This window comes from Oppia nitens, unplaced genomic scaffold, assembly GCF_028296485.1.
Source record: "Oppia nitens isolate AA-2021 unplaced genomic scaffold, nextdenovo-longstitch-racon4-pilon3 scaffold2_pilon_pilon_pilon, whole genome shotgun sequence".
NCBI classification, from domain to species: domain Eukaryota; kingdom Metazoa; phylum Arthropoda; class Arachnida; order Sarcoptiformes; family Oppiidae; genus Oppia; species Oppia nitens.
This window is the reverse complement of record NW_026533210.1, coordinates 6,676,297-6,794,320: the sequence shown is the minus strand read 5'-3', so window position 1 is coordinate 6,794,320 and position 118,024 is coordinate 6,676,297. Positions and strand designations below refer to the sequence as shown.

At 21.0% G+C, this 118,024-nt stretch overlaps 11 protein-coding genes across 12 annotated transcripts; 7 read left to right on the top strand and 4 right to left on the bottom strand.

Annotated features, from left to right (window-relative positions):
• Positions 1–7,239: 7,239 nt before the first annotated feature.
• On the bottom strand, positions 7,240–19,998 carry LOC128955945 (uncharacterized). Its single transcript, XM_054301625.1, has 5 exons — positions 19,882–19,998; positions 10,979–11,234; positions 9,475–9,831; positions 8,873–8,995; positions 7,240–7,424 (listed from the first exon to the last, which is right to left on the bottom strand). The coding sequence occupies exons 1-5, from the start codon at positions 19,996–19,998 to the stop codon at positions 7,240–7,242; spliced, it is 1,038 nt and encodes a 345-aa protein (XP_054157600.1).
• Positions 19,999–24,777: 4,779 nt separating this feature from the next.
• On the bottom strand, positions 24,778–28,117 carry LOC128955944 (nose resistant to fluoxetine protein 6-like). The gene is made up of 9 exons (XM_054301624.1): positions 27,742–28,117; positions 27,305–27,673; positions 27,107–27,203; positions 26,688–27,029; positions 26,337–26,619; positions 25,725–26,235; positions 25,516–25,658; positions 25,337–25,433; positions 24,778–24,812 (listed from the first exon to the last, which is right to left on the bottom strand). The coding sequence occupies exons 1-9, from the start codon at positions 28,100–28,102 to the stop codon at positions 24,778–24,780; spliced, it is 2,238 nt and encodes a 745-aa protein (XP_054157599.1). The 5' UTR covers positions 28,103–28,117.
• A 3,183-nt stretch (positions 28,118–31,300) lies between these two features.
• Positions 31,301–33,072, top strand: LOC128955943 (cytochrome P450 1A1-like). The gene is made up of 5 exons (XM_054301623.1): positions 31,301–31,557; positions 31,683–31,983; positions 32,052–32,322; positions 32,412–32,767; positions 33,046–33,072. The coding sequence occupies exons 1-5, from the start codon at positions 31,301–31,303 to the stop codon at positions 33,070–33,072; spliced, it is 1,212 nt and encodes a 403-aa protein (XP_054157598.1).
• Positions 33,073–35,502: 2,430 nt separating this feature from the next.
• Positions 35,503–65,385, bottom strand: LOC128955942 (uncharacterized). The gene is made up of 5 exons (XM_054301621.1): positions 65,029–65,385; positions 53,728–53,899; positions 37,971–38,565; positions 36,074–36,349; positions 35,503–35,984 (listed from the first exon to the last, which is right to left on the bottom strand). The coding sequence occupies exons 1-5, from the start codon at positions 65,349–65,351 to the stop codon at positions 35,503–35,505; spliced, it is 1,848 nt and encodes a 615-aa protein (XP_054157596.1). The 5' UTR covers positions 65,352–65,385.
• A 12,042-nt stretch (positions 65,386–77,427) lies between these two features.
• On the top strand, positions 77,428–86,073 carry LOC128955941 (uncharacterized). Its single transcript, XM_054301620.1, has 3 exons — positions 77,428–77,547; positions 84,048–84,306; positions 85,418–86,073. The coding sequence occupies exons 1-3, from the start codon at positions 77,428–77,430 to the stop codon at positions 86,071–86,073; spliced, it is 1,035 nt and encodes a 344-aa protein (XP_054157595.1).
• Positions 86,074–87,194: 1,121 nt separating this feature from the next.
• On the bottom strand, positions 87,195–91,166 carry LOC128956170 (trans-1,2-dihydrobenzene-1,2-diol dehydrogenase-like). Of its 2 annotated transcripts, XM_054301852.1 has the most exons (8): positions 91,146–91,166; positions 89,874–89,958; positions 89,286–89,303; positions 89,081–89,170; positions 88,501–88,594; positions 88,193–88,415; positions 87,602–88,032; positions 87,195–87,522 (listed from the first exon to the last, which is right to left on the bottom strand). In XM_054301852.1, the coding sequence occupies exons 2-8, from the start codon at positions 89,930–89,932 to the stop codon at positions 87,265–87,267; spliced, it is 1,173 nt and encodes a 390-aa protein (XP_054157827.1). In that variant the 5' UTR covers positions 89,933–89,958; positions 91,146–91,166; the 3' UTR covers positions 87,195–87,264. The 2 variants fall into 2 exon arrangements, with proteins under 2 accessions (XP_054157827.1, XP_054157828.1); XM_054301853.1 differs by lacking the exons at positions 89,286–89,303; positions 91,146–91,166 and having other exon boundaries at positions 89,874–90,292.
• Positions 91,167–92,962: 1,796 nt separating this feature from the next.
• Positions 92,963–94,298, top strand: LOC128955940 (NADPH dehydrogenase-like). The gene is made up of 2 exons (XM_054301619.1): positions 92,963–93,611; positions 93,696–94,298. Exons 1-2 carry the CDS (start codon positions 92,967–92,969, stop codon positions 94,296–94,298), a joined length of 1,248 nt encoding a protein of 415 aa, XP_054157594.1. The 5' UTR covers positions 92,963–92,966.
• Positions 94,299–95,233: 935 nt separating this feature from the next.
• LOC128955938 (NADPH dehydrogenase-like) lies at positions 95,234–96,495 on the top strand. Its single transcript, XM_054301618.1, has 2 exons — positions 95,234–95,782; positions 95,890–96,495. The coding sequence occupies exons 1-2, from the start codon at positions 95,234–95,236 to the stop codon at positions 96,493–96,495; spliced, it is 1,155 nt and encodes a 384-aa protein (XP_054157593.1).
• Positions 96,496–97,562: 1,067 nt separating this feature from the next.
• LOC128955937 (NADPH dehydrogenase-like) lies at positions 97,563–99,054 on the top strand. Its single transcript, XM_054301617.1, has 3 exons — positions 97,563–98,126; positions 98,201–98,772; positions 99,051–99,054. The coding sequence occupies exons 1-3, from the start codon at positions 97,677–97,679 to the stop codon at positions 99,052–99,054; spliced, it is 1,026 nt and encodes a 341-aa protein (XP_054157592.1). The 5' UTR covers positions 97,563–97,676.
• Positions 99,055–109,796: 10,742 nt separating this feature from the next.
• Positions 109,797–111,233, top strand: LOC128956171 (motile sperm domain-containing protein 2-like). Its single transcript, XM_054301854.1, has 2 exons — positions 109,797–110,333; positions 110,789–111,233. Exons 1-2 carry the CDS (start codon positions 109,919–109,921, stop codon positions 111,187–111,189), a joined length of 816 nt encoding a protein of 271 aa, XP_054157829.1. The 5' UTR covers positions 109,797–109,918; the 3' UTR covers positions 111,190–111,233.
• A 1,053-nt stretch (positions 111,234–112,286) lies between these two features.
• LOC128955936 (motile sperm domain-containing protein 2-like) lies at positions 112,287–113,217 on the top strand. The gene is made up of 2 exons (XM_054301616.1): positions 112,287–112,745; positions 112,823–113,217. The coding sequence occupies exons 1-2, from the start codon at positions 112,334–112,336 to the stop codon at positions 113,215–113,217; spliced, it is 807 nt and encodes a 268-aa protein (XP_054157591.1). The 5' UTR covers positions 112,287–112,333.
• Positions 113,218–118,024: the final 4,807 nt, after the last annotated feature.

The following is a 118,024-nucleotide window of genomic DNA, read 5'->3' as shown; positions in this document are numbered from 1 at the left end:
TTATATTACTAATTTTATAAGTAAAATATTTTAATATGTTTTGTAATTTACATGTTTACATTTTAAAAAAATTATTGTTTAATTTGTTAAAAGTAAAAATCTTATAAAAATAAGTGTTAATTAATTCATATACGTTACAAAAATTAATTACAATTTTTTAATTACTAAAAATATAGAATTAATTATAATTTTTGTATTAATTTATTATTATATATAAATTTAGATCTATATGTTTGATATATTGTGTTTATTGTGTATTATGTTTCATAGTTTATGTTTTATTATACAATATTATGATGATTACTATGAACTAAATGTTTGATATTAACTATATAAACACTCCTTAATTTGTATGTTTTACACTTTTAAAAATAAAAAAATATATATGATATATATATATATATAGTCATAAATTGCAGTTTTATAATAAATTTATTGTATAATTGAATATTAAAATTGTTATTTATAGATGTTTAATATATATATATATATATAACTGTATATATATTGAATAAAATTTTGATTTAAAATTTCTTTATTTTATTTCAATTTATTATTAATCAAATATCTATTATATACTTTATATACTTATTTTGCATTAAATTTAAATTATAAGTTGATTATTGAATCTAAATCTTATTATTAATAATAAATATAAATTTTAAATTATAAAAATTTTGACACTCATTTTAAATCATATTATATAAGGCTTTTATTGTTTGTGAAAGTTATAACTTATAACTAATTATTAGTTTTCAATAGTCAATTAATATAATTTGCATCAAAACTGACAGTCAAATAAGTTAAATATAATACATTTTTATAAAAAAAAATTTCATAATATAAATTTGTGAATTGTAGTTAATGACCCAAATATAAATAATATTGAAAATATAACAATTATCAGTGTCATTTTATAAATTCAATGAACTTTTATATTATATATCAATATAAGTTTATATTCAAATATTATATATATATTCAAATAACTATTTGATAAATATTTAATAATAATATATATTTTGAATAAATATAACAATAATAACTACTATTTTATTTGCATTAATATTACATTACATTAATATATCAATATATAGCTTACTGTATATGCGCAATTGTTTAAACTTTCACATTTAATAAATATAAATTTTAATAAATTAGTGAACATATGCTCATTAATTATTTATAATTATAATTTTTTTATAATTTAACTTATTTCTAAAAATGCATAAATGAATAATTTTAATTTGTTTGTATTTTTAATATTAGCTATAATACAGTAGTGACTGTATTATGACAATAATTATATTTTATTTATTATAAATTTTTGCAAAATACTATATATTATTGCTATCTTTAATAGGAATAATTAATTTAATAGAAAATTTGCATTTGATATCTAAAAGAAAACTAAGAAAAAGATAATTAACATAAAAGTATGTTTTTCTTATTATTATAATTAAAAATTCATAAAATTATTTTATTTCTATTATTTTATATAATATTTTACTATAATTGTAGTACAAAAACAAATAAATATTATAAAAAATAAGTTAGTTATTTTACCTATACTTGAGACAGTTTTAGACATACTTTTAATGACAATCAGATTATAATTAACAAAAAATTTATTTTAATGTTATTAATATTAAAAAAAAAGTTAATAATGAAATTAACGAAAATCGTAAACTTTATGAAAAATGTGCGAAAATTTGAAAAAATAGAGATAAGTAATGAACAAAAATTGCCGCAAATGATAGCCATTGAAAGTATTGAAATACTTTTTGATACACAAACACTATTCAATCCGGACGGCCAACAAAATCGTCAAAAATGTATTAATCATATGTTGTTGTGTTTGTTTCATATGATGCGCTACCTGTGCTACATATTAATGAATGCCTACGGTTTGCCAGCTCAGGACTGTTGGCTGGATTTGTTGCAAAAGTTTGGCGGACTCGGAGTCTTTATGGACATATGTGCCTTCACCGTATCGGTGTTCAGCACCGGTACGTGTCTGATATTTCTAATGTCAACAAATCCAAGACATTTTTGTTGGCTAAACATATTTAAAACCCTAAAAGGTGTGAAACCTATGAATGAATTACAGATATATAATAAAAAATATGTTAAAAAATTTGTCATTTATTCGGTTATTGTTCACTATTCAACAGTTACAGCTTATGAGATATTAAAATATGGATATATATTGATTGCATTAGTTTTATTAGTTTATAGATATGATTTTGAAAATATGCTTAAATATGGACTAATGTCGGCTTTGATTTTTCATTATTGGTTCAAAAATTGTTGTTTTCAATTCTACATACTTTTAGGATATTTTCTAATAGTATGTCTGTATTGTATTATATGGATTAAATCCTTAAACTATAATACCTGTAATTTATTGAGATTTAAATTTTTCAACAATAAATATCAAATTAAACATTTGTATACAAGCTATACAAATGCTATAAATACAATATATATGTTAAATGTGTTTTGGCATAAAATCTATTTTATATTTATCTATACATCGGTACCGTTACAGTTGTTTTTATTGAATCAGTTAGTTTTTGAACAGTTAAACTATACGAGAAGTATTACAACAATAACATTGATAATTGTGATGATATGTGTGCTTATGTTGAATATTATCCCATCCCATGTGTATAGCTGTGCAATAGTTTCGGGCAAAACATTACGCAAACTATATCACAGAATATTACTAATGAATGATTTAAAAGCAAAATTAAAAGTAAGTATTATATGTAATGATTTGCATAATATTTATACTATTATTTTGTTTACTAATACTATGGACACAATTAAAAGCTATTATCAGTAATAGAGAGATTGTGTAGTAGAGACCATATCATAGGGTTTACGTGTGGCAATCAATTTTATATGACACCCTTTAATACATTTAGGGTAGGAATTTAATTTTTGTTTGTTTTTTTATAAAAATAATTTCAATAATATAACAAATATTCTAATAATTAAATAATTGTTTTGTAATTTTATAGATATATGTATTATCGTGTCGTTTCTTTCTATTGATACACAAATTTTCAACTACTGCTGAAAGACAATTATATTGATTATTAAAATATATATTTTTTTAAAATTTTTGAGTTTAATTTTTGTTCACACAATTATTATAAATAAAAACTTATGTATTAATATTTACTAGTTATTACAATTTTAAAATTAAATCACAATTGAAGCTTGGAAATATTTATTTAATTAATTATACATTATATTTTATATATAATTGTACATGATATAAATTATATCAATATTTATTATGCTTTATTTGTAAATTATATTATTATATATTTTTAAATTAAATTAATAACTAAAGATATTTAATACCGCTATGTGTAGTATTAGAATATTATTATTTAATTAAAATGTTTAATTGAATTACATTTATAAAATCATAATATTAAAAAACAACATAATCAAACATTATATGGTGTTATTATTAAACTAAATAAACATGTCAACTTATTTATTAATCTATAATTTATTTACACTAATTTTAATACTAGTCGTTAGCCATATACAATTGTTGCACGTGTTAGCACGTGATTGTGTTAATTTTGATGACAGTGCCATTTAGTACTATCAAAGAAGTTTATATAGAAATTGCAAAAAATAAATAAATAATAATTATAGTTTATTATAATTATTAAATTATATGTATAAATATTATGTAAAACTATTGTTTTTAATTACATTACACACATAAGTCAAATAGACTACGGTTTCATTAGTTTTATTAATTAAAGACAATAAAAACCAAATGTACAGTATATGGATGACATGTAAGTGTGATACCAGTGACTGACTAGAATAACCCATTATTTATATATCATATATACTGTATATACTCTTTTAGTATGGAATCAGGCGATCAATTCAAGCACACATACCTATCGGATGGTCGCAGTCGACTTCGAGACAGTGGTAACAGCAGTTTGATGACATATTTATTGGTCACCGATAATGATAAATATATTGTTATCTATTTGTGCAAATCATTCAATGGTGATAACTCTAAAGGTGTTTCAATAATTAATTAAATTTTTTTTTGGTTTTTTGTTAAAATACAATATATCCAACAATTATCTTTTGATAGTTAACTTAACACTAGAACTCTATACAATTTATATATCTGACCTGGGTACTAGAGTCAAGGATATTGAGGAACTGGACAAATGGGTTGGTTCGCAGATGACAAAGAGGCTACACTTTTATGATATTAAACAAAACGGTTGCAAATGAAAGGCACAATTTTTTAGGTATATTTAAAAATTACAATTTAATTTTTTTTAAATAAATATATTTTGTTGTTGTTGTGATTAAAGCAATGATCCTCGCATTTGATAGTAGTTATAGATTTTACTAAGAGGACCTGATTAGTGTTGAAACTAAAAAAGTATAGTAAAATTTTACACCAAAAATAATTAAATGAGATAACATTTTTCAATATATGGTGTCGTAATTTACAAGTAATTGGATACAAAAGTCAGTGTCACATAATATTACACAACTCGTGTATATGAGATTTACTGGACTATTGTTGGATAATAACTGGTCATTCCTCAAGTGTCACTATTAGTAAGATTTTTACTATTATAAAATAAATCATTTATGAAAGTAAGACATCAAAGTTAGAGAACACCCGAACCACTGTCCGAAAGTTTAACACTGTCCTCAAGTGCTACGACTATTAACTATATTTTGACAGAAAATATGCCATTAGATTTACAATACCAGTTCAATCGTATAAACAGTATAAACTTAATCACAAAAAATATATAATAATAATAATTTAATTAATAAAGTTTGTCTTCAAGTTTGTAATTTGTTTTCTTTAATTGATTATCTTATGATAAGCCTATCTAGAAGTGCTGGTCAAAGCCAATGGTGGCCAATACGACTAATGTCGTCGATATACGACATACTATTGACCCAAATTCGGCCAAATGCTCGTCAAGTGGTCGAAGACTTGATAATTGATCTGAAATTTAAAGAAGAAGACGAAACACATTTTGGTTCAAAAATCTTATGTTTTCTTTAGTGAAAACGATTTTCTAACCATTGACTTTGAAAAGGTATTTCATTTTTTTTAAATAAAAAAAATTAATTTTGAAAACATTATGATTGTATAGTAGATATAAATTTATGTAAATAATAATAATATAATAAATAATTAAATCAACTAATCATTATAAAAAAAATTAGTCGCATAATCTAATAAATTATTTGTATATTATTTATAGTATTATTATCAAATATGTATGATCTACGCTATTCAATTGATCATGGTAAATTATTTGACATACAGGGATCATACAAAGTTGGAAATACATTGTGATCGTTTTCAATGTAAGCACCAGTTTAAAATTGATTTTACCATTAAAAGTATACAATTTATGATAACTTATTTACATTAAAAAACAAAGTAAAGGCAATGATCTCATTAGAAATATAACTGATTTTCATGTGTTTAACTCTAATCGCATATTTCGTGTATTAAACAATCGTTACGCCGAAGTCTCCCATCTATATGTCGACGACAATTGCATTGTAACCCATGAATACAGACACAGCAGTAATTAAAGTCATCCTAATAGGTCTGAACCGAGATATAAAAGAAAAAGTGATAAAAAAATTTTGTATTAATAGTAGTAATAGAAGTGATAGGGATAGAGATGATAGAGATTGAACTGATAAGGATAATAGTGATAGAGTTAGAAGTGATAGGAATAGTAGTAATATGAATGGGAGTCATAGAGATTGGACTAATAAAGATAGATTTGATAGATATAGGAGTATTAGTGATAGAAATATGAAAGATAGAGATAGTAAAGATAAAACTGATAGAAATGGGACTGATAGGGATAGAAGTGATAGATACAGAAATGATAGAGATATGTCTGATATGGATAGGAATGGTAGGGATAGTAGTGATAGATATAGAAATGATAGAAATAGAAGTTATAAAGATATAGATATAAGTGATAGAAATAATAATGAAAGAAAAAAGAGTGATAAAGACAGAAATGGTAGACATAGGAACAGTAGGGATAATACTGTTAGGGATAGAAGTGATAGGCATAGAAATGATAGGAATAATAATGTCTTAAGTAATATGTCTTAAAGAAACAAATGACAAAAAATAATAAAAGTGTTAGTATTGCAAATCATAACAAAATTGAATGGACTGTAAAAACTGAAATATATGACCAATCAGATGATGATAAGTCTATTTAAAATATATACTGTATATATATTTAATTTCCATATAAACAGATCCATAAATGTAAAATAAAATATAATTTTTTATATGAGTTAAATTTACAGTATCTAATCCATAAAAAAATATTAAACAAAATTTTATACATTTATAGAAGCCCTGAGAGTTTATTGTCGCCAATCGACACCAAATGCAACCAATAATTTATATAAAGAAATAATTTTTAAAAAATAAAACAATCGACTTTAGATAAATTATCACATTTGGTGACAAAACTTAAGATTCATTCGGTATAATGTAAAATAAATACTTATTCAATCTAAACAATTGACTATAATTCAAAAAATTAATTATCTATTAATATTTATATACTGGTATATATAAAGTTATATATAAGTTATGTATACTGTATAATGTATTTATATTAATTTCTAATAAGTTATAATAGTTTTAATTATTAATCATTAGTTGAGATAATTTTTTTATATACAAATGTATAAAAAATGAATTTATTATCTTTTAGAATATGATAAACATTGTTATATTATTATATAATATTTATATATTAAATATAAATGTGATAAAAATAACAAATTTTTCTTAATTAATAAAAATTATATGTATAATGAATGGACATAATTAATGTTATTTATAAGTACAATTATTATTAATAATAGTAATTAAAAAAGATAATGTTAACATGTTGACAAAAAAATTATTTTTGAAAAAATTAACCCTGTACATTTTTTTAGTTATATCAGCACAAAATTAATTAATTATTTTTTTCACAATGTGTTTAATATTTTAAAAAATTATTATTTTTTCTTGGGTTTCAATGCTGAGGATGGGATACGAAATTTTCGTACTTTATTACCATCTATTATCAGTCGATCTGTATTTATAGGATAAAAAATTAAATATTATTTATAGGAATTAATTAATTTAAATAATAATAAATTTTGAATTATAAATCAATGACTCAAACCAATGATATCCAGTTTAATGTCGACATACCGGCCCTCATCTGATTTGCTTTTAGTACACAAATCGTCTGAATTGGTCGATCGTGACCTCAACTCAAAGGGAAAGGCAAATGATGCCCGACTTTTGGCTGAATTGGCGAAACGGGCTTTGATTCCCATGTAATATAAATCGCCTAATAATTTATAACAAAAATATATTTTTTAAATAATGATATTTATATACTCGTAATAATATTATATGAATTATATATTATGAGAAAAAGTGGTGTCTATTATTGTTTGTTATACACAACAAAATAGAGGTCAAGGATTACATATTTATTGCATTGTCCCGTAATATACATCAAACTAAATCATTTGGGAAAAAACTTATATAACATATTAACATAATATATAACTATATTAACAAAACAAACATTTAATATATATATAAAAGATTTTTCTTAATGATATTTTTATTATAGTTAGTGAGATATATTGGTATAAGTAATAGTGTGTAATAAATATTAATGCAATACTTTGTATATAAGTTAATAGTATAGTAGATTTTATAAATTGTTATTATTATTATTAATATTATGTTATGATATATGTTAAGTAAATATATTTAAAGTTAAAATAGTATATAATTAGTGTTGAGATAATAACAAAAATAAAATATTTTTTTAAAACTTATATATTTCAATTTCCCAAATGATAAAATTTTGGTTTATTAAGAGTTAGCGTAATTGTTTAATAATAGAAATAATATTATAATATTTCTGATAAACAATTATAATAATAATAATTATTATTATAAATCTAGATCATCGTAATAAAGATATATATAATATAATATATGCTATATTAAGTGCCTAAAAAATTAAACCATAATGTTAATATACGGTATTTTGTATAACAATGTTATATACTTAAGATTTATAAAAAATATATCAATTATTCAAACAAAAAAATAAAAACTTTTTTTAATACAATAGGAAAGGGCTATTCCTGTAGTAGTTTCCCATTTCATGACTTATCAACACATGATTATCCCAAGAGATACACTAATTTTGTTATCATTTTGATTGCCTCTCACTATCATAAATGGCATTATATGTGTGGGCATTATAAATGGGTGTATAACGAAATATAATAATTTAAATATAATATTTTAAATATAATATACTCAGTATTTTATTTTTATAAAAATCTAAATAAATCTAAATTTGTAACAATCATCAAAATTTTTCAAAACTATAGATATTATATGATATAATAATAATAGAGTTAAGATTTTTTCTGTCATAACATAATTCTTAATCAACAATAAAAATAAAATTTCATTTATTATTAAAATGAGAGATAAAATTATTAAATAATATGAAACATAAGCATAAAATAGGATACAAACTGTTAATGTCATCTAAAGAGTTGTTATAATCATCAATGAATGTTGTCTTAGTGTTTGGTAAACTCGATAACAATTGATTATTATTAGAGCTTTTATTGTTATTATTATTATTGATGTTATCATTGTTAGCATTATTGTTGTTGTATTTATTGTAGTTTTTATTGATATTTTGATGATTACTTTTATTATTATTATTACTATAGATGTTATAATCGTTTTTTGCCAAACCGTAAGTGATATCCTTGTTATGGCTGTCAATCACTGTTTGATGATCGGTGCCCACAGAGCTCAGGGCTTTCACATCATCAGACAACGACTTATTGGTTCTCAATGGTTGCAGACATTTGATTGCTATAGTTATATATAAAAGAGGAAATAAGAAATTAAAAAAAATTGTCAATAATATTATTATTTAATAATAGGGTTATTAGATATTTTTGAATTAAATATAAATGGGTTTTTTTGTTCAAAGATTGGCATAAAATTGAATTTTCTAAAGCAATGAAATATATAAATTTATATAAAGCAAAATAAAACGTGAGAAAAAAATTAAACAAAAAATAAAATGATTGAAATGAAAGTCAATGTTTTACTACTCTTTCAAAGTGATAGATAGGTTGTGTGTGTGTGTGTGTGTGTGTGTGTGTGTGTGGGGTAAGCCTTGAAATATATTTGACATTAATTATCAGGAAAAACAAAATAGCTTAGGAATTGGCATTTTAGGTGTTAATCGATATAAGGAAAGATAAGTTATATTTAGGATTTATGTGGGAAAGTCATGCAATGCAAAGTGATATTTTTTTGATAGACATGTCAGGCCGCGTACGTACGTGTTGTTAGTCTGGATTTTAACAGATCCAGTGCTAAGATATTGATGACCAGACACCAGATCGGTGTTTGCAAAATATGCGGCGAATCCCTGACAAAGGCTACACTCGACACACACTTGCGCTCCAAGTATTTACGGTCGGGATATGAAGCGGTCGCCAACTCCTGGATCACATCCAACCGGAAGCGCTTCATATCAAACAGTTTTACCGGTTTCTGATAGTCTAAAGCTATACTCTGATGATTGGCGACCATTAGGTTAGGGCCAGTAATGCCGGCAGTGGTAGTAGTGGTGGACAGGTTGTCAAACTTTTTTACAAAAACGCTACTCTTGTTTAGTCTTTCAATAATGATATCGCCTGTAATTATATGATCAAACAATTGTTAGTATAATATTTAATGTGAATTTAATATATATATATATAAATTTTGTTACAAAATAAAAATAAAATTTTAAGAAAACTAACTTTTCAAAATAATATTTTTTTATTTATCCTAATAAAATAAACTTGACAATACATAGAGTTATTTATAGAAACTTTTATAATTATTTTTATATTGTTATAGTTATTTAAAAATAATAATAATAACAAACAAAAAAATATTTATAATTTATGGTAATAATTAAAATTCTTGTATGAGTTTTCAAACAATAATTCATTCATATATTCATGAAATTGAATGCATTTTCATAACAGCAGAAAAAATGAATTGAATAATAATAGTAATAATAATTATAATAAATATATGTGTAATACATATAAATATATCAAAAAATAAATAATAAAAAAATGCCAAATATTATTCAAATGAATAATGTATTATTTTAAATAATAATAATAATAATAATAATAATAAGCTAGTATAATGAGCAACACATTTTTTATAAATAGCTATTTTTGTGGCAAAATTAATAATATACATATTTTTTAAAATATCTTATAACAATATATGCCATTTTTATATGAGTTGGTTTAAGCGTAACGATTGATGGCTCCCTTATAGTTATAGTTAAGGTTTTAAAAAAATAAAATGTTTTTCAACTCATATATCATAATCAACACCAATAAATAATAGTATATATATAAAGAAATTATTATTTTTATTTAAATTAAGGATTTTTTTAGTTTTTGTTGTTGTTTTTAATAATAAATTGTGATCAAAACTAAATTATATTTCCAAAAATAAATGTCAATTAATTTTTGTTTCTCTTCTTTCAATAAATTGTTATGAATAATAAATTTTGTAAAATATGAAAAATATATGAATTATTAGTCATTTAATGAGCTAATAGTTGCTATTATTATAATAACAAAAATATAATTTCTATTTTATGTCATACAAAAAAAATATATTTAATAGTTTAACTAAAAATTATAAAATAATTATTTAATAGTTAACAATAATAAAACTTAGACTATATAAATGTGATTGATATTATATATTATATATAATAAATGTAATTATAATAGAAAACTTGATAACCCATAATATATGACTACTGACCCGACTGTTCAACTTTAAGCCGTATCCCTTGCCTGACATACTGTCGCACATAATTCAGACGCTTATCCCTAGCATTGGTAAACCCATTGAGTCCGATATGAGAGTCACTAAACCCTTGATCCGAGCCATTGACCTGTAATGTTGCCGATCGGGCGTACGCTTTGGCCACTCGATGGTTACGCTCCATACATATGATTTTGGCCCAAATCTCGTCATCAATTTGGTCCCATTTCTTCAACACTTCCAGTATATGATCCTAATTATGATAAATAATTGTTATTTTTTCATTATTGTATTTATTTACTTTTATAATATTTAACATAAAAAACTGTAATAATTTAATTTTCTGTATTTTATATAATGTATAATATTTAATAATTATAAATTTATACAGATATATTATTTGTATAATTTTTTAGCAGTCAGATATGATTTTTAAAAAAATAATTTATTATTTTTAAGACATCAAAAAAACTTAATCGTTAATCACATAATATTATTTTAGTTTAAACCATATGTTACAAATTATTTGAAAATATTTTTTTATAACTTTACAATCATTATAAAACTAAATTTTTATAAATATTACAATTAACCTTAAAAATCTATTTAATACTAAACTATATTATTATTATTATTATTTACAGTATCTACTTGTGTGGCATTAATGGTGTGATAGATAGACCCTTAAAAAATATAATAGTTATAATATTTTTTTGTTACACTTATGTTATTAGTATTATTACAGATACAGTTTGCTATCAAATCAATAATAATAATTTTAGTATTATTTATCTTTTTTGCATTTATCTATTATTAATTAATTTTTTTTAACAATATGGTATTTTATTTTATTTTATAATATATTGTTATATCTTACATTAAATATAATAAATTGATGTTACAAACACTATACATTATATGCACAACAAAATACAAATAATAATCATAAAAATATGTGTAACATAAAATTAGTTTACACGTTAAATCATTATATGCACTATTAAATGTTTGTTTATTATTATTTAGTTATTATTATAATTTTTTTATAATTACTATTTATTCAAAATAATTTACTAACAAATTTAACCATAACTTTGCAATAAATATATTTAAGGGAAAAAACTTCATAATAATAATAAACTGTATATTATTTGCTATTGAAGTAATTTATTTTTTGAATATTACAAATACGTGATGTAATAATGCTGTAATAAAAGGATTAAAAATATTTTTATAATAAAATCAAATTTAATATATTATGCAAAATATGTACTGTATATAAATTATTATTTATATTTTTTATTTATATTTTTTTTGAAGAGAAATTTCATGATTTAATTTCTTATTTTTGTGACTATTTTATTGTTGAATTTTTTTCTATAATTTTCGATTATTTTTTCTAAAAAATTTTGCTTTTATTCTATGATATTAACAATTGTTACTAAATTTAGTATAAAATTTATTTTTATAATAAAAAGAGAAAGAGAGAGAGAGATATATATATATATATGATGTTTTGTATGTGTTTGTTGTTTAACGAACAATATTATAGCATATTTTTAAAATAAAATAATAATAACAACAAAATAATAGTTATTTTTGAAGGGCATATAAATATAAGGATTAATGGACAGTTATGGGGCACATGGAGTCAATATATGGTATATATAATATATATAATACAGGTATCGGACTCATTGACCTCTTTCACTATGAATTATGTCTTATAGGACACACATCTCATCTCAAAAAAAGACACATTTTCTCTCAACAATTACACAAACAGTTAATAAATGTTAAGCAGAAAAATTGTATAAATTTTTTTAAAAAAATTTCGGCAAACATTTTTATAAACGTGTTAAACAATTTTCCAGTTATTTTCAGACAAAAAAAATCATAATTAAATAATAATTGAAATTTAAATGTATAATATAGTACTACTAATAATTGTATGTATATTAATTGAATTTTAATTTATAATATGGGAATAATATGTGTTTTTTGTCAGATGATATGTTAATATTATTTTTGAAAAAAACTATACGTTTTTGTTGTTTAGATATACTATTGTGAGCACTTGGAGGTCAGGGTGATTATTCAAATCATATTATAGTAAAAAAAGATTTCACACCGTATTATCTAAAGTGATATTATTAGAAAAATTAGAAAAATATTATAATAATTAAAGTATAAAATTAACTATTGAATATTATATTATTATACTATTTTTTTTAATATGAGTTATCTATATTTCAATAGTATAAACTGCATATATTGTTTTAAAAAAATAAAGTTTGCTATCAATTAAGATTTGATTACAATGTGATTATAACAATAATATTTCATACAAATTAAAATTATTAAAAAAAAAATTTTGTCTGGACTTTGTATTCAAGGATTAAAACTAAACTAAATTTGTTTTATTGTTGTTGACATTAATTGATTATATGTTTAATAATAATGCAAATTAATTATTTATCACATGATAAGAGCCTTGAATTTCATATATAATAATAATAAAAAAAATTAATTCAATTATAATTAGTAACACCGAAAAAATGCGAGAAATTTCTTACTATATTAGAGTAATTGTAATAATATAAGTATATATATATATACTGTATAAATAAATAATAACTATATTATTCTATAAACAATATTAAATTTAAATGTTTTAATACAATATATATATATATATATATATATACTGTATATACAATTGTATATTAATACGATAAAAGAGTGAAATAAAACATCATTTAATATTAAGCTCATGTTTGTAATCATCAAAAAAATAGGAGATAACAAAATAATTTTTTTTTTGTTTGTTTGTGATATTTATGGGAATTAGGAGATGATTGTCAAGAAAAAACACTTAACAATAATATCATTTATATAAATTTATATATACATAATATATATAAAATAGTATAAAATAAAATTCAAACAACAATAACAATAGTAATAACAACAAGAATTTAATGTTTTTCTACTATAATTACATATTTTCTAACCATTATTATTATTATTATAGAGCAATGGTTGTGAACCCAATTATATAATGAGTGTAACTAATATTATCAAATATAATAGTTTACATATATTTTAATATAATATAGTAATAAATGTTAAAATCATGTTTTTTTGTTTGACATTCATTAATCATTTATATTACCTACAAATAGTTACTACAAATGTCTAACAAGACATTATAATTGTCATCATTATTATTATTTGTTTGTTTTAAAAAACTAAATAAATAAATAAATTTATGTCTATGAAAATTATTTATTTGTTTAACATTTATGCCATACATGTACTAAAAACACAATTTATTTATTATGCAAAAAAAAAGTTTATATATATACAGTATATGTTTAAACAGTTATATTATATTATAGTATCGATATATTTTATTTAATTTTGGGCGAAAAACTTGGAATTTTGCATTGAATTTTTTTCAATATCAAATATAATATATTCAATTTTAGTATTATTATTATTAAAAAATATATGAAAAATCCTATTTAAGTTTTTTTTGAAGAAAAGGATTGTTATCTTTTTTGGTGATTAAAAATAATGAACACAATTGAGTAACAATTTTTAATTTATCTTTATTTTTCTATAAAAGTTATTTAAGTTTTATATAGAGATTTTGGCTTAAAGTAAAACTTTTTTTTAATTTATATTAAAATTTTATACTATATATATATATATTTTGCTAAAAATATTATTATTATTGTTTTAAAGCGTTTCTCTCAAAAAACTAGTTCACATTTTTGTTGTTTTGTTTGCTTTTATTTTTATAATTTAATTTAAAATATTATATTCATTTCATTTAATATATACGAGAGTTAAATGGTTTTTACTAAAAACAGAGTTTATAATAATAATTATTATTATTATAAAAATAAAATTTTAACATTTATTTAGACTTTAAATTTTAAAGTGTATTTATTTATTTATTTTATAAATTTAAATTATGGTTGTAATTGCCATAAATGTAAAACCAAAACATATTTTTTGGTACTTATAATTGATTTTCATTTCAAAATCAATTATTGTCTGTAATTTAAAACCTTTTATGATTTGTATTATTCTTATTTAAAATATGATTGATTAATGGCTTATTTTGTTTTCAATTTATTTCAATTTATTTATAGCAATTTTATGACAGTATTAGACAAATAATTATTATATTACAAAATATATTGTATTTAAAAAATAGTATAAATTAATATATATATACTGTATTATGTATTTGAATTTATAATTGTGTCAAATATATGTTGTAAATCATAAAAATATATGAATACATTATTGACTTTTGAATGATTTTAATAAAGAAAAATAGTTAATACAGTATATAATTTACTTTATATATATTATTAATATTTATAATAATATCAATTTTAATAAATTAATTTACAGAACTACTCAACTATTTAAATAATTATTAAACTAAAGTAATTATATGTAACTAATAAGTAATTATAAAAACAATTCAAATGAAATATTATCAAAATAATAAAGTATTATAAAATGTATACAATTGTAAGTTTAAAGTTTAATTAAACTAAAGTGTTTTGAAAATCATTAAACATATTTATAAATAAAATTTATTTTAAATAAATATAATTATACTTAATGATAATCTTTTGTTAATTATTATATAAATTATTTGTATATTAGCATAAATATGAATTAATATATTATTATTTTTTAATAGTTATTATAATTGTTAATATTTTAAATATTATATTATATTTATTAAAAATTTTCTTATAGTTTTATTTTAAAAAAAACATGATGTCCATCATGACATTTGCAAATTATTATAATTAATTTTCATAAAAAACAATAACTTTATAATTAAGCAATTATATATGGTTATAAAATATATTAAATAATTATTTTAAATACAGTGTATTATACATATTATTCAATAAAAAGATATGGTATCATTTATTTTGTTGACATTATGAAAATTTTCTGAAAATGATTAATTATTATACAGAATTAAATTTAAATATTTTTTTAAAAACATAAATACTTTATTTTTAATTAATTTAATAGTAACATATTAGTTAAGCACGCATATTGAAAAAAGTGGTAAATATATAATTAATTAAACAGTTTAATAGATATTGTAATATTATTTTAGTAAAATAGTTAAAAAAAATTACACATTTTTTAAAAATCAGATTAACTGTTAAACATGATAATTAATTGTTAATACAACCAATTGACACACTATATACTTGTCACCAACTTATTGATATTGAGGTTATACTGTATTATATATATATATATATATTGACAAAGACTTGTATATTAATAATTAATGGTAAGTTTGAAATGTAATAATGATATACTTGTCATTTTGAGTGTAATTATTGAATTTAGTTTTATAAACACAGACACACATAAAAACTATAGTTTTTTATATAAAAAAATGATCCAAAATTAGATTATAAATTAGAAGATTAAATCTGAAAATTAAATTAAATATTTATCATCAATAATTTTATAATTAAATAAAAAGTGCATTGACTTGAATAAGCTTTTTAATTAAAAATAATATATTTTTCAATTATAATATAAATATAGTAAAAAATAATAGTAACTATCGATTATATATATATATAATATTATATTTATATTACAGTTACACTATATGTGTTTGTAAAAAAAATATTTTATATTTATATAAAACAAATTAAATTATCAATTAATATACAAATTTTCATAGTTTAAAGCTAGAAAATTGGCGATTTATTAAATTTATAATTGGTTTTAGCAATTCCTTAAATTAATTAATGCTTATATTATTATATTTTTAAATACAATTTGTTAATACAGTGTAACAAACATTTTTCAAATAAATTAAACATAAATAGTTGTGTGTTTTTTGTTATATTATTAGATTATTTTCAACTTTCTTTTTATCTAAACGTTTTGTGTCAATATCTATCCAATTATTTGTATTATAATTATCGGTTAAAACTGATAAAAAAAATAAATTATGTGTTTATGTCTTTAAGCAACAAATCTTAAACAGTATTACTTTCAATACAAGCTGTAATAGTAATTGTTATTAATTGCTAACATTTTAGAGAGAGAGAGAGAGAGAGAGAGAGAGAGAGAGAGAGAGAGAGAGAGAGAGAGAGAGAGAGAGAGAGAGAGATGCCAAAAGGTTGAACTAATTTACTTAAATTATATACAAAACAACTAATTACGAAACAAAAGTATTTATCCTTTATATAACAATATCATTAAATATCATACAAATCATAATTATTAGTTTTTATTTAAATATATATATATATATATATATATATATATATATATATATATATATAATATTGTAAATATATTTTACAACTCATTAATATGTAAAAAATATTAATTACTACCGGCTTTATTAACCCCAGTACTTTAATTGTCATAATTTTTATTATTATTATTATTATTGTTAGTTTAAAATTATGTGTATATACACACAAACAAAATTTACATAAACATTTACATTTACATAATCATAAACATCAATTTAAAATATCATTTATCAGATAAATCAATATATACAATATATATTGTTTTTAACTATAAATTTTTAAGTAATTTATTTAAAATAAAAATAATATCTATAAACATCAACAAAATATAAATAAAAACTAATTAAATATTTAGTCATTAGTTTATCGGTTAAATATACTTTTGCTTTAAAATAATTACTATTATATATAATCTATTGGTTTTTATATATAACGGTATATACTGTATACAGTATTAATAGGATACGCCTGTTGGCTGTATTTTTTAAAATTTTCAATAGACTTGTATATTTAAACAGATATAAAATTAAAAAAAATAATATTTAATAAATTACATTTTTTAAAAATAAAAAAAACAATTTGAACAAAATTTAAAGCCACACATATAGTAACCAAACCTTTTTAATCCGAAAATGCATTTTATTTAACAAATAAAATATAATGTGTCAATAAAATTGTATTCATATTTAGATTTATTTTATATTGTTAATCAGCGATTAAATTATTGTTTTTGGGTTATATTTAGAAACCACAAATTACAAGTTATTTAAATAAAAATTATATTAATAATAATAATAAACATAATAACAATTGAAGAAACACTTGTATTATTTAGTAATAAAATTTTATATATTTTAAATAAATTTTTAAAAGTTATTTTATAATAATAATTTATGCAATTGATTATACTATATAATTGTATTTTTTAAAATCTCAATAAACAATAATTGTTATTTACAAAATTGTACTAAAATAAAATTTTATTTGATTTTCCTGAATAACCAACAATTAAAATATATTTAAAATCATATTTTATTAGTAATAATCTGTAGTGTAATTACAATATCAATACAACATATAATGGATGATAAATTATATATATATTATATTGAAATACTATTAAACAATATGAAACAGTTGTATAGAAATATTTTTAACAAAAAAAGAGAAGATAATAATAAAATAACGAAAATTTATTTTACAAAATCAATCACATTTACAAATTAATTCGTGAATATAAATATTCATAATATACTATAATTTATAATAATAATAAATAATTTGTCTGTAATATCCATAATTGTTGCAAATATTATATAAGAGCTATAATTTGGTCACACTTTGTGCTCAAATATTTAGTTTAAAAAAATCAAAATTGAAAATCTATTGGTAAAAGTTAATACCATACTATAAAATTTTGTTACAACAATAACAAAACTATTAATAATAATAATAATAAAATTGTGTGTAAAAATAACTGTAATTTAATTTTAACACATTAAATACATTGGTCTCACTTATTAACCATCAATGCGTTTATTATATATATAAAAGAAATAAAATTTTATGTTCACTTTTATTTCTAAAAATTTATTTAAATAATTATTTTTAAAAAAAACTTTATTATACAGTATTGTTGTTGTTGTACTTTTATTAGCTAATAATAATTATTATATTGAAAAATAAATTTTCTAATTTTAACTTAATTGTATTTTTATATCTTAACTATCAAATTTGTAAATAAAAATGTTTTACATTATTTCATATTTATGTTTAATAAAATAATTTTACGGTAATAATTACTTTCAATAGACAACAAAATTATATTTGTTAGTGATTTATTAGTTTTAGATTTTTATTTTAAACAAATCAAATGTCATGTATTATTTACCATAATTTCTATTTTTAGGTTAAATTTTAGATTAAAATACAATTTTATTGTCAAAATTGAATTATTGTAATTTAATAAGTAATATTACAAAATAGTTTTATTAGAATTTTTTTTTTCTAAAAACAATTTTTTCATTAAATTTAAATGTTTGTATAGAAGTTATAAAAATAGACATGTCATATTTAAAAATATATATATATATTAGGTTTAATAGTTTTTTAATATACTATAAAATATATTGCTAATTATGATATTGAATTTAGCAACAAAAAAAACGTACTTAAAATGCAAATATATTGATTCAATATTAATTGAACTAATACTCTATTTACTGCTTATATTAATATTTTAAAATCAATTTTACAACTTAAGTAATACTTGACATTTCAATTAAAATATAACATAATACAAAAAATATTGAATAATAATTGATTTGTTAAGCTTATAGAAAAAATTATATAAATATAAATATTTTTTTTATAGACAATTGATTTGAAATTTGAAAAACAGTAAAATTAAATGCACGTCAAGTCAATGATTTTTGACTAATTATTTTAGATAACATTTTAATTAGCGCTTATATACAGTATATACTGTATAAAATAATATATTGATGTTATAGCTAAATGTTATTTTATAAATAATAATTGTAAATATGGTGTAAAACAAACCTCAATAAACTTATTCAAACTAAACCAAACATCGCCGTCGCACTGGTAGATATCGCTAAACTCCTGGCCATCGCCGACAGCACCCGTTTGATACAGTATTTTACGTCGACTTATCATAATTTTTTGATATATTTTTTAAAAATCCAAGTCTTTTTTATATATAAATAAACTTTATAACAATATATTAATTTTTTCCAATATTAATAATTATTGTTTTGTAATTGATTTTTTTAAAACTTCAAATGTAAGTCAATGAAAATTATATACATATATATAAAACATACTGTATTTTTAGTAACATTGAGATTAAAATCATATATTGAAGATAAAGATTATAATAATTACACAATATAAAAATATTTTGATGATAAAAATATTGATTTGTAATATTTACAAAATAATATAATACTATTCAAAGCTTTCACACAAAAAATAGATAAATTTTTACTAAAAAATATAATCAAAAAGTTTTCTCATAATATATATTGTGTCTAATATATAGACCGGTTTTAACGAGAGTTACTCTTCAAATGAAACCAATTTTATCGCACACACATACAAACAGAGTGGTAGTGTTGTTATCATAATACTGTATATAATAGTATATAATATACCAGTCCTTGTTTATGACCGGTCTCTTATATTTTCAAACTTTTTTTTAGATTTACAAAAGTCGAGAGAGAGAGAGAGAGAGAGAGAGAGAGAGAGAGAGAGAGAGAGAGAGCTAATAGAGGTTTTAATGTAAATTTAAAACTAAATCTTTATATATAATAATATTTTAACTCTTTTATCAACTATAAGTACATGTTTAAAATTTTTATAATATTTAAGCATTATTATTAGTACTGTATTGTTATTATTATTATTGTTGTTATTATTATTATTATTACAATATTACTAATACAATATACTGTCTGCGTATATATATATACTGTATATATTAATATTATATAATTTATTAAAAAGATTTAAGAAAGTTTTATATAGTTATCAAAATAAGAGAAAATATTAGTGTAAAAATCAATTAAAATCAATTGGCTATTGTTAGTCAATATATAAGGCAACAGGAAATTCATTGATGTTTATATATATATATATATATATATAGTTTTACAGCTGAGCTCACAATTATTACCCCAAACTTAAACCTCTCATATAAGACCTCCAACCGAGTAGTCATCAGTTTTACTATTTCTGGTACAGTATTATTGCTATCAATTTTTTTTGAAGCATTTATTTGTATTGTTATCGTTGGTCTTAACTTTTTATTTTATTTGAGATGAAAAACTAGGTTAAAGTTTTATAATAATTTTTAAAAACTTAAATTGAAATATAACAATATTTATTATATTGTATTTTACTTACAAAATATAACTTATAAGTTATTATTATACAGTATATTATAAGCAGATATTGTTGTCTAATATGGTTTTTGGCTATAATTTTGTTGTTATTTTCAACAAAAATTACACTACAAACCATTGCTGAAAAACAGATAAAAACAACAAAATATATAACATTTTTCTAGTTTTTTTTGTGAAAAAAACTTATTATTATCATTACTAATGATTCATTAGTATTATATGCACATTAAAACAAATGCATATATGTTATATTGTTTATAAATATATGTCTAACAATATTAATGAAAATTGACATAATTTTAAATTATTATCAAAGCAACAAAAAAACAAGATAAAAATAATTTCAAAAATTATATATATTTTTTAATTATTTTTTATTTTGAGCACAAATTAGTGTTTAATATTGCGCTAAAAGTTTCAACACGTTTTTATGAAATATGAAATTTTTAATTATAGCATTATTTTATCACATTATTTTAGGTGGTTTTATATGAGAAATATGTAGATTAGTTTGAAATTTAGTTAAACGCATAATAAAAAAAAATATTTATGAAACTGGATAATAAGAAAATTGAAATAAATGCTATATTTAGCATTTATTATTTAGTTTATAATGTTTATGAATAATGTGTATTAAAATTAAAATTAATTAATAATTATTTGTATAATCATTTTTATGTAGTCTATGTTATATACCATACTATAAGTTGGTTGACTTAAATTATGATTTATTACATTATAAAAATGTTTTTAATTTATTTTATGCTTTTATTATCATTAAAATATAATAATTCTATACAATTTACTAGTTATATAAAATTCAATTTAATAGAATTTAATTTTATGTTTAAAATAAAATAATAGATAAATTTTATTAATAAATAATGTTTGTACTGTACAATCTATACAATTTGAAATTTGAATTAAACAAAAAATAATTGACAATTATTTTAGCAAAAGTGAGCTTATGGCCGAGGCTCGAACCCGGGCATTTCTGCCCAGAGACAAACACTCTACCACTTTCGTCACGTCATACTGATAGTTATTTATGTAGTTTATATCAATACAATTAGTAATTAATACAATTTGAAACAACTGATGTCGTTAATATAACATATGTGTAAAAAATCAATTATATAATTAACTATTTCTATACATTAGCTATAATATGGTTATAAACCAGTGATCACAATTAAGTGTTATCATGATAACTTTGTGATACTTATATAACATAACTAATTTAACAGATATTTAATAGTAATTTTCATAATTTATAACAAACAATGAGTAAGTTAGACAAACACTTACTCATTTAATATGTACTAGGTTATTTGTACAATTTTGTTTTATAAAGTTTAATTTTGATCACTGCTATAAACCATTTAATATGAGTTATATCAGTAAGTGTTATATAATATAATACACAGAGACGTAAGGGAAGTGGTAGAGTGTTTAGCTCAGAGCAGTAATGTTCGGGTTCGAGCCTCGGCCATAACTTCACTTTTGTCAAAAATATTAGTATACTTTTTTGTTAATTTTAGCTTATAATTAATAAATTATTAGTTTTGATCTTATATTAAATATCTTAATACAAGTTAATTTTGTATTTTTCTAATAAAAATACAATCATAATTGATAATCTATAGTTAGATTAGTATACTGTAAATTAGTGCAAAACTATATTTCTATCAATAGTTTAGAAAAAATATACATTTATGATATATAAAATGTATTTATAGATACAACAATTTAATAAAAATATTCATTTTATTTATAAAAAAAAATATTTGACTTAAAAATAGTTTGAAATTATTCATATTAAGTTATTATATTTGATAATTATTAAAATAATTAATTAATATAATTAAGAATAATTTCTATTTTTATTCAAATAAATATATCAACTTTATTTGCTAATTATTGATAAACTATTAAATTATAAATAACATTATAATCATATTGTAATTAGAAATGAACTTGATTCAAAAAATAATTATTTTAGTGCAGTATAATAATAATAATAATTAAATACAGTATAATTGTTAAATTGTTTGGTGCAAATCTACTGTATAAGTCATAGATAATACAATTTAATTTCAAAAATAAAATATTAAGTAACTATTTTTTCTTGTTTTTTACTAAAACATTACTTCTCTCTCTCTCTCTCTCTCTCTCTCTCTCTCTCTCTCTCTCTCTCTCTCTCTCTAAAAATATAATTAATTATAATGAGTGATTTGGATGTAACTAAACGATTGCCGCCTAATATAGCTTACAAATCGGCTGCATTTCATTTATATCGTATCGGATTGAGTGCCGATAATATGGGAAACAATCAAATTAAGCGCAAATGGTTTAATAAACCAATTTTTATGTTTGTTATATTTGTAATATTTTCAATGCAACGAATTACATGTCTATTTATTGATGATAAAAATTGGCAAATGTTTGCACTGTTTGGCGATTGGGGCTATTTTATTGGTGCCAAAACTATTAACGATATCTACTTTATAATGGTTACATTATTGGCAATATTATCGCAATTAACATTTCATATGAATCACTTGAATGACATAAAACCAACATTTCTGTACTTTTTTCATATGATTTCCGGTTTGGTGACACCGGTCAGCGTAGGCCTAACAGATGGCAAACAAATTGTCAAACTAGTCAAACAAATGCAATACTTGTGTTGGAACTGTAGACTTAACAATGAGTTAGTTATACAGGTTATGGTTGTATTAGTTATTATGGTGCCATATCTGATGGTTATGCCTATCCGATATGCCCTACTCTATGGTATTCCCAATATTGTGCTATTCATGGTTTGGTGTTATTACTGGTGGAATGTCGTTACCTTTCAGATAGTTTACTATTACATCCTATGTCTGTATTTACGGTATAAATTGAAATCACTTTATCGACAAATTGATATAAACGGCAAATCTAGATATCGGCTTAGGATACCTGAGCTCATCTCATCATTTGACTGTTTGTTTGCCGAAATTAATGAATACAATACTATTTATTGGTCAAAATTTTTGCTATATTTTTGGCTAACTTTTGGTACGTCTGATGTTATATTCCTCTACAATATATGTCTTATACCTATGAATACAGTGCCAAAAGTTATCCTAATATATGTTTTCTCATTTTCTGCCATTGCTTTCATATTTATTGTATTTACTTCAGCGTCGGTCAACTCATTAGCCAACAAATCGTTTAAAATATTAAATCATTTGTTTGTTTGCATTATGAATACCATTAAAATCAAACATAAAATCAAAGTAATTTTTTAAGAAAAAATAATACTTTAATTATTCAATAACATTGAATAAAATTATTTTTTATTATATAATATTTATATAGTTATTGGTATTAATTGAAAGGACTAGTATGCGAAAGGTTGGTTTTTCGTGTTGGAAATTATTTATAATAAATTATTTTCGTTCATATGAAGTAAGTAAATGTTTTTTTTTCAAACAAAAATTATTAATATTATTAATTATTTATATAATAATAAAAATATCAATAATTATATAGATTTTGGTTTATTTGTCGATACTGTTTCTAAAAATTGTTAAAGACTTTACACTACATTAGACATACATTGATTAAAATATATTTTAAACTTTTTTTGTGTAATAATTTAATCAATTCATTGTAACTAAATATGTTAAAATAAATTTATTATTTTAAAAAAATAATTGTTTAACAAAAATTATTATTTGTTTATAATTATTATATAAATTACATTCTCCTTTATTATAACAATCAATTAAGAAAAACTAAAATTATAAAACGATAATAAATGTTTATATAAATTGTACATTAAGATAGATATATGAAATATTTATGAATTACTTGAATAAAATTAAATGTTAAATATTATAGATAGAAAAATGACTATTTAAAAAATTTATATCTAAATTTTAAAAAAAAACAAAAAACACTCAATGATTTTTATTTTATTTTTTTGTTATTACTGGTGTTATTGTTATTATTATAATTATTATTAACAATATTAGAAATTTTGTTATTATTATTACTATTACTACTACTATTGCTATATTTAATGACAAGTTTATTGATACCATTGGTAATAATATTATTGATGGGACACTCGTATAATAAGTAAAAAATATATGACATCGCAGTTACCATAAGTAAATCAATTGAGAAATTTTTTAGCTAAAAAAATAATAATTTACAGTAAATATAGCATAAATAATAAAAATTCTTAAAGTTTTTATAAAAAAAATAATATAATTACCATTAAATTGTCGGTCATTTTAATAGTATCTTTCACGGAAAATACCCGATTGACAACAAATATTAAATGCAATAAATATATACCAAACGATAGGTTGGCCAGTGGTGTAAACCCTTTCCATGACAATACTTTTGAGACAATACCTTAATATTTAAAAATATAGTAATTAATAAACAGATACTACAATTAACACTTAAATTATTAAATACTTTTAGTGTCAGAGCACAGGGCAAAGTATAACCATCCGAAGCCAACACCGGACATGACTTTTCTGACGGCAAACCATAACAGTATCAATGGTTGCGATGGACTTTCGTTGGGAAAAAAATACAAACATTTGACAGTATTGACAGTCGCTATGAATGACAAACTTGTAAACCATAGAAATTTGTTTAGCTTTGGCCTAAAAGCTGTCTGTTTTCGTAACAGATAACCAAAATAGATGCCAATAATAAATGGCGTCAAATAGCCATTAGTGGTAAAGTGTAGCCATTTAACAATTGCCAACTGACTCTCCACTGGCGTATCTGTAGTGATCGGAAAGTAAGGCTTCAAATCAGTCATCAAATAGGGACCGATATTGACTACAGTGGCCAATGCTAGAGCACAAACAGTTATATGGTTTACTAGTTGTGGTTTCTTGTAGTATAGTATTATTAGTATCGGTGCCGTTATATGCAACTGTAATGAGGCCGACAAAAACCATGTCTGGACGTTGCACTACATAAATACAAATTGATATTATTATTAATAATTTATTTAAAATAATAACTAAATAATAAATTATTAATATAATAATATAATAATGATCGCTATATTACTATATTGAGTGACGAGTTTTCAGTAATCACATCATCAAAATTGCTGACAAACATAAAACTATGACTTAATTGACTACTTTTACAGCTGAATAGCAGCCAATTGAGACCTTCGGCCATCAGCGGCGCCGACGGTATAAACAGTGGACACACATAAATAAATAGTAGCGAACCGAGCATTTGTATAGAGAAGCGTATATACCGTTCCACTGAATAGGCAATGAAATTGAATTTTCCCGACGACTTTTCCAGTTTGGCAAACAAGACATATGATAGCATAAAACCGCTACAAATATAAAATAACAGCAAATTTTTTTATGTCATCCAACCATCACTCGGGTAGTGATAGTATACCTCAATGTAAAGAAAGCATCGATCACTTGATTACTTCTGATAAAGAAATGTTTGTTGCCTTCAATGAATATTTTCGGTATACAAGACATATAGCCGTGAATAGTATGGACACCGATAGTAGCCGTAAATATGTAATTGTGTGCCAAATAAACAATAATTGTCATCAAAAGTCTTAGCGAATTAATTGACACAAATTTTTGATGACTTGTGAACAACTGTTTTGTGTTGGATATCACCGAAAAAGACTTCAATAGTGTCTCATTAGTACCCAATGTTTGATCAGATTTTAGCTCAAAAAATGTGCCCAAAATCACTAAAATTGACAAAACTGTAAGACATATACTGTATAATTAAAATAATAAACAAAACAAATTAGTTATGAAGTAATTAAAATTTTTAAATAATTGTTGTGATTATACATTGAAAAGAGTTGAAAGCCATCAAATTCAGTCATTTTTTGTTGCAATTTATAATCACTTTGAAAGTCAACATTAGTGTTGATTTTTAACAATAAAACTGTATAACGAAAGTAAGTAAATTAAATAATTATTTAAATTAATTAGAAACAACTAATGTAAATAATAATAATAATAATAATCATCAATAATATTACAAACTTTTATCAATCATTGTCTGGACATCATTGAGACTACAATCTGATGGCAAACAGACACCCAATCGGAAGACACTATCAGTCTCTTGTCTGTTAATTCGTGTATTAATTTTGGCCACAATTTCGAGATTATCAATAACTCTGTGGTCAGCAATTAGTGTCTGATTTATGGCCATTTCGGGCAAATTTTCATAGTTTTTTACTGTTGAATATAACGGTATATCAACTTTTAACATATAATAAGTGCCACCAATGCTTTGATTATCATTATTGTCTCTGTGTTTGTCAATGTATCGACATTTGTCATAATCACCAAAACTGGTCAACACTTCTTGTGCAATACCATTGCTTATTGAACCCATAGATTCAATAACTTAATTAAATTTCAAAGAAATAAAAGTAATTAATTGTAAAATTTTTGATAAATTGAAAATAACTCACAATTTAGAGCCCATTTTTCCCGGTGTTTGAGAGCCGCGACAATAGTGTGAACAGATGAAAGACATTTCGGTGATAAATGTTGTGACAATTCATTGATTTCATCCATGAATTCATTTGATATCAGATATTTTGGTAATTGTTTTTCAAAATAGTCATAACTGGCAATAAAGTCATAGATATTTGTCGACACCTGTTTGACAGTTGATTTTTGACAATAGACACTATCGGGTGAATTAGATGGACGGCAATTATCACCAACACTATTGCCATCCATATTAGCACCGGCATCGGCGGCACAGGTATTACCAGCAAACAACACCAGAATCACAATTAAATAAATTTTGAAAATATGTGAAAACATGTTTAAAAAATAATGGAAACTATTTCTAAATAAAAACAGTATTTAACTGATAGACATTTTTAGCATTAATTAGTTATTAATTAGATGTTTATTTTATACATATATATCACATTTCAGATGAGTTATATTGATTTTAAATTTATTTATTAAAAAAAATATTAATTTAATAATTAAATTTATAAATTTTATATAAATTTCAAATAACTTTTCATCAATATTTTTTGCTACATTTTTTACAGTTTAAAAGTTTATACAGTCCGACATTTTACATTATTACAAATGTTATTGATAAATATTATTTTTTATATAAAAAAATAACTATTGTAGATATTATTTTTATTTTGATATTAACTTTTTTTTAAAAAATATTTAAAATTATTAAAATTTGAAATACACAGATATAAGATAATTAAAACAACATGTAATCAGTAATACAATCAATACATGATTTTAATTATTTGTATCATTTGTTTTTTTTAATGACAAATGCAATTCAATAACGAGTTTAAACACTAAATATTCAATAAAAAACATTTATACAAACTTTTATATAAGACTTTTATAAGTATATTATTAATATTATTATTCACCCGATTTTTTGGGAAAAATTATTTAATTAATAACTAAAGGAAAGTTTTGTAAAAGTTTTGTATTTAAATTTTAAAAAATCCCAACTAATGTCCCAAATTTTGTTGACATATAGCTGCGATATATAATAAATTTTATAATTATAAATGTTAAATCATTATCAAATTATTTATAAGTGAAACATTATTAAATAAATTGTTGAGTTGCACAATATAATCAATTTTTTTAAATAAAAAAAATGATGATAAAAAATATTTATTCACTTAATTTTAGATAAATAATAATAATAATAAATATTTTTTAATTAGGACATTAAAATTTTATATGAATTATTTAAGTTATTAATACACGTTTCAAAATTTTAATTAACTAACATTACATAAATAAATTTAAATTAAATTATTATATTTCATAATATTACTGTCTAAATAAATATTATTAAAAAGTATTATGTTTAAAAATTTATATATTTTTATAAGTTTCAATAGTATTATATAATCGGTGTTTTACTAAAACACAAATATTAACAGACATTATAAAAACTATATAATATTTTCTTTAAAAAATATTTTACAAAAAATATATTAAAGATTTTGAAAGATTAATTATTGTTAATGAAAATTAAATTGGATTTCAATTTATTAAATTATTATTAATCAACACATTAATCAATTTGAAAGAGGATTAATAGATTTTTGTTGGATAATACAGTGTAAGATTTTTATAGTTAACCTTGATAAATTTTACTATAGGTTAGCTAAAACAAATGCCTTAAAAATCTTATAGGCTATAAATTATATAATAGATAAAAATTGATTTATTTTAGTAAATATTTGTTAAATTATAAAAAATCTATTGTATTATTAAAAACTATATAAATTAAAATTGTAGATATAATATATGTATTGTCAATAAAAACCCAATTATATTTAGGGGTTGTTTATGACAAAATTGTTAATAAACTAATTTGTAGATAAACAATCATGATTATTTGCAAAAAAAAGGTTATATGGGCATATCTATACTAGATAATATTTACATTTATAAAAACATGTTAATAAGTTAATTATTTTTAATTATCTATATGGCTACTATTAATATTATAGATTGTATAGAAAAAAATTGTATATACCTTGAAATATAATTTAATGATTTATATGATTATAATTACTCTATTCATATAGAGTTGTTATATAGATATATATAAAAGTATACTAAATATTTTGCTGTTATCTGATTTAATTAATAATTTAAAAAAATAAATTCATTTAACAATTTGTTTGATAAATTTGGCTACATTTGTAAGCTTATGTATATAATAGTAGAGTATTGTTTTCAATTATAGATTATATTATTTGGTTTACACATTTCATTTATGAAAATAACAATAATGTTCATTGAGATTCAATGGTAAACTAGAAAATATTATTATTTCATTTATATAGAAAAAAATTAGATTTCATTTAGAAAAAAATATTGTATATTTAGTGATCTTCCAGTTAAAGCAAAAAAGCCCTTCAATTGTGAGTAAATAACTCTATGTTTTTTAAGATGACTATTGAGATTAGATAATACACAATAAAACACATGCATTAATAATAATCTTAAATCCGAGAGTCAATTGATTTAGATTTTTAACTATAACTTATTTTTTTAATTTTTATTTTGCATTTTCTCTCTCGAAACTATATTAAGTTATTTATATTATTTAATTTAAATAAAATAAAAATTATTAGTATTACTGTCCTTCATAAAAATATATGTATAGAAAAATAATAATTTTCAAACTGTTTGTCCAGAAAAAATATCATAGCGTGATGTCGATTATTAAATAAAACATTTATTGCCAGTCAATAATCATCGGAGGAAACAATTGTAAACTAATTAATTTTTTGAAATATTTTATATTTATCTAATGCTAGAAAAAATCGCTATAAATGATTTTAATAAAAATAATTATTTCATAAAATAAATTCTATATAAATATTTATACAAAAAAGTGTTTTTTGGTTGTTTGACAAATTTTTTAAAAAACTTTATTCAAATTGTTTGTAACAACTAAATTGACAAAAAAGCGAAATGATTGAATTTTTCATTATTATTGTGTGTTATCTAATTATTTATCTAATTTTATATTTAAAATATTATTATTATACTCGTTTGAGACACTTTCCCGCCGGTCCCACACCTATACCAGTGTTGGGTAATATATTGAGTAAGTATTTAAATATAAATCCTATATAATATACAATTACTATACTTTCAAAAAAAGTTAATATAAAATATCTTTCAAATTAAAAATATCTATCTTTTTTATGATAATCATATAGATTTCAAAGGTACGAGTCGGCATCCCTGGGTTTATATGAATGATTATTACAAAAAATATGGTCCGGTCTATACATTTTGGTTGGGTAGCCATCCTATGGTGTTCATACATGACATAGAGTTGGCTAAAAAGACTTTCAATACAAGTGCTTTCGCTGGCAGACCACAGATACCATTTAGTAGGCATTTATAATAATTTCAATTATTGTTGACTTAATCGCAATAAATTTATTGGTAAATAAAGTATTAAAAAAATCATATAAATTATGTTTTTTAGTAAAAATGTTTTGCAACGACAAGGGAACCGATGTGTTGTTTGCCGATTACGGCAAAAGTTGGCGTTTCCTTCGCAATGTCACCCATTCGGCTGTCCGTAAATATGCCACAAATGACCAATTTTCAACTGTCACCTGTGAAATGGTCGATGAAATTGTTGATAAAATGATAAAAAAGGAGGGAATCGGACAACCATTTTCACCCGTTAACTACATTCAACTTACACTCTATAATATCATTTGTTTTTCCGTTTTTGGCAAAAAGTATGTAAAACTATTTATGACATTATATGTAATTTATTATTAGTTTTACCTAAAATATATCAGAAATTAATCAATATTAACATTATAATTATATATGTATTTATTGACTATTAATTAACAAATAGGTACACATTTGAAGATCCAGAGTTTTTACGATTGGATAGTATCACGAAAACTATGTTTGATTTTGGCAATAGAGGTGCAATCATACAGTTTATGCCGATAACTGGATTCCTGTTTCTACCGGAGCTGAAAAAAATGTATGAAATTTTCAGACATTACAAACACTATATGATCGGGCAGTTCAAGAGACACGAGAAGACATACGATGAAGGAGTTGTCCGCGATTTTACCGACGCCTTGATTGCCGCCCGAAATGAGGCCATAGCTGACGGAAAAGAGTCGGCTGTTTATCTATCAAACTATGTATAGGCTATTTGATATACATATGACAGTAATTATAGTAATTAAAAACATTTATATTTTATATATAGAGTCTGATTTGTTCGCTATGGGACCTATTGTTTGCCGGTGTGGACACCACACAGATAACAGTTCAATGGATGCTCCTATTGATGGCCGTCTATCCGGACGTACAGAAAAGGTTGCGCCAAGAAGTGGAAACATTGATAGGCGATCGTATGCCTCAATCACGCGATATCAATGATTGTCATTATATTAATGCATTCATATCGGAAACCCTACGATTCAGGCCTGTCCTGCCATTTGGTGTACCACACAAAACGGTACATACAATTGAATTAGGTATTGGATGATTGAAACAGTTATTTTGTAATTATTTTATAAAACTATATTTTAAATGATTTCGTATATACTGTATATATATATAATAGACGATATTAAAATACCGGCCAACACATCGGTGGTCATCCATCAACACAGTATAATGAATGACCCGCTGTATTGGTCAGAACCGGAAGTGTTTCGACCAGAAAGGTTTCTCAGTGAAGGTCAATATCTGAAGGTACGTCCGGCGGCGTTCATACCGTTCAGTATTGGTCAGCGCCGATGTCTGGGCGAGAAACTGGCGCTTAACAACCTCTTCTTAATTGTCGTCCGTTTTATTCAAGCCATTGCTGGTCACGACATAGTTTTGCCAAAAGACATAATCAGTGACAATAAGGAGCAGCTTCTGGAGCCAAACCCTGACACTGCCGTTCAGTTTCAATATCCAAAACCTTATAAAATTGTTTTGAATAGAATTTAGATATTAATATTATTTTTTAGTAATTTTATTTTTATTGTTATTATTATTATCATTATTAATGACTAAAAAATATTTTGATATAATTTAATCATTAAATTTTTGGCAAATATTATAATATATATATATATATATATATATTATTAAAATACTATTTTCAGATAATTTGAATTTTACGTATATATTATAGATTTAATTTTTGATATTTATTAAGTTTTTATAAATGGGGTAAAATTATGCTAAACTATTTGATATTTAACTAGAAATTATATCAGATGAAACAAAGGTGACTTTAATAATAAATTAAATAATAATCACAATTGTAATCATAGGAAAAAATATTGTGATTTAAATAATGACAAAACATTTATTAATATATTGGATTATATACTCTTTTATTTAAATTAATTTCCCATTGATTTAAGTTAAGTTAAAGTTAGATATAATTTTGAAGGTAAAAGGATTTTGAACATACAGTAGTTACACAATATGTATTACACATAGACATAACTTATGACAAAAAAAAATATTTCGTTTAATACATATTATAAAATGTCATTGATTTACCTGTATATGAAAATATTATACAAAATAATGTAAAGCATTTTATTAAAATACAATATTATGAATAACAATATTTAGGATTTTAATATTAGAGTTATTTAAAAAAATTAGTTACAAATGAATCAGTTTATTATATTAATACTGTGTAATACATTATGTAAATTCTATAATAAAAGTCTATACAAACTATATCAACAAAATCTAATAATAAATTTCCTGTACTAACCAACTAATAGCCGAGTCATTTAAACTGATAACAATGACAATGACAATGTTAAATAGCAAAATCATATGAAAAAAATATACAGTTAACTAAAAAAAACAGGAAAATATATGACACTAATAGCTGTTTTAATATATAAATATAGATACAAACATATAAATATGATATAGACATAAGTTTAGTAGAAATATATTATTGAGATCATGTTTGCAAAATTGTTTATATTTAAAAAGATTTTTGTTATTTGTATAAACTAATCAAAATTGAAAATTATATAATATTACATATACAGTACAGTAATAATATATACTGTAAAATTATAAAGTATAGTTAAAATTTAATTTTATACTATTTTAATAAAATTGTAAGTTTGACTTCTAATCTAAAATCTTAATTAATTATATTATTTTATTTTTTGTTGCTGGTTATTTTTGGTATTTTAAAAAAGTAAAATTTTTGTTAAAAATAATTATGAGTTTCAATGTGATCACAATTAACGAGACGGCCATCAAAATTGGTCCCTATATTGTAATGACACGACAACATTGTGGCGATCAATACGATTATGATGTGGTCGGACGTCATAGTTATTGGATGATTATCTGTTTGATTCAATTGTTTACATTAATTATTTTGTTATACATTTATTATGCAAATGTTTGTATTGAACAAGTTATCAATAGACAATTGAATAGGATGGCCAGATTATTGCCCAAACATTATAAAAGGTGCATGATCAAATATGATTATAAACTAATTCAAACAATATAAACTTATATTAATAGTGTATTATTAAATAATGTAAACCGAATATTATTTTAAAATTAGAATTTAAAAAAATTGTAAAAATTAATTTTTGAAATAATTTTGAATTATTTACATTAATTATTTTATATGATATATTTGATTTTTTAATTTGATTATAATATTTTAATATTATCAATTTTATGATCTGTAAGTAAAAAAAATTATATTGAACAATTTGTTTGTTACATAAATAAATTATACATATTAAGATAAAAATACTTGTTTTATTTTAAAAAATACGTACTATAAATTTTTAAAATTAAATATAAAAATAAATAAATTATCATGGTTAAGTACAGTACAAAAATTAAAAACAATATTATCAATTATGAGCTGACATCTATTGAGATAAAATGAAACATTAAATAAATTAATAGCTAACAAAACTTATTGCACTAAAATTACTAAAATTTTTAATTTTTTAAATTATCAATTAAATATTGAATTAACATATTGATGAGCTAACAGTTAGAAATCATAAATGTTTTTAATATAACACATAAATTTTTTGACGATTTTATTAATTGATAAGTTAATTGTCAATAATTGCAGTATTAATTTTATACATAGCTTCTAGTATTTTATAATTTTTTATAATAAATTAATTCGAAAAACATTTAATGCATAATAAAAAATAATCATGTTTATTTACATTAAAACAGATAAAAAATATTACATTATGTTGTAATGTAACTTATATTTAATTATATTTAAAAACATTATCATTTGTAAAAAATAATTGATTATATATCTAAATAAGACAATATATAAATAACATTTAAAAATATTATTAAAACAATTTCGAGTTTTTAATAATAATAATAATAATAATAATAATAATTATAATAACTTTTATACAAAATCTACTTTCTAAAATTGAAATAACACATAATTATCCAAGTTGCATTTTTAAATCAATTGTAATGATATTTATCATCATCAGTTATAAACATAAAAAAAATAATAATATTACAAAATTTTCAATTATTTAAGTACATACAATATGCAATATATTATTATTACAAAAAAAACATAAATTTGTATAATTAATAGTTATTATTATATAACAAAAAATTCAAAAAAATATAATGCAATAAATCAGTAAAATTAAATAGGATTTTATTAGTTACTCCCAATCGCCGACCACAAAACCACCGGCTGCGGGACCGGCCGATCGGGGACTAAACATTTGATGCATTTTTATTGAACTCATTTGATTTGGTTTCAAATTGAAGCCATACTTTGATTGTAAACTAAGTTTTCGGTTATTAATACCATAGATATCATTGTTATCACTGCTGCGGATGCTATTAGTATTGCTTCCGCTAACATAACCACTGCTAACACTATTACTGCCATTCATACGACAGAGAAAGCCGTCCGACTCCGAGTGACTCAGTCCGTAATGACCACCCTTTCCTCCGCTACCACTGTTGTTGTTGCCATTACCGGTCAACTTTCCAAATAGACCTTTACTATTGGCTTTTTTCAATATCGGCGGCTCAGGTTTGATATTAGTGACTGCCGCCGGCGCTGTCTTGTTGCCATTGGCCGACCGTTTGGCAAAGTTAGGTATGCGTGCCTTAAATCCACAATAATATGGATCCTCTGTTATAAAATAAATAAAATAAAATGACATATATAATAAATAATTATATATATAATTGAATTTTTTACTAATACTAAATAATTTATACCATATTTTTTATTGTTTTTATCACTCGATGTCTTTTGCAATTGATTTTCAATATCAGTCTCGTAGTCGGGTTTCGGTAGACTCGGAACCGCATGTTTTCTGGTCAATCCGTCGCGTGGCGGTAGACGTGGAGGTCTGCGATCTTGGATACCGTGTTTGCCATTTCTAGTGATGCCGTTGTTTGAATTGGACGGTATGGCTGCGTACGGGTTCTCGTCTACAAAACTTTTGGACCGTTCAAACATTGCCGACAATTGATTGGGTCGACGATTATCTACTGTTTAGTATTTAATAATTAAAATTGACATAAAAATTAGTCATTTAATTAATTAAATAATATATTTTGTTATAATAGATAATCTAAATTATAATTTTTTTGTTTAAAAAAAATATTAACCATAGTTATTAAATTAATAAAAATTAACCAGCATAAAATTATTATTTGTAATTTAATTAATGTGTTTTAAGTAATAATAATAATAATAATAACATTAATTAAGGAAGTGTGTCCGCATATATTAGTCGACTATATGTAATTTGTTAGACATTATATACAGTTTAATAAAATAAAAATATAATAAATAACAAAAATTTAATTTTTAAAAATTACAAATTGTATGTTTTGACGTGTTAATTAAATAAACCATTATTCAATAATTATCATATTTATTTAAGCATAATAATAAAAAATATAAAATGTTATTATTTAACTAAATATTTAATTTTTTTTATAAATATATGTAAAATCAATTATTTAGAATAAACCAATAGTTTTTTTATTATTATTTTGCTTTCTAAATAGATTATAATTTATATATTGTTAACATTTTATATTATATTTTTAAAAAATAAATTTATTTTAACTTTTTTCTTGTTGTTAATATTATAGCTAACATTTTATTAAAATTAATGTATGATTTATAATATTATTTTATTTTGTTAGAAAAAAGTGAAAAATAAAAGTTATTGATGAGTTAAACGTTTGGCATTATGTCCAATAGCAACAAAATAATAATATTAATAATAATAAAAACCACAAACATTTAGTTAAATAATAATTATTATTTGGCATTTCCTGATGTAATAAAAATGGTATTTATAAAAATTATTAGATAATTAATTGCATTGGATATATTGGCATCGTTTTAGTAGATTTTATGCCAAAACAATGAAATAATTTATATAAACATATAATATATATATATGTAAATTATATATATTGTATATATATAGTATATTATACACCAATAAATACAATATAATAAAATTATATTTAAATAAAAGATTATAAATTATGTGGTTTTATCTACAATATCTTGAATTAAAAAGTTATTTTCATTATGTTTTACATAATTACTAATAACTAAATATATATTGTTTATATTTTTTCTAATGTAATAAATCAATTACCAGGCTAACATGAGAGTATATTATACTATTAATCGTAAACATGATAATAACAATACAGTACAATGAGATAATATGGGAGTCATAAATATAGTAACAATTGATCATTAGATTTGTTTTTTATAATTGATCAATATCTTTTTATACTATTTAAATTATTTTTAAATAATATAAATGTATAAATGATGTAATAATACATTACAATACAGTACAATACAATACATACAACTATTATATATTGTATGTTTGAAAAAATAAATATTTACAGTAAAAGTTGTTTTTTATATATTAGATATGACATAAGCATTCATCAAAAAAAAGTTTTATATAACTTCAAATAAATAATATTTTAAATTATATAAATAGTTATTAATAATTAATTATTTGTTAAAACTTATTTATAAATTATTTTTTAATTATTAAATTGTAATTGTAAACTGTTTAAATTAAAAACAAAATAATCTTTAAAAAATGATCAAGGTACAACATACTTGGTGGCAGTTTAGACTTGAGCATATCGAGTGCCACTATATTGATAATCATAACCCAAACGGGAACTTCCAGTAGATCTGTGGCGTCCTTAACAAAGGCTATACAACAGATACACTGATCCTCGAGTTTACGTCTGTCTGGATATGCATTCTTGAGTTCGCGACAGACATTTGTCTGAAACTTCTTCATATCAAACAGTTTGACACTCTTCTGGATTTCCAGCAAACCGTTAGCTTTGATGATATCCGCAGAAACACTGGTATCCAAATCATTATCACGTGTCCATCCCTTGACATAAACATTGGTTTTACTCAATCTCTTGACCAAAACATTTCCCTCGTCATCCATCTTGACTTTGACACCCAAACCAATGTTACGTTTAAGTTCTTCAGTCTTGGGATCTCTCATTGGATTATCGAAACCATTGAGTCCAATACGATAGCCATCAAAACCATTGTCACATCCATTGACGGTCAGCACCGGTGCTCTGGCGTATGCTTTGGCCACTCGACGGTTCCTTTCCATACATATTACTTTAGCCCATATTTCGTCATCTATTTGATCCCATTTTACCAATACTTCTTGTATATGATTCTATGGGAAAAACAAGAAAAAATTTTTTTTTAATATAATTAAAAGTTTTATTGTTTATAATTACTATGTGTTAATAAAAAAATATTACTATTAATCATAAACAAAATAAATAAGTATAACACATACTCCTTATTAAGTATCAAAACGTGTTATTGATTTTAAATTTTTATGTGAACTAATAAATAACTATTGTTTTTTTATAAAAAAATAAGTAAATAAATAATTTTTATAATAATAATATAAAATAAATAATTATAATTTTATTAATAAATTCATAATTTTAATATGATACTAATAATTAATTGTTATAGAATTTACATATTGACATTGTATTTAAATTTTCAAAGTCAAATATTTGTAACAAATAATTCAAATATTAAAAAATATATGTAATATAATATAACTTTATCAAATAATTTTATCTTTAATTGTTTGCAAATTATAATTCAATGCAATAGAAAAATGTGAAAAATTTATTATTATTATTACTATTTATTTTTATTAAGTGTTATATTTTAATAATAAAAATACTAATAAAAATAATAATATTATTATTATTTTAAATGACTTTGATAATTAAAATATTTGAAGTGTTTATTGTCTATTTTAATTAGACAATGAGATCAAGTTTAGCTGTCTATCAAATTGTTTTGTGTGAACACATAATAAAAACAATATATTTAGTCAACAAAAAAATTAATAGAAATAAAAATAGTTTAGAAAAAAACTAAAACTAAATAAATAAATTGATTTCATTTTGCTAACACACACACAAATAAAAAAAATATTAACACATATATAGTATATATATATATAAACTATTTTATATGAAATTGTTATGAAACTCACAGTAAAAATAATAGGGTTTTTAAAATATTGTTATTTTTTTTTTGTTTTGTTTTGTTCAACTGTTGTTGAAATCTCTCTATTATTTACAGATGACATCAAAAAATAAACTAATAATTATAACAATACTGTTGTTATAGAAAAATCAGTACAAAAAAACATATAATTGTGTGAGAAATTTCTTCAGCGAAACAATTAATAAAAAAAGAAATGTTTTTAACAAAAATAAATTTTCACTTATTTTTTTCTCTCTCATTTGAAAATGTATTTATAAAAAAACAGTGACTAATGTTTCGCTAATTTTATGAATAGACATTGCATAACATTATTGATAACTTAATACCAATTGACTATTGTTTTATTATTATCTATATTTATTGTTTACAATTAATACCAATAAAAATAATATAAGTTTTGTATGAAACAATATTTTGATATTTTATAATAATTCTATTAAAATAATGACATAAAAAATATTTAATTTTATAATATTTACAAATTTATTTTATAATTTATGTAGATATTAATTATTTGTTTTTATGATAAATATATATATATATAAAGTTAAAATACTTTAATTAAAGATATATTGCTATTGTTAAAATTTATAGCTCTAAAATGTTATAATTATTTTGAGTATAAACTTAATATATTATAGTTACTTATATTTTTAAAGTAATTATAGTATATTTCAGTATAATTTAAAACATATACTCAAATACTGTACACACAGTGTACGGTATATTTTTTTAAAAAAAATAATATCATAAATCAAAAAAACAATTATTTAGAAAAAATTGAATGTTAACTAAAAAATATTTTTTATTTTATAGATATGTATTATATATGTAAGTATGTGTGTGTCATTTAATATTTTTTTAAAATAAATAAATTGAAATAACACGAAAAATAAAATTTTCGATAAAAGTAATTGCGGAAGAAAGAAACCAATTATTGAAAATAAAAATTTAAAAATAAAACAATAGAAAAAAAAGTTTATATTTTGATTTCGCTATTAAAACTTAATTGTGTGACACATATATTCAACATATTAAATATTTAATTTGATTTTCAAATATATATTGAATTTATATACTAAATATATATATATACTGTATATTAAAATACTTATTTTTTATATAAAAATATCTTTTATTTTATATATATATATTTATAATTGTATTTCAATAGTATTGTTAAATATTTGTTATATAAAATACAGTTAAATATCGTAAATTATATAAACACAAACTTATGTATTGTCTGTCAAAATCAAATGTTTTTTGTTTTGTTTAGTAAAGATTATATAATTTGTAATTTAAATTTACTGTAATGTTTATTTTGTTAAATAGCATTACATAAAAATAAACAAATTTAATTTTAAATTTTTTCCCACATTACTAATTCAAATATTATTTCAAAATAAATAAATACGTATTTTTATTTAAAATTATTGAGTTTTTTTTTATAAATAAGCTAATATTAATAATGTTAATAATTGATTTGCCGGCACATTTCAAATGTGTCATTATATAAATTTGTATATTTAAACAATTAAATTATTAAAAATTATTTTTTTTATAGAAACAATATAAGTTAATCTTATTAATAGAAATAAACAAAATAACAATATAAAGGATTTATGTATACAGTATTACTTACAGTATATATATAAATTTATATATATATAATAATTTTGTATTATCATAGATAAAATACAAAATATTTAAATAAATTATAAAAAACAAAATTATAGTAATTTATAACTTATTATTATTAACAGCAAACGTATCGAAACCTTGACAATCCTGGAAATTTAATTTATCTAAAAAGGTTGCACCGTTTGAACAGTAAGTTATATCTGTCCTTTGAAGGTAACGGTGCTCTCTATAGAGCCAATGGTTTTCACAATCGTTACAATCAATGCCGCATTTATTATTATCGTCACTATCGGTTAGCTCAATGCGATTTTGATAATGTGAGTTAAAAAATGGTCTAAATATGGTTTCACTTAAATAAGTAATATTTGCATTCATTTTTAGATTCAAAACAGTAGGCCTTCCTATATTAGACAGAGATCCCGGTGCAAAACTGGCACTATGTAGACCCTCTATACCTCTCATATTGATTACTAGTGTATTGTTTGATGACTGGCTAAATGAAAATGCGTTTTCAGGTATATAATCAAAAAAGTTATAGTCGAGATCAAGTTCCTCTAAACTGTTTAAGTCATAGAAAGCATAATCGCTTAATTTGTTGATACCAACACCAGGAAATCCCAGAAACTTTATGTTTGTTTGATTTTCGACACTGGCTTTGAAAGCGTGGGACGGTATCTCTGGTACATTCAGGTACTGACACAGTATGACTTCCACTTGTTTTAATGTGTTGAGTGCGTGATAGACATCACGATTTTCGATGGGTGTGTACTCCAAGTTAAGTCGTTTGGTTACCAGTGCTGTCGGACCGGCAAACGATTGACTATCGATAGACGTTAGCTCCAGATTCCATAGTATACCGATTGCATCGAAAGTCATATCACCGAAAGTATTGGCCTCCAAATGGGTAACACTTGTGTTGTCCAACAGGAAACTCCTAAAATGTTTGTCACTATCGGCCACTTTTAAACTAATGTTTTTCATTAGTAATTTAAGATCAGTTATGGCCAGACCTTGGCATGCAATCTCACGGTCGACGCATACACATTCATCAGGTAGACCCATGTCGATCGGACAGGTACATAGTACCTGGGCACCGGTAGATAGCAATAACAAACATATTGCTAAATACTCTGTCATTTATAATTGAATTTATATATTATAACATATGACTTATAACATTGTTATCTTATTTCAATAATACTTACTTAGATTTTCAGTTAAAAGTTTCATTTGTAGTATTAAAAAAATTTATTTTTTTTGCTAGAAAATAGTTGGGTGTTTAATGTATTAACATGGTACAGTAATTGAAAATAATACTAATAAGTTTTTACATTTTTATAAATTAATAACTAACATCAAATTTGAATTTGCCAGTGGAAATATTTATATCAAAATTTAATGTACATGTATATTAAATTATTATTATTATTTTGACTTTTGATTGAAAATTTTTCCATTAATGATGATAACATTGTTTCAATATTCAAATTTTTAGTGTTAGAGATATTATCAATTAATACTATAATTTACTATACAATGTATATATATTTATAACTTTTTGTACTATTATTTTTTTCAAATAATTTATTTATATGTGTATTGTTGTTACCCAACAATTTTAATTGCACCAGAAATACTTAAATATTTTGTTTTAGATTAAAGTAATTAAATCAATTAATTTGTATGATATTTAGTTATTTGTTAATTAATTTTTTTGCTAATTGTTTTGTTAATGTATTAGTTGTTGTAATGTTATAATCAACAATTGTTTAATTACTTAATCATTTGGAAATATAGACAACTTTAAGTTTATTAATCAATTATTAATTTTGTTTTGACAAATATTTATTGTTTAATAATAATAGATCTTTCCCATAAAATTAATTGATTAGATATGATATATATTATTATTATTGTATCTATTTGTTTTACAAGTAAATGCTATTTATATTGACATTTTTTTGACACATGTACCTCAAATAATAATCTTAATTAAACCGGTTAAACTAACAATGATATTAAATTAAGTGATAATAATAATAATTGTAGTAATTATCAATTAGCCAAATGATTTATCTACTGATACAATCAAAACTCGTTATTATACTAGTATTAGACTGTTATTATCATATTGTTTAATGATAAAATTTGTCTAAATAGCAATAATAATTATTGTCTATATTTTAGCTTTTGATATTTATTTCATTAAATTTATATTAGTTTTGCCTAAAAAAATACTAATCATAAAATAATTTAATAAAAAAATATACTCAAAACCTCCTGTCCCAGTGTCCCACTAAATAATATACAGTATATTATTTATACTTAATCTCCCGGATAAACATAACCAAAATTGTTGTTTAATTTGATAGCCCATACAATTGATTTACATTGAATAAGCATATCATAAACAATTTGTAATGATATGACAATAATTTAGACCATTAAATTATACATTACATTAATATTCATTTTATTCAATGTTTTTTGTTAATTGAAAACAAAATTAAAATCTAGATTACAAACTCTTATCGTAATTAAATGATATAAACAAATTTAGATAACACCTGATTAATACACTATAAAATATTTTATTGCAATTTAGATAACAAACAATTTAGTGTTAGTAATACTAACTTAGTATAACATTTCATTTATATTCAATGTCCATTATCTTAAGATTTAATCAATTATAACAATTTATTGATATTATTTAAAGATTTATTTTGTATATTATACAGTACAGTAAGTATTTTATATACTGTATATATATATATGAAATAGTCAGCTATATTATACTTAAATCATATAATAGTTGTTTAATATGTATAAAAACAAACAAATATGCTATAAAATCGATGACACATAAAAACATATAATGCTAAAAACTTAGTAAAATATACTACAATTTTTTAATTGCATTCAACTTAAATTAATGTTAACTTAAATATATATATATATATATATATATCTTAATAATAAATACAACAATAAAAAAACAAATGCATAGCTAATTGTGTTTACGTTGACTGAGTTTTTCTCAATTCATTTACTCAATAATAATAAAAAAAATCTTTTATAATAAAGTATATAAATTTTGCAAAAAATGTCAACACATTATACATTTATACTGAATCTATGTTATTGTTTTTATCTTTATATGCAAATTATGAGTTTTTTAAAATGAAAATCAAAAGCAATGTAAAAGTTATAATTTCCACACAAAAAAAACTTTTTAAAAAACATATTTTGCAAAAATTTTATAAATTTATTACTAACATATTATTGTTTTATTGTTATATATTTATTATTACAATAATAAATATATGTGTTAGCTCTACTATGCTGTCAAACTTTTTTTATATATATTTATTTTTTTTGCATAAATTTATATTAATGCTATTAAATGCCATTATAAATTATTTTTTTGCTGCTCACAAAAAATAGGTTTAAAAATTTCAAGAATATTTTACAATATATATATATATATATATATATATATATATATATATATATATACTGTATATATACTATAATATACTGTATATAATAAACTTATTGTCTTTAATTAATGTTATTTCTGTGTCTTATATAAGAGAAATTTTCTGTTAATCAAACAATTTTTATTTTGTTTAATATAGTTATGGGTTGTATAACTGGGCTCACCCTTTATGGTTTGCCATTTAAAAACAACTCCACCCATACATACACTGTTTTCTGTAGGTATTTGTGTTATTCAATACCACATATTTTTATCTAAAACTAATCACACAAAATAATAAAAATTTGAATTCACGAGAAAATTTTTTAGTCACTATTTTGAATTTACTTTTTAAATTAAAAATTAATATTATTATTATTATTTGTATTAAAAATAATTCATTGATTTACTTATTTTTTTGTTGTTTCGAAAAAAACAAGTTATATATGCCTTAAAATATGTTTATTTGAATTGTTTTTATACTATATATTTCATTGTTTATTCCAATGGGATGGGCATTGATTTGGTTGAATGAAAGTAAAATAATTTTCTGACATATGATATATACATTAATAATATAAGTGAAAGTAACTGTTTTAAAAAATCATAAATTATATACACATTTATATATTAAAAACAATATTGCATTTATTGTCTGCATTTAAAAAAAAATATATCAATAGTTACTTTCCATAAACTTATTGTCTACTAAATACAATTGTTATTATCTATATATATATTATTATTAGTTTTTAATTTGTTTTTAAAGCAATAATTTAAACAATATTGAGCAATGCTTGTTATTATTAAAATTATTGGCAATTTATTATTATAGGCTTTTATTATAGTAGTTAAATAAATAATAATTTTTTTTATACATATTGAATATTAATTGCTATCATATAGTATTATTTTTGGTAAAATCTTTATCTAAAAAAATAAACATTTATTATTGTCACACATTTAAAATTTCAGCGACACATTGTCTATAATTGATTAGATACTGTATTTAGTTAAATGGAGTTTTAAGGAAAAATTCATATTATTATTATTATTATAATGTATGTCTAAATAACAGTAATTACAATGTGAAACAAGCATTAAAATGTGCCAAAATATACTATAATTTTATTTTTAGAAACTTTATTGTTTTTAACTTAATTTTTCTAATAAATGATATTTTTGAATTTTAAAGAAAAAATCAATTTATATCATTTCTTAGCTATTGTTTTTAAATTTACATAAATTATCATAATTTAAAATAACGATTTTATAATTATAATTTATTTATACATATTAGCATTTTTTTGTTAATTTAAAAAAAATATATTTAAAAGAAAAAATAAATTAAAATACTTATTTAATATTTGAAAAAAACAAATCAACTATAAATAAAATATATTTACTAAAGTAATATGATATTAAATAATTATTATTATGTTTACAAAGCATCTCATTTTAATTGTGTTTTTATTACAATTATATGCAAAAAGCACATAATGTTTATAAAATGATTAATTTTAAATTCATAAACTTAAATAATAAAATTATTATAAAATAAGTTATAAAAACTAAATTGTTATTTTCTTTTGTTAAATAATATATAAATATTTTTAAAAGAATTTAATTTTATTTTAAGTATTTTATTTTTTCTAAAAAATAATTATTAAATACATATTTAAAACGAAAAATTTATGTTATTATTTAAATATTCTAAAAACTTAATTTTATTTTTCTTATCAAGCAAACAATGCTAAGGTAGTTATATAAACAATATTAAAATTATTTTTATATTTTCTTATATTTAAAACTATAGTATATAATTAATGCTTAGATGTAATCATTATCCATCACATATTTTGACAATAAATTGTATTATTCAGTCAAAAACCCAAATCACAATTCATAGTAAATTCAAAAAATATATGAAAAATACTATGTTATGAAAAATTATTAGATTTCTTATCATATATAGAATTGTAACACAAAAATAATTATGAAAATAACAAAAAAATAATAATAATGATAATTACAAACACAATCTTTAAATAATATAAAATATGATAAAGTTATTTAATTTTCAGAGAGAGAGAGAGAGAGAGAGAGAGAGAGAGAGAGAGATTAATTTATGTGTTCACAAAATAATAATAATAGATTGATTCAAAAATTGAATATCATTTTTTAAAAAAACTGTGAGCATTACTAACCAGTAGTCAACAATAATTTTTTTCAGTGACCGTTTATATTAGTTTGCAATTTATCAATCATTTATAACAATTGAGACTTACAAGTTAGAGAGGGTTACCAATGAGGCTATACATGCCATCAGCTTATTGTAATAATTATTCAGTGGTTAAAATCACATGCTGTGATTTGCCAGTGACGGGCACCGGTAGGTTAAGTACACAATGAATATATTTATTATTTTGTAGTTTTTTATATTATGAGTACATAATAACTCTATTATTTAGATCATAAATTTATTTTTTTAATAATAAGTTGTATGTTTATAGAAATTATATAATGTATTCATTTATATAAATAGCTAACTGTTATTTTTTTTTGCTAAGCAATCAATGCCAATAAATATTGTAATATTACAACTTTGATGTGAATCCTATTGTGTTTATATATACATATATTTTATATATATATATATATTTAATATATGTATAAAAATTCAATTTATTTTTTTTGTTACACAGAGTTTTAACAACAAAATAAAAAATATTGTAAATTTTATGCCTGTCATTTCCAATACAAATTATGCTAAAATACAAATTAATGTATGATATAATTTAATTTTAGTTTAATATAAATTTTTTTTTATTTTGAATCTATAGTTGATTATTGCATAAAAAAATAAATTAAACAAAATTTAACCCATTTATGTAAATTATTATATAATGATATATTTTTTTTATTGAGGCATTGGTGAAAAATAATATCAAATAATCAGATCATTAACAGTCAAATCATATGATCATTATATGAGAAAATAGATTTTATCAATAATAGTACAATAAAAATATATATATTAATTTCAAATATCTATTAATTGTTTAGAAATAATTTTCAATTTCCTTGAATTTTCTAGAATTCAAATAATAGAAAAATTTTGTTCAATGATTTCATAATGATTTTTAATAATGATCAGCTAAATATTTATTTAATTGCATATAAATATTAAAATTAAATAAATAATTGCATCAATAATCACAAACATATAAGTATCAAAGTTGATTATATATTATTAAATTTAATAATAAATATTAGTTTAGTCTCATTAACAAGGATATTTATTATAGTATATTATACTGTATTTTATTTATTAAATATATATATATATCTATAATAGTTAGAACTTTAACTACAACTATATAATAGTTATTTGTAACTCAGGTAATAATTTACATTAAATGAGATTTTTTTTGTTAAAAATCTTACAAAATGTTTTCAAATAAATTGTGAAACAAAGTTGTCAATTTGAAAATAAATAAAAATCTAAGTCATTTCAATGATGAATTGGTATTATTTTAATATAAATAAAAAGTAAAATTTTTTTATATTTGTAATAACTTTCCTTAAAACTAATACGAAGTGTTAAGTAATTTTTATATTAGTATTATATTATTATTGTTATATACAATAAATTAATAATATAAAAATAATGTAATGTATTTTCATTTAAAAATTGTTGATAACTTAATAAACTATTTCATAATATTTAATTAATTTATTTAAATAATATAAAAATTTCTCATATCTAGCTATCAAAACAAAAAATCAATATAAAATTTTTTCATGTACTAATTTAAAATCAAATAAGTTTATTAGTTATGCTAAATAACACATTTACTTAAATAAAAATATTAAAAATAAAAATTAGACTTAGTATAATAGTTATACTGTAAATTTATTTTATATTATTTAATAAAAATAACAAAATTTTATATAAAATTTAAAATAAAACTAAAGCAAATGTCATTGATAAATTTATTTATTTTGTAATTAACGATTGGCAATCAATTAATATTAGCCATTATAATGAATGCCAAATTAACAAAAAGTTAAATCCAATATAATATAATAATCTTAATGTAATAAATGTTATTTCGTGTTTAAAAGATATTTATCGATATATATATATATATTGTTAAATGATATAAATTAACTATTATTGTCATGTATATAATGTTTCATTTTGGGATTAAATTAATATTATTTATAGTATTTTTATTACTATTTAAAATCAATTAAAAATCTAAAATAACGTTTTTTTAGGATAAAAATAAACAAAACTATTAATGCTTTTAATTTTATTTGTTATTATTATATTAATTTATTAGTCACTCTAAGGACATATAGACTGTGTGTTACAGATTGATCATACAATGTATGTGTATTTTAATGAAGTTTTGATATCATATTTCATATAAATTTTAGTAACTATATTATATTGAGTCCAGGGTCATAATTATATTATTGTTATATATATATATTTCTCTGATCATTTTTCTCATAATAATAATATTAAAATTTCATTTATTGCAAGTAAAAACAAAATTTTATTTAATTAGATGACAATTTGAGTTTGAATTTTATTATTTAATAACATATAATATAATAGCATTTCATAAAAATCAATTTAAATATAGGATATATTAAATATTATCAAGGTAATATATAATATTACAAATTTATAATGTTACTATCCGATCAATCACTATGAATATAATGATATCCTGATTTTCAAAACAATTTTTTTGTGTTATTTTTAGTTATTTTCAAAATTAATTTTTATTGGTTTTTCATCACATTTGCCTCAATTTTATCATAGAATTAAATATTATTAAACGAATATTTAGGCAAATTTTTTTTCTTATATAAAATAAAATAATTATGAAATTATGATGAATTTTATACATATTTTCTATAAAATCATAATATATAATTTATTATTATTAATCGGTTTTTACAAGTTTTACACATATTCAACAACAACAACAAAAATTTAATAAATTTTAAAGTCTAATACATATTAGCTTTAATTGCAGGACTTGTAGTTGCTATTGAAGACGTGTTTAATATAAAAATTTTGGTACTATTTTTCAAAATTATTATTATTAATGAGTGACTGACTTTTAAAACTCGCAAATAACTAAAAACAAAACAAAAAAAAACTTGACACCAGATTTAGGTCAACACCATATTATATGTATATAAATATATATACACTGTATAACCACTTTATAAAACATGTGTTATAAAATTTTTTAAAAAGTAACTCATTTTGTATATAAAACATCCTATAAGTATATATATAATAATATACACAAGTTATATCTATAGTAAAGTAATATGAGATTATATGTCACATATATAAAAAAAAAGTTAGTCAATTGAAAGTATGTCTTATATAAGTTAATAAACAAACAAAAAATACTGTTAATCACACATTAAATTCAATGGATTAACAATAAAAACTATTATATAATATCATTGATTTTTATTGAATGTTTTTCAATTGAATGACATTTTTTATATTATTATTATTATTATTCATTTCACTAGTGATTTAATTTCAATTATTATCAGTAATTAAATCTATTGAAGAGTTAAATGTACCGATACTTAACATTAGATAATAGTAATAGTAATAATGATAATTAAATTACAAAACAAGATAACTGTAAGGCTATAAACACTTAAGTATTATTAAATCAATACAATAGTGTGTTATAAATCTTTATTAAAATCAATAAATAAAAAACAACTTAAAGATTATAAAATTGAGTGTTTTTCCTATTATTTTGTGGTTTGTTTTATCTATATATTCGGATTAAGCGATTAACTCATTCAATAATATAGTAATTATTGTTAAGTTTTTAAAAAAATATTGTTAAAAAACTATTGAATTATGAAAAAAATAATTAATTACATTATATTTCCCTTTACTAAAAGTTATAGTCTATAACTCAATTTACCAAAAAAAATAATTAATTAAGTTTTATAATAATAAGAAAAATTATAAATTATGTCTCGTTTAGTATACTATTTAATATATAAAAAAAATTTAACCAAAAAAACTAATCAACAATAATGTATGCATTTCATAACAAACATAACGTTTCCTATATTTCTTAGGGCCACTACTACTATAATAATTAAATTTCAACAAAATTGTTAAATATTATTATTGTTTTAATAATACTATTATTTTTTACTGATTTCTACACGATTTCTAATAATTAAATATTTTTCTTTACTAATTAATTCAGCTCTTAATCGATATTACTTTTAGACTTTTTTTTAATAATAATAATAATTATTATTATATTAAAATTTTAATAAAATAAATATTATTTTTAAATAATCGGCTAATTTTATGTTATATCTTATTATATACATGTAAAGTATAATAAACATCATCTATATTTGCATAAATTTATTAATACTAAAATCAACAACAAAAATAATAATAATTTATTATTTTTTTGTTAAAATTTTTATTGAGGTGTTTATGATTTAAAAATACACAAAAATAATTTTTGTTTGTTATTTATTTATTTATTATTTAATAATAATTTTGCTTATTATCTAACGGCTCACGTGTTTATAATTATAAATTCATTAAATATTATAATTTTTTAACTGTTCAAAATGTATAAATAAACAATTATATTTTTCTACAAAATGTTTTTTAGATTTAAAGCTTTTTAAGTAGTAATGTAAATAAAAATATTTATTTTTTTTATTTCATTAATATGAAAATAATGTTAACTAAAACTAATAATTATTAGGTAACTTATAATTTATAGATTATGTTAAAAATTGGATTACCATATAGTATTTACAATATAATTTATATATATAAATATATAATAATAATAATATTGTAATAAATAATAACATAATAATGTTAAAATTATAAATTAATGATTTATAAAACAAAATAATAATAATAATAATAATATTAAAGAGTTTAAATAACTAAAAATATATTTATTTTAAAATTAGTTATAACTATAGATTTTTTTTAAAAAAACAGGTTATCTGTTCAAAAAATAGTGCAATTTTCTAACAACATTAAATACCACTAATCTTATAATAATTATAATAATTAACATTATTTAAATATTATATTTAGTATAGATATTTTTTAAAATATTAGAAATAAAATATTTTGTAAACTATAAGGTATTAATATAATCATTTAAAAATTTACATAAATTATATTTTTTATTTATAATAAAATTTCTATTTATTATTTTGTTTTAATCTATAAGTTATTGAGAGACTAATTTGATAAATAATTTTGTTTCTTATAATTCATAATAAATTTTACATTTATTTTTATGAATATAATAACTGATTTTTATCACACTTTATATTAATCCTTAAATGTTAAACACGTGTTATATAATACACTAAACGAAAACCGAAAATGTCATTTATAATAAAAATATATAAATAATTTGATTGCTTTAAGGTTTAAAAATTAAATTTTAAAAATTAGTACAAATATTTTTTTCTGTAAAATCTATTTTAAAACATTTAATCCATACATTAATCTAATTGGTAATTAGAAATAAAAAAAAACTTAAATTATTTTTGGCTATTATATCATATATTATATAAATATAATCATAAAATATAAAATTTCTATATATAAGCTATACAAACATATTTTTAAATAACTAAATAAATAATTTTTATGTTATATGATGAGTTAATTTTTAAAAAAAAAATAATAATAAACACTAGTATATAATATACAAATAATTTATATATTTTATTTTATTTAAACAACATAATTAACATAAGATATAATTTTCATTTATTATTAAAAAATCTTAAATAAAGTCATCAGTAATACGGAAACAAACTTATGTGTGCTTTATGTGTCATCAAATATGTCATACAAAAGCAAATAGTTGTGAGAAAATAATTATTGCTTATAATATTATAATATTTTTTTAAAAAATCACATCACATATTCAAGACTTGTGTCCAAAACATTTATAATATAATAATTTAATGATGACAACAAAAACAACAATAATAAAACACTTTTATTTTGATACCGATTTGGTGTCATACCTGTCGTACCCATACCTACCTAACATACCATATATATAATGTTTTATACATAGTTTTACTAATATAATAGAAAAATAATAAAAATTAAAATACAAAACGAATAATAATAATAATATAATGGGATAAGTATGGCGTAAAAGTGTCAGTTTAGTTGTTTATAAATTATTTATAATCATCAGAAATAGCTCTAATGAAAGAAACTTTTTGTTAGATTAAGACATAAGTGGTTTTATTTAATATCATTTTAACTGAATATATAATTTTTTAAAGGATGTATGCAAATTGTATTATATTTGAAAATAGTTAATTTATTACTATTTTACTAAACAAAATATCAAGATTTATTGTTTTTTTGTTGTTGTATTTAAAAACCTATGCATTTAACCAGACATGACATAAAAAAATTATTTTACACATTTACTTATAATACTATAAATTTGATTTTTATAAATTATTTATGTTATGTTATGTGCTTAATATAAGGATAATTTCAGTATAATTTTTCAAGAAATAAGAAATAAAAATATATATTAAATATCTATTAATAAAGTATATGTAAGATTCATATCGCAATTGCATTCAAAAACGAAATCATTGATTTTAATTGCATTTTTAATATTGAAGAAAATAAATGTGTCACAAAAATATTTCTCTGCTTTTTTTTGGAGATTATTTAAGATAAAAAAAATAATTATTATCAAATGTATAAAATTAAAGTTATATTTATAAAATGTATATAAAAAATAATTAATAATATATATATATAAAACACACACAACATTAAACACTTTTATAAAAATGTTTGTACTTTTTTTATATATATTAATACTATAAGCGCTTCCGATAGTAAATAGGAGTATGTATTAAATATATATTTATACCATAATTATTATAATAATGATAGCAATACACATGAAATAACTTAAATGTAATATTATACTATATATTTATTAATAATTCAAAAAAATTGCAGTAAATTATAATAAAGCTATCATTTTGTGTGTTAGTTAATAAAATATTTTTATATATATATATATAAATAATAATTAATTTTGTTTATCGGACACAAACCTTAAATAGTTTATCTTTATTGAACCAAATGTCGTCCTCTTCTTCATATGGATTGTAATTGTAGTCATCGTTAATATTGAGTGCATCTCTACTTCGAGATAATATTCTTCGACGACTTATCATCTCTGATGATATGATTGACGACGAAGAAGACGAAGAATTTGGAGCACAACTGCAATGAAAAAACAAAACAAAACAAAAATGATATACAAGTAGTGAAACAAATAAAGCAAAAAAAATAAATAATAAATATATTAATTCAAAAAAAAATGTGAAAACAAAAACAGTAATAAACCTTTTTTTTGCTATCAAATCGTGTGATAAAAGTATTGTCTGTTATTTTTTTGTAAGTGAAATCAAAATTTTTTTTTGTTTTTTCAACGAAAAACTTTTTGTGCGTTTGTAACGCATAATCAGTGCAAATCATTATTCAATTGTTTCATCCATTAAAATCATAGATAAATAATAATAATAATAATAATAATAATAATAATAATATATTATAGCTTTTTTAGTAAATACAACAACAACAACAAAATGTGTGAAATAGTTTTGTTATCTTAATTATTAAATACCTGTATATACTGTATATATATTGTTAAAATTCTCACTAACATTCACTAACATTTTAAAATACATTACATATATTACATAATATTATGAATTTTTATGTATGTAACAAAAACATTATATAAAAAGTAAAATCAATAAAATATAAATCAAATGATAATAACATGAAATTAAATATGTTTAAGCAATAAATAAAAGTGAAATTATTTAGTAAATAAAATATCATTACTTTTTTGAGATAGACTTTATACTACACTACTGTATATAACACTAATGATTGTCACACCAGTTAGTGTCATATATTTAATAAATAAATAATTTGTTTGTGAACTCATTATTGCATTTTATTTTATAAATATGTTGAATATTTTGCAATACAAATATAATTAAAATTATTATTATTTGTTAATCACTTATCAATACATTTTTTTATTACCAAATATACTAACAAAAAATACTGATTTCAATTTAGGCATAACATGTGTCAAATCATTAATAAAATGTTAATAATTTTTGATTCAAATAATAATACCTACAAAATAAAATCATGTTTTATTTCAATACAATATAGTCATTAATTTATGGATTAACAAACCGTTTATTGACATATTTTTTATTTTGCTTTAAAAATAAACATTTACCAAATTGAAAAAAATCATAAATATATTTATGGGACTTAGCAAAAAAAAGTAATTTGTATTTTTGTATAAAAAAAATATTTTAAATCAATATTAACAAAAATGCTTTTTGTGTGTGTGTTTGTATTTGAAATTAATTTTATCAAATAATAAATACCGCACTTAAAAATATGTTGAACTTTCTTATTAACATTTTATTTATTTATATTGTTTTCATTGCTATTGTATAATAATAGACAACTGTTTAGTACAGTAGAGAATTAAGGCCAATATGTGGTAAACAATTTTTATTATATTAGAAAAATACTATTATTTTTATCTATTTTTCTTATTTGTTTAATGTATTTTCATTTTTATTAATAAAATTTAATTTTGATTTCTTTAAAAAAATTTTAGAGAAAAAATATGTTTGATTGAAATTTTAAATAAATCAATCGTTTTAGATATTAGTTTACTATTTTACTTATTAGTTATTGTTTATTTAAGATCAGGATTTTATTGAAAAAAAACTAAAAGTTTAATTGAAAATCATTTATATTTAAAATTTATCTAAAAATACTATTGTGTAATAATCATAATTTTTTATAATTTACAAAATATATTTAGAAAATTCAAAAACTAAATTTAATAATATTGTAGTTTTATTATCAAAATTGTCACTTTTATTGATATATTTTTTTGATATTACATTTAAAACTTTATTTATAAATTTATATATAGTTTTTTTTAAACATAAAACCATATTATATTATTTTTTTATATTAGTGATATTAGTATACAAATATTTTTATTATTTGACAAATTTATTTGATAATAACTTAATAATAAATTGATGATAAAATCGCTATAATTTTTTACAACTCATTGCTCACAAATAATAGACAAATTTGTTTAAAAAACTTTAAAATTGTTTATAATTTTATTGTTTTGTTTTGTTTTGTTATATTATTAAACCAGTCAATTGTTTAATATCGTAAACACTAAAAAAATAATAATGTGTATTTTCGTAAAACAAATCTATTTTTAATCACTTTTTTTGAAAAATAATATAACTCTCAAACATATTTAACTATAATTATTGGGCCCTTAATTTTTAACTATAAAAATAATATTTACCCAAAAAAAACTATAAGTAAAAAAATATTTATAAATAAAGAAAAAATATATATTTTACCTTAAAATTGCTTAAATAATTGTAGGTTTTTGAATCTGATGTTTGAATTTTATATGTGTTAACGATTTTTGCTGTTATACTGTATACATACAAATCGCTTAATAATATAAAAAATAATAATATAATTCACATTTGAAACTAAAACAAAATCATGATTTATATTGTAATAATTACAATTATTATGTACACTATATAACAGTTATAACAGCCTAATAATCACATTATATAGATTAATTTTTTTATATAATAAGAAATGTGTTATATTATAAAAAACACATTAACAACAAATTAAAGTTTTATATTAAACATTAAATTTATAATTTTATAATATTATATCCAAAATACTTGCTAAATATAACTTATATTTAATAAATAAGTGTTTATTTATTAACTTTTGCGGTGCTATCGATGAAAATTATAACACAAAAATTTCGTGTAAAAAATATTTTCATTATTAAATAAGAAAATTATTTATTAATTATGCAATAACTATGTAAATAATGTTATTGTAATTATATAATTATAATAATATCTATAAAAAATTATATAATTTTTTTTGAAAAAATAATAATAAAAATTAACCTATTAAAAAAATTATAGATAGCAACCATCTGTTTGTTATATAAAAATAATATTTTAATCAAATAATTGGTTTGCATTTTGTATTCAAAAAAAAAACTTATTTTGAATACTAACTAAACATATTAATAAACAGTACATATGATAATACTTTACATTATGTAATACATACTATGTATCATATTATATAATAATAATAATATAGAAACAATGTTTAATTTCATTAATTATTTTCATTGCATTTTAAGCAGTAAATTAAAACAAAAAATAGTAACTTAAAAAATTTTTTTAGACTCGACATTTAAATTATATAATACATGTATACTTTAATAATAATAATAATAATAATATTAATAATAACAGTGAGAAATTATTAGTATTAAAAGCACAAAAAACTTACACACATTTCGTGTGTTTGTTTGTTAGTTATTATTATATTTTTTTGTTATATTGTTAGTTATATTAAACCAGAGGTTCACATAGTTAACCACACGTTAAGCTAATCGCACAATTATAATATAACATCATTAATAGTTTAATATATATATATATAAATATATGTGTATAAAATTCATTCACACAAATTAATAATAAAAATAATGATATTATATTTATTTATATAAATAACAAAATAGATTTTGAAAAAAACTTACCAACGATTAGCTATTTGTTAATAATAAGTTGAATGGTTTGATTAAAAATTGTTTGCAATTGAAAAAAAAACTTTTAAAAATTAATCAAATTATTATTTCTATTATTTAAAACAATTTTTACAAAACAAATTACATTTGATTTAATAGTTGTTTTTATATAAAAAAATACACACAAAATAATTGTGCAATAAGTCAATAGTAATTGTTATAATTAACTTTTTATATACAATTAGATATATGTATCACTTATATATTATACAGTATAATAAGTAGCAATAGTTAATCATTTATTATAACAACCATTACAAATACCGGTGAAAATTATTTATTTATTTAAATGTTAATTAAATACTTGAATATATATATATATATATAGACATAGAGAGAGAGAGACACCAAATTATTAACTTTTTTTAATTTAATTATTGTTTTCATTTAACTCATAGAAAAAACTAAACGAAGAGAGAGTTCAGACACCGCTCTCTCTCATCATTGATAGCAATGATTTCAAAAGGAGTCGATGGCATAGCAGTTGTTAAGCACTGGTACTACAACTCCAGATCCCCTCTCAAACAGAAACAACAATAAAAAATAATAATAATAATAACAAGTGTCTGAAAACAACTTGACTCAAACTAAACACCCGTCCCGTTACGTCACTGTCCTATCTCTCGGTGCTCTCAATTAGGTTAGCAGTGATTTGTGTGTAGAGAAAGAGTGTAACTGAAAATATTGTATATAATATATGTATTATACACTGTATTAAATATTAATGCATTTTTTGCTAGACTAAAGCACAGGTAGTTTTTCGAGGGCCATATTACATGTGTAATAAATATTAGTGTTAATAGTTATTAGATGTATAAAAAAAAACTTTGAAATACTATATTTGTCTTATAAATACTAACTACATATTGATTTTAAATAACTAAATTAAATTACTTTAAATATTTTTTTAAAAATATGATATTTTTATTTATATATTTATATTATGTTACATACTAGAAATTATTTATAAAGTAATAATAAAATTTGCAAAATAATTTAATAAAATAAATAATATAAAATAAAAATTATAATTTTTAAATTAAAAATACATGATTTTATCTTATTTAACATAATTATCTGTTTATTTATATTTTATGTTTATATATATATTATAGTTTGGATTAACATAAGAAGTGATGTAAATATAAAATAGTTTATATATAGCAGTTTAAATTAAATCATAGTTAAAAAACAATTGTAGATAAATGAAAACTAAATTTAATTATACAACTTAATACGCTAACTGAAAACTAAATTTTACATTTAATTTCGTATTTAATTAAATTTTAGTTGAAAAATAAAAATCAATTATTAAAAAGTTTATTTATTTTATTTATTAGACTAATTAAAATGCTTAGTAATTAGTTTAAATGTAAGTTTATTTTTAAACCACAAATAAACTATATATATATATATATATATATATATATACTTAAGATATATGTTATCATTAATTAAATTAAAATAACAAAAATAACGAAAACAATATATCTATGTTAACAAGTATAATTACTCAATTTAGAGCAAAAAATATATAATAAAACTTTTTAACTTTTTTAAATTTATATTTTAATTAAAAACTTAAATATAGTCTTTAATATATTTATTTAACTTAGAATTTTTCAAAAATATATTCATCATATTTAATAATATAATTTTTAAAATAAGCGCAATATTTTAGATAAATAAGTTTGATAATAAATGTATAAATTTTATATAAATATAAATATTTAAACTAGGCAAAACTAGATGGTGCTTAATAAACATTTTTTTCAAAAATCTATATACAGTTTACACATCATGTTTTTTAAAAATTACTTTAAATTGCAATTTATATAATTATAATTGTATAGCTTATATAGAAATTAGTTTTATAAAGTTTGTAATAAACATATTATGAATTTATAATATTAATCCCACACACATATTAAAAATATTTTTGATGTTATTAGGTTAGCTTTAGAATAATATTTAACTACCGGTAAAATTGTAAAATATTATTGTATAATAGAAATTTTCTATATATATTTTAATATATATATATATTTACATAGAAAATATCATAAAGATTATATAATAAATGTGATTTATATTTCTATATAAATACCAGATAATAATAACAATAACAATCATAACATCACAATAATTGTATGAATCAATAGAAAACTTTCTTTAATGATAAATAACTAATACTGTATAATAAATTAAATAATTGAAATTTTTAATATTTTATTGATACTGTTATTAATAAGATATATAATAGTATTCTATTCATATGTAATAATTATTTGAATTACTACCTTATTTTTATTTTTAATTAATAATTAAAATAATTTATCATTACCGTGTATTTGTATTAATAGCGGAAAATATTTTATAATACAATTAAATCATTTTTTTACACTAAAGTTTTCGTATAATTGAAATCATCAAATTTTTAATTAATTATATACGGAAATTAATATATATTAAATGATCTATCAATAAATAATCAATAAATTTTAAATATTTTTACTATTCTATTTGATAAATAATAAAAAATAATAATAAAAGTTACTATTTTTATAATAATCATAATAATAATATACTGTATGAAAAAATTAGTATTGTTATATTTTGTAAAATTATTTATTAATAAAATGGTAATAATAGAATCATTTTTATAATTTTTATAATTATTAATTATGATTAAGCTATACCAAACAAAAATATTATAAATACATTATACATAATATATACTAACTTTTATCCAAACAATTAACTTAACAAATACATAGTAAAACTAATTTGTTAAAGTGAGTTTTATCAATCTTATTATTAAATATTAATTTTAAATTTTCATTATAATAGCCAAAAAAATAAGTATTAATTACTATTATCGTTACAATACTAATCACTACTACTTATAATTAAACTAATATGCTTTTAATTTTAAAAATCTACTTAAAAAACATTTACTTTTATTTTAATAATTTTATTTATTAATAAAATACACATAAATGATTTATTTAATTGATTTTAATAGTATTGAATGACAATTTTGAAATAATTTTAATTATTTTTTAACAGTAATCTATCAAAAATTGTAAGTTTTTTTATAATAAGATTATTGTTATCCGTTTTTTTCTATATAAGATTTGTGTTAATATTGTAAAAATACTAATATTTGTTAATTAAAAAAGTGTGTATAAATATATTTTAAAAATTATAATAACTCATTAGTTTAAGAAAAAACAACATTTTTTATGTTTTTTTAAAATAAAAAATTTAATTAACATTTATGTTAATTTAGTTAACGTTTTAGTCATCAGCTTTATGATTATTTATCATATATATACTGTATATTGTAATAATAATAGTTAACAGTAAATGACATGATTTGTATTATTAGCCGATTAGATACATAAGCTATAGCTATAATAAACAGACAGTAAATTAATGCTTAACTAGTCATAGGATCATTAGGTTTATAACGTATCTAACTTTAGGAAAGTTATTATTTATTTTTTGTTTTGTAGTTTCATATACTAATTATTTATATATTTTGTTTTATTTTTCACTTTTTCTGTCGAAAAAATGCATGTTTTTCTTAATTAAATTAATTTTTTATGCAAATCCATTGTGTATACAACATATAATTTGTTTCAATAGATTACTGTAGTAATAGTAATCAAATAAATTTTTTTTCAACAAAAAATAATTGAACAAATTATTTATAACATATTATTAGTAAGTGTATTACTGGAAAAAAATTATTTATTTTTTTGTGCAAAATAACTGTCATTATATTATACAGTATTTATAATTTTAATAAATTTTAATATTGTTGAAATATTTCTATTATTATATGATAAAGAAATTTTATTACTAAATTACAAAATGGTAATTAATATTTTTTTAGTATAAATATCCATTAAATATTTTTTTAATCTTAGTCACCATTGAATATATAATATAAATATATTTTTAAATAATAAACTAACAATAAACTAATTTAAATATCTATAATAAACATAATAATCAATAATACGTGTTCAATAAAATTTATTTTTCATTATATTATTACATATTATTAAAATATTTATACACAAAAAATAACTTTCAATAAATTGCTAAAAATTTTATAACGATTAAAAGGGAGTAATTTTTAATAATTACAAATATATTTTCTATTAATAATAATACAGTAATTTCTAATTAATACAATAATTTTTTATATTAAGTAAAACTTTTATAAATGATATTGATATTTTAAGTTTAATCTAAAACATTATTAATCTCCATTAAATTAATAGTTATAATGTTGTATGACTAATATTTAGGTGTCTTAATATGTATGTATGTTTGCTATTAAATGCTATGCATTTGTACTTGAAATTGTAAAATATAAATATATATATATATACAGTATATTGAAATATCAAATTAATCTCTGTCTATCAATAATATAAATAATATACTATATATGCAAACATGTTGTGATGATTACCCTGAACTCGATTCATGTAATTTTCAAAAACCAAAACCCTGTTTTATTACCATTAAAATTGTGTAAATCATATATGAAAAACAGTAAATGTAGTAATAATAATAATAAAAATATTAAACTATATTAAGAATTTTATAGTAAAACAATTATTTTATTTAATAATATTAGTATAAAAATTAAAAATACTTAATAAAATTATTTAAGTAAATACAGGATAATAAAAATTGTATTAAATTATTAATTTAAATGTAATATCACTTTAATTTGAATCATACAGCAGTAAAAAAATTTATAAATTTAAGTTATAATTAATTTATAATTTACAAAAAAAAGTTTAGCAAAATTTGACTTTAGAATTTTATAAATTACATTATTCAATCTACTAATAAATTATTTAATATTTACAAATTGTCCAATAAATTCATTACCAAAAATGTATAAATGTGCCAAAAATTAATCCCATACATTAATTGATAATCTTTAAATCGTAATAATAATAAAATATATAATATTTAATAGATTAATAATTTTGATAAAAAAGAATTATAATTCTTTTTTAAAAAAAACTTAAATAAAAATTTATTTACTATAAATGGATACATAAAAATAATTTATTATAACTAAAAATAATTAATAATTTATTTGGATTACTAATAATCATAACTAATTATTTTTTTAAAAAAATATTTTTTTTAAATTGATTTTTGCCCAAAAAAAATTCGTTTTTTTGTACACAAATATATAGTTTTACTTTTATTTTTTTAGTCGCCCATTAAAATTACACAATAAATGCATTTACAGACATAAAAAAATATCATTTTTATTTTCTAATATATACGAAAAATGCTATTTTTTAATCTAAACCTTGAATTTTAAATATATTTCATATTTTATATACAAGTTTAATCAACGAAAAAATCTCCTTCAATGCACTTAATATAACACTGAAAATAAAAGATTAATATATATACTGTATATATATATATATATATTAGAAAATTTAAAATATAAATTTAGAGTATTTAAGATTTTTATAAAATAAAAATTTAATTTTAAATTAAATAATGATATTTTATTTTACATATACGTCAAGAGAGAGAGAGAGAGAGAGRGAGAGAGAGAGAGAGAGAGAGAGAGAGAGAGAGAGAGAGAGAGAGAGAGRGAGAGAGAGAGAGAGAGAGAGTGACTTTGTTAGAAATATTTTTTTTGTAAAACAAATATTTTTTATATTTTATCAAAATAAAATTCAGATAACTTTCCGCCCAATTATTTAAATTAACTTAAAATCAACTTAAATAATCGTTATACTTGTAGTATTAAAAATTATAAGACAAATAAATTTTATGTTTTTTTTATAAAAGTTTGCCATCAAAAAAATCTATCCAACTGTTTCCTCAAATAATTAAATAGATTGTTTGGAAAATTTATCTTAATATTAGTATAAATGATAATAAATTTAATCCAATGCTAATTAAATATTATATGAATATACAATTGCTTGACAGTCATTGTTTAAAACCTATCATTAATAATATCCAATAGAGATATTGTTATAATCTATGGTAGAAATAACTGTCATAAATATTATAATTTTAAGGAACTGGATGTTAAATATATTTTATATAATGAACTTCAAATAAATAAACTGAAAAAATATAATATATAAATATGCAAAATATTTTCCATTTATCATAACATTATTATTGTTTCAAATATGTCGACCAAATCATAAATATGCCCCAATTCTGTACATATATTTTATTTAAAAAATATATTAATCTTATTTCGCTTTTTTGTGTGTAAATAATATTAAAAATGAAAATAATTTTAATAATAAATAATTTAATATTGTTTTAATAATATTTTATGCTCATTGTTATAAATGAATACAAAATTTAAGCGATATATAATGACTATATAAGCGATAACTTATATAATGATAGATTTTTATAAATATTATTAAAATTGTCAATTTAACTAAATATTTGATTATAGATTATGTTTTAGTTAAAATAAAAATAACTAGTAATTAAAGTAAAGTAAATTTAATTTAATAAAAATCAAAAATAAATTATTTTATTTATTAATTCATTTCGTGATAATTAATTATGTAAATAAAAACTTTATGTTGCAATTGTGGCTAATTTCCATATTAATAATCACACATTTTGTGTTTGTATTGTTTATCTTATTATTATAAGTGTAACATATATGTCACTTAAATATTTAATTTATAATATTTTTTGCAACTATAATGTAATTTCTCTTTTATTAATGATTTTTTAAATTAAAATATCATTGATTTATTTAGTAATTAATAAAGTAAAAAATATTTTAACAAACAAAAGTGTTTAATATCCTAAAAAATCAATCAATTATATATGATTTTCTTAAGTTTGTACAAAAATTGTTTATCTTATTTAACAACTTAATAAATATTTAAATATTTTGTATTGAGTGTGAAATCTATAATCATATATTTTCTCAAAAAAACAATCATAAATGTAATAAAAAGTTTTAATATTTAATAGACTAATAATTAATAATTTATAAAAAACTTTCCTCAAAAAATAAATTAAAACAACTTATTTTTCAACAAAAAACAACATTATTGATACAATAAATCTTATTTATTTATTTATTGACAACAATAATAATAATAAAATGTAAAAGTAATATATATATTTTTTAAATTAATAATATGCGCACACAAAAAATTAATGCATTTTTTAATACACTATAAACTTAAATTATAATATAATACTGTACTAAAAAACATATAGTAAAAATTTAATTACAATATAAAGTATAGAATAATATATAATAGATAATCAACAAATAAATTGAAAAATAATTGTATAATTAAGTTATCCAATACAACAAGCAATATATAATACTTTATACTATATATTAATAATATAGTCTATATTATAACTATAAACTTTATAGTTATAATATAGACTATATTAACAATATACCATAAATAATTGGCAGTAATAAACATATTGATTGTGTATAATAGTAATACTACTAAAAAATTATTATTAAGATATGAAATTATTAATTAACTAAATAACTGTCTATCAATACATAAATTAGATGTAGAAAAATTGGTGTAATTTTGTTTAGTTTTATTTTGAGAGGACATACCTGCTATCAGACTGTGCCGGATCACTGGTATCGAGAAATCGGACGACTGAGTCTTGTTTGCTTAAATTAGGCAAATGATTGATGGATTGGCTATGGCTGAGGGTATGGGTGGTCATCATATTGGGCTCACTTTTGGTACTATGGAGCGGATGTTTCTTATTAGAGGATAATGATGACGGTTTGGGATCCTTTTTATCGGTACTTTTGCTACGTTTGTGTTGGATATTGCCATCGGGTCCCAGTGCCGACTGTAGTATTGATGGACCGTTACATTTTTGCATCGGTGGTCGACGTGGAAATAGGTTTCGTTGAATAAATGGCATTTTCTCAGATAGTTTTATTAGTCACCCACTCACACACACATTGATTGATATGTATTAAAAAAAATTATTGAGTTTTTTTAAAAAAATAAATATTAGTTATTTTAAAAATCACTTCAAATTTTGCCAATAAATAAAAGTTTTAATATTTTTTTAGTTTTTGTTTCACTATTAGTCAAAATAAAATATATAACAATTTTTGTTGTTGTTATTGTTGATAATATTATCAATAAATTGACTTTTAATTATCACACATTAGCTTATGGGGTAACATCCGGCCAATTAGTAATAAATTTGTTTTGTGTGTGTGTGTGATATGATAATCACGCAATTATTTTAATGTTTATATTTACACACACACACATACATATATAAAAACGATGAATGAATGAATTAATTAATTAAATTTTAAAAAAACAAAATAAAAAGTAAAATGAGATGAAAGTCCTCAACAGTTAAGTGTCAATGTGTTGGCTCTCAATGATGACAACAAATGCGTTGGAGTACCCGTTCTCGGCCTAAAAAACTATTCAACAAATAATATGATACATAAAAAAGCAATTTACTATTGGGTGTAATGATTAAAAAAAACTTTTTACGAATTATTAAATTTGAATTATATATTTATAATATTTAACAAAAAAAACACATAAAATTATAATTACTGTATGTGTTTCATATTAAAAAAAATATTAATAAGAAAGAGTGAAAGAGAGAGAAAGAGAGAGAGAGACAACCAGTTATCAAATTCAATGACAACCCCGCAACAGACATGACATACACACCAACATTCCCGGCATAGGTAACTGTGCTTTTTTGTCGCAATAATAAGCATACACACGGGTGTAGTCCCAGTAAAAAAGTAAGTTTTCACTTTTTACAACACAGATATCATAAAAAAATAACCAAAAAAATAACTAAATAAAAAATTACATTTTTTGACTCTTTAATTATAACTATCGGTGTGTTTCACATCAGTTCAATGAGAAAATTAGGTCTAAATATCTTAAATAATAAGATTTTTTTTCACTAAAGTGTATATAACACTGATTTTGACATCAATTTTAGTTAATTTGTGTCTCTCTTTCTTTCTTTGACAAACAGTTTTGTCAAAAAACATATAGAAAAACATACAGATTTTGTTGTAAAACAAAAAAAAAATAATCATAATTATTATGATTATATTTGAAAGTAATATTTTGTTGTGTGTGAAACAAATAAATCGGAAATCTAGTGAAGCGATTTAAAAAAATAATAGGTTTACTACTACTGTATAGGTATGTGTGTGTTGTTTTGTCAACGGTTGGGAGGGTTGGGAGGGACCGGCAGTTTGACAAAAAAAATATATAGTGATCAGTAAACTTAACAACTATATAGTTATTTATTGTGAGAGTTTGCCAATTGATTTGTCAAACAAACCATACATTTTTTAAAATTACTCTATTAGTTATTAAACACAAAAAAACTAGTTATTAAAATAATTTAAATCTTTTATGGGGTCTCTCTTTCTCTAATAGCATACACATGTATAGCACTGGTGACATACAGACACTGTATATATACATTATATGATAAAATAGAAAATTAGTGAAAGTTAATGATTAATAAATATAATTATTATTATTTTGAAAAATTTGAAACTTTATTACGACAAATACACAACCCAATTATATTAAATAGCTTATACAGTACAGTATATACATAATTAGGACATAAAAACAGTTATGAATTTATTAAAAAATAAAACTAAATATTAGTAATGAAGAGTAAAAGTGAACACAAAAAAACTAACATTTTTTTCTCAACAATTTCTCAATTCAAGTGTAAAGTAATATTAAATACAAGAGAGACTCAAAAAAAACTAATAATATTTAGATTTCAGACAAGATTTTCATTTCATTGAAAAAATATATCAGTTATAACTTTTAAATGTTATTTAATTTTTAAATGATATTAGTTTTTTTTACTGTACTTACGGCTCATCTCTTAAAGTTGGATATAAATCTTCACTTATTTTTTATTCAAAGTTATATTTCAGATGCGTTTTGATGATAACAAACAGTTTTTTCTTTCAATGATATCACTGATACAAAAAAATAATAGTCAAAGAAAAACATTTACTACAGTATTAACTTAATACTATTAAGAAACAGTTTTTTAATATTTTTTTCTCTCTCTCTCTCTCTCCAGAAAGCAATTAATAATAATAATAAAATATATTTTTATATTTGAATATACAAACTGAGGATTACGTAAAAAGGCAACACAAATAATTTAATATTATTAAACAATATAAATGCAAATAAAATACAATTATTACTATTTGAAAGGCACCATAAAATTAAATATAACAAAAATTAATCTAATATACAGTATAAAACACACAGTATATTATAATATAATAATAATAAAATTTGTTGCTTATTGTAAATGTAAGTTAGCAAAGAAAAAACGCATATATATTGATATTATAAAAATAAATCAACAAAAATTAAAACTTAAAGAGAAAAACACAAGTATTTATTATTAATAAAAGTTTATTTCTTTCATTCTTACAGTTTATTACAGTTTTGCTAAATTGAGTGAAAAAAGTTAGTTGTTATTAGCGATAGTGTCAAACAAACTATACTTTTTCTGAGAGAAAAGGCTAATACGGGCTRAGAGAGAGAGAGAGAGAGAGAGAGAGAGAGAGAGAGAGAGAAGGGAGTGATATATTGATATGAGGGTGAGTTCAACAATAAAAACATTGAAAAATATATAAACATATATAAAGTAAATAGCATTGAGATTGAGAAATAGCTTATTTTATAATTTAATATATCATAAAATTATTATATATTATATACCATTTCAATTGAGATCACTTTATAGTTAATGCATATATAATAAATACTTTTTTTTTAAAAAACAAGAGCACACAATAAAACAATATACACTGTAAGACAAACTGTATTTTATTTTAACTGTTAACGATATGTATATTATTATTATTAACTTTTCAATAGTTACCTTCAAATTTTTAGTCTCTATTTAATAAGAGATACCTGAGCTTCAAGAAAAACTAGACGTCCAAACACACACACACACAACAAAAAAGGAGTTAAAGTATAGATATACAATATATATAATCAAGTATTTTAATATATGAATATTTTTTAAATAAAACCACAAAATGCGTTAAAATAAATGTTTTGAATACCAGAGCACATAATACAACAAAAACACATGTATGTAAAGACAAATGTAATATATATTTTTTTGAGTGTTTAATCGCCAGACCAGCAATTTGCTACCCGCGCTCGCTATCACTGAATTGGCTCTTATAGTACACATACAATAAAGCTTCAATCAGTGGGAAAGGGAGAGTAATAATACAACTTAAACTGTAAGCACACGCATATTGATTGGGAGATAGATTTTTTTGGCTGAAGGATATCTGAGCGAGAAAAAAATGCATTAATTTTTTGTGTGAATATATATATATATATTCTGTTATATTATGGGAGTTCCCATCTAATGTTAAGCTAACTGTGCTGCTCTCCATTGAATCCCTAAATATTTCTGTATTGTTTATAACGTGATTATTCAATAATAATAAAAACATGAATTTTATTTATTTAATGAAGTTATGCTTTTTTAAAAAAAACTGCTTTCCTTTTTTTTTGCTTTCACTTTGTTGTTGTTGGTTGTATACCAGTCCTCATCACAGCTTTCTGTCCTCTCTTTCTCGAGGAAATACACAAAAAAGTTAATTTTCAAATGTTTTTTTCTCTATAAAATAACAGCGCATATACCTGTGTATGTGTGCCCTCAATCCACACCTGACATAATCTTGTACCTGACTTTACAACTTTGACTACTGTTCCCCCCTCTATACACAAACAACAAGCAAACAATTGATTGATTGGAAGTCAACGTTATTTTTTTGGTGTGACTTTTACTTTTAAACCTTAAATTTACTGTACTTTTAGAAAAAGAGAAGTTCACCGATAAATACACAAATATTTCCATTCAATTCTATAATATTGAAGTATTTCCAATATATATATATACTGTATATACAGCTTTTATTGTGTTTTAAAACTACTGCATTATTATTATTATTATTTTCAATCATAGAAAATAAATGAATAATAAAAAAAACAGTTGTAATGAATAGTATGTTTTGGTTACTACAACATAGGTGTTCCCCCTAACCAACCATTCAATTTGAAAATGACTTACAATTTTGAGTCCAAACATAATAATATTGTAATGACTATTGCTCTGTAATGCCATTGTTTGATATAAAATATATATTGTATTGAACACAGAGATTATTGTATAAAATAGTTTAGACTTATTTTATCAATAATTTTCTTGTACTGTATTATCAATATTTCAAAAAAAATATATATTAATTTTTTTGGGGTCTTTAATAACAAAAAGCTAATTACTTTCACTTTTTCTTTGCGTGAAATAACATGTTTTACAATATATATATTGAAAAATATTGAAATCAAAAGTTTTTATTATGTATAGTATTTTTATCTGGAAAATATTATCATAAAAATGTATGTTTGCTTTTAAAATGGAAATTACAAATAGCTTAAGTGATGTCAGTTTATTTTATGTTGTTATTGCTTTTATGTTACATATTATCATAAATAACTTTATTTGCAGCCAACGGTTGCCAACCCATAGACATCATCTGTCCGTCTCTAATGGTATCAACAATTAGACGTAAAAAAACTAGCTTTCATGCGGTGATACTATTATATAAATAAACATTATTTTTTTTTGATGTGATAGACATTTGAGACTTTAGGCGATATCAGTCAAAGAAAAACCTAACATCAATTTAAATCTCATTAATCTTTTATGAAAAATTGTTGACTTTTATGTATACATTTTTATGCCAATAGACATATTATAATTTGGGCCAACCAGTAGTGTCCAGTGTTGATCACCGTAAGGAAAATGTAGTTATATTGCAATTGTGTGTATATTTGTTTGTGTTTGAATTATAAGTCTGGGCAGTGATAATAGTTATCTAACCGTCACCACCACAGATCTGATCATAAAATTGTGTGTAATGTTGAAAATATACATTAAAAAAATCTTTTGTGCATTAATATTGATTGCCTTAAGTATTATATTTTTCTAATGTAACAGTTATTTGGCAGTCATTCATAACCTTGACTTACATTAGATAAATCTCTAWCTCTCTCTCTCTCTCTCTCTCTCTCTCTYTCTCTCGCTCTCTCACCACACATACACATACACATACACATACACATACACATACACATACACATACACATACACATACACATACACATACACATACACATACACATACACATACACATACACATACACATACACATACACATACACATACACATACACATACACATACACATACACATACACATACACATACACATACACATACACATACACATACACATACACATACACATACACATACACATACACATACACATACACATACACATACATAAATACATACACTTTCTCTGGACTTTAATTATAAATTGCTGGTGTTTTTTAAGGTGTGGTCATACCTTATAAAACAGCAATTATTATAAACCCTCTCTCATTCACTCAAACACTAACAAACTCACACAAACACACACCACATGCATAATAATCTGTAAAAATTCATATAACAATAAAAAAATAAATAAATAATAATAATAATTTTGAATAATACTTGTAAAAATTAATATACTGTATAATAATTATATTATGAATAACTATTGCAGTAAATAAACTACATTATGATATAATATTCATACCAAAAAAATAAATAATTAAAATATGTTTTTAACATATCATTTTTAAATAAAGGTATATCATTATATTTACACATTTACTCTATAAAAATCAAATTCAGTATAATGTATATACAGTATAAATTTAAGTGTAAATTGATAGATGTATCTAATATTTACTGTTTTTAAATGTGTCAAAAAATAATAAAATATTATTTGATATAATGAGTATATAAAATATATTATTATGCTTATTATTATTATTATAAACATAATAACTGTAGTAAAATTTTATTTTGACATTTTAATAATATAAATAAATAAAATATTTATAACAAAATATTTTGTAACTTATTTAAATATTCAAAGTTAATATATTAAATTAATTTTTAAAATTTATTTATAATAATGTCAAAAATTATTTATAAAAATTTTCTAAATATTGCATTAATATTTAAACATTAATAATTACTAATAAGTTAATTTAATTATTAGAAAATTATAAATATTTTAAGTAAAAGTTTTATACACGAATTAATCTATTTTTATTTGTTTAAATGTTATGACGTGAATATTTTAATATTAATCATTTATTTTTACTTAAGTACTCTAGATAATCTTGATAAATTTTTATTTTATTTATCAAAAAATTTTAAAAACAAATAAAATTATCGCTTTTCACTAAAATATTTAAATCAAAATAATTAATAAATCATAAAGTTTATGTACAGGTCATATACGTGTTATTATTTTCTAATATACAATATATGGTATATTAATATAAAATTTGCATTTTATGTGACAGTTATATTAACCAAAGATTAAGACAAATGAAGTTAAAAAAATTTTTGAAGTAGATTTGTGTCAACGCTTTTATAACTTTTGTTTTAAAATAAATTTTAATTTATGATATAAATCTTTAATGATTATTTTTTGGTTGTAAATATGTAAAACATTTAATGTCCGGCAATTGTCAAGATTTAGGTTATTTATTTTATTTTCCAAAATTATTTTTAAAACCTAATATAAAATATTATTTATATGATAAATTGATAGAGAGTTATAATATTAATTTTTTTTGCAAGTTTAATTTATGCAAATAAATAGTTTATTTAGTTATTAGTTAACGAAAAAATATAATTTTATATTAGACTAAGATATTAAGGATTTTTTTGAAAATACTATTTTAACATTATAAAATAATCTTGCAAATATCAAATATATAAAAAATATTAAGTACCAGTAAATTAATTGCTATTCAATAGATTAAGTTTGATTTAATTTTATTCATTAATATAGATATAATTATATCTTATAGACCATTATTAAATTAAAAAAATTATATAAACTGTATTATTTTATTTAACAATTTTACATTGCTTATATATATATATTAATAAATGTATCGATTATTAATCAATTTTTTAAAGGCCATACCTATCCTAAGGGTTTTAAAAAAATGACTGACTTTGAGATTCTTTAAATAATTGACGTTTAAAAATATATTTGTAAAATACAATTATACAGTATATTATAATTCAACGATAATTAGCAGTGTATATAATATTTTTTTTTAGTAATTATGTGAATGTCATTGACGAAGTTAATATAAACTTAATAAAAATTAGTTTATTAAATAATTTAACGTAAATTGTATTTTTCGTATATACAGACAGAATATACGTTATAATATTATATAAATAATATATATATTAATTATATCGTTATACATAAATTATTTTTATAAATATTTGCTTAATTGTAATGAATTTGTATGTATACACTGTAACTATTGATATGCGTTTGAAAAAAGTGATATTTTGTAACAATTTTTTTATTTGTTTGGTTAACGTTTGAAAGTTATTTTCAGACGACATTTGAAGGACGAGTAGTTTTTTTGTGTTTTAATTAATTGTAATAATGTTATGAATTGTTATTAATTTTGTTGTTGTGTTGTTGTTGAAACATATTCTGTATTTATATATATATTTAACATTAGAAACAATAAATGTTAGTTACATTGAAATATTGACTTTTTTTGCACAAATTCTTTAAAACTATTATAAATGAATAAAATGTTATATATATTAGATTAGAAAAAAATCAATTAACTTACAAATTCAAAATACATTTCAAATATATCTTTATTACAATCAAATATTTTAAATTGTTTTCTATAGTTATATTAAAAATTAAAGTAATAGCCTAGAAATCATAATTAATCTCACAAATTTCAATTTATCTTATAGTTTGTAGAGTTACTATTTTTATTTTACAATATTTGTAAAATATCTAAATCTGTACACATTTTTATGTTTGTTTGATGAGACTTGAAAAATATGTGTAATTTAACATTATAATTCAATTTTTGTATATTAAAATAAACATAGTTAAATATTTTATAAACTTTTAATATTACAAGGAATTTTTTTAACGTAATGTATTATATTTGTTAATAAAATTATTAATTTTACAACAAAAATATCCTAATTTAGTATTAAATAATAGAAATTGTTAAATTAAAAAATAATAATCTTTTAAACAAGTAAATTTAGTTTATAATACTATTTATAATTCAATATCAATTTATATATTTTTAAAAATAATTGAAATTTTATCGATAGTAAATCAACATTTGCTATAACATTACACTAATCGATAGCAAACTAATATACTGTATAAATAGCATAAATTTGTAATACAAAAAAACAAACTTTTAATTATAATTACAAACAAACATTGACTGCATTTTTAGATAATAAAAATAAAAAGTACTTTTTAAAATAAACATTAGTAGATTTCATTTATGGATATTATTTATCAATTAATTAACACATGATTAATCAGACAAACTATAGAGACATTTATAATGTATAAAAAATATTAAAATAATAGACCAATTTGACAAAAATACTATTATTATAATATTATCAATATCTATATATCAATTTTTATACGATTATAAACTTGTAGATCAAGTTTGAGGCTAAATATGTTGATCTCACTAACGATATAATTGTTAGGCACCCTATGCTATGATCTAATTTAATTTTTTATGTTATAATAATAATTTGTTAGTATTTATTTTTTTCCACTGAATATATTAATATCCACTACAGTCTACTACAGTTATAATCTAAAAAATAACTAATAATTGCACTAATATTATGATATGTTATGATATGACATGCAAACATTATAATTTAGTTTAAACGGTTTATTAGTATTAGTATTATTATTATTATAAACCGTATAATTTTACTTTCAAAAAAATTATCAATTGTATTAATTAGTCGCGCCTATTGTCTGTCATAGACATTGCATGTTTGTAAAAAATTACTATTAGATATAGATTTGAAAATTTTAAAAGTCTATTAATTTATACAAGTTTGATACCTATACAGTATACTGGTTACAAATATTGATTAATAATTTATGATAAAGATTTTTTTAGGTGAAATGAAACAAAAATATTTATATTTTCTCAGTAAATGTTTTTTTTGAGGGAAAATTTGTATTTCACTTTCAAAAATAATTTTTTTCATGTTTAATAAATAAAAAAATTATTTCCGTATTTTTTACCTAAATTCCTGTATTAATACCTAATGTCTTATAAAAATAATTAATTAAATGATATTGTCGTCAAATATGGAAAATCCGATTCTCATATCATTAAACATATTTCGAGTTTCAGTTTTTTTTAAATAATAATAATTACGACAATATATTTGGACTAAAACTTATACACTTTGTTATATAATATTTTTTGATTTAATAATTAAATTTTTCACTATTAATGTGTTTGTTTTGTTCAAATATGGTATATATTATGTTTAATATGTTTGTTAATCACCTTTTTTAATTGAATATTAATGTAAGTAAATATTTTTTATTTTGTAAATTCATTAAAAATAATTTTTTTTTAAAAAAAGTAAAAACTTTTGATGTTATTGTCTAATAACTGTTTTAATGAACATTTGTATTCATAGAAAATAAATTGTATTTAATAATAATACAATTGTCAATTGTATAAAACATCTAAAAAATAATATCTAAAATCTAATCATTAAACTGTATTTTATATTTTATTTATTATTATTGTTTAATGAGTAATATTTAGAAAATATGTTATATAAAAATATTAATAATCTAAAACTATAATATTAAAAAATATACAGCAAATTATTATATATTAACACTCAGTAATGTATTTGAATTAAATTTATAAAATGATTTTCATAATCAAATATAATTATTAATTTTTATTAATAATAAATTTTATTTAATAGCGCTATCTATTAACCAAAAGGGGTAGAACTATCTCAATCTCAATCAATTAGATAACTAGTTATAAATTATAACTTATAATAGTTGAAAGTATTTTTTATGAATAAATTAATTGTTAAGTAATTAATATAAAATTTAATAATTATTTATTGCTAATAGTAATCTGTTATATTTAATTTTATTGCTACTAAAAGTAAACTTGTATAAAATAATTTTTAAAAATTTTGTTGAATACATACTTATAAAAGATTCCAGTGTTTTTTACTATAATGTTTTTTAATAAATAAATTACAATACACAAACAGTATATTAAAAATTTTGAAGCCCCTATTGTAAATTGACTAGTTTTAACATAGATTAGTTTACATTAAATTGACCATGATCATCAGCTGAAAATTTTACTCTCAGTCATTTTTTGCAAACTGGGAGATTTTATAAGAATAGTGTTTTTTAAAATTTAATTTAATTTTTAATTTAATTTTTATTAGTGTAATATTTTTAATACAGTATTAACTTGCTTGTTAAATTTATTTTAAATAAGCGTTACATATGTTTTTTACAAAACTTACCATGACGATTTTTAAAACATATTAACTTAAACTTTATATTATTATGCTTAGAAAAATGGGATTTTTAGATGTTTGGTAATTAAATAAGTCATTATAAATAGATCACATGCAATACATTAATTAAAGTTTGTTTATAATGGATACTATACTAATAATAAATAATTTTGTTTTAGTTAATTAATTAATATAATAGTATTATAAGTATATAGTATAAATACTATTTAATAGTTGCCTTAAAATTATATTTATGTAAAATAAACTTTATGTAAATGATTTTTTTATTTTCTATTAAGCTAAATAAAACATTAGTAATAGTCACATAAATTATAAAAAATAAATAAAAATACAAATAAACATTATATTGCGTACAATATTGTAATCTTTACTGTATATGTCAAAATTAAGACAATTGCAATTGGAAATACACACACACACACACACACACACACACACACACACACACACACACACACACACACACACACACACACACACACACACACACACACACACACACATATATATATATATATACATATATATATATATACATACATACACAGTGTGATACACACACACACACACACATACACTGCAATTATTAAATGATGATATTATAATTTTCAATTAGTCCTAAATAGTTTATACATTTGCTGTCATTTATATATAATATTTACTAATTTTATTATTATTATTATTATAAATAATATAAACTCTAAAATTAGTCAATTTTTTATTGAGGGCTACAATTATGGCATTAATGTTAATTACTTTTATTGCCTTAAATAGTGGCTAAATAGTTATTTATTTATTTATTGTATTTAAAAAATACTAACATATGCATTCCCAATATAACAAACATATTATATATAGAAATATTATATTAATTTTTTGTGGTAAAACCGCCTTAAAAAACCACCCGTTCCCTCATTATCTATGGGACAACCGATAGATAGCGCGCAAAATCATTGCATAACTATCTGTCTATTGTTATTACATAACTAATGATTTTGTAAAGCATTACACAGTTTATAGCGCCCTAACAGTCGCGCGTCTACTCATGTAATATAGTTTAAAGCAATAGTCAAATCAAAAAATGCTTAATAAAATAGTTAAACTATATTATAATATATTTAAATTATGTGATTAATAAATGATATCATATTATGTTGACATTAAATATAAAGCAATTAACTAATTAATGAACTTTTCTTTAAGTATATATTTAAATTTTTTAAATCTATTATGTGATTGAAATCAATTTCATTGTCTAAAATAAATAAAAGTTTTATAAAGTAATACAAAAAAAAAGTTTTGGACATTAATCTCACAAATGACTGATAATAATCGACTAGAAATCTAGTGATTATTTTTTTTTGTATAATTTTTGTTTTTTTAATAATTATTTTGTTATGTAATAACAAGTGTGAACTCAGAAAAGCAATGATAAGCCGCAAGAAAATCATCTCCCGATCCACGGATGACCTCGACTTGGACTCAGACAAAGTTACCGACGATTCATACGATGACGACGTCTGGCATTCAGAGGACAGACTCCTAAAGGTTAGCACTACTTATGAAAAAAAGTCATTAAAAGTTTTATTTTTTTTTGACAAAAATTTTAATAAGTTATGACTTAAATATTATTTATGATATTATTACTATTTTTTGTTTGTTTGTTATTATCATTATCATAGCATATGATAATCTCTGTTAAACAAAAAAAAATCTTATGAAATATATATTTTTTGTGAATATATAAAGCAGTTATTTAAGTGACACAATTGATAATATCGTACAAATAGTTTTATATATATTTATTAGAAATGACAGATAAGTAATAGTTTCTACACATCAAAAATATTTTGTATAATTTATTATATTATAATTTTTAAAATTATTATAAGTTATATACTAGAATTACTGTATTATAATGTATGATATATTCAAAAATTATTTTGTTACTATTGTGTGTGTTTTTTTGTTGTTGAAAAAAAATATATTTATTGAATATGATAATAATTATTATATCGTATTTTGTAATAATTTTTTTTAATATCATATATCATTTGATATCAAAGTATAGAGAAATAAAAGTATTTTAAAAAAATATATATTATTAACATAAAGGATAACATTTTTATTAACTTCCGAATAATTGTAAAAATAATTTTAATAGTATTTTTTTATTTTCTAATATATTGAATTTATTATGATAAAGTTGTAACTTTATTTTTGAAATTATGTCACTATTTTTATTATAATGAGTTTTCAAAAAATAAAAGTTTTTGTTTTGTATACTCCAAAACATATTTAAATGATATATTTAAAGAAAAAAAAATTTTTTTTAAAATAAATTGTTTAATTGCTATTACTCTAAGGTATTTTACATGTATAAAGTTTTTTTGTGTATAAATTTCTAATATACAAAATTAGAAAAAAACAATAAAACTTGAATAAATTTTAAGCAAATTTTAAAGTCCAATGAAGCTATAAATATATGTATTATATTATACATACAATGTCTGCTAATAAAAATGCAACTGTTTATTATTATTATTATTATTATTGTCTATAGTGTTAGGATATATGCGTGATTTTTTCAAATAATTTGTTTTGAATTGCATTTTTTCCTAAACAACAAAAATAAAATTTAGTTATAAACAGATAATTTATTCAAATAATTTTTCTTTTACTTAATTTATTTATTATTATAATATTACTGTATTGTATATACAGTACAATACTATATACAGTATATAAAATTATGTGTGTGTTTTTTGGCTACAAGTTTACTCATACATATAACTGTATATAAATTTATAAACAGTTTATATATGTTACCATCAAAATGAAAATGAGTACATTATTCCAGTTAATATAATCATCTCTAACACATACATACATACAATGTGTAGGATTATTATGTTTTGTGTCTAGAAATATATAAATAAATAAATTATATTAATTAAGTTATTTTGGATACATAGTATATAAGTATATATATATTTATCATTGTTTTTTCATAATTAAAAAAATATGCGATTTGAATTACAATTATGTATTTTGCAATAACTGTTGCTATTTTTCTATATTATTAATTTCCTAATCAATAGAGAGAGAGAGAGAGAGAGAGAGAGAGAGAGTCTAGAAGTTATATAGAGATGAGTTATAATGTAAATATTTTTGTTGTCGTTTTTTTTATAAATAATTTGATAAAAATTTTTTTATTGAGATATTTTTGTTATTGCTAAAAAAATATTTAAATAAAAGTAGAGTAAAATGTTTATTTAGTTATGAAATTTTACATAATATTTTCTACTGTACTATCTACATGTATTAAAAAATAAACATAATAAACACTATTTTTTATGAATTCATGTCAAATTTTTGTTTCAATTTTTTTAAAAAAATAAATGTGTTACATAACAATTATAAACACATAGTTTGTTTGGGCAAAAAATACTTTTATCAAAGTTTAGTTTAGTTTTTCATATTAAAACAACAAAATAAATATTTTAATAGTAAAATAATAATAATAATACTAACTGATATCATAGAAATCTATGCTATTTATTATTATTATATTATTATTATTAGTGAGAGTTTGTTTTGAGTGATAAGTGAATAGTTGTAAACATTAAAATAAAAATGTTTTTTGAAAAAATTACTAAATTTTTTGTGACACTTTAATAGATATTTGATATAAATCTATGAAATATTATTATTCAAAATATATTTAGCAAATTGCATATGTTATGTAATTTTACTGATATTAATATTTAATATTCATTGGTTTTTTGTAAATATGGTTTATAAATAAAATATTAAATTTAATATAAAAAACTAACACACAAAATGCAACTCAAATATATAATTGAGTTGTTTTAAACAATTTATATTTAAATCATTGTTGTTAACCCTATGACCACATTTTAATAATAATAATAATAGTTTGACAGACATTATTGTATATTTAATCCGTTGTTTCTATAAAAAAGTGTATAATTTTTATGAATTAAATGTTTAACTATAACTTTATATAAATACAAAAAAAATATTATATAAATGTTTTATTTATAGCATTTAGTTCTGAATAATTGAAAGTATAATCCGGAATAACAACAAAAGAAATTTCAATAGAAAAAACAAAAAATACTATTATTATTATTATTAATAAAATCAGTCAAAATTGAATCAAACAATTGATTGCTTACTTAATAGAGATCAAAGACAATAGCAATTTATAGCAAAACAATTGATTTTTCTATAATAATAATATAATAATAACTATACTGTATATAAGACTACAGTTTATTAAAATAAATAACTAAATATAAAGAAAATTATTTTGTTTAAAAAGTTTTTATGTTTAATTTCACTTTATATAAAAATTATAGCCTTATTTTAAATGTAATTCTAAAATAGTAAAAAATAATATTATTTTTTATTTACATTTTTGAGATTTATTTAAATAAACAAATATGAAATTCAATTTAAATAGAAAGTATGTCTTTTTTATGACTGTAAGTATCTATAGTTTACACCCAATAACCAAAAATAAAGGTTTTGTCATTAAAGTTATGTCTTATTTAATGTCTTTTATATATATATATATATACTTATTGGATTAGGATGAGTAATATATTATGACTAAATATTATACATATATACTGTATATATATATATTTGTTTTAGAAATAATTAAACATAAAATTATAATTTATTTATATTTATATATGAATAAATACAATACATTAATGTGTTGTACATACAGTATATACTGTATATATCGAAAAAACCTTTAAAAAATATCGGAAATTATATTAATATTTAGATAATTTGAATAACCTGTAATGTTTTTAATGTTTTCTTAATCATTGTAAATAATAATTATATTTAATGATTAAGTAATTGCTTAATGAATACTTTCTTCATAACAGTTTTAGGCAATATTTTAATTTATTTTCAATAATTTGTTTGATTTAGTAAAATATAGATATTATAATTTAATATAACTATATGTATTATAAAAAATTATATATTTATCGATTTATCGACATATATTTAATATGTATCTGACAATTAATCTATAATACAGTAATTAATTTGTTTATACATTATATATATAATTTAATAATTATTAGTAATTATTTAAAAATATTAAAATTATGTGAATAGTTTAATAGTATTATAATTCTAAAAGTAAGACATTAACTAGTAATTACAACTATGATATTTAATTACAGTTATAATATATAAATTTATATAAAAATTAATTATTACACCTTTTCATTAAAATTAAATATTATTATATTATATTATATTTTCAAATAATCTCAGTCTTAGATCAAATTTATGTAATCAAATCCAATTGTTTTTAACTACTGATAACTTATAAAATAATAATTATTCAGTATATTAAATAATGTTTTAATAATAATATGTTATAAATTATATTTGTTTTTTTAGTCAGTAATTTAAATCATATTTATATAAAGTTAAAACAAAATTATACGGAAACAATTATAAATAAATATTTATTTATATTTTATAATTTAATAATATTTTTTAAAAAAGATGAGTACATATTTATTTTTAAAAATGTTTATTTTTAAGATTATTTTTATAAATAATATTAATTTATTAAATCTGAAAAATGTAACTTAAGTTAAGTTAAACTTATGTCTCATAAACCGTTCATTATATTAGTTGCTTTCGCCTTATTTATTGATCATTTAAATGATAATAATCGACATTTTGTTTGTTTTCAAAATAAAATAAAATAAAAGCGATTTAAATAATGAAAAGTTTTATTATGTTTTGTTTGATTTTTTGTTGTTTGTTGTGTTAGTAGACGTGTTTTAGTTCATAAGTTCAAAACATCAAATTTCTGTTTCAATTTTAACAAAACTTATTTTTGTAATTTATTTTCTTTAACTTTGAAAACTTTTAAGTAATAAAAAAATGCTTTTAACTGTTTTTTTCTGGTGATTGTTAATGTTATAAGTGTTATAATTATTATTGTAAGTTGTGTTATAAAAATGCAATTTAATTCAATTTAAGTCATAAACATAAAATATATAATATTTTTTTTTAAATGTCTACTATATTTATAAAGTTTTAATTTTTTTTATTTAATTAAATAAATACCGACCTCTATGTATCACAAGTTTTTATTTTGGTTATAATTATTGTGAATGTTAATGAAATTATAATATTATATTTATATCCAGTAATATAATCTTGTTTTTATAAATTTACTAAATAAACTTTAAAAAATAATACTACATTTAAAGTATAATTAAATTATTTTAAGTAAACAAATACAATTTTATAATTTATTATTTTAATTATATTTTTAAGGTAGTTATACAAAATTTATTTTAGTATTTTTTTGTTGTTTTGTTGTAAAAACTTTATTTACAATTTTAATAATATGAGTAACTTTTTATGTAATAATAATTATTATATTTTGTGTTTAAAAGGTTACATTGTTTTACTTTGTTATGGATCTTATAAATGACTTTATTTTAAAAATAGAGTACAAAAGTCTTATCAGATAAAATTATTTTATTTTTATACTTAATATTATTAACTTTTGTTAGTATTTATTTATATTAAAATAATTTATTATTATATTAATTATTAAATAACAATATATTTTCAGCAAAATATTTTTCTCATTAATTTTCCATTGATTATAATGAACAACAAAAATAAAAAATAATAATTAATAATAGATTAAAGTTCATTGGATTCACTGACATTGGCTAATAATCTGTTAATTAAATAAATTATAGTATTATTAAAATAAAAATTTATTTAATAAAATGTATATATTTATAAATATTATATTTTTCACAACTATTTATATATGTATTTAATTACTTGTAAAAATTGTATTGAAATATTTATATAAGCATACAATTTAATTGAGATTTATCAAACATATATAAAAAGTGTTGTTATATTATACAAAATAAAAATAATAATCAATTTAATCAATCATTTTTGATTTGACTTTGTCGATCAGATAAACTATACAATGCTATATATTTAATATTATACTATAAATAGTTAATAATATAAAAAACACACACATATATATATACTGTATATTTACATATGATATAATTTATTAGAAATTAGATAATAAATCATTGATAACTATGGATGCGGTTTTAAAAAGTAATATTTCAAAACTAAATAATAATAATAATAATAAATTGTTACTATTTTCCCACACAATGTCAATGTAAAGTAAAGGTCAGTTAAGTTATGTCTAATCATACATCAAAAATATACTGTAGTAGACAAACATCTAAATGTGTTTTATTGTTATCACTGTTTTGCAATTTGATTGAAATTACTATTTTTATATACTATTATTATTATTATTATGTAGTACTTTATGATGAAATGTTTGTTGTTATATTAAAGTTATGTTTAGAAAAACTTTATCACATATATAATTGATTGCAAGTTTTTGAAAAATTAGTTTTTTCCAAATTCATAGATATATAAACTATAATTTCAATGTATTTATATTTATATGATTGTTGTATACATCAGTTACTGAGATCTAATTGTAATGTTTATCTCTCTTTTCTATGTGAATAAACTTTATATATATATATATATATATATATATATATATTTGAAGTTTAATATCATTATTAAATGTAATTGTCATATAAAAGAGTGGGTCAAACAATATTTGAATGTCTAATTGAGTGTATTTTTTTATTTATAAAACAGTTTAATATATACAGGTATATATCTATTTTTACTTGCAGTATAATTATGATTATGTATATTATGCACACATATTAGTAAAAAATCAGTAAAATTATATGTAACATCATTTTATAATTTATAATAATATAATAATAATAATTGTTATTACTTTTCCCTAAAGTGAAAAACATTTGCATATAATATGACATTATTTTTATTAGTATAATTATTAACATAAAATAAATTAATGTTTTATATTGACAATAAAATAATAATAATAATAATGAAAATAATAGTTAATTGATTGTTACGATTAATTTTAGGATCACATCCAAGAAATATTACACAAATGGGAGCGAATTGATGATGAAATTTGGGCAAAAATAGTTTGTATGCAAAAAAATCGTCGGGTGGCCAAAGCCTATGCTAGAGCACCGGTACTTACCATCAATGGCTCATACATTGGATTCGATGGCTATCGTATTGGACTCAATGGATTTGATGGACCGCTTAAAGACACGCAAATTGAGGAGATCAGGGATCACATTGGCTCAGGGGTTAAAATTAAGATTGATGATGAGGGTTGGTATCAATTTTGTCAATATCTTTATATATTGATTATATTATATCTATTTTTAGCAAACAATAGCATTTTATCTGATTTTGTTTTTGTTTTAATTTATTAATAATTAAATGATTTCTATTTTTGTTTTTGTTTGAAACTAAAACTACTTTTACTATTTTTTATTGTTATATTTAATCAACAAATATCATATAATACATGTATTATGTAATAATTAAACGGTTGAATATCTAATTATTTTGGATTATTTATTTTATTTTTACTACTATATTATTATTTTTTAATAATAATAATAATAAATAGATCTATCAGTTAATAAACTTTTCAATGGTTAGTATTTAATACTTAGTCAACCACTGTTTTTTAATAAATAATTAGCATATAAGTTGTATTAATAAATATATAATTTAAGTGAAATGATAACAAGGAGATAACAATAACAACAAAATTAATGTTAGATAAGAAAAATAACAATAAAATAAACAAAATATATTATATAAAAGATTTTCATCTATGTGTTTGTGTGTTTAAGAAAAAAATAAATATAATTTATAAATAAATATGTAATTATACAGTGGTGTATATAACTTATTAAATATAAACAAACAAAAGTAAACTTTTAAATATTTTTATGTATGTATGTATATAATGAAGCACCTGTCACTACAATATATTTATATGATAATTATTAGGTCATTAAAAACAAACAGTCCATTAACAACAAAAAATATATTTGTTAAATATCTATTATTAATTAGTTATTTTGATTTATCATTTTATTGTATATGCAGGTTAAAAATATTATATTTAGCAATTTACTATTGAATCAGTAATATTAGTTAGCTTAATTAGTAATATATATTATTTGAATATATCTTATAAATATGGATATGAAAATTATTAACAATGAAAATTGATGGATCAATTGTTGTTATCGATTATATATTTTAAATAAATAATATTTAAATGGTAAATAAATTATAAGTTTTAGTATATAATTTTAAAATTTAAATAAATATTTTTTTTAAATATATTATATTTATATGCTATAAAAACTAATTATTATTTATTATTATTTCATTAAAAAATAATGTAAACATTAATATTTAGGTAATATATTAATCAAACGTATCGGCAAAGAGAATGTCTTTGTAAAGGTCTGGCAACTGATTGGACACAAAAATAACTGTTTGGCCGACGATTTGGTCAAAAACAATGGCATTTTGATGATTGATAAGAGTGTCAAACTGTTTGATATGAATAAGTTTGTCGATAATATACAGAACGAACTCAAGAACTCATACCCGGATCGGAGACTACTTGAGTCACAATGTATATCATGTGTGGCTTTTGTACGCGACTGTCGCAACATACTGGAGCTACCCATTTGGATAATGATTATCAATATTGTGGCATTGGATCTGCTTAAAAGTAAACTTATAGCACCGGTTGCCAATAAAACGGGAAGTGGTGGTGTTATCAGTGGAGTAGGTGCCGGCATACCTACTTGTGAACCCAAATTTGAACTCTACGGCGATTGCCTGGAGTATCATAAGCCCAATCCCTATCACACTCATGTAGATCACCATAACTGTAGTGCCAATAAACTGACACTTCGCCGATGGCGAGCACTATATGGTCCACTATTGCCATTGTTGCCGCCCAGGGATGTGGAAAGGGATGAAAAGATACGTAAATTAAAGGAAGAATTAGAAGAAGTTAGAATTAAAATCGGAAATATTGGTAAAAATAATTTTTATCTCTAAATGTGATGTCTATTATGTGGAAAAAAGTGATATATATTTATTGTTCCTAATAATAATAACACGACTAATAATTAAGTTTTTTGTTAACAATTTATTTATTTATTACTCAATTAAACCGTTTGCCAAAAATAACAAATTAACAAAAAAAACTAACATTTGTCTCAACATTTTTTTTGAAACAATAACTTCTCAATTTTCTCACAACATTTTAATAATGCTTTAAATTTTCACAATAAAAAGGTTAATATTTCTCTACAGTATATACTTTTTTGTAAACTATTTTTAAAATTAATTATTTTATTTTTTATTACTTTTATAAACTATCAGAAAATCAATACTCATTGAAACGTATGGCATCACAGGTGATGCCGCCGTCGAGTCGTTTTCAACTTAAAAAGTCTTTCAGTGATTACAGTATTTTGAATTTATGGTCAAAATCTAAAACTAATAATAATAATAATAATAATAATACTATCAATAAAAATAATTTATCAAAACATACAATTAATAGCAAAAGTATGAAAAATAAGTTTATCAGTAATGATGATAATATTATTCATAACAATAATAATAATAATAATTCATTATATGATGATTCTGGTCTCGACTCTGATCCCTATACATCCGATACTAAATATTCTGGCATTTATTGTATGAAATAATATTTGTTTAAATATAAATCATTCAAAACTATTATCTAACTATTGATAAAATTTAAAAATTCATGTTAAGAAAAATATTTGCAAAAAAACGATTATTTAATTTTATTAAAAAAAATAATTTACATTTCATTTCGATTAAATTTTTAAAAAACAAAATTAAGTTTGTTTTCAAGCAAATTTTGTAATATTTAAATATTATTTTTGCCAGTAATAAAATATTATATTTTTGCATATACATTAATTGTATATTTATTTATGAAAAAATAGGAAATTTTTAAATTTTGTTTCATCGTTTACCATGCTCAATTTATTCATTAATATGAAATTATTATATTTTTGTTTTTGTTGTTGTTTATATCAATATTTTTAATTATTAATAGATTATCTATTATTGTATAAATAAAAAAATTATCAAAAATAAAATTAATTGCTAATAATAAAAAATGTATAAAAAATAAATATTTTAAAATATTGATATAATTAGATAAAAATTTAAAAAATAATTATAAAAAACATATAATCAGTTCCGTTAGTCAACGTCATAGACTACACCGATTTGTCGGCGTATTTCGTCTTCAATTTTGGCCATAACTATACTGTCCTTATGTGACATCTTTTGACTTTCAATGCGTCCCTCATTAATACATTTGCGGACCTCTTCGGCCTCATATCTCAGTGCTAGACTGTCCGGTGCATAGAATAGATGTTCATCAGTCTTCGGGAACGGAAAATCATGGACAACATCGTTGATATAAACCCTTTCGGATGACTTAAAATTACCGGCAATCTGTTTGTTTGATTCAACCAAAGTTTTTTATATTAAAATTTAATTATATAACTTATTATTTTCTAATTAAAATACTTACTCTAATTGTACCGTTTGTACCGATAATAAAAGCATCGTTAGGTAACTTAAGCAAACCGTTGGCAAATATACTGGCTGTCCGATTGCCGCCATATTTCAAATTAGCAGAAAAGTTAAGGTCAACACCGTTTTGGTTGAGATTGCCGATGGCCTCGATTTTCGATGGCATCTCACCGTCATATGCCGAGTCGGCCAATCCTATGGCGTAAATACCCAAATCGAGTACAGTTCCGCCGCCCAACTCTCTAGTAGATACCCGGTCTTCCATAACCATCCTATAGCCGAGTCCTCCATTTACGTGATAAACATTACCAATAGTTCCGCGTCTGATGTGTTCAAAGGCAAAGTCAAAAGACGGGGTAAACCTTTCGACCAGTGCTTCCATAAAAAAGAGTCGTTTGCTTTTGGCCAGTGATACCATCTCTTCGACCTCTGAATTAAAAAATTAAAAAAATTAATTAAAAGTTGTGACATTGTTGTGATCTCATCATATATTTCTATAATTATATAAATATAATCAATAATTTTATCTTATTTTTTAAGTTTTTAAAAACTAAAAAAATTATTGAATACATTAATTATTAGTACATACGCTTAGAGTTCATAGCCAATGGTTTTTCAACCAACAGATGCTTTCCGTGTTCAAGCATTAGTCGTACGTTATCTAAGTGTACGTTATTAACTGTACCGATATATACCACCTGAACCTCGGGATCGTTAGCTAACTCGAGATAAGATCCATAAGCTTTGGAAACGTTGTGTCGATTAGCAAAATCTTGAGCAGACGATAGACGCCGAGAGCCAACCGCAACAAACTTTAAGAAAATTATTTTTTAATTGAAATAATTTTTTTATTAGATTATATATTTATTTAATATAACAATATAATTTCTAATATACCTGATGTTGTGGCATACTTTTAGTAATGGCCACAAAATCATTGCTAATTTTTCCGGCTCCCATTATACCCCATTTTAATGGATCATTTTTGCTACTATTAAAAAAATTCATCAAATTATTTTTTTTATAAAATTTATTAATATTATTTATTATAGTATAAACATATATTATATTTGAATAAAAAAATAAAAAAAATATTGTAAATACACACACACTCAGTAACTATGCAACACATAAAAAAGCAAACATTTATAAATTTACAACAATAGTAGTATATTCAGTATGCAATGACTCGGATGCGTTGGTTTAGTTTTTTTTGTGTTTATTATAGAAAATTAAATAATATTATTTAGAAATATATATCAAAAGATTTTTGTGTCTATTAATACTAACTGGAAATTTCAATATATTAAGTAAATTGAATATATTGTGGATAACAACAAACTCTTGATTTAGCCTACAATTTTAATATGCAGTTAATGTATTGACCACTATATGGTTTGTCCTAATTGCACCAAGGTTGTGACCAATTTTATTGCAATTGAATTTAGTTAAATATATATATATATAATATATTTACCTGATTCTAGCGTTATTAACGTTATTTTGTGTTGAGACCACTTTCGGTTTATACCCCCTGGCCCGTCGAGGTTTGGCATCCCTGGGCTCCCTAAGCAATGCATAACATTTAAAGTAAGCGATGCAGTTTGGTAAAGCTTAAATAAGTTTTTCATTAAACATTGAAACAATTGTATTGAGACAAACAAAACAAAATTGACATTTACTTGCGAACACACAAACACCTAATAAAATGCAATACAAATTACAATAAATCATCACTTTTTTGAAAATAATAAATTGATTAAGTGATCATAATTTGTAAACTCTAGTGTTATAATAATAATAACTAAATTAACATTTTAAAGTTGCTTTAATTGATTAGAAAAATATTGATTAAAAATATGTTTATAAACAGTACAAACTACAAGTATTGATATCAATTATCGGCAAAAATATATATTGCCATAAATATAACAGGAAATTATAATTAAATTTATATTATTTATTATTATTAATTTTTTAATTATAAATAAATTAATTTAAGCGTTTTGTATATTTTATACTAAACATAAAAATATATACTTTTATATTAACAAATGTTTATGATAAAATTGTTTTTTTAAATATTTTTTAATATTTAATATTTTTATATTAGCTCAATTTATACTAAATATTTATTATTGAGTATTAGCTAACACATATGCCGATATATTAATTAAAATTTTTTGTTGAATAATTAAATAATTAGAATACTATTTTTGGATAACTGTTTGATAATTTAAAAAAAAACAAATAAATAAAAAATACATTACCTTTCAATTGAAACAATTGATGATATCAAACATAATAATAAAATCAATTGAAATTTCATTTTATTTTTAATGTTCACACTATTTACTGTAATTATAAATACAATGAAACGATAAATAAAAATTTCAATTTATTATTATTTTATTTATAAACAACTGTTGAGTTTAACAATTAATTTTAAAATAACAGCAACTTTTGCCAAATGGTTACTATTTATAAACTAAACAAAAATCATATTATAATCAATTATTTACAGTAATTGTTGGGAGAAATGATTAAAATGATTTTGTGTACAACAGTATAATAAACTTATTAAATAGTGAATGAATTATTATTATTAAAAATAATAATAAGTTTTTCAGTTTAAAAACACTGTGTATTTATTTAACAATTTATTAAAAAATTATGTTTAAATAATCCAATCTCCGGTTCTGTCCTTCAATTTATAGGGAACTGGATGTTAGGAAAGTTTCACTTCATTGAATAATACACTAGAAATTGTTTAGTCAAAACTTCTTTTTATATACACTTTTTAAAAATAAAATGACAAATTTTATGTGTAATAAATAAATTATATATTATATATTTAATATGTATTTTGCACTTTACAATAAAAAACCAGTAGTTTAGTAGTTAGTTGTCTGTGAACTGAAATAAACTATTAATTTTAATTTTTAATGAAAGATTAAGTGCACAAAAAAAATAAATAAATACAGTATTTGTTTGCACTATTGAAAGTACAAACAGTTTCTATATTTTCATTACCCTCTCATCTGAACAAATGAAAAAAAATAATTAATTCATAGACGACAACACTTGTGAATCATTTATAATAATAATAATATGAAAATCATTTTTGAGTTAACACTTGACAGTAATCCTTGGAAAAGTTTCATTCATACAATTTGTATAATATTAATGTATTTATTAATACATCTCTTTAAAAAATCTCTTATGGATAACAGTTTTTTTTAGCGGTTTATATTTTATAATATCAGGGTTATTATACTAGTATAACAATAGGATTGATGATGATAAAGATGGTCAGATTATCTATAGATTATAAAGGTCATTCACCAAGGTAATACTGTGATAAATACTATAAAATTAATAGGATATACATATATATACTATATTATATAAATATTATGGACTTTTTTTTAAAAAAAATGATTATAATAATAGTTGTACTAAACTACTGAATATTTAAAACTAAACGTAAATTTATATATATATAAATTTATATATTAACAAAACAATAAAATTGATATTACCTTTAGATGCAATTGTAATGTCTACTACTGTATATGACTTATAAATACATTGAAATATTAAAAAACTTTTCCTACATATACTTGTTATTTAACTAAAAACACTTGTACTAAGTTTGCACTTTTTTTTGATAGTCAATAGTTTTGTATGAAAATTATTGATACATACAAATGTTTTATGATTTTTTTTGTAGTTAAATAATACCAAACGTTTAGAGCAATAATCAGTTTTAAAAATTTGATTTATAATATTAATTTGTTTTTAACACACAAAATAAAATCAAGACATTTTCGTGACTCATTTTATTGCTTTAATTTTTTTTAATATAAATATAATTTATAGTATTAAACATGTTTAGTATATTTAGTTTATTAATTAAATGCAAAGTTCAACAACTAAAATATTATCATTTTGTTTTTGTTTATCGTTTAAAACAATAATATTTTATATAAAATAGAAAGTTTATATGTTAATAATACTAGAAAAAAATTTGCTTAAAAAAATTATCATTGTAATTGAAATTAAATTGCAATTGTATTTTATGATATACAGTAAATTATAATAATGATTTTCAATATAATTGGTCAATTAGTTTAAACTCTAGGACACACATTTAAATATTATTGATTAATTTATTACACATTACCCGGAAATATTATATATCAATGATATAAAAAAAATTATTTAATATTTTATAGTAATATTGTAATTTAGAATCTACTGTATTTTACATACTTATCAATACAATATCATAACTATTAATATTTATTTTTATTTTTAATATGAAATTTGTAGCTATATATTAACGTAAATTAAGTAATAAGATTTAACTATTATATTATATTATAAATAATATTGGCAATTTTTCAAATATTTAAATTGAAATTATTATTAAATTGTGTATTTTTATTTTTGTATTCATATAATTTTATAGTTATATTAATAACTTTACATTATAACATTCAACTCATCATATTAAATATTAATAGATACTTAAATATATTCAAATTTTAATTAACTAATTATATTAACTAAAATAATAAAAATATAATTTATAATTAATATTATATATATATATATATGCTTTATATAATTAATTGTTTATATTATATTATTTATATTTTATTATTTATCATAAAAATCTAAAATTTAAATTTAATATCTTTAACATTGAATGTTATCCATAATAATTGTTTATTATTATATTATAAATTTAAATTATATTATAAAACTTTTGTTTTTGTTTTGCTAAATTATATAAAGTATTTATAAATTTTTTTTATAAAAATAGATTTTTCACATAATTAAAGATAATAATATAATTAAACGATTGGTCCAATTATAGTTAGTCTCATAAATAAATTCAATGAGAAATATTTAATCAAATAAAAATTATTTTCTTTTATTAGACTCCCATTAAATAGAAGGACATATTATATTAAATATATAACGAATAAAAATAAAATAAAAATAAAATTTTAATTTTATAATATATTATAATATGAGATAACAATGAAAATAAAAACAAACCAAAATCTTATTTCAACAATATTTATTAATAATTACAAAATCAAATATTAAAAAAAAGTTATTTACATATATATATAATTAATTGCATTTAATTGATTAGAAAGTTATATAGATTTAATGACTATTAGCTATTAGCTGTTTGTTTGATGATTGTTATAAACAACTTTTGTATATCAATTGTAATAAAATAATTATTTATTATTATTAATAATAAAAACTATTAAAATAGTTTTTCCCAAACTATGTATTCAATAACACATTTAATACATGAGAATTATTTAATTAGTATTTTTATGGTTCAACTTATTTGCGGTATCAATGGTGTCGTTGTTGTTGTCGATAACAATTTATTACTAAATAGATCCCAATCAACAACTGCTTCTCCAGTGAACAACAGTGATGGTGAACCTGAACATCAAAACCTGCCGGTTCTGTTCACACCGATAACCATAAGAAATGTGACACTGAAAAACAGGATCTGTGTGTCACCGATGTCCATGTATTCGGCTGCCGATGGTTTCATCAGTGACTTTCACTTTACACATCTGCTATCGTTTGCATTGGGCGGCGCCGGTCTGGTCATGACAGAGGCTACGGCGGTTACACCGGACGGTAGGATTAGTCCCCGAGATTTAGGCATTTGGAAGGATCAGCACATCAAACCGTGGACACAGTTGGCCAAAACAATTAAACTGTTTGGTGCCGTTCCAGGCATACAGTTAGGACACGCCGGCAGGAAAGGTAGCACTGAGGTATTGTGGGCAGGAGGCGAGTCATTAACTGATGAAAAAGGTGGTTGGCCTGTTATTGGTGCCAGTCCACTGGCCTATGGGTTGCATATATGGAAAATACCAAAAGAGGCCACAATTGAGGACTTGGAAAATCTTATGAAAGCTTTTGTATTGGCGGCCAAACGGGCCGTAAAGGCTGGCTTTGAGGTCTCAAAGTATATTTTTGTTTAATATATTTAGTAAAGTTATGATAGTTTTAAATATAGTTTGAATTGTTATTAAAATAATTAGGTAATTGAACTGCATTTCGGTAACGGCTATCTCATACATCAATTTCTATCACCGGTGACCAACAAACGAACTGACAGTTTTGGCGGTACTCTCGACAATCGTATGCGTTTGGCCATCAAAACGGCTCGTATGGTCAGAGATGCCATACCATTGAATGTTGTATTGGGTGTTCGGGTTTCAGTCAGCGATCTGGTGGCCAATGGCTGGGATATACCACAGACTATAGAATTGGCGAAAGAGTTGCGCAGAGTTGGCGTTGATTTTCTGACGTGTAGTTCTGGCCAATTGGTTCCGACTTCTCAGACCAACGGTATGGATAAATATGTGTTTCAGGTTCCGTCGGCCGGACTCATCAACAAACTTACTGGACTTACAACAGCCGCTGTCGGCAAAATCATTGATCCAAAATATGCCGAAAAAATTGTTTCCAAAAAAACGGCATCACTGGTAATGATAGGTAGGGCTTTCCTTGATAACCCTCATTGGCCATATCGAGCCGCTGATATACTGTCAGTCCCGACAACGGCTGTTGATTACCCGAAACAATACGGTTATGCCATCGGAGACAATGAGTGGAGAGACTTACTTAAAAAATCGTTTTAATTTTTAAATTTATATTTAATTGATTTGTTTATACAGAAAATATACCAAAAATTATATATACTTTAAAATACATTAAATATAATTATTATATTTTCATATATATATATATATATATATACTGTATATTCATGTATATAAGTAATATATGAATCTTTAATAATAAATAAGTTAAAACTTTAGAGATTATACTGCAATAAAATATTTATGTATAAATATATAAATGATTTAATATTAACAATATTAAAATTGATGTTATTTATATATTGTTAAAAACGGGTAAATATATTAATATTTTGGTGCATTTAGTGCAATATTTTTTTGCAGTCAAAATTTTTTTTATACAGTAAACAATCAGGTTATGTTCAAATGACCAAATATTGCACTAAATGCACCAAAAATAAATTAATATATAATTTTTGATGAAAAAATGGGAATTTTTTTTAAACATTTTTGATGCTATCTTTTGTTAGGACAGATAGTAAGACAAACATCCGACGATAAGCTATATATATAAATAAAGATTTTATTTATTATTGTTAGTTATAGCAAATTTAAATTTAGCAAAGTTTATTTTTTTGAAAATTATAATTACTTTTTAAACATATTTTTTTGTTGAAATTGTAATAGATTTCAATCTAAAGTAATATATATTATAATATATTATAATAGTATTAATATTTAAAAAAAACTTTTTTTAATATTGATATTTTAAGTTAAAATTATTTAGATAATTATAATATTACATATTGAGTTATAATTAGTTAATAATTAAAAAAAACAATAATTAATAACATAATTATAATTATTCAAAAATGTTATTTAAATCATATATATTGATTACACAATTGTTTTTATACTCTATATTAATTACTATTAATTGCAAAACTATTAATAATAATAATCAAAACATTAGTCGAAAAATTAAACGAAATGGTATGAGAAGTGATTCTGTAGCCAACACAACCCTACCGGTGCTCTTTACACCCATAAGCATACGCGGCGTAACCCTACGAAATCGGATATGTGTATCACCGATGGCAATGTCGGCCTCAGAAAACGGTTTGGCCACTGACTTTCATTTGGGACATTTGCAGGGATTTGCTTTAGGCGGCGCCGGACTAGTGATGATGGAGGGAACAGCTGTATCACCGCAAGGTCTGGTTACTCTTGAAGACAACGGTCTATGGAGTGACGACCACATTGAACAGTTAGCTCGTATTGTCCGACAAATCAAGAAATATGGAGCCGTTGCCGGTATTCAGCTCAACCATTCCGGTCGAAAAGGTAGCGCTAAAAAGGGTTGGGAAGGCGGCAGCTCTATAGCCGACAATGATGGCGGATGGCCTACAGTAGCTCCCAGTCCTATACCTTATGATAAAGAGTTAATTTGGAAAATACCGAAAGAGGCCACTATTGATGATATTGAAAAAATTAAGAAACAATTCGCTGCGGCCGCCAAACGGGCCGTTACGGCCGGGTTTGAGGTCAGCATATTATTTGTTTATTAAATTTTCTTAAAAAAGTATATTTTAATTATAATCTTATAATTAGTAAATATATTAATTGATATTTATTTATGAATGTCTTAAAGGTAATTGAATTGCTATTTGCACATGGATATATAGTACACCAGTTTATGTCTCCCCTGTCCAACAAACGGACCGACAAATATGGCGGAAGTCTGAAAAATCGGATGCGTTTCGGACTAGAAGTGGCCGAAAGTGTGGCCAAAGAGCTATCCGATAACATTGTACTCGGAGTCAGGATTACTGTTACTGATCACGTAAATGGCGGTTGGGATGTGCAGTCAGCTGTAAAAATGGCCAAAAAACTCAAATCCAAAAGAGTAGACTTTATTGACTGTTCCGGCTATAGTGGACTCGTGCCGTGGGATCCGTCAATCAAATCAAATCCATATACTGTACAGTTGGCCGCATCGGAGCGGATCCAAAAAGAGGCAGCAATTATGACCAGTGTTATAGGAGGTGTGATTAGTCCTAAGTATGCCAACGAAATTGTGGCCAACAGTACGGCATCGATGGTGATGTTGGGCAGGGCTTTCCTTAACAACCCTCACTGGCCATATCATGCGGCAGACATGTTGGGCGTACAGATAGACAACTTGTTTCCCAAACATTATGCTTATGTCATATCAAACAAACGGTTTAGGGATTTAGTAAAAAGTAATTATAAATAACACGTTTAATAATGACATATATTTTAATAATCATTTATTATTTTTTATTGATAAAAACTTAAATGTTTTCTTAATATATTAAGAGTAATACTGTATATTAATGTATTTTGAACTTAAATAAAAATATTTATAATATAGAAACTTACTTATCTATAAATAATTAATTTTTTAAAATTTTATATTTGTGTCATATATTTATTTTTATTCAACTATTATTATTGTTATTAAATTTTTTAATTTTTATTAAATGTAAAATTAACGTTGTTTTATTAATTCATTATTAATTTACCTTTTTTGATTAATTATTTATTTTCGATTATAAATAATCAGAAAATAATTAATTTAATAATAAAATAATATATTTTTAAAAAATAATTGTTATTTTACGTGTAAATTTATGATTAAGATTAAAATAAAAATTTTTTTAAAAAGTGCTAAATTAGTGCAAAGTCTTGTAACTTAAAAATACATCAAAATTCAAGTTATGTTATGTTTTAATTTAAGGAAAAGGGAGAGTCCTCCAAAAAAAATTTTTTTTCACTTAAATAATAATTTGTAAATCGGGTTCAATGCAATCGCCTGTAAGGACAGGTATTATAAGACACTGGAAGGTCGACTATAAAAATTAACATAACTATTGTTTATTTTTGTTGAAAAGCTTAATACCAGATATAGTAATAGTAATAGTAGTAGTAGTAGTAGTATGTGGTAAAAGTGGATAACATTTTTTACAGTTTAGTTGAAACAAATCACTGGCAAAACTAAGTTTCAATTGTAGCACAAATCCTAAACATTTTTGAAATGTTTTTTAAATTTGAATAATTTAAACAAAAATATATTTTTCATAAAAATATTTAATTTGTTTTGTTTTATATGTTTGATATTTGAAAAAACAAATTTTGTAATTTATATCTAATATTATAATAAAAAATAATTATAAAATTTAAAATTATAAAAAAATGATATTTAAATCAAATATATTGATTACATTATTGTTTGTGTTGTTGATTATAAATTTTATTAAATGTAATGATAATGATAATAATAAAAATGAAAATATTAATCAAAAAATCAAACGAAATCGTATACGAAGTAATACATCCAATACAACAATACCGGCACTGTTTACACCCATAAGCATACGTGGCATAACTCTTCGGAACCGGATATGTGTCTCACCGATGACAATGTCGGCCTCGAAGGACGGTTTCGCCACTGACTTTCATTTGGGACATTTGCAGGGATTTGCTTTAGGCGGCGCCGGACTGGTCGTCATGGAGGCCACTGCTGTCTCACCGCAAGGACTGATCAGTCTCGAAGATAACGGTCTGTGGAGTGACGCCCACATCGAACCGTTGGCCAGAATTGTCAAACAAATCAAAGCGTACGGAGCAGTGGCTGCCATTCAGATCAATCATTCCGGTCGTAAGGGTAGCTGTCGTACGGGTTGGGATGGAGGCAACTCAATGGCAGATAGTGAAGGTGGTTGGCCAACAGTAGCACCCAGTGCTATACCGTACGATAAAGAGTCCATTTGGAAAGTACCGAAAGAAGCCACTGTTGATGATATCGACGAAATTACAAAACAATTTACAGCTGCAGCTAAACGGGCCGTTACGGCCGGGTTTGAGGTCAGCATATTTAAAAAAATAATTATATTATAATTAGTAAATATATTAATTGATATTTGTTTATGAATATAAAGGTAATTCAACTACATTTCGCACATGGATATATAGTTCATCAGTTTATGTCACCGCTGACCAACAAACGGACCGACAAATATGGCGGAAGTTTAGAAAATCGGATACGCTTTGGACTGGAAATAACCGAAAGTGTGGCTAAAGTCATACCCGATAATGTTGTGTTGGGTGCAAGGATTACAGTCACTGATCACGTAAAGGGTGGTTGGGATGTGCCATCAACTATAGAGTTTGCTAAGCAACTCAAACCTAAAGGTCTGGATTTTGTCGACTGTTCCGGTTATAGTGGACTCGTGCCGTGGGATCCGTCTATCAAAACTGATACCTATGCCGTCCAATTGGAAGCATCCGAGCGCATACAGAAAGAGGTGGGTTTGGTTACCAGTGTTATTGGCGGTGTATTCAGTCCCAAGTATGCCAACGAAATTGTGGCCAACGGTACGGCATCGATGGTGATGTTGGGCAGGGCTTTCCTAAACAACCCTCACTGGCCATATCATGCGGCAGACGCTTTGGGCGTACAAAAAGAAGACTTATTTCCCAAACATTACCGTTACGTCATATCAAACAAACGGTTTAGGGATTTAATTAAAAATAATTACGATTAATATCTTTTTATTTGAATAAATTTAAAGTTTCATTTTTATTACTTTTGATTGTCTAAATAAACTTAATAATTATAACTAAAAACAATTATAAAATTAACTATCATATCATTAATGTTATTTTATATTTGAATTATTTAATTAAAATAAAAATAAAGATAATATATTAAATATTTAAAAAAAATATTAATTCAATGATTTTATTTGCAAATTAATCAAAAGTATCAAAATTGTTGTGTATTGTTAGTTAACTAAAAAATAAACTATTAAAATTATTCATCATTAAAATAAAAGTTTTCATTTAATCACATTATTATAAAACTTTGAATATATTAAAATAATTTTTAAGTAATAAGTTTATAAAATTGTTATAATTAGAAAATTGTTCAAAAAAACAAACAAACAAATAAATACTGGATATTATTATTGAATAATTTGACATTTATAGTCACACTTGTCATCAGTAACACACTTTCCTTTATTGTTGAGATAATAATCAGGATTACATTGACAACCCTTTTCATTAGGTTTGCATTGAGTTGTACAGGCACCTGATGTACAACGGCTTCTACAGGTTGGTTGACAATGGGACAGACAGTCTATCCATATAGCGTTTGGATCAGGACAGGTAGGTGCTATTGATTGAAAAAATAATATCATATAAATTTTATTTTAAATTAAATTGAATATAAAATATCAATTATTATAATATATGTAGGATATTTTTCGGTATACTTTACATATATTATTGTTATAACTAATTTATTAACTTAAAAAGTAAATATAATAAAACAATTTAGTTAGTATTAATTGATTAAATTATTAACGATATTTAATAATAAAAATTTCTCGCTTAGTTTAACTTTTTATACATTACTTGAAAATAATTGTTGAATGAATACGATTGTTATACAAATGGCTATAATTAAAATTGATTTCATTTTTGTCTGTTTACAGTATATTTTGTATTATTCAATAAATGAAATATCAATTATTAATAATATATTTCAATCAATATTAAGTGTTTTTTATATACTGTTGTTAACATTAAGTTAGAAAAAAATAATATGATATATAGATATAWATTCATATAAAAAATGAATGTTCATTCTTATTAAGTAAACATTATTATTATTCAGTTATAGAAACAATTATATTTATATTAATAGTTAAATAAATATTTTAATAAAAATACAAAAATATATTATAAGTGATTAGCATTTTTTCAACAAACAGTATTTTATCTAATTTATTATTTTTTTTACAAATATTTACTAATATATTATATCAATTTTACTTTTTAATCAATTACTATGATATATAATAATATATTTGTATTTATTATAGAATAAGTAAATAGTCGTAACAAATAAGTAAAGTATAAACTAAACAATTAAAATTAGTTTATAAATATTTTAATTCAAAATAAAATTATAATAAAAATAATTACATAATTTATTATTATCGATAATATTACACGTTTTCTGTTTTTAACAATTAGTTTTACAATTTTTTACACATTTTTTCTGTGTTTTACTGTATATAAAGCCAGTAATGCACTGACACTTTGGTATACAAACATCGGCACAACGTTTGACACGACGTCGACACTTGTCCTCACAGTTCGGAGCACACGGAGACCCACAGTCGGTCCACAAGAAGTTGGGATCAATTAAACTGCAATTATTTATTGCTATTAAATAATTATAATAAAAATATTAAAAATATATAAAAGAATTAAAAGATATTATTTTAATATTACAATACATTGAGTTTGTTGTATAAAAATAATTGTTATAAAAACAGATAATACTAATATTGAACGCATTTTAATACTACTTATTATAAGAATTAATAAAATAATATTAATATTTTCAAATTATATATAAAATAAAGTGATTTTATTGAAATTATATAATGTATACAATATATAGTGTTGGCAAAAAAGAGAAATTTATAAAATAATAGAGAAATTTCTAGAAAGTTTCTAAAAGAAATTTCTATTTATGGGATCCCCATGGTTAATTTTGTTTCCTCGATATTTGTTATCTTTAACATTGTTTTTATAAGTAATATTTAAATATTATTATTAGTATTTTAATTATTAATTAAAGTAAAAAATTAATTTATTTAATTATATTAAACTATGGTATAATAAAATGGTGGTTAGATGGTGGTATTAAAATAGATGGTGGATAGATATTTCTATAGAAATTTATTACTGAGAGACTTTCTAGAAACTTTCTCAGGGAAATTTATTAGAAACTTTCTATTTGCCCATCTCTAACAATATATGATAAACTAGATATTAAAAATGAAAGTCATAACTATTATAAACATTTGCTAATAAATGTTGAATATTTCTAAACATTGTTTTTATTAGTAATTTATATTTTTAAAAATAACCTTAAATGTACCTTTAAAATTTAATATTATTCACTATACTATAGTTAATTTTAAAGTAGTAAATAACTTTATATTTAAAAATAATATTTTTAACAGTATGAATTTCATTTAATAATTAATATCAATATTACAAATACATTATATTTATTAAAAAAAATAGAAAGTAACAATTATTAAAATGAATCAACAACAATTAATAAAAAATAAAACAATTTTTTAATATAATATATATTTTATTACACAATTATATATTATAAATAATTAATTATAAATATATATACAGTACTTAATAAAAAATAATTGATCATAAATTTATAATATTGATTAACATTTTTAAAAAATGACATAATGTTTATGGATTGACATTTTGTTATCAATATTTATGGATCAGTTGTACAATTAGCAGGTGTCACACACTTTCGCTTTATTTCACTGAAGACATAACCACTAATACACTGACATTTGGGCACACAGTCGGCCGTACAGAATCTGGTCGGTCGGCACTTGTCCTCACACGCCGGTGGGCATCGGGAGCCACAGGTTGTCCACTGAAGATTAGGATCCAAACCACAACCAACACCTGTATGGTCTGAATGTATTGCTGTTTGTATAATAAAATTTTGTTAATTTAATAAATTATTTTTATAGACCTTTAATTTATCTCTAAATAATAAATCTATTTATTAAACCTTATTATAAATTTTTATTTGCAAATTACAAAATTATTTTTTGTAAAATAAATAAATTAAAGTATTTATTAAAGTTTTGTTTAAAAGTATTAATTAAAAAGTATTAGTTATTAGAAAATTTGTAAAATAATGATAAATTAATTTGTAAAATACAAAACCCTTACATTCAACTGTCGATTGAAACAACATAATTGTCACCAAAATTGTTATACAAATTAAATTTTTCATCTTTTACTATATAGTAATTAATGTAAAATAATTACAGTATTAGTTACAACAAAAATTAGTATTTTTATTTATTTAATAATATTTTTTGAATTCATTTAATTTATATAGTAGTTTTATAATCAAAGTTTTGATCAAAAATATACAATTTTCGCTGTTTTTGAAAATATTTTTATTAATACTGATAACAAATAGATACAATATCTATTTATATAAATATATATTTTTAAAAATATTTTTTTCAAGATAATAAAAATAGATAATTTTGTCCATGGTCATAATATACACACAGTGTTATACTAGACAAACAATTATACAATAGCTAATGATAATACTCAATCTAAAAATATTTATTAGTATAAAATGCAAAAATATAATATTTATTGCTTTTAAATAATTTTTTTATAAACATAAATTAGATATAAAATTATAAATGGTATAAATATATATTTAGATAGAGTTATAGTTTTAAATATATGCTGCAAATAAATAAACTGTATAAACAAATCCTTATTTTTAACCTTGTTAATATACTGTATAGTAAAAACATTTCTATAACTAAACAATACTATAATATAACTTTTCATAGAAATGTATATATGATACTACTATAACTTCCAACTAAATACTAAACTATAAATTTAACAAATAAAAATGATAAATTAATATTTTTTCATAAAATATTATTTAAATATATAATTATTTATTTTGAATCATATAAATTATTTCTGTGTCTTATTGAACAAGTAATTCAATAACAATTTGATTCATAAACATCGGACAAATTATTTGTTTAMTTAAATTAAAATATAAATAATTTATATTTTAAAATAAGATTATTGTATTTTCTATAAATTAATTATTTTCAAAGTATCTAATATAGAAAGAAATTAATAAATAAAATTTATTTGAATTAAAATCCATAAGATGTCATTAAAATATCAATATTTGATTTATAAATTATAATACTATTGTTTAGATTATTGTGTTTAAACTGAACATTGATTTTTTCACTGGTCTTTAGTAACACATTTGCCACTATAACCGATAAGATACCCGGGTGTACACTGACAACCCTAAGGTCTAAAACCAATTGGGAACCAACAGTCTATGGGAATACATATGTTTTAACAACTCAGCGCACAATTAGACCTACAGGTTCTCCAAACAGCGTTAGGATCCGGACAAGTGGTTGCTATGAATGGCATTTAATAACAAATTATACTAAATTATATGTTATTCATTGATTTATATATATATATGTCTAAAAAATAACAAATCAAATAAAATTTTTAAAAAGTTAGTAATAAATGATTTACTTTGAAATGTTTGATAAATGCATATTGTTTTACAAATTGTGATAATTAAAACAGATTTCATTTTATTATTTTTTTAATCTACTATATATTTAATTGTAATAAATACATAATTTTCAGCTCTTTTTATACATTAATATATACACTATTTTAAAAACAATTTACTATGTCTTTCGACTTTTAGATTACATTTTCCTAATTAAAAGTTCATTTTAAGTATTACTTAATTAAATATAAAATGTGAAAAATATATTGCAAAACAAAAAAATAATTTTTATAAGAATAAATAAACATTAACTTTGTAGTGATTTTATAATAAAATATATAGATTATATATTAAATATACAATTTATTTTAAGAATATTTTTAATGTATTTAATAAATGTATTACAACTTTATTTTTTAAATTTTTATATAATTTTTACTAATAATATACAAAAACATTAGATTTTTGATTAAGAAAATTAATAATTAACATGATTAAAATAAACTATAATACAATTTTATTTWTAAAATGACATTTTTATATTTTTACATATTATATTTTATTATATATCTATATAAAGAGTAAATATATGGTAAAAATTATTAATTGCAATAAAAAATAACATTTAGTAAATATTGTATATACTCAATAAAAAAATAAAAACTTTTATACTTGACTATTAGTTTATATTATTAACAAATATTATTAAAAATGACAATTGCTTATCAATTTGGTATTTACGGATCAGTAGTACAATTAGCAGGTGTAACACACCTTTCCTTTATCTCACTGAAAACATAACCACTAATGCACTGACATTTTGGCACACAGTTGGTAGTACAGGATCTGGTGGGTCGGCACTTGTCCTCACATGTCGGCGAACAATGGGAGCCACAGGTTGTCCATTGAAAATTGGGATCCCGACCACAATTACGTATATGCTCGGTATGGTTAGCTGTGTAAGTAAAAAATAATATATCGTTTATTTAGTTAATAAATTTTTAATTATTATTTTTATAACTAATAAATATATTTAGTAAAAGATTATTCTAAGATTTTATTTAGAAGTTAATAAACATAAGTTTTTTGTTGAGAAATAAAAGTCAAATTTTAAAGTATTTGTTATAGTTTTAGTAAACAATTATTTTTATAAAATAGTTATTACAAATATGTAATATAATTAGTAAATTAATTACTAAAATATTAATATAATTACAATACATTAAAATCTTACATTCAACTGTTGATTGTTGAAACAACATAATTGTTGCGAAAATTGTTATAAAAATTATAGTTTGCATATTTTAGACGATAGAAATCAATATTAAATAACTAAAGTATTATTTTCAAGTGAAAAAATATTATATTTAATTTTTGTTAATATTATTTTTTAAGTTTTTCGAGTTTATATAGTATTTTTGTAATTAAAATTTTGATGAAAATTATACAGTTTTCGCAATTTTGTGAACATATTTTATTAATATTGATAACAAAATAGCTATAATATCTATTTATATTATTTTTTATTTTTTTAAAAATATTTATTATTTACAAAAAAGTATATTTTTAAGATAGTATAAACAGATAATTTTGTCCATGGTCATAATAATAATATTACCTACTGTATTATATTATACATAAATATTGTACAATAGCTAATAATAATACTTTAATTTATTATTTGAGTGTATTTAATAATAGCAATTTTATGCACTGTATTAAAAGTTATAAATATCTACTAGTATTACATTTTAGTAGTAAAAAAATATTTACTAGTATTAAATGCCAAAATATTTATTGCTTTTATAAAAATTAAACATTATTTTTATATATTTCATACATAAATTAAATATAAAATTATACTTTCATAAATTTCATATTTTATAATCAGTAAACTTATAGAAATGTATCTTCATTGAAATAAATATATACCATATATGTAATTTTTGTTTTAATTAAATTAATTTGTAAATATTTCAAAGATAAACAAGTTTTCATCAAATTATTTTAATGGCATAAATATTATCACAAACTTAAACAACACTTCCTAATACTTCAATTATTAATCAACTTATTATTTAAATTGTGAGTCCATTTAATATATATACAATATATACAAACTGTATGTATATATTGACATAAATTACAAATCAACAAAACAATCATAAGTTTTTTATGAATAAAAAGATTATATATTATTATATCTCAAAATTGAATTGACCTCAAATTGTTTTCGGGTTAACTATAAGGTTAAGTCAAGAGTTAATTCATTTATTATTAAAAAAAAACATTTAATTATCTTAAACTAATTACATGCAATTGAATTAGTGATGTTTTATAAAATTTATATGCGATATTTATCTAGCCATTTGGACAGTACTGTAATTATTAGTTTGTATTTATTATATGTATTTGAAACAAAATAATTTTTAATATTGCACTATACTGTACTGTATTTATCTAAAATATATTTTAAAAATTATAGAAAAATTTGCCGATAACATATTTTTATCTATAAATTATTATTATTTGTCTAACTTTGAATATATCTATATCCATATAAAAATTTTTATTTGATTATAGTTAAGCAAATTTAATTTTATTTATCAAAAAATAAAATTAACTTTATGTAGTTTTAAATAACTACTGCAGTATATAATTTACAGTAGATTTATATATTAGAAATTGTATTTTTAGGATTTTTCTTTTTTTCAGTGAGTCTAAAATTAGGTTATAATAAATCTAAATGTAATAAATGCCAATGACCCATGTCAAACTAATTAAAATCAACAAAATATTACTAATATTTATAAATATTAAAAACATTTTGGTAGAAATAATATTTTTAATTGTTTTTTCATAAATTTATTTTATTTACAAAAGCAAATGGAATTATATACATAACTATAATAACTATGATCTAACATAATATAATATAGTATATCTGTATATTGTTTTATATAGTCTATATAAAACAATATACTGATATACTATAGATATATCTATTAATGTAAAACTAAAAAACTTTTTTTTATTTACTAATTTATATACAAACCTATGTATTGGCAATCAGACATTTGTTTAATATTTTGTTGACAATAATCAAAATGCCAAATAAAATGTTGAATAGTCCACCTGTGGATAGGAGGTTAGGGCTATAATAGGCATTATAAAGACTAATTCAATCAAATCAAACACCAATAATAAGTCCAATATATCCATTATATAGAGACTTAAGTCCAACATTTAATTGAAATAAATTATTATTCAACAATAATTTACACAAGTTTGTTGTAGTTTGTAATTAATAATATTAAAAAAATAATACACTAATAATAAATACAAGGTTTTTTAATATTTATTTTCAATACAATGTATATTAATTAATATACCGGTGCTCTTGAAAGTACTACTCAGGAAAACATTATAAAAAACATATATTATATCAATGTATGGATACTAAAAATGGGTGCAAACTGTTAGCCGAAAATTCACTGTTAAATTCACTTATATATGTGTTATATAATATAATACATAGTATTTCATACACACAATAGACTATATAACTGTATGTTTCAGGTCATAGACTCTCACTCTAAGTACAGTAAAAGACTATAATTTACCGGTTTTTTAGCATAAATATTATTAGACAAAACAACTTTTTTAAGGTTCATTTGTGGGTCAAATACTTTTTTACCTAATTTTTTTGGAGCCATTGCTTATAATTATATTTTTATCAAGAAAACGTGTTTATAAATTCTAGTTTTGTTTTTATTTTTAAATTTTAGTATCAAAAGGTTTAAAATTTCAATTATATTAAAATTACTTTTTGAAAATTATTTTATAATATATAATTAGGACCATATGTTATTACATTTAATAAATATATAGTTGTATAATATTCATAATATTTGTGAGTGATTGATAAAATATAATATATTTATGATATTAATTGTTTCATAGTTTATAATTTGATAAACTATTAAATTATAAACAATGATACAATTTATACAACATATTATAAATATATATTATTTTAATAATTACTTATAAAATATATTCATATGATCAGTCATCAGATTAATGATAGTCTTATAATGATTATTAGAAATTTAACAAATAAATAAAAACACAATTAAGTGAAAATTAATTATTAATATCTATAACATAATAGAACTGATTGTTATATGAAATATATTTTTCTTTGGTTTCTTTGGCTAAAACATAAAATATAATACATATTGTATTGTATTATACATTATAAAACATATGACTGAAATTGCAATATGTTATGTAATTGGTATATATGCTATAAAACTGTGTGATAAACCGTATTTATATGTACAATAGATATGTGAATTTTTCACACTTATATATAATTTTATTTTTAGTTATTCAATTAAAAATGTAGACAAAAAGTATAGATTATATAATATAGTAATAAGTTATCTATAGATTTGAATTATGACACTTTAGTTAAGGGGTAAAAACAGATGCTATTTCACCAATTAATACCTGTATTATTATTATTATTATTATTATTATTATTATTTGATGACTAATTGAAGATAATCAACAAAAACAAACAATTTTTGTAAATATAATAATTTTTAATAACTCTTTTTTTCAATTGCAGTAGTGATTTGAAATTATTTAATTTTTTATAATTTAAAATTTTATCAAATTTTTAATTAAATACAGATGATTCATTTATGTGAATATTATAGTTTGATTGGATAGTTTCAAATAATATTAGCAATTATACACTAGTAATATACTAAATCTTGTTGTGATTTAAATTTTTGTTTTTTTAAATAAATTTTAAAAATTATATTACTTGAAAATTGAAACCTTGAAATAATTTATAATTTTTACAATCTGTTAATTATATCTATTCATATATATATATACAGGGTTGGAAAAATACAAGGTTTTCAATTTTGGCTTTGTAAACTACAGTAAAATACAGTAAAATACAGTAAAATACAATGTACTGGATGTATTTTACAATTATAAAAAAATTACATTAACAATGATAAAATATTTATTTTTTATTATAATTATTATTATTACATAATTTCAATATCGTTATTAGAATCGTTGTTTTCTAAAACTATTAAAATTAATATTAATTATTTTATTAATATATTTCAATTGAATAAAAAATTGAATAACTAATTTCAATTTTTTTTAAAATGTTGAAATAAAAAAAATTATTATTATTACAAAACATGTGATTGTTTGTAAATCTTAGTATTTTTGTTACTAGTTAGCGCTAAAAATTTTTTGTAAGCCAAAATTGTCAAGTAATTTACATTGTATTATACTGTAAAATACGCTTTGTATTATACATACACTTTGTCTCTGCCAACACTGTATATATATATATTAATAAGTATAAGTTATACATTTACATTATTAAAATGTTATTGAATAAAATAAATATTTAATTAACTTATTAATTAAAATAAATTTACAAATCTCTTGTATAGAGGCTTTAAACAAACAATAACTTAATTACACTAATATTTTATTTACTATTTATTTTAAATGTTTATGAGTATGTTTGTTTAATATAAATCATAAACTATAATGAATGTGCCAAGATCAGTTTAGTATTCAAGTGTAATAAGAAATAATAATTGTTTTAATAAATGATTCATAACAAGCTTAAGTGATTAGTTTTATATATCTGTTTATAAAAAAAATGTATAAGTATTTACATTACATATATATACTGATGAAAAAAAGTTCGTTAATATTTACAGTCAATTTATATACATTTATTTATTAAATACCTGAAGGTCAGTGTTTATCATAAATTTATTTATTTATTTAAAAGTCCAAACATTCAATATATTGCAGTTTATATTCAAAAAGTGATTTTTTATATGAATTTTATCAATATCTCATGAAATTAATGTTAATAATAATAATACTGTATAATATATTTATATATTATAAATATTAATATAAAAACAAAAAAAATAATTATTTGAATAAAGTTGATGGTATATCATGATATAAAAATGGTGATCGATCTCAAACGTCATTGAAAAAAATCCTGTATATATTACAAGTATTTATTTTTGTTGTTGTATTCATACATAATATCCGCCTATTAATACTGTATTACCCATAGTTTTTACATTAAGTATTTGATATTGAAAAATAAAAAATAAAATAAAACAGTCTGTTATAATAAATTGAACGGAAAATTTTTAGTCCCATTTGTTTGGCGCATACACTCTCTCTCTCTCATCGCAGATAATCTCATTTAAAATTCAGAAAATAAATATATATATATATATCTAAAGTTATTTTCAATTATCAAAAACGCCTTTATTTTATTTTTTGCTGAATAAACAAAATTTCTATATATTTAGTAGAATTGTTTGATTTTTTTAAAGTTGAAAAATAAAATTGTTATATTATTTGAAAATAATTAAAAGTAATAATAATAATAATAAATTTGTTTAATTTTGTGTAAGTCATGGAGTCAAGTGATCCGATTTTAATTGGCAAAGTTAGGGATCTAATTGGTGCTGACATTAGACAGCATCTGGATCTGTATGACTCGGATGACTCGTGTCGTGTACTGAACAATGATTGGCAAATACAGCGATTTTTGTTGGCCAACAAACTGGATGTCGATGCCTCGTATATTATGCTTAGGGATGCACTCCGTTGGCGACACTCGTATGGTGTTAACAAACGAACCGACGGAGACTATCCACAAGAGTTCTACAAAACGGGTATTTATTTTCCGTACGGTTTGGATAAAGAGCAGCGAACTGTCATTTATTTAAGGATAAAAATGTACAAAAGTTTTCCCAATGTTTCCGATTTTTTCAAACAATTTATTATTCATATGATCAACAAAGTCGATATCGAAAGCGATCAAAAAGGTTTGTAAACATTTATATATATATATATATATACAGTATATATATATATACAGTATATATATATATATGCAGTATATATATATATACAGTATATATATATATACAGTATATATATATATACAGTATATATATATATACAGTATATATATATATATATATATTTAATTTATAATTTAAAAATAACTTTGAATTTTGATAATTTATAGTTTTATTGTTTATTTATATTTTATATTACTATAAAATTATGCAAAAATATTCAATTATTTTATTTTTGAATCAATATCTCATTTTCTCTTTTATTTGAATTTAAGATTTCATTTATTTTTAGAAACTTATCAGTAGAATATTTTTCTAAAAAAATTATCTTAATTGTCTTAATAATTATTTAAAAATATAATTTAAAAACAAATAATCTAAATAAAACATTTTATTTAATTTTTTTTAAATAAAAATAGGTTGGTCAATGGTATGGGATTTATCTGGTGCCGGTCCATCAAATTGGGATCTATCGATGGTTAAATTTATTATATCTAGTTTTAAATTATACTTTCCCCGAGGACTTCAGTATCTAATTGTTTACGGCGTTCCCTGGATTATGAATCCGTTTGTTAGTATTGCCCTCAGATTGATGTCAGAAGAAACTCGTAATAAAGTAAAGTTTGCCTCAAAAGACCAAATCTTTGAGTACATCGACAGGGATCAGGTGCCAGACTTTTTGGACGGCAAGTGTGACCTACCCTATAGGGATGTGCCTAAAGAAGCTGATAGAGAATTCAGAGATATGGCACCAGCGCTGGGCTATAGTGTCCAAGAGGTGGACCAAGTTTACAAACATTATGACAAATATTTAAATTAGTAATTTTATTTTTTTAATACTTATTTTTTTATTATAATTTATTTTATATTTTTATAAACTCTCTAAATACCATTTTTTTATAACTTAATAACAAACTTTACAATTATGCACTTGTTTTGTACTTATTTTTACAATAATAAAATTATTATATAATTATAAAAATACCCATTATTTACATAACATAAAATTAATTTTAATAATAATAGTAAAAATACATATTTTAAATTTTATTTTCATGTCACAAAAAAATTATTAAAATCACAATACAATGTAATTATTATTATTTCTTATGAATTGAACAACAGATTTGACAGTTATGTATAAAATAAAAAAAACTGAATTTCCTAATAAATTATAAGTTATAATTGAGTAAAACTTGAATAAAATCTCAAATATAAATAATAATAATAAAATTAATTGTTAATGTGTAAATAATTTGCAAGTCAATTATAGTATAAATATTTAAATTACATTTTATCATAATTATTATTATTGTTTATTTTGTTTTAATGTAAATAACTACTTAAATGATATCAGTAATGATGTGTAAATAATAAATTAAATATATTAATACATTATGTCAAAAACTATTTAACATGAATATACTGTATTTAGATCTAAAGTAATTACATTTTCAAAAATTATTTCAATATTTAAACTTAATTTTTTTTTTTATAATTACATAATTCCCAATTTGTTAACATATTATTTTACAAATATAGAAAATATAGTAAATATTTATTTATATAATTATTATAATTATTATATTACAAATAAATATATTGTTTATTCAAAAATATCAATAATTCGATTTATTTGTATTATATTTATAACTTTTGAACTTAATATTGTATGATAATAACAGATATATACTGTATATCATATAGAAATTATCACATTTATTATAGTTATAGTAGAAAAAGAAATAAGAAAAACAGTAAAATAAATATATTTATCCATAGTTATTATCAATGGATAAATATTATGTTTTGACTACATTTTAAACATTAAAGTCAATTAAATAGTTATTTATTACAGATGTTTATATTTATAAAAAAAAATAATTTCAATTAATGTAAATTATATAATTTGTTGAATTATAATAGTAATAGATTAATAATAATAATTTAAATACCATAGTAATATGTCTATTGATGAAAGTATAATTAGTATAATTAAAAACAAATTGATTAATGAATTGAAATCTAACAATGATTTATACGATGAAAATGATATAACATATACTTTGGACAACGAGTGGTCTATTAGAAGATACCTACTGTTTCACAAACTGGATGTCGACAAGTCGTTTGTGGCCATCAAAGATAGCCTACAATGGCGTAAGTCATACGGAATCAAACAGCGAACAGATGTTGACTATCCCATAGAGTTTTATCAAATCGGTGCCTATTTTCCATACTGTGTCGACCGAAATGGTCGCACAGTTATCTACGTAAGGGCTAAGATGTATAAATACTTTCCACATATAAACGATTTTATGAAACAATATATTGTTCACGTAATCGACAAAATAGATAAACTAAGTCAAGAGTCAGGTAAATGATATAAAAACAATAAATATATATTTGTTTTAATAGATATTATGGATAAATATTAGTTTGTTAATAAACAGGTTGGACAATGGTATGGGATCTGGTAGGTGCCGGACCGTCCAATTGGGATTTGTCGTTTTTAAAGTTCATAATATCTACATTAAGAAACTATTATCCATTAGGTATGCAATACCTGTTAGCCTATGGCGTTCATCCACTTATGAGTGGCTTCGTTAAGATTGGACTTAAATTAGTGCCACAAGACGCCAGAAATCGCATAAAATTTGTATCAAAAGATGAATTGTTAACATATATTGCACCCGAAAATTTGCCCGACTTTATGGGCGGCACCTCTACTGTAAGCTATAAGGATGTACCCCTTGGCACTCAATCTGCACTTGAATTTGGATTAGAGAAAGGCATTCAATCAAAGGATATCGAAAAAGCGTTAGACTTTTATAATAAATTTTTATAAAATTTTTATACATATATTAATAATAATTAATAGTCAGTTGGTTATTAAGTACAGTAGTTTAAATTATATAAATTATACAGTATATAAACAATTATAAAAAGCAACAAATAATTAATTTTGTTATAAAATACTCTAATTAACAAATATTTTGATAATAATAAAAACATATAAAAATTTATAAAAATAATTATTAAGTTTTATGTTGTCTTCACAATTCATAATAATAAACTTTTTTATTTAAAACTTACAATTGAAGACAGTTTTCGGTGACAATCTGTCACACTTTGCGGAACACTCGAGTGTTTTCGGTCTCAATCTGAGACCATTATCAACGCCGAGTCAGACATCACTACTGTATTGACAGTAACAGTGATATCTGTTTTTTGGTCACTTGAGTATCTCATGGGTGAGAGAGAGGCCTCATATAGTTATCATATATCTTATATTATTATATAATTTGTGTAAAACAATATTCAAAATAAAAAATATAGTAATAATTAAAATAAACAATTTTTTAAAAATATTTATTACAATTTGAAACTAGATTTTGATTTAGTAAAAATAAATATATAAAAATTTTTAATTATATAAAATAAACATAATTTTCCTGCCATTTTATATAATTAAAAATTTTTATATATTTATTTTTACTAAATCAAAATCTAGTTTCAAATTGTAATAAATATTTTTAAAAAATTGTTTATTTTAATTATTACTATATTTTTTATTTTGAATATTGTTTTATACAAATTATATAATAATATAAGATATATGATAACTATATGAGGCCTCTCTCTCACCCATGAGATACTCAAGTGACCAAAAAACAGATATCACTGTTACTGTCAATACAGTAGTGATGTCTGACTCGGCGTTGATAATGGTCTCAGATTGAGACCGAAAACACTCGAGTGTTCCGCAAAGTGTGACAGATTGTCACCGAAAACTGTCTTCAATTGTAAGTTTTAAATAAAAAAGTTTATTATAAAAATAAAATAAAAACTTTGATCTTTGTTTAAATTTATATTTAAACATTTATATAAATTATAGCATAAAATTATTAAATAAAAAAATGATTATAATTCAACTATTACGGTAATTAACAATTTCTCATTTAAACAAATAGCATATTTAAAAACCTAAAAATAAATTAATACAGTCTAACGTAATACAATATAAAATACATTGCTATACAAAAAAAAAATTAGCGCAACTTAATGGCAAAAGCGTTGAAATATACAGTAAATTGTGTTTTATAATAAATATAGATTCACTAATAATTTTTATTGAATTTATTTTATTTTAAATATTAAAGATTATTATAGCAATAAAGCAATTTCTAGCAATTAATAATTTATGTTTAATAAATATTTTTCAATATTTTTTTCAACATTAGTTTTAAAAATAGTGTAATTCAAATAGTACATTTTATTATACTGTATTATTGAAAGACGATATTCAAAACATTGTATTATTTCAAAACTAGTATATAGTATATTGTATTATTAATAAAGTTAGTTAATTGACTAATGTATTTAATAAGCATTCAATTGAATCAACTATTATACTATGAGATGATGTATGATATATGATATGGCCATCAATTATGTCGATCCCCGATCTTATGCACAATTTCTTTCTCTTAAAAAGGTTGCACTTAAATAAAGTTAATGTATATTATAATATAACAAAATGATTATTAAATGATGATAAACAATAACATTATATAAGTGACATTAAGCTAAACATACAGAGACTACTTATATAAATATATTCATAATAATGAATTGAATTCATTGGAAATAAATTATAACAATAGAAACCAATTGTTTTACCCGACAGTCGCTCCATAAATATAAGTAATTTTAGGCGCATTTGCGGTGATATTGTCGGATGTTTTGCTAAATAGCTATGTATTTGTTTTAATGGTAAATGTGCTGATTTACTGACCCAAGTGCTCATTATATTGTTGTGGGTGGTCTGGTTTAACCTATGGATCAGTTGTCTAACGTGGGTCGGTATGAGACCAACAACCGATAGTTTCCCTCAATTCCCACAACGGTATCAATTGATCAGTCAAAGACTTCCCAATTGATTTAGTGAGGATCACTTGAGGCACTTTATGTGTCAATAAAAGTGATATACAGATCTGCAGAAGTGGTGACCAGAGTGTAGGCCAGGGATCGATCCGTAGTACTATTGATAACGTCTATTACTATTGGAAGGCCAGTGAAATGGTAGTCTTGAAGTGTGATCGATCAGCCAATGCTTGATGAAGGTATGGTAGATGTGGTGATCGATCCAGTGATGTGGTTAAGACAATGATTAGACACACAGTTTCAGATATAATTACTTTATTATAACACAATTTAAATGATAGTTAAAACAATGGTTTAAGTGGTATGGATAGTGGGACTATCAGAGCACATGGATGTGTGTAATGGAGTTGTGGTATGAATGGCACTGAAGGCCGGTATGTACTGACTGGGCAGTATGGGTAGCAGTGACTGTGACTGTAGTGAAAGTGTAAGAGAGAGAGAGTATACTATGAATACATCAGTATTTATACTATATTTGAGAACAAGTATGTATGTGTAGGAAAAGTGGAGCTATTGGTTGGCTGTATGTATGTGAGGTCAGTGATCGATCAACTGGTGCCATGAAGACGGCCATTGAGCGATCACTTCTAAGAACAGGTAGGCATTGATCGATCAACAATTCAAGGAAAGGATTAAAAGCATATAAATAGGTTTACTATAAAAATCAAAATAAGTTAAAAACAAAAAGATTAAAATATTATAATTAAATTAAATATAAAATGGATTTCCTCAACAATATTAAACATTTGAATAAAAGTAACGGCAAATAATACTAGAAATATACAGAATATTTTACCAAATAATAAAGTATCGGAACGAAATGTACCATAAATTACTATCAATACACCGGGGGTTACAATATAATAGATTATAAATATTATACATCGGAGTAAATAATTGACATTAAGAACCATTTTAGCACATTTATTGTGTATATTAATTAATACAAATAAATGTTTTGTATAAACAATWTGCCATTTGTTTGAATTTTTATACAATTTTTAATTTCAAAATATAATTCTTTAAATTTAAATTTGAAAAAATCCGAAAAACAAAACCATAGCCCAAATCCAACAAAAACAGTGCCAAATATTTTAAATAAACTTAAAACAGAGATTATTAGGTAAACAATAAATTTAATGATCCACCAAAATGATGTGGTATCAAAATCTTTTAATAATGCCATACAATAGGAATATAATATATATATATAAATGATGTAAATGTTGTTAAATAAATTAGTGGTGATATTAATTTCATTATAATGTTTAGTCTAAATGAAAACTTTTTCAATGCATCTCTTTTTAATGTCAATCCAAATGTTTGATATTTTAAATCATTTATATATAGATACGAATAAGCTTTATAACTATATTCCTGATAATAATTTGAACTATTGATACAAAATACGTCAAAACTAAATATATTGAATATCATTGAAGTCAGCGTTAAATTTCCTAATGTATATAATGGATCACCCAATAGGTCACGAATCCATAACTGTAGATAAAATAATAGATTATGTTATTAACTAATTTATTAAATATTATATATACTTTACAATAAGTAAAGTAATAAATAGAAATTTCTTTTGAAAACTTTCTAGAAAGTTCTCTAACTTATTATTTTAGATATATTTTTTTTATGCCAACACTAGATGCGACCGGACATTATTATTTACTATTAAATATTATGTAATTTACTATTTTGTTTTAATTAATTAGTTTAGTTATATATTGATATTTTTTATTTTATATAAATTTAATTATTTTACTAATTCTACTAATTCTACTAATTTTAAAATTTTATAAAGTAATAGTTTACTTTTAGATTTAATACTATCTCTTTTTCTTATATTATTTAAAACTTTAAATACTAGACATAATTAAATTAATATTAATTAATTATAATTAACACATTTCTGTAAAGTTTAGCTTTTAATCTAATTTATTTTCAACATTTTTTTATTATATTCAATTCTAATTTAAATTAATTATTTTTAAAAACAGTATTAATATTATTATCTGATTAACTAAAGTTGTTATTAGAAATCTTAAACTATTTATTAATAAAACAATTTGTAATATAAGTGCAAATATTAATCTTCTTTTAGTCATTTGTTTCAATACATATTGATTTCCATCTTTTGATATAATAATATAATAACAATTACCAAGAGTTTCAAGTAATACCATTGACTGACGCAACTCATCATTAATTTTCTTTAATTTTGTCATTTTTGAACAATTAATAAAAGTATAAAATACTGTATAAAAAGTTTAAATATTAATTTGATAAATAATAAAAGTGTTTGAGTTTTTAGATATTTTATCTGTAATACGGTATTGAGAGTACATCTAAAAAAATTATTGAATACATTAACTTAATTGTCACTAAATTATAAAAACAAAAATATATTGTATAACTGTTTGCTCGACTAATCAACTGATGAATACATGTCTGGATTAATAATAAACTATTTATATTTAAGTTTACTTTTAGTTAGAAAAATATAAATAGTTGTCATTCATAAAACATTTCATAATTTCAAGACTTATTAATTATTTATTGTTATTTTAAGTGCATTTATTATGTTGAAAATTTATATTTTATTAAATGTTATGATATAAAATTTATATTATAAATCTAATTATCATAATAATCAATAAAAATTTATTATAAGTAATCTATATTATAGAATATGTCAA

Coding starts and splice junctions, on each gene's coding strand:
- LOC128955943 (XM_054301623.1), top strand. CDS start 31,301: ATGTTTTGCAACGACAAGGGAACCGATGTGTTGTTTGCCGATTACGGC. Junction 31,558..31,682: donor TTTTCCGTTTTTGGCAAAAA/GTATGTAAAACT, acceptor ATTAACAAATAG/GTACACATTTGAAGATCCAG. Junction 32,768..33,045: donor ATCCAAAACCTTATAAAATT/GTTTTGAATAGA, acceptor ATATTTAACTAG/AAATTATATCAGATGAAACA.
- LOC128955938 (XM_054301618.1), top strand. CDS start 95,234: ATGAGAAGTGATTCTGTAGCCAACACAACCCTACCGGTGCTCTTTACA. Junction 95,783..95,889: donor CCGTTACGGCCGGGTTTGAG/GTCAGCATATTA, acceptor AATGTCTTAAAG/GTAATTGAATTGCTATTTGC.
- LOC128956170 (XM_054301852.1), bottom strand. CDS start 89,932: ATGAAATTTCAATTGATTTTATTATTATGTTTGATATCATCAATTGTT. Junction 88,595..89,080: donor GTTAATAACGCTAGAATCAG/GTAAATATATTA, acceptor TTTTTTTAATAG/TAGCAAAAATGATCCATTAA. Junction 88,033..88,192: donor ATTGGCTATGAACTCTAAGC/GTATGTACTAAT, acceptor TTTTTAATTCAG/AGGTCGAAGAGATGGTATCA.
- LOC128955936 (XM_054301616.1), top strand. CDS start 112,334: ATGTCTATTGATGAAAGTATAATTAGTATAATTAAAAACAAATTGATT. Junction 112,746..112,822: donor TAAACTAAGTCAAGAGTCAG/GTAAATGATATA, acceptor GTTAATAAACAG/GTTGGACAATGGTATGGGAT.
- LOC128955941 (XM_054301620.1), top strand. CDS start 77,428: ATGATAAGCCGCAAGAAAATCATCTCCCGATCCACGGATGACCTCGAC. Junction 77,548..84,047: donor CAGAGGACAGACTCCTAAAG/GTTAGCACTACT, acceptor GATTAATTTTAG/GATCACATCCAAGAAATATT. Junction 84,307..85,417: donor AATTAAGATTGATGATGAGG/GTTGGTATCAAT, acceptor ATTAATATTTAG/GTAATATATTAATCAAACGT.
- LOC128955945 (XM_054301625.1), bottom strand. CDS start 19,998: ATGATAAGTCGACGTAAAATACTGTATCAAACGGGTGCTGTCGGCGAT. Junction 11,235..19,881: donor GTTTGAATAAGTTTATTGAG/GTTTGTTTTACA, acceptor TATCATAATTAG/GATCATATACTGGAAGTGTT. Junction 9,832..10,978: donor GCTTAAAGTTGAACAGTCGG/GTCAGTAGTCAT, acceptor ATATAATTACAG/GCGATATCATTATTGAAAGA.
- LOC128955944 (XM_054301624.1), bottom strand. CDS start 28,102: ATGTTTTCACATATTTTCAAAATTTATTTAATTGTGATTCTGGTGTTG. Junction 25,434..25,515: donor AAATGACCGACAATTTAATG/GTAATTATATTA, acceptor TTATTTTTTTAG/CTAAAAAATTTCTCAATTGA. Junction 24,813..25,336: donor CAATAATATTATTACCAATG/GTATCAATAAAC, acceptor AACAATTTTTAG/AAACAGTATCGACAAATAAA.
- LOC128956171 (XM_054301854.1), top strand. CDS start 109,919: ATGGAGTCAAGTGATCCGATTTTAATTGGCAAAGTTAGGGATCTAATT. Junction 110,334..110,788: donor TATCGAAAGCGATCAAAAAG/GTTTGTAAACAT, acceptor AAATAAAAATAG/GTTGGTCAATGGTATGGGAT.
- LOC128955940 (XM_054301619.1), top strand. CDS start 92,967: ATGGTTCAACTTATTTGCGGTATCAATGGTGTCGTTGTTGTTGTCGAT. Junction 93,612..93,695: donor CCGTAAAGGCTGGCTTTGAG/GTCTCAAAGTAT, acceptor TAAAATAATTAG/GTAATTGAACTGCATTTCGG.
- LOC128955937 (XM_054301617.1), top strand. CDS start 97,677: ATGACAATGTCGGCCTCGAAGGACGGTTTCGCCACTGACTTTCATTTG. Junction 98,127..98,200: donor CCGTTACGGCCGGGTTTGAG/GTCAGCATATTT, acceptor ATGAATATAAAG/GTAATTCAACTACATTTCGC.
- LOC128955942 (XM_054301621.1), bottom strand. CDS start 65,351: ATGCCATTTATTCAACGAAACCTATTTCCACGTCGACCACCGATGCAA. Junction 38,566..53,727: donor ATAAAGATAAACTATTTAAG/GTTTGTGTCCGA, acceptor TTTTTCCCATAG/AATCATATACAAGAAGTATT. Junction 35,985..36,073: donor TAAAAACAATAAAAAATATG/GTATAAATTATT, acceptor ATTTTATAACAG/AGGATCCATATTATTGTGGA.